This window comes from Dendrobates tinctorius, unplaced genomic scaffold (genome assembly GCF_039654945.1).
Source record: "Dendrobates tinctorius isolate UK_male_01 unplaced genomic scaffold, ASM3965494v1 ptg000041l, whole genome shotgun sequence".
NCBI lineage: Eukaryota > Metazoa > Chordata > Amphibia > Anura > Dendrobatidae > Dendrobates > Dendrobates tinctorius.
This window is the reverse complement of record NW_027361709.1, coordinates 5471948-5582530: the sequence shown is the minus strand read 5'-3', so window position 1 is coordinate 5582530 and position 110583 is coordinate 5471948. Positions and strand designations below refer to the sequence as shown.

Genomic DNA, 110583 nt, shown 5'->3' with positions numbered 1-110583 from the left:
GGGTTGGCGCTGTGCATCAAGACCCAGCGTATAGTTTTCATCTGACTGGCGGCTTTGAGCTTTGTCTTGAGAAGTTTTCCATTTTTACTAACTTGTTATAAACTCAGGAACAGTCCAGCGCCGAGAAGCGACTGGCTGAACAGTCACATTTCTACATTTACCGGAAATGATGGCGTCACGTCAGGACGATCTGCGGCTGTCATAATTTCACAGGCTGCTTAAAGGGAAGTGACTCCTTCAGTGTCAGCTGCGTAGATCAGAAGATACAGATGGAGCAGAGTTTATTGCCACGTTCTCTTATCTCGTATGTTCGCCTTGTTTTACCGACATGCGTCATAACGGGACGGCTTCGAATTGTCCCTTGTAGACAAATAATTCGGGATCCGGACTGCGACACTTCCTGCTCCATCCGCGCACAGTCACATTCTATGACAAGGGGACTACTTTTATAGGCAGCGAGGTGCCCATTGAAGTTAACAGACCCTCCTTGTTTACAGTGGCTGAAGTTATGGTTCTCCAAACCCAAGCGTCACTTTATTAGGAAGTCGGACCCCTGGGGGTCTTGTTGGCATCACATTATGTGTCAGACTCCCTATGGTGACTGAGTACCTCATAGGTCAGTATTTAGGGGGGATGATGGGACTTGTAAGGAAAGCCGGGTGACATGCTTTGACATAACATCACAAAAGTTGCTATTCGTCTTAAAGACATGACCATATTGTCAGCCATATTGGTTCTCATGAGTCTGTGCCTTCTGTCACCTGGTCACTAATTTCTCTTCACTCTCTTAGTTCTTCCTGGCAGCCGCTCACAGGGAGTGACCCTCACTCGTTCTCTTACTGAGGAGAGACAAGACAAACTTGATGGGGTCCATCTTTGTACAACATAAAACATTTTAGCGTTGGTGATTTCTTTGTGTCTGACAGAGCAGCGCCTTCATCTTCATAGTCTGTAACGTAATGTTCTTTTTTTGTAAGAAGTTGAAAAACAAGGAATAATTGAAAGTATTGTTTAATAAGTAAATGGGTGAAACAGAAAGTAGCTATCTGCTCTTCAACAGAAAGAGTGGAAGTAGCTATCTGCTCCTCTACAGTAAGTAGCCATCTGCTCCTCTACAGGAAGTAGCCAACTGCTCCTCTACAGGAAGTAGCTATCTGCTCCTCAACAGAAAGAGAGGAAGTAGCTATCTGCTCCTCTACAGGAAGTAGCCATCTGCTCCTCAACAGAAAGAGAGGAAGTAGCCATCTGCTCCTCTACAGGAAGTAGCCATCTGCTTCTCTACAGGAAGTAGCTATCTGCTCCTCTACAGGAAGTAGCTATCTGCTCCTCTACAGGAAGTAGCTACCTGCTTCTCAACAGAGAGGAAGTAGCCATCTGCTCCTCTACAGGAAGTAGCTATCTGCTCCTCAACAGAAAGAGAGGAAGTAGCCATCTGCTCCTCTACAGGAAGTAGCCATCTGCTCCTCTACAGAAAGTAGCCATCTGCTCCTCTACAGGAAGTAGCTATCTGCTCCTCTACAGGAAGTAGCTATCTGCTCCTCTACAGGAAGTAGCTACCTGCTTCTCAACAGGAAGTGGCTATCTGCTTCTCAACAGGAAGTGGCTATCTGCTTCTCAACAGGAAGTGGCTATCTGCTTCTCAACAGGAAGTGGCTATCTGCTCCTCAGCAGGAAGTGGTTATCTGCTCCTCAGAAGTGGCTATCTGCTCCTCAGCAGGAAGTGGCTATCTTCTCAGAAGTAGCTCTCTGCTTCTCAATATAAAGTGGCTGTAATGCTATCGAGAACTATGTCAGAAAGTGGACCCTCTGGATCGCGGATCCGGAGCCCCTGGGCCGAGCACGCCAGGTGAAGACCGACCCCTATACAGGGACCGTTTGGGGCAGGACCACAGAGGACGGAGGCGCGACAGCCGGAACCAAGAGGGACGGCTCCACGAACAAAAGGCCTGGGAAGGCAGCGGGCAGATATACCAACAGGGACAGGTGGCTCAGGGAAGCACACAATACGGAATGGCAGAGGAAGGATCAGGGCGAACTGGAGGCAGGGAACAGCCACAAGGAATGAAAGGAAGGAGAGCCTGGACAGACTGGGGAGAGCGAGGAGAACGACACAGAGGAAGGCAGGAAGGATAAGGCAGAGATTGGACTAGCTACAGGAGAACTGTAGGGGCCAGATTGCTACACAATCATCAGGCGTCCTCCTAACAGCGAGGACGCCTGAAATATACCAACCCCCGGAAGTGCGTGCCCCAGGCCAGCCCCTTAGCGCCGCCCACCGCTGGAGAGAGAGGACGGGAGGAGGCGTGCGCGCGACAGAGAGCGGGAGCCAGGAGTCGCCGTGAGGGAGAGTGGACGACGGGCGCGAGCCCGGACGGGAGCGCGCAGGTAGGGAAACGCTGCGGTGCGCGCTGCTACAGAAGGGGCATCGGCGGGCATAGCCGCCGATGTCACAGTACCCCTCTCCTTACGTCCTCCCTTACTGAGATTGGCAAAAAACTTTTTCAGAATCCGAGGAGCATTGACATTCTCCCGGGGCTCCCAGGACCGTTCCTCGGGACCAAAACCCACCCAATCGATAAGAAAAAGGGTCTTACCCCGGATTCTTTTCATTGCCAAGATGTCCTTGACCTCGAAGACGTTGTCCGAGATAACAGGTGAAGGAGGGATGATGGAAACTGGTTGGAACCGATTCAGAACTACGGGTTTCAAGAGCGAGACATGGAAAGCGTTGGGAACCCGGAGCGAAGCAGGCAACCTCAGTTTGTAAGCCACTTCATTAATGCGTCCAATCACTTCAAACGGCCCAATGTACCGAGGGCTCAGCTTATAGGAGGGAACTCTCAGACGGATATGTCGAGTTGAAAGCCAGACTTTGTCACCTGGATGGTACGGAGGCACGTCCTTCCGTCTTTTGTCTGCATGCTTCTTGATTCGGTTGTTGGCACCCTTGAGCGCGTCCCTGGTCTCTCTCCAAATCTGCGAGAATTCTTTAGCAAGAGAATCGGCTGCGGGTACTCCTGTAGACGTGGAGAAAGGTAACGGAATACCTGGGTTTTGACCGGTTACCACAAAAAAAGGTGACTTGGTGGTAGATTCGCTGGGATGATTGTTGTGCGAGAATTCAGCCCAAGGTAAGAGCGCGACCCAATTGTCCTGATGGGCGTTGGCGAAATGACGTAGGTAGGTGGTTAACACCTGATTAATTCGCTCCACTTGCCCGTTGGTCTGAGGATGGTATGCGGAGGAGAAGTCGAGAGATGTACCCATAAGCCGGCAGAGAGCCCTCCAGAAGCGGGAGGTGAACTGGACCCCCCGATCCGACAGAATCCGCTGAGGAAGACCATGCAGCCTGAAGACCTGGTGGATGAAGATCTCGGTCAACTTCGGGGCGGATGGTAGTCCCGGTAAGGGAATGAAGTGGGCCATTTTGGAAAAACGATCTGCTACGACTAAGATGGTGGTACATCCGGCTGAGCGGGGTAAATCAGTTACAAAATCCATGGCGATCTGCTGCCAGGGGACCTCAGGAACTGGCAATGGGTGAAGAAGACCGGCGGGCAAAGTCCTAGCCACCTTGTTCTGGGCACAGATTGTGCACGAGGCAACATAGTCCATCACATCCTGGCGAAGCGTGGGCCACCAGTAATACCGAGACAGCAGCAAGAGAGTCTTTTTAGTTCCAACGTGTCCTGCAATTTTGGAGGAATGCCCCCAGCCCAACACCTCTGTACGTCTGTTTTGAGGGACGAAAGTCTTACCGGGCGGAGGAATAGCAAAATTCACAGGAGCCACGGTGATCATCTTAGTAGGCTCGATAATATGGGATGGGACTTCATCCCTCTCCGATGACTGTAATGACCTGGAAAGGGCATTGGCCTTGATGTTCCTATTACCAGGTCGAAAGTGAAGTTGGAGGCAGAGGACTGTAAAGACAGCAGCTGATCATCCACGGACGCCATATACCCCAAAATGTGAGAGTGCGCATCGCGCTGCTGTGCGAGCTCCTGCTGGAGACTGACTAAGAGAGGTGCATGCGCAGGATCAGCGGTTTGCAAGGCGGAGAGCCGGGTGTCCATGGACTTCATGAATGACATGATACGGGTCTGATTTTCTCTTAGGAAAAGCAGTTCCTTTTGAGTGGCCGCCGCGGCACCGGCGGGGTCCATGGCCTGATGATACTGTAATGCTATCGAGAACTATGTCAGAGAGTGGACCCTCTGGATCGCGGATCCGGAGCCCCTGGGCCGAGCACGCCAGGTGAAGACCGACCCCTATACAGGGACCGTTTGGGGCAGGACCACAGAGGACGGAGGCGCGACAGCCGGAACCAAGAGGGACGGCTCCACGAACAAAAGGCCTGGGAAGGCAGCGGGCAGATATACCAACAGGGAAAGGTGGCTCAGGGAAGCACACAATACGGAATGGCAGAGGAAGGATCAGGGCGAACTGGAGACAGGGAACAGCCACAAGGAATGAAAGGAAGGAGAGCCTGGACAGACTGGGGAGAGCGAGGAGAACGACACAGAGGAAGGCAGGAAGGAAAAGGCAGAGATTGGACTAGCTACAGGAGAACTGTAGGGGCCAGATTGCTACACAATCATCAGGCGTCCTCCTAACAGCGAGGACGCCTGAAATATACCAACCCCCGGAAGTGCGTGCCCCAGGCCAGCCCCTCAGCGCCGCCCACCGCTGGAGAGAGAGGACGGGAGGAGGCGTGCGCGCGACAGAGAGCGGGAGCCAGGAGTCGCCGTGAGGGAGAGTGGACGACGGGCGCGAGCCCGGACGGGAGCGCGCAGGTAGGGAAACGCTGCGGTGCGCGCTGCTACAGAAGGGGCATCAGCGGGCATAGCCGCCGATGTCACAGTGGCTCTCTGCTCCTCAGCAGCAAGCGGCTCTCTGCTTCTCAGCAGCAAGTGGCTCTCTGCTCCTCAGCAGCAAGCGGCTCTCTGCTCCTCAGCATTGACACAGGAAGTGGCTATCTGCTCCTCAGCAGCAAGTGGCTCTCTGCTCCTCAGCATTGACACAGGAAGTGGCTATCTGCTCCTCAGCAGCAAGTGGCTATCTGCTTCTCAGCATTGACACAGGAAGTAGCTATCTGCACCTGAATATTGAGAAAGTAAGTAGCTATCTGCACCTCAACACAGAGAGGAAGTAGTTATGTCCTCTTTTATAGTAAGACCGGAATTGGCGATTTACTCCTCATCAGGCAGAGAGGAAGTAGCCGTATTATCAATAGTCAGAAAGAAAGGAGAAATAATCAGTAAAGCAGGCTGCCCAGGAAATGAACATGAAATAAAAGTTAAGCCTCTGATTTCTATAAAGTACAGGTCACAGTATTATCGTCTAATAAAATGCACTTTAAAGGGAGCCGGTCACATTGTCCATGGTGTCTGATCTGTGGGCGGTTTATAGGATAGGAGACACTAAACAGAAAGGTGTATAATTTTATAGTTTTCTGGGAAAACATTCTCAATAACCGGCCTTCATTCAGTAAAACCTCTGTGCTTTCAGTCCAGTGGGCGGGCCTATGCAGTGATTGACAGCTGTCAGTCTGTGAGAACCACCGCCTAGACCTCTAAGCCTAGAAAGATCTAGGGGGTTTATTAAATATCATCCCCGTTGCACTGAATTTTGCCCCACAAAGCCATATATCAGTCTGCTCCGCACCCATCAGGCTCTGTGTGTCTTGACAGATTCCCTTTCATAAGCTGAATCTTACATCTGGATGATGAGGCGCAGTGTGGGAAACTGTCATCCCAATCGTCCCGCATTCTCACAATATTCCGGCAGATGTTTCCATTTTCTATAAAGTGACCGAAAACAATGCTGTAATCACAATGACCAGATGATGGAGGCCGCCAGCGCTTCTCTGTCACATCTGCGGGGAAACCATGAATGAATGCAAGATGAATGATGGATGACCGGCTCACACGTCAGACTGTTAACCCCTTAGGGCCAAATTCCACAGACCGCAGCGAGAAAGCCCACCTCAACGCTTTCCATGTCTTCAATAATTGCCCGATTGAGAAAGGATTTCATTGTGACGTTTGCGCTGTATGGAAAGCAATCCGGCACCGACCACCATTTCAGCCTACGTTCCCACAATGAGGTTTTTACACTGCGGATTTTCAAAAAATAGGGATTTTTGTGTACTCACCGCAAAATCCTTTTCTCCGAGCCAGAAAATGCAAGTAACCTAATGGGGCAGAAAATCTGCAACATCAAAAACTCTGCAAAAGTTAATCTTAGTGGGTGCAGACATGTGGCGGAAAGTCTACAACATCAAAAATTCATCATGGGAACGTAGACGGGTCACAAATGAGGAAATTTGCACCTAAGGGGGTCCTAAGCCCCTATGCCACATAAATAGGTGGTACACATGGAACACATGTTCCTTTACGCCCAGGAACTCTCGGATAGGTAACGGACCCTTGCAAAAGTCTTCACAGCAATAATCCACGCTCAATAGAAATCGCCATTACTATGGACTCCGGACCCCGGAGATTCTGCTATTTCACCAAAACTATAAGAAAAGCAATTGCCCGGAAGTAAGAGATTTTTCTACGATGTGTCACCTCTCCAGTAAGTCCCGCGGAGGTGGGATTAGGTCTCGGGGGTTCAGTCTGGCAACCAGACAGACGTCGTAGGAATCGTGCATGGGGGCCCGGGTGCACACGATGTTCCACAGGTTTTCCCATGGGTTCAGCTCCAGAATTTCCTTTGTGATGACTTCATGTCGATCTGTAAAATTAAAATTACATGAAAATCCGAAATCACAAATATATACAGTAATTTCAGAATTCTGACAATAAATGCTGTGAGACCCCTTTCTCCAGATTTTTCTGCAGAGCTGTCAATCATCTCCAGTCCCCGGACCCCAAGCGATTTCTCTCTCCTTAAAAAAAAGTGATCTGTACAAATAAATGCAGAAATCCAGTCGATGTGGGCGGGTATCTAATCTAAGGCGTATCTAGACCTATTTCAGCCGTCGAAACCCATTAATAAGAGTATTCTCAAGGTCAATGGGGGTCCTAAACCTTACACCTGCAGTAGTCACTAGGAGATGGCAGCATTTCATAAGATGGGAGTGTCCCTTTAAGATTCTACTCATAATGATACAATTTGATGAAAAGAGGTAAAGAAATATCAAAACCGGGTCCATCGATCAAAGTAAGTGACCCCTTTAGTTAAAAAAAAGAGCAGATGTTCTACACGACATCTATGTGCGGCTGAAATAGTTACATTGTATCCAATGACAAAATCTGACTTTCCATCTCCTGGGTGTTAAACAGTTACATTATTATAGCGATAATTACAGGAGTGATAATCCCCTTCTGTGTGGATTTACTTGGCAGCAAGCGGAGATTCTTCTCTCGGCAATGTGTAGGCAGATGTGCACAGACATCCAGACAGGTGTACTTAATAAGCTTGTGAAAAATAAAAGAGAAAAATAAATCCTAATTGCGCTAAGATTAGAATATTCCGTCCTCCGTTTACATCAACTTTCATCTCCGAATTACAGGTTTATGTCACCGATTTACACGACGCGCCGGGAGGGTGAGAACAAAACTACATAACCCATAATGCTGAGCGGCTGCTGCATGTGATGGGATCAGTCATCCACCCCAGATGTAATCCAGCACCAAACTCCAGGTATTATAGCAGTTATATTCTTGTACATAGGGGCAGTATTATAGTAGTTATATTCTTATACATAGGAGCAGTATTATAGTAGTTATATTCTTGTACATAGGGGCAGTATTATAGTAGTTATATTCTTGTACATAGGGGCAGTATTATAGTAGTTATATTCTTGTACATAGGGGTCAGTATTATAGTAGTTATATTCTTGTACATAGGGGCAGTATTATAGTAGTTATATTCTTGTACATAGGGGCAGTATTATAGTAGTTATATTCTTGTACATAGGGGCAGTATTATAGTAGTTATATTCTTGTATATAGGGGCAGTATTATAGTAGTTATATTCTTGTACATAGGGGCAGTATTATAGTAGTTATATTCTTGTACATAGGGGCAGTATTATAGTAGTTATATTCTTGTACATAGGGGCAGTATTATAGTAGTTATATTCTTGTACATAGGGGCAGTATTATAGTAGTTATATTCTTGTATATAGGGGCAGTATTATAGTAGTTATATTCTTGTACATAGGGGTCAGTATTATAGTAGTTATATTCTTGTACATAGGGGTCAGTATTATAGTAGTTATATTCTTGTACATAGGGGCAGTATTATAGTAGTTATATTCTTGTACATAGGGAGCAGTATTATAGTAGTTATATTCTTGTACATAGGGGCAGTATTATAGTAGTTATATTCTTGTACATAGGGGCAGTATTATAGTAGTTATATTCTTGTACATAGGGGTCAGTATTATAGTAGTTATATTCTTGTACATAGGGGCAGAATTATAGTAGTTATATTCTTGTACATAGGGGTCAGTATTATAGTAGTTATATTCTTGTACATAGGGGTCAGTATTATAGTAGTTATATTCTTGTACATAGGGGCAGTATTATAGTAGTTATATTCTTGTACATAGGGGCAGTATTATAGTAGTTATATTCTTATACATAGGAGCAGTATTATAGTAGTTATATTCTTGTACATAGGGGCAGTATTATAGTAGTTATATTCTTGTACATAGGGGCAGTATTATAGTAGTTATATTCTTGTATATAGGGGCAGTATTATAGTAGTTATATTCTTGTACATAGGGGTCAGTATTATAGTAGTTATATTCTTGTACATAGGGGTCAGTATTATAGTAGTTATATTCTTGTACATAGGGGCAGTATTATAGTAGTTATATTCTTGTACATAGGGAGCAGTATTATAGTAGTTATATTCTTGTACATAGGAGCAGTATTATAGTAGTTATATTCTTGTACATAGGGGTCAGTATTATAGTAGTTATATTCTTGTACATAGGGGTCAGTAATATAGTAGTTATATTCTTGTACATAGGGGTCAGTATTATAGTAGTTATATTCTTGTACATAGGGGCAGTATTATAGTAGTTATATTCTTGTACATAGGGAGCAGTATTATAGTAGTTATATTCTTGTACATAGGGAGCAGTATTATAGTAGTTATATTCTTGTACATAGGAGCAGTATTATAGTAGTTATATTCTTGTACATAGGGGTCAGTATTATAGTAGTTATATTCTTGTACATAGGGGTCAGTATTATAGTAGTTATATTCTTGTACATAGGAGCAGTATTATAGTAGTTATATTCTTGTACATAGGGGTCAGTATTATAGTAGTTATATTCTTGTACATAGGAGCAGTATTATAGTAGTTATATTCTTGTACATAGGGAGCAGTATTATAGTAGTTATATTCTTGTACATAGGGAGCAGTATTATAGTAGTTATATTCTTGTACATAGGGGCAGTATTATAGTAGTTATATTCTTGTACATAGGGGCAGTATTATAGTAGTTATATTCTTGTACATAGGGGTCAGTATTATAGTAGTTATATTCTTGTACATAGGGACAGTATTATAGTAGTTATATTCCTGTACATAGGGAACAGTATTATAGTAGTTATATTCTTGTACATAGGAGCAGTATTATAGTAGTTATATTCTTGTACATAGGAGCAGTATTATAGTAGTTATATTCTTGTACATAGGGAGCAGTATTATAGTAGTTATATTCTTGTACATAGGGAGCAGTATTATAGTAGTTATATTCTTGTACATAGGAGCAGTATTATAGTAGTTATATTCTTGTACATAGGGGCAGTATTATAGTAGTTATATTCTTGTACATAGGGGCAGTACTGGAAAGGTAAAATTATTTTCAAGCCAATAATTAATTTGCTTTTATCGGTAATGACTTCCTTCCTTTGCCCCAATTCTCTTGACATTTGCACTCAGCAGCGGCGTTAATCTTACCCTTCTTATTTTTACCCACTTTCATACTGTACATTGTAACGAAGTGCAGCTGTGTAACAGGGAGTAAAACTGTTTATTAGGAAATTACACAGTAAAATCCCCCAGAGCAATAGACCAATTAACCCTATGACTGCTTTATGGAATGTTGTGTAAGATTAATAAAAAATTTTCATCGTTGCCAAAAAACATCTGATATCTATGAAGGGATTCCATGTAGAAAGTCAGCGGAGGTCGAAGACTTCACCCGATGAAAGTCCCCTTTAAGAAGCAGGGGGTCTTCCCTGGTGGGTGCAGGAATCTGCAGCCACAGAGTTATAAACCACAGGACATCCAGCTGTTGGACAGCAGCTGCGGGATGTTTCGTGGGATGTCGTCAGCTCGAGGCTGGAGGTTAATTAACGCCTGTTCCTCGATATAAAACCCCAGCAGAGAACGGATGACAATTCCCACATGGTCTAAATCTATCGAGAGCCAGAAACTAAAAGTGTAAACAGAGCAGACACGCGAAGGGTCAATCCTCCGGGACGCACCCATGAGTCCCTGACGTCCCAACACTCAGGGATATATACCCTTAAAGGGACAATCTTTTATTTCCTTAGATTTGATCCAGTGATTTTCTCTTTGCTTGTTCTATATATTCCAATGCTAATGAGAGAGATTTTTTTCCCAGATCCAAAGTCTGCGGCTCCATTATTTTCAATGGGGGTTCGGGTTCAAATTCGGGTACGGTTCTGATACCTGAACCGAACTTTGGCCTAAAGTTTGGGTCGGGTACTAGAACCCAAACTTCCTTGGGTCCGCGCCTCCGTACAAATGACGTTTATCTATGAAGCTCAGGCACAGGCTGGGCTTCATTGGAGTACTGAATTGGCAGCTAAGGGGGTCTTTAGGAGACCCTAGACGCCATTACAAACCATCAGCTCCCCACAATTTCAAAGCAAGAGGGACTGAAGGGATCTGTTGCACACTTCCATCAGTAATCTTCCCATTTAGATGCTGATGTCAGCAGAAATTGGAGCTAGCTCTAGTTGCTGCTGTTAGAAGCAGCTGCTCGCTCTGAGGCAGACGTACCATTGGTGTAACCTGTGCAGCCACGCAGGGGCCCAGGACGTAAGGTGAAATCAGGTGGAATTGTAATTGGGCATTATGATGAGTTATTGGACTGAAAGTGACCATGTATTGTTCTTGCACAGAGACCTCTTCTGTCTTTGTCCACTCCTCTGCTGACTATATAACATAGCCAACACCTAGCGGGTATGATGCGGGCTTAGTTACTGAGCCTGCTCCAAACTATTGTAACAGACGAGTGCCAGTTCAACTCCATTACATTTATCACATTGGTAAAATAAGACAATTCACGAGCTCCCCCTAGTGGTGACTGCAGGCTGACAGAATGTTATTATTGGATTATACGCCTTTGAAGGGGGTTTGGAGCTTTGTATCAGAAAAATTGAGCTCAGATCACTATACAAAAATATTAAGAAACTGTTAGGCTCACTAAGTAAGGTGGATCTTCAAAGCCTAATGTCCGGGTCGGCACATGGGCAACGGGCGTCGGTGCAGCAGGTTGTTGAGGCACACAGGAAACAGGTAGCAGTGGTAAAGAAGACTGCACACAGATAAGAGTGCTGAAATGGGTAGCAGAAGTCCTGGAAGCCTCAGGCTTAAAGTGGACCACAGATAGATAGTAGAGGTCCAGAAAGATTAGGAACAGGTAACACTGATCCTGGAAGCCTCAGGCAGACAGGAGACATCCTGGAAGCTGCAGACTGACATGAGAGTAGATGATCACAAAGTAGCACCCCAGGCTACGTGCAGAGCTTGACGTGGAGCATAAGAGAGTTTAGTGGACTGAGGTAAAGGGAGCAGAGCCCGGACCCAGGACGGGTGTGTAACAGAAAGTCCTTAGAACGGACTGTGAAACCTAAAAGTGACAGAAAGAGAGAAGGTGTAGATTTACTTTAATATCGGCAACGCAAACAATTTCTGTCGAGACAAGAATTTTTTCTCTTTTTTTTTTGTACGCCAGTAATTCAGTGTTAAGTAAACACAGAAGAAAAGATGTCAAACATCTCGTTCAGCGACTTAATACCCGGCACGACTATACGTTTGTTATAATCATTTGTGTTTCTCCCCCTTCTCTATAGTTTCCACTGCTTTGTTCTGGTAGAATCAGCCATGTTTCCGAGCACCAGGCAGTGATGTGCTCAGCACTGTAGACATTCAGGATCACATTTATAAAGACCGGTACAGCTTCTGGGGTACAATATGGGGAATATGAGTTCATAATGTAGGACGCCTGCGGAAAACTGCAAAATAACAACCTGTGCTCCTGTTACACACTCTTCTGGGGTGTATGTTTACAGATTGTACCCCTGAAAAAAGCTCTATGCTTTGTGGCCTTTGTCTTCACTGACCAGAAGGCGACAGATATCCTCCGCACCCGTTATAGTGCCCGATCTTAGAATAGATAGGTTGTGAGTTAAAAATACTTAGATTAGAAAAAGAACTGTTCATTTCTAAAAAAAAAAACAGCACCACTCTTATGTATGTAAAAGAAAAGCTGGAACACCTGACCCAACCTGTACATGGGTGGCACTGTTTAAAAAAAATAAAAAGCAGAGCTTTTTATCCAGGTTAAATAGGTGTAGCGGTAAATAGGTATCAGAGGTCCAGAAAGACTAACAGCAGGTAGTAAGGAAGACTCAGGCAGACAGGAGACATCCTGTAAGCTGCAAACGGACAGGAGACCGCAGATGGGTAGCAGAGGTTCAGAAAGACTAGGAAAAGGTAGCAGAGATCCTGGAAGCCTCAGACAGACAGGAGACATCCTGGAAGCTGCAAATGGATAGGAGACCACAGACGGGTAGCAGAGGTTCAGAAAGACTAGGAAAAGGTAGCAGAGATCCTGGAAGCCTCAGACAGACAGGAGACATCCTGGAAGCTGCAAATGGATAGGAGACCACAGACGGGTAGCAGAGGTTCAGAAAGACTAGGAAAAGGTAGCAGAGATCCTGGAAGCCTCAGGCAGACAGGAGACATCCTGGAAGCTGCAAATGGATAGGAGACCACAGACGGGTAGCAGAAGTCTTGAAGGATTGAGAACAAGTAGCAGTGGTTTGGAAGACAAGATTTAACCTGGACAACCCCTTTGATACATTTTTCTAATGCTAGACATTGATAGCCACTGGGACCTCCCTCATAACGACTGTGTTTAAGATGCCGCAGATCCATCTTTGGTGCAGACCTTCTTTACTGTGATTAATCAATGCCGGAGGTATCAAGGATGCCTTTGGATAAACTGCACCAGTGACCAGCCAGAGTGGAACGGGGCTGTGCAGTGGGAAGGGTGAGTTCAGGGAAAAAAAAAATTATATTTTATTCACAAACATTAAACAAACCAATCACAAATATAAAATATTGCAAAAAGAAAAGAATCCCTGAGTACAAGTTATTCCCAGATAGAATGGCAGGTGACAGCCTAAGGGGTTAATAAAAGCCTGGAGACTTGATGATACCTTGATGTATCTTATTGAATAACTGCTACAAAGTATCCAGACTCTCATCTCTGTCAGTGGCAGGAGGATGATGCTTTGTGAAATCCATACGTTTCATCTTGGTGACGGACCTTTGATGATCCGTCCATATATTCAGCCCAGTGTCGGCAGGAATCCTGCGAGTCTCTTTATCTCGCCATGAATTGCGCAGGAATCGGAGGAGCAGGGCACGCTGCGAGGACACCGCTCCCTATTATGTCTTTTGTTTTCTTATCATAACTTTTTCTTCACTTGTAGCTCATCAGGTAATGAGAGAAACTCAGGAGAAGCGTGGATGGAAAAATGCCTCCTATTCAGCCGCAGGCAACATAATAAGATCACCGCCTCATAAATGAGTCTAATAAAGACAAAATAACCGCAGGTGCGACACTATAAAAAGCCGACGTCACCTGTGACGTGAAAAGGACTCAACGCTGACCATAAATACGACCACTGAAAAATGCCTTCTAGGTATGAACATAAGACATCCCCCCTCCCACCAGCTAGAATGTATGTTTCATGCTATAAAAGGATCGTAGCTCAGCATATACAGTGCGAGAAATAAGTATTTGACCCCTTGCTGGTTTTGTAACTTTGCCCACTGACAAAGACAGGAACAGTCTATAATTTTAAGGGTAGGTTAATTTTAACATTCAGAGATAGAATATAAAAAATAAAATCCAGAAAATCACATTGTATAAATTATATACATTTATTTGCATTTTGCAGTGAGAAATAAGTATTTGAACCCTCTGCCAAACAAGACTTAATACTTGGTGGTAAAACCCTAGTTGGCAGGCACAGCAGTCAGACGTTTCTTGTAGGTGATGATGAGGTTTGTGCACATGTCAGGAGGAATTTTGCTCCACTCCTCTTTGCAGATCATCTCTAAATCATTAATATTTTGAGGCTGTTGCTTGGCAACTCGGAGCTTCACCTCCCTCCATAAGTTTTATATGGCATTAAGGCCTGGAGACTGGCTAGGCCACTCCATGACCTTAATGTGCTTCTTTTTGAGCCACTCCTTTGTTGCCTTGGCTGTATGTTTTGGGTCATTGTTTTGCTGGAAGACCCAGCCACGACCCATTTTAATGTCCTAGCGGAAGGAAGGAGGTTGTCACTTCAGATTTTACGGTACATGGCTCCATCCATTCTCCCACTGATGCGGTGAAGTAGTCCGGTGCCCTTAGCAGAGAAACATCCCCAAAACGTAATGTTTCTACCTCCGTGCTTGACAGTGGGGATGGTGTTCTTTGGGTCATAGGCAGCATTTCTCTTCCTCTAAACACGGCGAGTTGAGTTAATGCCAAAGACCTCAAAGATTGTCTCATCCGACCACAGCACCGTCTCCCAATCACTCACAGAATCATCCAGGTGTTCACTGGCAAACTTCAGACGGGCCTGCACATGTGCCTTCTTGAGTAGGGGGACTTTGGGGGCACTGAAGGATTTTAAACCTTTACGGGGTAATGTGTTACCAATGATTTTCTTGGTGACTGTGGTCCCAGCTGCCTTGAGATCATTAACAAGTTCCCCTAGTGTAGATTTAGGCTGATCTCTCACTTTCCTCACGATCAAGGATACCCCACGAGGTGAGATTTTGCATGGTGCCCCTGATTGATGTCGATTGACAGTCTTTTTGTATTTCTTCCATTTTCTTACTATTGCACCTACAGTGGTCTCCTTACCACCCAGCGTCTTACTTATGGTTTTATAGCCCATTCCAGCTTTGTGCCGGTCTATGATCTTGTCCCTGACACCCGTAGAACGCTCTTTGGTCTTGCCCATGTTGTAGAGCTTAGAGTCTGAGTGATTGAGTCTGTGGACAGGAGTCTTTTATAAAGGTGACTAACTGGTCTGTAGGAGCCAGAACTTTTAATGGTTGGTAGGGGATCAAATATTTATTTCTCACTGCAAAATGCAAATATATTTATATAATTTATACAATGTGATTTTCTTGTTTTTTTTTATATTCTATCTCTCAATGTTAAAATTAGCCCACTATTAACATTATAGACTGTTCATGTGTTTGTCAGTGGGCAAACTTACAAAATCAGCAAGGGATCAAATACTTATTTCCACCACTGTAGTGTCCTGTAGAATGTGGCTGTATTTATGCATGCAACACTTACTTGAAAATGTAGACCTGTATTATACCCCAGAGCTGTACTCACTATTCTGCTGGTGCAGTCACTGTGTACATAAATTACATTACTGATCCTGAGTTACATCCTGTAGTATACTCCAGAGCTGCACTCACTATTCTGCTGGTGCAGTCACTGTGTACATGCATTACATTACTGATCCTGAGTTACATCCTGTATTATACTCCAGAGCTGCACTCACTATTCTGCTGGTGCAGTCACTGTGTACATACATTACATTACTGATCCTGAGTTACATCCTGTATTATACTCCAGAGCTGCACTCACTATTCTGCTGGTGCAGTCACTGTGTACATACATTACATTACTGATCCTGAGTTACATCCTGTATTATACTCCAGAGCTGCACTCACTATTCTGCTGGTGCAGTCACTGTGTACATGCATTACATTACTGATCCTGAGTTACATCCTGTATTATACTCCAGAGCTGCACTCACTATTCTGCTGGTGCAGTCACTGTGTACATACATTACATTACTGATCCTGGGTTACATCCTGTATTATACCCCAGAGCTGCACTCACTATTCTGCTGGTGCAGTCACTGTGTACATACATTACATTACTGATCCTGAGTTACATCCTGCATTATACTCCAGAGCTGCACTCACTATTCTGCTGGTGCAGTCACTGTGTACATACATTACATTACTGATCCTGAGTTACATCCTGTATTATACTCCAGAGCTGCACTCACTATTCTGCTGGTGCAGTCGCTGTGTACATACAATTACTGATCCTGAGTTACAACCCCTTAAACACTTATTCTGACCACTTCTCACACTTGGTGCCATAGGGCGCCATTCACCGGTGACACCGGGTGATAAGCGGGAAGGTGATGCCAGAGCGGCTCCCGGACTGCGCGTTACATAATCGATCTCTCGCCTTGGTCCGGTATTGGCATCGATTTCTCCCCAGAGACAGAACATATAAAGCATGGAAGGTCTCCGGGGAATTTAATTGTGCACTGAAGCGACTATATAATTACCTGCAAAGCCATTACTAGGCCTGGATTGTGAGCAAAACAAAGGAGCCGGATACTGGCCAAGTAACCCGTCCATAGCTGGACCACCAGCAGACACGCTACTGGGAGGGGGGATCAATTTACTATAAACCCATCATTTCTGTGTGGGGTATAACACATGTAACCTGGATTGTTTCTAGCTCATTAAAGGGTCTGTACAATAGTATAAGGTTTTGGTTATTTTTCAAGAAACAGCGCCACTCTTGTCCACAGGCTGGGACTGGTACTGCAGCTCTTTCTATTCACTTAATAAGGGCTCAGCTAAAAAATGACATCAAGCACTAGGATAGGAGTGGTGCTGATTATACAAAAAAAAGCTGAGTATTTAAAAAAAAACAAAAAAACAGAACTTTATATATAGCGTATATATATATATATAATCCAAGGCAGAAAAATTTAGGAAGGATATGACAAATCAAGAGTCTTTATTTATGCGCATAAGATTTCTGGCAAATTTATTCTTACTGGTGGTCCAGTTACTTATAATTAATATTCTGCAGATTTTTGTAGGTTTGTTCCTTTACAGCGAGCAGTGATTAAGTGTAAAGCATGGTGGAGCAGCTTTCTATTAAGTCTGGGTGACTTTGTAACTAAATGATAACTTCCTGGACACAGCTAGAATCAGAAAACAGAGCAAGAAAACAGTCACAGCTTCCTTCTATCCAAGTAATGCAGTGAGTGGGTCATTTCTGGCATTTGCCTGGGAATTAGGATTACTAGTAGGATTTGTAGCTGAGGATTTACACAGGAGCGCTATGGTATTACCAAACCAGTGTTATAGTAGTTATATTCTTATACATAGGGGCAGTATTATAGTAGTTATATTCTTGTACATAGGAGCAGTATTATAGTAGTTATATTCTTGTACATAGGGGCAGTATTATAGTAGTTATATTCTTGTACATAGGGGCAGTATTATAGTAGTTATATTCTTGTACATAGGGGGCAGTATTATAGTAGTTATATTCTTGTACATAGGGGCAGTATTATAGTAGTTATATTCTTGTACATAGGGGCAGTATTATAGTAGTTATATTCTTGTACATAGGAGCAGTATTATAGTAGTTATATTCTTGTATATAGGGGCAGTATTATAGTAGTTATATTCTTGTACATAGGAGCAGTATTATAGTAGTTATATTCTTGTACATAGAGGCAGTATTATAGTAGTTATATTCTTGTACATAGGGGCAGTATTATAATAGTTATAGTCTTGTACATAGGGGGCAGTATTATAGTAGTTATGTTCTTGTATATAGGGGCAGAATTATAGTAGTTATATTCTTGCACATAGGAGCAGTATTATAGTAGTTATATTCTTGTACATAGGTGCAGTATTATAGTAGTTATATTCTTGCACATAGGAGCAGTATTATAGTAGTTATATTCTTGTACATAGGGGCAGTATTATAGTAGTTATATTCTTGTACATAGGGGCAGTATTATAGTAGTTATATTCTTGTACATAGGGGGCAGTATTATAGTAGTTATATTCTTGTACATAGGAGCAGTATTATAGTAGTTATATTCTTGTACATAGGGGGCAGTATTATAGTAGTTATATTCTTGTACATAGGAGCAGTATTATAGTAGTTATATTCTTGTACATAGGGGCAGTATTATAGTAGTTATATTCTCGTACATAGGGGCAGTATTATAGTAGTTATATTCTTGTACATAGGGAGCAGTATTATAGTGGTTATATTCTTGTACATAGGGGGCAGTATTATAGTAGTTATATTCTTGTACATAGGAGCAGTATTATAGTAGTTATATTCTTGTACATAGGGGCAGTATTATAGTAGTTATATTCTTGTACATAGGAGCAGTATTATAGTAGTTATATTCTTGTACATATGGGCAGTATTATAGTAGTTATATTCTTGTACATAGGGGCAGTATTATAGTAGTTATATTCTTGTACATAGGGGCAGTATTATAGTAGTTATATTCTTGTACATAGGGGCAGTATTATAGTAGTTATATTCTTGTACATAGGAGCAGTATTATAGTAGTTATATTCTTGTACATAGGAGCAGTATTACAGTAGTTATACTCTAGTACATAGGGGCAGTATTATAGTAGTTATATTCTTGTACATAGGGGCAGTATTATAGTAGTTATATTCTTGTACATAGGAGCAGTATTACAGTAGTTATACTCTAGTACATAGGGGCAGTATTATAGTAGTTATATTCTTGTACATATGGCCAGTATTATAGTAGTTATATTCTTGTACATAGGAGCAGTATTATAGTAGTTATATTCTTGTACATAGGAGCAGTATTACAGTAGTTATACTCTAGTACATAGGGGCAGTATTATAGTAGTTATATTCTTGTACATAGGAGCAGTATTATAGTAGTTATATTCTTGTACATAGGGGACAGTATTATAGTAGTTATATTCTTGTACATAGGGGCAGTATTATAGTAGTTATATTCTTGTACATAGGGGGCAGTATTATAGTAGTAATATTCTTGTACATAGGGGCAGTATTATAGTAGTTATATTCTTGTACATAGGAGCAGTATTATAGTAGATATATTCTTGTACATAGGGGCAGTATTATAGTAGTAATATTCTTGTACATAGGAGCAGTATTATAGTAGTAATATTCTTGTACATAGGGGCAGTATTATAGTAGATATATTCATGTACATAGGAGCAGTATTATAATAGTTATATTCTTGTACATAGGGGCAGTATTATAGTAGTTATATTCTTGTACATAGGGGCAGTATTATAGTAGTTATATTCTTGTACATAGGGGCAGTTTTATAGTAGTTATATTCTTGCACATAGGGGGCAGTATTATAGTAGATATATTCATGTACATAGGAGCAGTATTATAATAGTTATATTCTTGTACATAGGGGCAGTATTATAGTAGTTATATTCTTGTACATAGGGGCAGTATTATAGTAGTTATATTCTTGTACATAGGGGAAGTATTATAGTAGTAATATTCTTGTACATAGGGGCAGTATTATAGTAGTTATATTCTTGTACATAGGAGCAGTATTATAGTAGATATATTCTTGTACATAGGGGCAGTATTATAGTAGTAATATTCTTGTACATAGGAGCAGTATTATAATAGTTATATTCTTGTACATAGGGGCAGTATTATAGTAGTTATATTCTTGTACATAGGGGCAGTATTATAGTAGTTATATTCTTGTACATAGGAGCAGTATTATAGTAGTTATATTCTTGTACATAGGGGCAGTATTATAGTAGTTATATTCTTGTACATAGGGGCAGTATTATTTGTGACTGAGTGTTACTCAGTAGAGGATGATACTGCACAGAGAAGAAAGCTCCTCTCAGTCTGTCAGTTGTTCCTCGTTTCTAACTCATGATGGGAACATTCAAAATGGAAAAAAAATAATATTTTGGTATCCCGGCTGTTTGCTCTCTTTTTACCATGTGATTTTGGAATATTTACTGAGCTCCTGGCTGTAACATCAGCTGTTCTTGCACTTGTCCTTTTCATGGTCTCCTCTGTCCTTCTCATCCTCTTTGTATACAGCAGTTACAGGGGTTCTGTGACTGCTCCATGTTTCCAGCTGTTATAATTTCAGCCTTTCCTCTGCAGCAATGGACGGATGGGCTGAGGCGTCCCTGTAATTTGGGCAGTGGATTGCCATTCTTCTTGCTCCCTCCTTTCCCTGGTGCGCTGGTGAACGCTGCAATAACCTCTGAAGGTCGTGGTGATTGCCTCACTGCCACCTAAGTGTGTGTGCCACCTGCCACCACCGAGGAGATGATAGACCCTGGGAAAGTAGGGAAAAGGTTACACCCGCCATAAGGGCTCATGGTATGTGAGCAGCTGATCCGCCTCCGCCAGGCTCATATCAGGCCACAATGCCGCCACTCACTCATACACAGCTATATGACTTCTGTTCTGCTTAATAACCCAGCGTTACATAACTCTGCTGACTAAATGCACTGACATAGAGCAGAAAATTGCTCAGATTACAGGTATTATTTTTTGAGATTACTAACCGTAACAGCTTTGCAAATATGTCCGTTGCGCAACACAGTGCCTTTAATATCAACACATAGTGCTCCAATAATACCACCGTATACTGGCTAAATGCTAACATATAATTCTTTAATACGACCATATAGTGCTACAATAATAGAACCATAAAATGATTGTATAATACCACCATACAATGCTTTAATAATATGACCACATAATGCTGCAATAATACCTCTGTACAATGTCTAATGCCACCATATCATGCTTCAATTATACCACCATAGAGTCCTGCAATAATACCACCATAAAATGCCATCATAATACCACTACATAATGCTGCAATAATACCGTCATATGTCTGTTTAATACCACCATATCATGCTTCAATAATACCATCATACAATGCCTGTATATACCCACCTTGTAATTCTTCAATAATATGACCTTATAGTGCTACAATAATATCACCATACTATACCTGCATAATACTACCATATAATACTTCAATAATACCGCCATATAATACTTCAATTACACCACCATAGAGTGCTGAAATAATACCGCTATGAAATGCCAACGTACAGTGGGTACGGAAAGTATTCAGACCCCTTTACATTTTTCAGTCTTTGTTTCATTGCAGCCATTTGGTAAAGTTCATTTTTTCTCATTAATGTACATTCTGCCACCCATCTTGACCGAAAAAAACCCAGAAATTTTTGCAAATTTATTAAAAAAGGAAAACTGAAATATCCCATGATCATAAGTATTCAGCTCCTTTGCTCAGTATTGAGTAGACGCACCTTTTGAGCTAGTACAGCCATGAGTCTTCTTGTGAATGATGCATCAAGTTTTCACACCTGGATTTGGGGATCCTCGGCCATTCTTCCTTGCAGATCCTCTCCAGTTCCGTCAGGTTGGATGGTGAACGTTGGTGGACAGCCATTTTCAGGTCTCTCCAGAGATGCTCAATTGAGTTTAGGTCAGGGCTCTGGCTGGGCCAGTCAAGAATGGTCACAGAGTTCTTCCGAAGCCACTCCTTTGTTATTTTAGCTGTGTGCTTAGGGTCATTGTCTTCTCGGAAGGTGAGCCTTCGGCTAAGTCTGAGGTCCAGAGCACTCTGGAAGAGGTTTTTATCCAGGATATCTCTGTACTTGGCCACACTCATGTTTCCTTCAATTGCAATTAGTCGTCCTGTCCCTGCAGCTGAGAAACACCCCCATAGCATGATGCTGCCACCACCATGTTTCACTGTTGGGATTGTATTGGGCAGGTGATGAGCAGTGCCTGGTTTTCTCCACACATACCGCTTAGATTTTTGACTAAAAAGTTCTATCTTCGTCTCATCAGACCAGAGAATCTTATTTCTCATAGACTGAGAGTCCTTCATGTGTTTTTTAGCAAATTATGCGGGATTTCATATGTCTTGCCCTGAGGAGAGGCTTCCGTCGGCCACTCTGGCATAAAGGCCCGACTGGTGGAGGGCTGCAGTGATAGTTGACTTTGTGGAACTTTCTTCCATCTCCCTACTGCATCTGTGGAGCTCAGCCACAGTGATCTTGGGGTTCTCCTTTACCTCTCTCACCAAGGCTCTTCTCCCACGATTGCTCAGTTTGGCTGGACAGCCAGGTCTAGGAAGACTTCTGGTGGTCCCAAATTTCTTCCATTTAAGGATTATGGAGGCCACTGTGCTCTTAGGAACCTTGAGAACTGCAGAAATTCTTTTGTAACCTTGGCCTGATCTGGGCCTTGCCACAATTCTGTCTCTGAGCTCCTTGGCCAGTTCCTTTGACCTCATGATTCTCATTTGGTCTGACATGCACTGTGAGCTGTGAGCTCTTATATAGACAGGTGTGCGCCTTTACAAATCAAGTCCTATCAGTTTAATTACACACAGCTGGACTCCAATGAAGGAGTAGAACCATCTCAAGGAGGATCACAAGGAAATGGACGGCATGTGACTTACATATGAGTGTCTGAGCAAAGGGTCTGAATACTTTTGACCATGTTACCATCTTTTCAGTTAGCCATTAAAACGTATCAACCACTGAGGACTCTCAATTCTAAATATTCTTCTATCTACTGGCTAACACAGTACAAAGATATATATCTTTCCTGTCTGATCATGTGATATTTCAGTTTTCCTTTTTTAATAAATATGCAAAAATTTCTACATCTGTTTTTTTTTCAGTCAAGATGGGGTGCAGAGTGTACATTAATGAGGAAAAAAACTTTTTTGAATTTACCAAGTGGCTGCAATGAAACAGTGAAAAATGTAAAGGGGTCCGAATACTTTCCGTACCCACTGTAATACCACTATATAGTACTGCAATAATACCACTATACAATGCCTGCATAAATTCACCATGTAATACTTCAATAATACCACCATACAGTGCTGCAACAATACCATACTATGCCTGTATAATACCGCCATGCAATGCTTCAATAGTGCTGCAATATCACCGCTATACATTGCCTGCATAAACCCATTAAATAATGCTCAAATACTATGACTATTAAATGCCTTAATAATACCACAAAATAGTGCTCCAATAATACCACCATATTACGTGTGTATACTACCATCATAGAGTGACTAAATAATGCCACTGTACACTACCTCAAAATGACCTTCATCTCATGCTTGGATAATAAATATGGCCATTCAGTGCCCTAATAATACCACCGCATAGTGTGTAAATAATAACATCGTATAGTGCCTCAATAGTACTACCATCTAATGCCTGAATAAGATCACCATAGACCGCTCCCAAAATACCCTATTAACGCCGCTTATAGTGCCTCTATGATACCGCCATATAATACTAACTTACCATGTCCAAATAACATATTTTCAGTATTACAAGAATATGAGAGCTAAAACCAGATGTGGGAAGAAAGAATAGGGGAGGATATCTGACGGTAGTGTCCCCTATGATACAGACGCATATCTCTGTTTTCACCCCATAATTAGTCCAGCAGGTCATGACGTCATGGCCGTCTGCAGTGCCCCATAAAGCCAAGTATACCATGCTGAAAACTGAAAGAGCAAAACGTCTGCTCAGAGCTGATATATAGCGGCACACAGCCTCCATGTATGCAGAAAGCACGCGAGGGGAATTAAAGAACGTTTCCAGGTGCCCCATAGATTTCAGTGACAGGTAAACCACGGTTTACAGGTGATAATGACATGTTTTATTTATTTCTGAAAACTCAGATTATCATTTAGATCACTTTCTTCTGTCTCTTTCCACAACCATAAATAATACAGCGTGTCAGAAATGTTGGATCTAACACACAGGTACAACAGCAGAACGTAGGGGCAGTATTATCGTAGTTATATTCTTGTACATAGGGGCAGTATTATCGTAGTTATATTCTTGTACATAGGGGGCAGTATTATAGTAGTTATATTCATGTACATAGGGGCAGTATTATAGTAGTTATATTCTTGTACATAGGGGCAGTATTATAGTAGTTATATTCATGTACATAGGGGCAGTATTATAGTAGTTATATTCATGTACATAGGGGCAGTATTATAGTAGTTATATTCTTGTACATGGGAGCAGTATTATAGTAGTTATATTCTTGTACATAGGGGCAGTATTATAGTAGTTATATTCTTGTATATATAGGGCAGTATTATAGTAGTTATATTCATGTACATAGGGGCAGTATTATAGTAGTTATATTCTTGTACATGGGAGCAGTATTATAGTAGTTATATTCTTGTACATAGGGGCAGTATTATAGTAGTTATATTCTTGTATATATAGGGCAGTATTATAGTAGTTATACTCTTATACATGGGGTAGTATTATAGTAGTTATATTCTTGTATATAGGGGGCAGTATTATAGTAGTTATATTCTTGTACATAGGGGCAGTATTATAGTAGTTATATTCTTGTATATAGGGGGCAGTATTATAGTAGTTATATTCTTGTACATAGGGGCAGTATTATAGTAGTTATATTCTTGTACATAGGGGCAGTATTATAGTAGTTATATCCTTGTACATTGGGGCAGTATTATAGTGGTTATATTCTTGTACATAGGGGGCAGTATAATAAATAATAATAAATTTTATTTTTATAGCGCCGACATATTCCGCAGCACTTTACATTTCGGAGGGGATTTGTACAGACAATAGACATTACAGCATAACAATAATCACATACAGTAGATTATAACAAATACCAAGAGGAGTGAGGGCCCTGCTCGCAAGCTTACAGTCTATGAGGAAAGAGGTAGACACGAGAGGTGGGTGGTAACAGTTGCTCTGATTGTATGGACCAGCCATAATGTTAAGTGTGTAACAGTACAGACACAGAGGGCTAATGGATGCATAAAGGATGTGGGAACATGATGCTGGGAACCTGGTTATGGTAAAACTTTTGGCTCTGCCACACAGGGATAGGTTAGGTTAATGTGTTGGGGTGGTAGGCCAGTCTGAATAAATGCGTTTTCAGGACACGCTTAAAATTGTGGGGATTGGGGACTAATCGTATTGACCTGGGAAGTGCATTCCAAAGAATTGGCGCGGCACGTGTAAAGTCTTGGAGACGGGAGTGGGAGGTTCTGACTATTGAGGATACTAACCTCAGGTCATCAGCAGAACGGAGGGCGTGGGTAGGGTGGTATACTGAAACAAGGGAGGAGATGTAGGGTGGTGCTGAGCCATGGAGGGCTTTGTGGGTGAGGGTAATAAGTTTGTACTGGATTCTGGAGTGGATGGGTAGCCAGTGTAATGACTGGCACAAGGTAGAGGCATCGGTGTAACGATTGGTGAGGAATATGATCCTGGCTGCAGCATTCAAGACAGATTGGAGAGGGGAGAGTTTGGTAAGAGGGAGACCGATTAGAAGAGAGTTACAATAGTCGAGACGAGAATGAATAAGAGAAACAGTAAGAGTTTTTGCAGAGTCAAAAGTAAGAAAAGGTCGAATTCTAGAAATGTTTTTGAGGTGCAGATGACAAGAGCGAGCCAGTGATCGAATGTGGGGGGGCAAAGGAAAGCTCGGAATCAAGTATGACCCCAAGACAGCGGGCCTGTTGCTGGGGAGTAATAGTGGAACCACACACAGAAATGGCAATGTCGGGTATAGGTACATTAGTAGCGGGAGGAAACACCAGGAGTTCAGTCTTTGACAGGTTCAGTTTCAGATATAGTGAGGACATGATGTTAGACACAGCGTTTAGACAATCCCCAGTGTTTTCTAGAAAGGCTGGCGTGATGTCAGGAGAAGAAGCGTATAATTGGGTGTCATCAGCATAGAGATGGTACTGGAAACCAAATCTACTGATTGTTTGACCAATAGGGGCAGTGTACAAGGAGAAGAGGAGGGGGCCTAGAACCGATCCTTGAGGAACCCCAACAGTAAGGGGAAGGTGAGAGGAGGAGGAACTGGCAAAAGAAACAGTAAAGGAGCGGTCGGAGAGATAGGAGGAGAACCAGGAGAGAACGGTGTCCTTGAGGCCAATGGAACGGAGCATAGTGAGGAGGAGCTGATGATCCACAGTGTCGAATGCTGCAGAGAGATCCAAGAGAATTAGCATGGAGTAATGACCATTTGATTTAGCTGTTAGCAGATCATTGGAGACTTTAGTGAGGGCAGTTTCAGTGGAGTGTAAAGAGCGGAAACCGGATTGGAGAGGGTCGAGAACAGAGTTTTCTGAGAGATAGCGGATAAGACGGGAGTGGACCAGGCGTTCCAGGAGTTTAGAGATGAAGGGAAGATTAGAGACAGGTCTATAGTTAGCGGCACAGTTTTGGTTGAGGGATGGTTTTTTAAGTAGTGGATGTATGATGGCATGCTTAAATGAGGAGGGAAAAATACCAGAAGAGAGAGAGAGGTTAAATATTTTAGTTAGGTGAGGGGTGACAGCAGGGGAAAGGGACTGGAGGAGATGTGACGGAAATGGGTCACTGGTGCAAGTAGTTGGGCGAGAAGATGCAAGGAGCCTGCTTACTTCTTCTTCTGTGACTGGTTCAAAATCAGAGAGTGAGTTAGATGCAGTGGGGGAGGGAGGACAGTGCATGGTATGAGGGGATTGGGAGATAATTTCCTGTCGGATCTGGTCAATTTTTTCTTTGAAGTAATTGGCCAGATCGTCAGCTCGGAGCTCCGTGGTTGGGGCCTATACTCTTGGATTGAGTAGAGAATGAAAAGTGTCAAAGAGACGTTTCGGGTTATTGGAAAGTGAGGTGATGAGGGTGTTGAAATAGGTTTGTTTGGAGAGGTGAAGGGCAGTGTTGTATGTTCTAAGCATAAACTTAAAATGGATGAAATCTTCGTGTAGATTGGATTTTCTCCACAGACGTTCGGCGCACCTGGAGCACCGCTGCAGGAAACGTGTTTGCACCGTGTGCCAGGGTTGTCGCCGTCTGTGTTGTGGTGTTCTATTTATAGGGGGTGCAAATTCATCCAGGGCACTTTGAAGTGTTTCATTGTAATGCTTCAATGCAGAATCAGGACATGAGAGGGAGGAGATAGGGGCCAATGAAGACTGCAAGTTCTTCAGAAGTTTTTGGGTGTTAATGGCCTGTATGTTTCTATAAGTCTGGACAGTGGGGGTGACCTGAGCAGCCTGGCAGTTCTTTATAGAGAATGAAAGAAGATTGTGGTCAGAGAGCGGGAGAGGGGAGTTTGCAAAATCATCCACTGCACAAAGCCGAGAGAAGACCAAGTCGAGGGAGTTCCCGTCTTCATGCGTTGGAGAATTAGTAAGCTGCGAAAGGCAAAAAGAGGAGGTTAGAGATAAAAGGTGAGTAGCAGATGGGGAGAGGGGAAGAGCAATGGGGATGTTGAAATCTCCCATGATGAGGGTAGGGATGTCACAGGAGAGAAAATGTGGAAGCCAAGTGGCAAAATGATCCAGGAACTGATGGGAGGGGCCGGGAGGACGATACACCACCGCCACTCGCATGGAGAAGGGGGTGTAGAGTCTGACGGCATGGACCTCAAAAGAAGGGAAGACAAGTGAGGGTACTTGAGGGATAACCTGAAAGGTACATTTTGGTGATAGGAGCAGACCAACGCCTCCACCTGCTCTATTGTCTGATCTTGGGGTATGAGAGAAGTGTAGCCCCCCGTATGAAAGAGCAGCAGCAGCGGTAGTGTCTGACTGCTGGATCCAGGTTTCAGTAAGAGCCAGGAGGTTAAGAGAATTAGAAAGGAAGAAGTCATGAATGAAGGAGAGTTTGTTACACACTGAGCGAGAATTCCAAAGTGCACAATTAAGAGAGACAGATGGCATGCAGGGAATATTAATAAGATTAGAGGGGTTTCTGAGTGTAGCAGTGGGGGGGTTTGACTTTCTATAACATGGGGGACCAGGGTTGGGAGCAATGTCTCCTGCGACTAGGAGAAGGAGGATAGAAAGAGTGAGCAGATGGTTAAGTGATTTGTGAGAGCGTCTCTGATGTTGAATGGTGGGACTGCCTGGATCTGTGCAATTTAACAATGTGAAAAGAGCGTGAGTGCTATACATAGGAGAGGAAAGAAGCGAGGGGCCAATGTGGATGGAGTGTAGAGAGTTAATGCCAGGGCGGTGGATGTGTGTGAATGCAGCGGCCAGGATATAAATTACACAAATGCATATGGTATATATTTGTTGTACTCCGATTGTACCAGGAGTAGATGTATATAAATGTCTTACCTGTCTCCTGCCCTGTCTAACATCCATGTTATAACTGCCAGAAGTACTTTGATACATGGCAGTATTACAATAGTTATATTCCTGTACATAGGATCAGTATTATAGTAGTTATATTCTTGTACATAGGGGGCAGTATTATAGTAGTTATATTCTTGTATATAGGAGCAGTGTTATAGTAGTTATATTCTTGTACATAGGGGCAGTATTATAGTAGTTATATTCTTGTACATAGGGAGCAGTATTATAGTAGTTATATTCTTGTACATAGGGGCAGTATTATAATAGTTATATTCCTGTACATAGGATCAGTATTATAGTAGTTATATTCTTGTACATAGGGGGCAGTATTATAGTAGTTATATTCTTGTATATAGGAGCAGTGTTATAGTAGTTATATTCTTGTACATAGGGGCAGTATTATAGTGGTTATATTCTTGTACATAGGGAGCAGTATTATAGTAGTTATATTCTTGTACATAGGGGCAGTATTATAGTAGTTATATTCTTGTACATAGGGGCAGTATTATAGTAGTTATATTCTTGTACATAGGGGCAGTATTATAGTAGTTATATCCTTGGACATAGGAGCAGTATTATAGTAGTTATATCCTTGTACATAGGAGCAGTATTATAGCAGTTATATTCTTGTACATAGGGGCAGTATTATAGTAGTTATATCCTTGGACATAGGAGCAGTATTATAGTAGTTATATCCTTGTACATAGGAGCAGTATTATAGCAGTTATATTCTTGTACATAGGGGCAGTATTATAGTAGTTATATTCTTGTACATAGGGGCAGTATTATAGTAGTTATATCCTTGGACATAGGAGCAGTATTATAGTAGTTATATCCTTGTACATAGGAGCAGTATTATAGCAGTTATATTCTTGTACATAGGGGCAGTATTATAGTAGTTATATTCTTGTACATAGGGGCAGTATTATAGTAGTTATATTCTTGTACATAGGGGCAGTATTATAGTAGTTATATCCTTGTACATAGGGGCAGTATTATAGTGGTTATATTCTTGTACATAGGGGGCAGTATTATAATAGTTATATTCCTGTACATAGGATCAGTATTATAGTAGTTATATTCTTGTAGATAGGGGGCAGTATTATAGTAGTTATATTCTTGTATATAGGAGTATTATAGTGGTTATATTCTTGTACATAGGGAGCAGTATTATAGTAGTTATATTCTTGTACATAGGGGGCAGTATTATAGTAGTTATATTCTTGTATATAGGAGTATTATAGTGGTTATATTCTTGTACATAGGGGCAGTATTATAGTAGTTATATTCTTGTACATAGGGGCAGTATTATAGTAGTTATATTCTTGTACATAGGGGCAGTATTATAGTAGTTATATTCTTGTACATAGGAGCAGTATTCTAGTAGTTATATCCTTGCACATAGGAGCAGTATTATAGTAGTTATATCCTTGTACATAGGGGCAGTATTATAGTGGTTATATTCTTGTACATAGGGGGCAGTATTATAATAGTTATATTCTTGTACATAGGAGCAGTATTATAGTAGTTATATTCTTGTACATAGGGGCAGTATTATAGTGGTTATATTCTTGTACATAGGGGCAGTATTATAATAGTTATATTCTTGTACATAGGAGCAGTATTATAGCAGTTATATTCTTGTACATAGGGGCAGTATTATAGTAGTTATATCCTTGTACATAGGAGCAGTATTATAGTAGCTATATCCTTGTACATAGGGGGCAGTATTATAGTGGTTATATTATTGTACGTAGGGGGCAGTATTATAATAGTTATATTCTTGTACATAGGGGCAGTATTATAGTAGTTATATCCTTGTACATAGGGGCAGTATTATAGTGGTTATATTCTTGTACATAGGGGGCAGTATTATAATAGTTATATTCTTGTACATAGGAGCAGTATTATAGTAGTTATATTCTTGTACATGGGGGCAGTATTATAGTAGTTATATTCTTGTATATAGGAGTATTATAGTGGTTATATTCTTGTACATAGGGGCAGTATTATAGTAGTTATATTCTTGTACATAGGGGGCAGTATTATAGTAGTTATATTCTTGTATATAGGAGTATTATAGTGGTTATATTCTTGTACATAGGGGCAGTATTATAGTAGTTATATTCTTGTACATAGGGGTAGTATTATAGTAGTTATATTCTTGTACATAGGGGCAGTATTATAGTAGTTATATCCTTGTACATAGGAGCAGTATTATAGTAGTTATATCCTTGTACATAGGAGCAGTATTATAGCAGTTATATTCTTGTACATAGGGGCAGTATTATAGTAGTTATATTCTTGTACATAGGGACAGTATTATAGTAGTTATATTCTTGTACATAGGAGCAGTATTAGGTCGGTTTCACATGTCCTGATATTTCCGGTACCGGAGATATCTGTGTCCATGTGTGTACTACGTGCGGCACACGTGGCAACCGTGTGCCACCCGTGTGCCGCATCAGTGCCACATGGACAGCCACCGGGGAACAAGCGCTATTGTAAGCGCTGTTCCCTAGCAGCAGGTGCTGAACGCGGCTTTCATCCATCCTCCCCTGCTCTGCCGCGATCTGCGCAAGCAGAGGAGAATGAATGAATGAAAAACTGACCTGCTGTGACCTCAGGACCGTGGGAGTATGCAAGTGATGAGGTCACTATGACAGAGCTTAAACTGCCGTGACCTCATCACTTACATATTCCCACATCCTGAGGTCACAGGAGTTCATGCCGGCAGTGAGCACAGACTCAGTGACGTCACCGCTAGTCACTGAGCCTGCACCCGCTGGTTCTCATTCATTCACCAGTAGTTTACAGCCGGGATGGTCGCATTAGCACCGCTCCAGTTGTAAACTGTACTTTCCCCAGATATGGACTACGGCATGGAACTGAATGCCGGACAGGTATGGTATATTGTTGGTTTATTATTTTAAATTTTATTACAAGAGATCTAGGGCGTTGCTTGGAGTAGCAAAATAATAAAGATGGCAAAACTGTGTGGTGTTTGATTTCATTAAAAGACTTTATTCTTACTGTCTGTGTTTATTTAACCCTTTACTTACTATAGGATTAGTAACAGACAGGTATCTTATTGACACTTCTCCATTACTAAACCGGTCTTAATGTCACCTTACAATAGGAAGGTGACATTAACCCCCCATTACCCCACTTGTCACCCCTACAGGGCAAGTGGGAAGAACCGGGCAAAGATCCCGAATTGGCGCATCTAATAGATGCGCCTTTTCTGGGCAGCTGCGGGCTGCTTTTTTTAGGCTGGGGGGTGGGCATATACATGGCCCCTTACCAGCCTGAAAATAGCAGGCTGCCCCTGTGAGTTTTTCGGGGTTGGTTTAAAAACACAGGGGGACCTCACGTCGGGTTTGGCTTTCATTCAGTCTCCCCTGCTCGCCGGCAGAGCAGGAGAGAATAATGACAGCTGCGTTCAGCACTAGCTGCCGGGGAACAGCGGCTTACAGTAGCGCTACTTCCCCGGCGGCTGTCCGTGCACACGGAGGACAGTACGCACTGTTCTCTCTGTGCACGTGTGCGACACGTTTTGCGTCCCGTGTGTCCGGGTGAAAATGGACGTGTGTGTGTTTTGCACATGGACACACAGTCCGTGAAAACACGCTGACATGTCCATAGACCCATTCATTTGAATGGGTCTACGTGTGTCAGTATCTCCGGTATGTGAGAAAACTGTCACCACTCGTACCGGAGACACTGACATATTAAAGGGGCCTTATAGTAGTTGTATTCTTGTAGATATGGGCAGTATTATGCTTAGGAGCAGTTTTGTAGTATTTCTTTACTTGTAATGTATTGTAGAAGGAAGTGATGGAAGTGCAGTCTGTACAGACAGGAGCAGATAAATTATTAAGAGGTATGAAGGCATCAATTAAATAGAATTACTGTATCAGCGCAGTTTATTTACATTGGAGACCGTCCATTAAATGACTTGCTGACTGTCAGCAGTATAGAAGTAATGACTTTCTGGCAGAAAGTAATTAAACCAGTAGAAGACGTTCAGATTTAAAGGAAAACATTATTTTGTTTAGATTTTTTTTGTTCAGCATTATCATGTATGTCCATATCGCACATTAATTATCAAACATATTTTTCTTTATTACTCTCATTTCCTTGTTACTCCAGTTACATCCAGAGCAGCAACCAGATGTTTGGATGTGGAAATGCTGCCACCGCCGGGATGTGCGTATTCACACACAGCGTTTATGCTGCTCCAGCACACGAGAGACTTAGACGGATAAAAGTCTGAAATATTATTCGCTAATAATCGGATTTGGATATTAGGATTGTTACAATCTCTTGTAAATCAAATTTTAGATGATTTAACAAAAAAAAATCCCTAGAATGACAAATACATAAAACGTCGCTTCTCCTGAGAGTGCGAGTGCCTGAAAGTCTTTACACCCTATTAAATGTAGTCGCCCGTCCTACTATAGAGTGATCTCAATAACGCTCCTTTGTCTCTTTCACATAATGGCTTCTCTGAGAGGGAGATTAACCCCCGACTGCCCTGCAGCCCTCCATTCTTATGTTATAATTGGGATCTGCAGTGTATATGGAAGAGAGGGGGCTCTGCTTCACGCCAGGAGGTAACCCCGGAGGAGGAAGACCCCCTTCTCTATAGAAGAACAAGCCCACGTGACCCCTTCAGATCCTTCTCTAGTGTGTGGTCTCTCCGGTTTACATCTCTCCAAGGGACTGTCACTTTAGACTGCATAGTAGAATGTAAAGGTTGTGAACACTTTTGCAATCCATTTCTAACACATCCCACAGCATTTTGTGTATACATACAGTATATGGTTTTCATATTTTGTCTTTTCACTTTTTTTTCCACCTTTAGTCGGACGTTTTTATCGTCATTGAAGTACAATTATAAAATTAAGTTTTTACACTTTTAGTGGCAAGTCCTTGAAGTGTCTGTGACGCCTCAATGTTTCCCCTTATTCTTCAGACTTCTGCCCGACACCTGGATATCGGCTTATGGGCCGATCCTGACAATGGCCACCGATTCTTGTCTCATCAGAGCTCGGAGGGTATCACAATTTCTGTGTTTTTCTTTGTCCTCTCTCTTTTTTGGGCCTGACCAGGGTATCTCAGTGGGGAGTTTCCTGGTCACAGACCCCAAATGTCAATGTTTTGTTCACTGAGCCAATTAGTTGCTACTTTCACCTTGTGACCTTGTCTCCATCGTGGGGAAAAAGCATCAACACCATGTTACTCCTGGATCATTGATTGGGAGAAGTTTATTTTGGGGGATGATTAGATCCCATTCTTTATTCATGGCCGTGTTCTGCAAAATTGTGAGTGAGCCCCTTCTTGGATGAGAAGCCCCCACACATTGTGAGTGACCCCTCCATGGATGAAAAGCTCCCACACATTGTGAGTGACCCCTCCATGGATGAGAAGTCCCCACACATTGTGAGTGACCCCTCCATGGATGAGAAGCCCCCACACATTGTGAGTGACCCCCCTCCATGGATGAGAAGTCCCCGCACATTGTGAGTGACCCCTCCATGGATGAAAAGCTCCCACACATTGTGAGTGACCCCTCCATGGATGAGAAGTCCCCACACATTGTGAGTGACCCCTCCATGGATGAAAAGCTCCCACACATTGTGAGTGACCCCTCCATGGATGAGAAGTCCCCACACATTGTGAGTGACCCCTCCATGGATGAGAAGCCCCCACACATTGTGAGTGACCCCCCTCCATGGATGAGAAGTCCCCGCACATTGTGAGTGATCCCCTCCATGGATGAGAAGCCCCCACACATTGTGAGTGACCCCTCCATGGATGAGAAGCCCCCACACATTGTGAGTGATCCCCTCCATGGATGAGAAGCCCCCACACATTGTGAGTGACCCCTCCATGGATGAGAAGCCCCCACACATTGTGAGTGAGCCCCTCCATGGATGAGAAGCCCCCACACATTGTGAGTGACCCCCTCCATGGATGAGAAGCCCCCGCACATTGTGAGTGAGCCCCTCCATGGATGAGAAGCCCCCACACATTGTGAGTGACCCCCTCCATGGATGAGAAGCCCCCGCACATTGTGAGTGATCCCCTCCATGGATGAGGAGCCTCCACACATTGTGAGTGAGCCCCCTCCATGGATGAGAAGACCCCACACATTGTGAGTGATCCCCTCCATGGATGAGAAGCCCCCACACATTGTGAGTGATCCCCTCCATGGATGAGAAGCCCCCACACATTGTGAGTGATCCCCTCCATGGATGAAAAGTTCCACACATTTTGAGTGACCCCCTCCATGGATGAGAAGCCCCCGCACATTGTGAGTGATCCCCTCCATGGATGAGAAGCTCCCACACATTGTGAGTGACCCCCTCCATGGATGAAAAGTTCCACACATTTTGAGTGACCCCCTCCATGGATGAGAAGCACCCGCACATTGTGAGTGATCCCCTCCATAGATGAGAAGACCCCGCACATTGTGAGTGATCCCCTCCATGGATGAGAAGCCCCCACACATTGTGAGTGATCCCCTCCATGGATGAGAAGCCCCCACACATTGTGAGTGACCCCCCTCCATGGATGAGAAGACCCCACACATTGTGAGTGAGCCCCTCCATGGATGAGAAGCCCCCACACATTTTGAGTGAGCCCCTCCATGGATGAAAAGTTCCACACATTTTGAGTGAGCCCCTCCATGGATGAAAAGTTCCACACATTTTGAGTGAGCCCCTCCATGGATGAAAAGCTCCCACACATTTTGAGTGACCCCCTCCATGGATGAGAAGCCCCCGCACATTGTGAGTGATCCCCTCCATGGATGAGAAGCCCCCACACATTGTGAGTGACCCCCTCCATGGATGAGAAGCCCCCACACATTGTGAGTGATCCCCTCCATGGATGAGAAGCCCCCACACATTGTGAGTGACCCCCTCCATGGATGAGAAGCCCCCACACATTGTGAGTGACCCCCTCCATGAAGGGAGTCACTCACAATGTGTGGGAGCTTCTCATCCATGGAGGGGTCACTCACAATGTGTGGGGGTCCCTCATCCATGGAGGGGTCACTCACAATGTGTGGGGACTTCTCATCCATGGAGGGGTCAATCACAATGTGTGGGGGCTTCTCATCCATGGAGGGGATCACTCACAATGTGCGGGGGCTTCTCATCCATGGAGGGGGTCACTCACAATGTGTGGGGGCTTCTCATCCATGGAGGGGTCACTCACAATGTGTGGGGGCTTCTCATCCATGGAGGGGGTCACTCACAATGTGTGGGGGCTTCTCATCCATGGAGGGGTCACTCACAATGTGCGGGGGCTTCTCATCCATGGAGGGGTCAATCACAATGTGTGGGGGCTTCTCATCCATGGAGAGGTCACTCACAATGTGTGGGGGCTTCTCATCCATGGAGAGGTCACTCACAATGTGTGGGGGCTTCTCATCCATGGAGGGGATCACTCACAATGTGTGGGGGCTTCTCATCCATGGAGGGGTCACTCACAATGTGTGGGGGCTTCTCATCCATGGAGGGGATCACTCACAATGTGTGGGGGCTTCTCATCCATGGAGAGGTCACTCACAATGTGTGGGGGCTTCTCATCCATGGAGGGGATCACTCACAATGTGTGGGGGCTTCTCATCCATGGAGGGGGTCACTCACAATGTGTGGGGGCTTCTCATCCATGGAGAGGTCACTCACAATGTGTGGGGGCTTCTCATCCATGGAGGGGATCACTCACAATGTGTGGGGGCTTCTCATCCATGGAGGGGTCAATCACAATGTGTGGGGGCTTCTCATCCATGAAGGGGATCACTCACAATGTGCGGGGGCTTGTCATCCATGGAGGGGGCCACTCACAATGTGTGGGTGCTTCTCATCCATGGAGAGGTCACTCACAATGTGTGGGGACTTCTCATCCATGGAGGGGATCAATCACAATGTGTGGGGGCTTCTCATCCATGGAGGGGTCAATCACAATGTGTGGGGGCTTCTCATCCATGAAGGGGATCACTCACAGTGTGCGGGGGCTTCTCATCCATGGAGGGGTCAATCACAATGTGTGGGGGCTTCTCATCCATGGAGGGGGTCACTCACAATGTGTGGGGGCTTCTCATCCATGGAGGGGATCACTCACAATGTGTGGGTGCTTCTCATCCATGGAGGGGATCACTCACAATGTGTGGGGACTTCTCATCCATGGAGGGGTCAATCACAATGTGTGGAGGCTTCTCATCCATGGAGGGGTCAATCACAATGTGTGGGGGCTTCTCATCCATGAAGGGGATCACTCACAATGTGCGGGGGCTTCTCATCCATGGAGGGGTCAATCACAATGTGTGGGGGCTTCTCATCCATGGAGGGGATCACTGACAATGTGTGGGGGCTTCTCATCCATGGAGGGGATCACTCACAATGTGTGGGTGCTTCTCATCCATGGAGGGGATCACTCACAATGTGTGGGGACTTCTCATCCATGGAGGGGGTCACTCACAATGTGTGGTGACTTTTCATCCATGGAGGGGGTCACTCACAATGTGTGGGGGCTTCTCATCCATGGAGGGGTCACTCAATGTGTGGGGACTTCTCATCCATGGAGGGGTCACTCACAATGTGTGGGGACTTCTCATCCATGGAGGGGGTCACTCACATTGTATGGGGGCTTCTCATTCATGGTGGGCTCCCTAACAATTTTGCCTAATAACATGGTCATGTATTTAGAATGGGATCTATTCATCTTTGGAGCAACTTCTTCCATCATTCAGAACAATGTGGTGATGATACTTTTTCCTCCATGATGGAGACCAGGTGACAAGGAAAAGTGACAAAGTGGCTCAGTGAGCAAAACATTAACATTTTGGGTCAGGAAATTCCCCAGATTGCAATCTTATTGAAAACCTGTGTTCAGTCCCAAAAAGTGGGAGGACAAAGAAAAACCCAGAAATTGGGATTACCTCCGATCTTTGATGAGACAAGAAGGGGCGACCATCAGTCAGGATCTGCCCCTAAGCCGATATCCAGCTGCCGGAGGGAGGGCAGGAGTCGGGAGAATAAGGGGCAGCGCTTGGAATATTGGGGCTTTACAGAATCTTTATGTATTTGTCAATAAAAGTGTAAAAAGTTCTGAAATGTTTATAAAAGTAACCAAAGAAACATCCGACTAAAAGATCTAAAGACACAGAATCAGCAAAGTTTGGTTCAATCTCAAAGCTTTTGGCCACCACCGCGGGTCTGCATGAGAGCTGTATACACAAATGGGAGGAGAGTTTTAATCTCTGAGATGCATTGGAGAAAAATTTGGTTTTTACAAAAGTAATCAAGCCCCTTAAAATCTTATTTATTGGAACAACTGCAACAATCTCACATCCGTATTGGCTGGAGTTCTCCTTTAACACTCCTTTAATAGCACGGAGGCATCACCTGCTCCCATGTAGACACATATAACGTTATGCCAGATCCCTGCACGTCCTTCAATCCCCCCCGATATGATCACAGCAGAGCGGTGCAGAGCGGTGCAGCGCAGAGCGGTGCAGCGCAGAGCGGTGCAGCGCAGAGCAAGGGATTACAGCGTAATTTTATCAGCATGTGCAGGATGAGAAGAGCAGATTTAATCTCTTTCATGGAGGTGAAGCTTCATATCAGAATTTCCAGAAGTGTAAGGATTATTGGAGGACAAATAAAACTAAAACACAAGCGACAGCAGGATGATTGTGTCCATTACGGTGATTAATAATTGAGAATGAATGGAGCCGAGTGAGTGTAGTAGTCCTCATGCATTTTTAATATTATGTGGATGATTTGCTTAAAAGCACAGGATTATTTCCCATTTGATAAATTGTCTTCTGCTAAAATGAAAAAAAAAGAAATCTATCGTTTTGCGTACACAGCTACCATGCAGACTTATGTGTTGTCATGATGACAGACTACAAACAAACCCTCCGTAGTCAGATCCCATACTTATACTGTTTACGATCTGACCCCCTTCTTCTTTTACATTTTTTTTTTTAATTACCAAGCGGAACCTAAACAATAGATGGCAGCAGCAGACTACGCAGGGTTTGATTGTAGCCTGTAACCATGGAGACACATAGACTTGCATAGCAGCTGTATACACCGCAGTTTTTTTTTTGTGTGCATTCGATCATAAAGATTGCAAAAGATTTTACACCCGTGAAATCCAATTTTACAAAGGAGCTGTGAACCCAAAACGATGACAGATTTTTCATCAGGTTTATGTGAAAAGTTGCTTTATTTATTGTTTTATGCATAAATATTTGCAAAAGTAATAATTTTATAATGAGCGACAGTTATGGATGTGGGGTGAGCGGTATGCAGATTTTTTTTTTTTCTTTTTTTTGTCTCTCGGCGTCTGTAAAATTACAATACAATTGTAAAAGTTCATGAACCCCTGACAAAGTTCACTCGTTCAGCGCAGAATAATAGACCTGCCACTCACAACAAAAACGCACAAAAATGATTATTTCAGGGTATTATTCCTAAATCCCCAGATCCATGAAAGCTCTGGAGCTCGCACAAGTGGCTCGACTTAAAGGGAAAATCCACACCATGCAATGGAAGGGAGGCAGAGGGAGAGGGCCGTGTCTCTATACAGGTATAGTACAATATTTCTATTACCGTACTTACGGTATATATGTTACAAATGTGTCATTTCAGTGCCCCCTTCCCTCCTCACTGTCTCTTTTAATTTTAAAGTGAATTTACCCTTTAAACTTTATCCATTTTTTTGCAGTTTATTTGGAGCCACCACTAGGGGGAGCTTAGGAGTTTACTGTATACTCATGAAGTCCAGCTCCCTCTAGTGGTGGCTGCAGGCAGCCTGACGTTCATCATTTAACCCTTTGTCACCGCAGAGGATTTGGAGCAATGTATTAGAAAATTAAGGCTCGGACGGCTACATCCATATTTAGAATTTTGGACCAATTTATGACAGTGTTGAGGCTTTTACATCGCTAATTTAAGAAATCTCCTACCTGCTCCACGATACCCTCCACAAACATACAGCTTCCCATCTACGGCTCCGGCGCTGCTGGCGTGACTTCTCAGGGTGAGGAGCGGGTAAGGCATAGCAGGACCTTCTCTCCAGAAATTCCCATCTACATTATATATCTCCACGGCATCCAGACACTTTCGGGCTTGTCCTTTGTCCGGACCGATGCAGCCGATGCCACCTGCAGGGGACGCAATGTGTGACCTAACATAAAGAGAATGTGGCGGAGCTGCAGTACCATGAGCAGCCTGTCGTCAGGGGTGGCGCTGTTTTGTTTTTTTTTAGTTTTTGTCCACACTAGCAGCCTATCAGCACCCTGCGGTCATGAGGAATGGGGGATAGTAAGATAGTGGGGGCCGCTCCCTCTCTCAATCACTAACATGCCATGGTCAGCATTGACAGCTTTACATGGTGGGGATCTGACTTGTTTCTGATCCCTGCTGCTAATGTCTGGAGATGTGATGGTGCAGGCAGAGCTCCTGTGCCCTTACGATCACTATACCTACTTAATTTCCGTGTCATATTAGTAATCCATTAGGTTGTATGAGGTGAGAAAAACCTGGCTGCTTGCTTCAGAAAACAGCGCCACTCTTTTGAATGGGACACTTCAGGTATTACAACTCAGCCCAGTTATCTAATGAAAGAACGCTACAAGTCAGCCTCTCCGCAGGATAAAACTGCTGATAACATGGAGCCAATGGTATGCCGCTAATAGCATCAGACCACGTATCCACTAGGGGGGCCCATCAGTCCGAGGGGCCTGATGTCAGCGCCAAGCTATTTTGGGTTCCATTATACTATTTGGAGAGCTATGTGGGCATCCATGCCCATTATACTATTTAGAAGGCTATGTGGGGTCCATTATACTATTTGGAGAGCTAATAGAGAGAGAGATAACAGATTAGAGAGATAACAGATTAGATATTAGAAAAAACTTTTTGACAGTTAGAGTGATCAATGAGTGGAATAGGCTGCCACGAGAAGTGGTGAGTTCTCCTTCAATGGAAGTCTTCAAACAGAGGCTGGACAGACATCTGACTGGGATGATTTAGCGAAACCTGCTTTGAGCAGGGGGTTGGACCAGATGGCCCAGGAGGTCCCTTCCAACTCTACGATTCTATGATTCTATGATTCTATGTGGGGATCCACACCCATTATACTATTTAGAGGGCTATGTGGGGGCCATTATACTATTTAGAGGGCTATGTGGGGTCCATTATACTATTTGGAGAGCTATGTGGGGTCCATTATACTATTTAGAGGGCTATGTGGGGTCCATTATACTATTTGGAGTGCTATGTGGGGATCCATACCCATTATACTATTTAGAGGGCTATGTGGGGGCCATTATACTACTTAGAGGGCTATGTGGGGTCCATTACACTATTTGGAGAGCTATGTGGGGATCCACGCCCATTATACTATTTGGAGGGCTATGTGGGGGCCATTATACTACTTAGAGGGCTATGTGGGGTCCATTATACTATTTGGAGAGCTATGTGGGGATCCACGCCCATTATACTATTTGGAGGGCTATGTGGGGTCCATTATACTATTTGGAGAGCTATGTGGGGATCCACGCCCATTATACTATTTGGAGGGCTATGTGGGGCCATTATACTACTTAGAGGGCTATGTGGGGTCCATTATACTATTTGGAGAGCTATGTGGGGATCCACGCCCATTATACTATTTAGAGGGCTATGTGGGGGCCATTATACTATTTAGAGGGCTATGTGGGGTCCATTATTCTATTTAGAGGGCTATGTGGCCCTATTCTATTTAGAGGGCTATGTGGGGTCCATTATACTATTTGGAGAGCTATGTGGGGATCCACGCCCATTATACTATTTGGAGGGCTATGTGGGGGCCATTATACTATTTAGAGGGCTGTGTGGGGTCCATTATACTATTTGGAGAGCTATGTGGGGATCCACGCCCATTATACTAGTTAGAGGGCTATGTGGGGGCCATTATACTATTTAGAGGGCTATGTGGGGTCCATTATACTATTTAGAGGGCTATGTGGGGTCCATTATACTATTTAGAGGGCTATGTGGGGTCCATTATACTATTTGGAGAGCTATGTGGGGGTCCACGCCCATTATACTATTTAGAGGGCTATGTGGGGGCCATTATACTATTTGGAGGGCTATGTGGGGGCCATTATACTATTTGGATGGCTATGTGGGGACTAGAGTTGAGCGACTTTGGTCGGATTGGGTTTCATGAAACAAAATTTGTTTCAGATGAAACTGGTCCGACTAGGGCAAAAAAAAAGTTGGAGTTTCGCCCGAAACCCGACCCCAATGCAAGTCAATGGGAAATAAAAGTCGGCATTTAGTGGATGAATGTCATCCGCTCAATGCCGACTTTTATTCCCCATTGACTTGCATTGGGGTCGGGTTTCGGACGAAACTCCGACTTTTTTTTTGCCCTAGTCGGACCAGTTTCATCTGAAACAAATTTTGTTTCATGAAACCCAATCCGACCAAAGTCGCTCAACTCTAGTGGGGACAATTATACTATTTGAATATAGTATAATATGAGTCAACAGTGTGATGCAGCAGCAAAAAAAGCAAATGCAATTCTAGGATGTATTAACAGAAGCATACAGTCTAGATCACGTGAAGTCATTATTTCCCTCTACTCCTCTTTGGTCAGACCTCATCTGGAATATTGTGTCCAGTTTTGGGCACCACATTTTAAAAAAGACATCAACAAGCTGGAGCAAGTTCAGAAAAGAGCAACCAGAATGGTGACCGGTCTGCAAACCCTGTCTTATGAGGAAAGGTTGCAGGATTTGGGATTGTTTAGTTTGCAAAAGAGAAGACTGAGAGGAGACTTAATAGCTGTCTACAAATATCTCAAGGGCTGTCACATTGTAGAAGGATCATCTTTATTCTCATTTGCACAAGGAAAGACTAGAAGCAATGGGATCAAACTGAATGGGAGGAGACACAGATTAGATATTAGAAAAAACTTTTTGACAGTTAGAGTGATCAATGAGTGGAACAAGCTGCCACGAGAAGTGGTGAGTTCTCCTTCAATGGATGTCTTTAAACAGAGGCTGGACAGACATCTGACTGGGATGATTTAACGAATCCTGCTTTGAGCAGGGGGTTGGACCAGATGGCCCAGGAGGTCCCTTCCAACTCTACGATTCTATGATTCTATGATTCTATGAATGGCTATGTGGGGGCCATTATTGTGTATGGGCCATTATACAGTGTTGAGGGTTGTTTGGGAGCTATGTCACTGTATGGCGGTGCCACTATACTATATGGAGGGCCATTATACTGTATGGAGGGCTGTGTTGGGGCCATCATACTGTATGCAGGAGACTGTGGGAGCCATCATACTGTGTTAGGGTCACTGTGGGGGTATCATACTGTGCGGAGGTGGGTACTGTAGGGTCATCATGCTGTATTTGGGGGGCAGTTTTGTTGCCATCATACTTTATGGAGGCCATAAAAGGGGTATCTAAGGGGCTTCGATAGGAGTAAAATTACTTTGTAAGGGCTGCAAAGTTGTGAGGTATGCTCTTCTGCCGAATATTAGTTTTTTTGTGGTGGGGCCCAAATAGGACTTCTGCTACGGGGCTCCCATGATTTCTTTGCAAACCAGTGACAAGATGTTTCTGAGTTTGTTTTGCAACTTTGAAGCCCTCGACTCCATCTTCATCCTCATCTCCGTCCGGAATTATTATTCTCAGGATGCACTGGAAATATCTCCATTGTCCGCCTAATGAGAGGCCGATTCAGAGGATCTTGGATGGGTCCCAGGAACGGAGGCAGCGAGCATCTTAACGGCATGTGCACAATGAAGGCGTCTCACAGCCCAAATCCCGGCCCCGGCCCCTTCATTTTATTTACTAACTATAGAACAAAACACATTGAGGTTTGCAAAGACCTCGTAAAAAGAAAAAGGGGGCAAAAGAAAAAAAAGCAAATTCTCATGACATTTTTTAAAAATCTAAACAAGACCCCTATTGTCTCCCGCCCTGTAATCCTCATAACGGCTGAATTAAAAGGTGAAAGACGCCTATTGATAAAGAAATCCTATTACTCGAAGGCGGCGGATCAAAGCCTCCTTGTTCTCCGTCCGTATCACTTCCTTTGGTGGAAACAGACGAAATTTCTTTTTTCTTTTTCGTTTTTCTTTTTTGTAAAGCAAACTTCTGGTTCTCCAAATAGACTCAATTAAAGCCCAATTGTCTTACTTATGCAAAAATCATCTCTGTGTTCTTGTTTTGGGTGGTTTTTTTTTAGAATCTTCTGGGAAACAGAATTCATCATCACCGCATTGCAAGTTTTTTTTTTTATGAAATTGGGCCGGATGGGTTTTTTTATAAATAGAAAACAGAAGATAAGATCTGATGAAAATGGCGTGACATACTGTAGAGTTGTAAAAGTTGTCAGAGGGGCAAAAGGAGGAAGGGTGGTCGGAGGTCATGTTTTTAGGTAACGAGGGGAAGAAGATTGCCAGGAAATGTGAAAACAGTAGGCTCTATTCCAAGCTGAGATCATAAAGAGGTGATTGGAAGAAAAGTCACAGTGTTTTTTCATAATTATCTATCACAATGATATAAAGAAACTGTAAATATGTAATTATTTTTACCTGGCAGAAATACCGCTGTTCTCCTGAATCCGGCGATGTTTTTCTTTTCTTCCTGCGCCTCTCCGTTGCTGAGATATGGCCTCATATTTCCTGCAAATAAATCTGGGTGTGGCTAAGAACATGTCCATATAAGGAAGTTTAGGACCACACCCACTAAATTTACATACTATGCAGAGCAGGCCATATCTGAGGAACGGTGAGGCGCAGGAAGAAAAGAAAAATATTGTCGGATTCAGAAGAACAGCGGCATTTGCACCACGTAAAGATTTCACATATTTATGGCGAGTGACAGATTCCCTTTAAGGTATTATTCTCATCCAGTACATTGCTATATGTTGGTCTTATCTCAAGAATGGAGTCGATTGTATGCTACCACCAGTGGACAGGTGACTGTCTTTGTTCATTTGTATAGGAGTTCTGAAAATTGCTTAGCATCTATAAATCAATGAATGGATTTGTGCTGCCTCCTCTCCATTGCCATTCCACTTCAGAACTCCCATACACAGCTTCTTCTCCACTGACAGCTTCTCAAGTTAAGTGGGACTCACATTTATCCTACATTTATGGCAGAAATGCATCAGATGGAAATAACCCTTTATGATATCGAAAACCGCCATGGATGAGAGGAGATGTAATTTAGTCGACCTTATCTGGGACGTCTTCCTCCAATCTGTCACTTTCTAGCTGTTGTAAAACGACTATTCCTGGCATGCCTTTAGAAACACCAGCTGAGAGTTGTAGTCTCTCAACAGCTAGACAGCCACAAGATTGGACTTCTCTGGTCTATCCGGGTCGACCAACTGGTTATTGAGGTTGGATGCTCCTAATCTATTCACAAGGGGGTCTTTAGTTTTAAAGTGGATGTCAACTTTGCTTCCAGTGTGAACAGGTCCAATAGTCTGTGTTGATACATTTGATTAATATATAATTATTTTCCTAATTTTCAGCACTATCTGCAGCCACCACTAGAGGGAGCATGAACTCTGGAATAAACCAGTCTGCACTAAGCTCCAGAGCTCCCTCTAGAGACAGCTGTAAGCAGTCATCATATTATATTCTGTAGCTTTGACTATGCAGCTCTGAATAAGAAAAACCGAGCTCCGATTGTTATAAGGATATATTAAGAAACTGATCAGTGCGAAATTATGGACTTAAAAATGACATGATGTCCAAAAGTGGAGAATCACTTTAAGTCTTGTTTATTCTTCCCTCCTGATAGCAGACTGGTAAAACAAATCTCCCGTATTTATCCCTCGTACAAGCAGATCCTCATGTTAAATTCAGCTCCATTAGGGCCTCGCCTGGCAGAACGTCCTTCACTGTGCACTTGACTCGGAGACGCAGTGATGCATGACACCGGCAGCGCCGCGTCTGTAAAGTGTTAATGGAGGCGAGCAGTAAATGTGACATAGCAGCTATTTATATACAGATGGAGATACAGCGGCAGGGAGGGATGTATAGTGCCAGGGTGCAGAATTAATGGAGTCATTGCTCGGAGGAAACATCTTTCTGTAAATTATTTAAATGTTATTGGCTGCCGTGAAGACGGAGAACTTTCCTTACAGACGTTAATCTCCTCCTCGAGGCCACTCACAATGGAAGGGGGTGAGAGAAGAACTCAGTCACTTTTTGTGGACTTGGGAAAAAATGGATGCCTCAAAAATTCAAGAAAGAGCGCCCCCCCCCCTCCACAGGTTGTAGGTGGTATTGCAGCATCATTGAAATGAATTAATCTGAGTAGTAGTATCGTACACAACGCATGGATAAGGGGGGCGCTATTTCTGAAAGAAATTGGCCATGTTTTGTGACAAAGTACAGTCCCTTTAAAAGGAATATCCATAAGCCGCATAGAGGTAATAGAAGGGGGCTCCTCCATGGGCTCCCCCCCAGTTAGTCGTGAGCACCCCCTGGTCCTGGGCCTTAGTAGTCGGAGCACCCCAGGGCCTCATGCACTTACCCAAAACGAAAATCTCGCCATCAACCACAGCAACGCTGAACCGATACTTGGAATAATTCATGGGAGCCAATGGTTTCCATCTATCAGTGACAGGATCGTACTGCAGCAGTCGGTGACTCAACCGGTCGGGTTCATCATCAGGGCGATCGGTCTGCAGATATAGAAGGGGCAAAAATAATATGTCCTTGGGATCATTACTGTCCCCGTCCTGTGTGTCACCCCCGAATATATGTCACCTCTGAATATACGTCACCCCCGAATATACTGTATGTCACCCCTGAATATACGTCACCCCCCGAATATACAGTGGGGAAAAAATATTTAGTCAGCCACCAATTGTACAAGTTCTCACACTTAAAAAGATGAGAGCGGCCTGTAATTGACATCATAGGTGGACCACAACCATGAGAGAAAAAATCCAGAAAATCACCTTGTCTGATTTGGCAAGATTTATTTTGCAAATTATGGTGGAAAATAAGTATTTGGTCATTAACAAAAGTTCATCTCAATATTTTGTTCTATATCCTTTGTTGGCAATGACAGAGGTCAAACGTTTTCTGTAAGTCTTCACACGGTTGGCACACACTGTTGGTGGTATGTTGGCCCATTCCTCCATGCAGATCTCCTCTAGAGCAGTGATGTTTTGGGCCTGTCGCTGGGCAACACGGACTTTCAACTCCTTCCAAAGATTTTCTATGGGGTTGAGATGTGGAGACTGGCTAGGTCACTCCAGGATGTTCATATGCTTCTTATAAAACCACTCCTTTGTTGCCCTGACAGTGTGCTTGGGATCATTATCATGCTGAAAGACCCATCCACGTTTCATCTTCAATGCCCTTGATTATGGAAGAAGGTTTGTACTCAAAATCTCACGATACATGGCCCCATTCATTCTTTCATGTACATGATTCAGTCATCCTGGTCCCTTTGCAGAGAAACAGTCCCAAAGCATGATGTTGGCACCCCCATGCTTCACAGTAGGTATGGTGTTCCTTGGATGCAACTCAGCATTCTGTCTCCTCCAAACACTACGAGTTTTGTTTCCACCAAACAGTTCTAGTTTGAGTTCATCAATCCTTTTGACATTCTCCCAATACTCTTCTGGATAATCCAAATGCTCTCTAACTAACAAACTTCAGACGGGCCCGGACATGTACTGGCTTAAGCAGGGGGACACGTCTGACACTGCAAGGTGTAACTCAGGAGCAATACAAGATCAGTAATGTAATGTATGTACACAGTGACTGCACCAGCAGAATAGTGAGTGCAGCTCTGGAGTATAATACTGGATGTAACTCAGGATCAGTAATGTAATGTATGTACACAGTGAATGCACCAGCAGAATAGTGAGTGCAGCTCTGGAGTATAATACAGGATGTCACTCAGGATCAGTAATGTAATGTATGTACACAGTGACTGCACCAGCAGAATAGTGAGTGCAGCTCTGGAATATAATACAGGATGTAACTCCGGATCAGTAATGTAATGTATGTACACAGTGACTGCACCAGCAGAATAGTGAGCGCAGCTCTGGAGTATAATAAAGGATGTAACTCAGGATCAGTAATGTAATGTATGTACACAGTGACTGCACCATCAGAATAGTGAGCGCAGCTCTGGAGTATAATACAGGATGTAACTCAGGATCAGTAATGTAATGTATGTACACAGTGACTGCACCAGCAGAATAGTGAGTGCAGCTCTGGGGTATAATACAGGATGTAACTCAGGATCAGTAATGTAATGTATGTACACAGTGACTGCTTCAGCAGAATAGTGAGTGCAGCTCTGGAGTATAATACATGATGAGTGCTGTAATGTATGTACACAGTGACTGCGCTTTCTGTGCGAAGGTGAATGTATATATTATGCCCCTTGTGTTCTGCCTCCTCTTTGCTCTTCATTATACCTTCCCCCATTTTCCCGCTCCTCTTCTGGTTTTGTCCTTTTTCTTTTCTTGCCATTTACATTTTCAGCAGAGAATTATCCTTTTTATTGTCTTTGAATCAAAACATGTTCCCCTAATTTGATAAGTAAGAGGCGCAGCGCGGCGCTGATGAGGCGGCTCGTGGAGCTTCGCCTTCCTTTCTGCCATCTGTTTTGAGCATCGACTGACAAAAGCAGAATGTCTAATATTAATGGTTCATCAATAAACGCCCACCTGCGCTGGATGTGATGGGACCCCGTCCATTCTGGCCTCTGCGCCTCTTATGGTTCGGACATGGGGTAACAGAGCAGTGGTCCTGGGGGTCAGAGCTGCAGGAGCTACATCAGGGCCCCGGGGCTGGAGGGGCCCCTCTACTGCTTATGACTGACACATTTTGCATTGGGGCCCCATAATAAGTAGCTCCTCTGGAACATGTTGCATTATGGGTCTTAACAGTGACTGACAGCCAGAGGCGTAACGTGGAGTTCTGTGGCCGACTGTAAAGTCTCTACAGGGGTCCTGCACCCACCATGTGCCATGTATAACAATGCTGTCACAGAGGGGTCTTGGGGTGACCACCAGCGGTGCAGCATCCCCAATGGCAGCTGACAATATGAAAGTGTTAAGAGCTCATTATTATCCTTCCAGCTGAGCTGCAGGTTCCCTGGGGGGCGCGGATGGTCCAGTGCCCACAGGCTGCTCTCACTGCCCGACTCTAAGTTGCCTCTGGCGTGTGAAGAGTGGGCAGATTTTGCCTCTTTCCTGTATATATATATTTTTTGCAATATAAATAACTCCCCGCTCCTGACAAGCTGTCACTTTATAATAGTGCATTAACCCCCTCCGTGCCGGCAGCTCCTGCCAGAACACAAGAGACAGTTCAGGAAATTCAGGTAGTTATGTCAGAGACTTCTCCGAGATTCTGTCTTATCTTCTGCCTCCCACAGCAGAAAAATCCAAGTAAACAGCAAAAGAAGATTTCATCATTGTGGTAGGAACTAAGACCCCAGCGAAATTGTCCTCCCTGCTCTCCAACACGGGCAAATATGTCATATTGTGCTACCATAGGGTTATATGTAAGTAGAAGAAACTGATGAGTCCTATAGAAAAACTTTACATGCCCCCTCCACCGAGGGCACCGGAACCATGGGACAAGTAGGGTAAGGGCAAAACTGCTGGGTGGAGATGAGCAAATCAGCTTGCAAGACCCTAATCCTGAAGTGGCATCAGTGGTCCCATCAGTTGTTCCATCCGTGGTCCCATCAGTGGTCCCATCAGTTGTTCCATCAGCAGTCCCATCAGCTTTCCCATCAGCGTTCCCATTAGTTCTGCCATCAGCAGTCCCATCAGCAGTCCCATCAGTGGTCCCACTAGTGCTGCCATCAGCAGTCCCACCAGCTGTCCCATCAGTGGTACCCTCAGTAGTTCCATCAGCATTTCCATCAGCAGTCCCATCAGCAGTCCCATCAGTGTTCCCATTAGTTCTGCCATCAGCGATCCCATCAGCAGTCCCATCAGTGCTGCCATCAGCAGTCCCATCAGCTGTCACATCAGTGGTACCCTCTGTAGTCCCATCAGCGGTCCGATCAGCAGTCCCATCAGTGGTCGCATCAGCGTTCCCATCAGCGTTCCCATCAGCGTTCCCATCAGCGTTCCCATCGGCATTCCCATCAGCATTCCTATCAGCAGTCCCATCAGCGTTCCCATCAGCGTTCCCATCAGCAGTCCCATCAGCGTTCCCATCAGCAGTCCCATCAGCATTCCCATGAGTGGTCCATAGCCGCTGGATGGGAGCCCTGAGAACCGTCACATTTCCGTGGCTCCTCCTTGGACGAGCGTGAAGTCCTTATTGCAGTGTGACGCACACATGACATTGTACCAGGCCAGATAATCGAAGTAGGCACCGCGGATGTTGGCCGGCAGATAGAAGGCGGTCCTTGGGTCTACCATCCTGCTTCTATGCACTACTGAAAGGGGCGCTGGTCCAGGGTCCTACCAATATATTCGCTCATCTCTACTGCCGGGCTAAAGAAAGTAGAACTCCCAGGATGGTCTGGTAAATGAGACTACTGAGTCCCGAAGATGCACCGTGCCTTTAAGAGTAAACTGTGCTGCCATCTATGCACCTCCAGACATATACTATGCTGCTAGATGGTCACAATATACTGGACAATCAAGACCCCCAAAATAGTTCAATCCCAGGCCATTAACTCACCGCTTCTCACTTATGAGGGCCACCGTACACAGCATCCTGGCTTTGGCTGGAGTTATAGACTACCGTAGAGTCCAGTGTACGATGCAGTTGAGCTGGAGCCACTGACCATGGAGACTTATGTCTCTTTCTATATAATCAGCCTATACTTGGCCGTACACTGTATAGCTGTAATGACCACAGGCTGTATGTATCCGGTTATACACAAGCCCATTTCCATTTTCAGCGGCTGCACCTCCGCTGTCACGAATGAAGCATCGAGCGTCCTCCAGAGCTGCATTCTCCTACTGTAATGATTTATATATATGTTCTTCTAGGGTGTATGTTACACTGTTTACATATAGGTCTGAAGTTCACCGGCTGTGATTTATGGGCTGTGTCGCCATTAACAAATATCTATGGGCTCTGTAGATTGTCTCACACTATGACCATGAAGATGTACAATGCTACGTGAGTCTGGAGTGCGGATAATAAAATCAGACGACCTCTATAATAATGATCTTCTTTCAGGTGTAAAATCCTTAATTCTGCCAATCATTGGTCTCGGCTATCAATGGTCTTTCCTGCAGCTCCCCCGCAGGAAGAAAGAGGTATGGCATCTTACAAACATATCTATTATCTCCCACTAACCTGTAGTGTCCAGCCACCCATCACATACAGCTTATTGTTGAGCGTGACCACAGCATGACAGGCCAAAGGAAGGGGCAGCGGGGCCACGCTCCTCCAGGTGTCCGTGTCCGCCAAGTATTTGTCCACACAGTTGGTAACGACATATTGGTTTTTCAGCTTCATTTGGCCTCCAATCAGGTAAAGGTCATTATGAACAGTGCCCAAAGCGTACAGCTCCCGGTAGTCCGCAGTGCACAGCTTCTCCCAGCAGTAGTTACCTCGGTTGTGATACCTGGTGATAAAACATTTGAAAGAAATTTTACAGTTTTCAAATAAATGCATTTATCTCACACTTACTGACATCACTCATTTTTTTCCCCCAACTTTCTCAGACTCCTGCATGGATCCTTCACTGCGTAACCCGGCAGATGGATCCTGGGTGACGGCTCCTATAGGTGCTACTGGGGTCACCTTGTTGGAAGCAGTGATGCTGACCGTATTGCAAGCTGTGATGGTGACCAAAATGAAAGCCGTGTGGTGACCATATTGGAAGCCGTGATCGTGACCATCTTGTAAGGCGTGATGGTGATCATATTGAAAGCAGTTATGGTCACCATATTATAAGCTGTGATGGTGACCATCTTGTAAGGCGTGATGGTAAGTATCTTGAAATTGGTTTTGGTGACTATTTTGGAAGCCATGATGGTGACCATATTCAAAGCGGTGTTGGTCATCATATTGTAAACCTTGATGGTGACCATAATAGAAACCGTGATGGTGACCATAATGAAAGCCATGATGTTAGCTATACTGTAAGCTGTGATGGTGACCATCTTGTAAGCTGTGATGGTCATCATATTGGAAACCTTGATGATGACCATATTGAAAGTCACCATATTGGAAGTTGTGATGCTGACCATAATTCAATCAGTGATGATGACCATGTTAGAAGCCATGATGGTGACCATGTTGAAAGTTGTGATGGTGACCATATTGCAAGTCATGATGTCAACAAAATTGGAAGCCGTGATGGCAACCATAATGGAAACAATGATGGCAACCACAATGGAAGCAATGATAGTGACCATACGAAAAGCAATGATGATGACCATATTGCAAATAATCATGAACGCCATATTGGAATCAATCATTTATGACAATATTGGAAGCAGCGATGGTGACAACATTGGAAGCCGTCCTGAAGACCAGATTGGAAACAATGGGGCCAACTTTTTTTCTACAAGCAATAATGGTGACTTAACTGGAGGCAGCGATGGTGACCATAATGAAAGCAAAGATGGTGACGATTTTGATAAAGAACATATTGGTTGTCACTAGGAAATAATGAAATATTTAGGGCAAATTTGTTCCCCTTTTTTAAATTAATGTGTTACACCCGGTCCCCGTCCTGGCGCTGCGCCCAGGTCTGTCGCTGTTACACCTGGCCCCCGTCCTGGCGCTGCGTCCAGGCCTGCCGCTGTTTTCCGTTCTGGGCACTCACCTCGAGCCTCACATAGGCAGCAGCCGGCCTCCTCTGGATCTCATGCTGCTGCTCAGCGTTCTGTCCTGCCTCCTCCTCCTCCTCCTGGCGCCCTGTGAGGAGATCTGTAGCTAAGACTATTAGGGCACGCCCACCCGCTCTCTTGCCTTCTTAAAGGGGTGGCGCGCATTATTCAAAAAAATACAATTAACCAATGGCAGCTCACTGGCTGCTATTTCTGGCCTCTCCTCCACAGGGAGAGCGCCGGAACAACGAGTATCTATCATTGCTACATCCGGTTCTCATGCTATCCTGTCTGCGCTGCATGTGCAGTCTCTGTGCATTGTCTAATGCTCTTTGTTTCCACAGCATATCAGTATCCTGTGTTACCTGTTATATCAGCAACCATCTGGGCCTAAGCCATCCCGTTCCGCCTACAGCCATCCGAGTCCAAGAACTGTGTGAAGGTCACTGGAACCAACTCCTTACCAACTAACCGGATCCAGGACCCAGCGCATTACGGACTCTGCTGTAACTACTGTTATCCCTTTTGGTCCCGCTGTGACAGCTGCCATGTGTTCGGGGTCTAACTGGAGGTAGCACCCGTGTCCTCCGGGTATTCCATTCTGGCCCTGCCTGAGGGGCTTTACTACGGGTGCCCGGGGCTCACTAGTCACGACCCCCTTCGGAGCCCCCCGGACCGTGGTCCCGAGGTTCCACTTAAAAAAATAAAAACGAATGTGAACTTCACCATCTCTGCCTCCGCTTTCATTCGTTACATAATGTGAGCAGAAGATCAGATAGATCCTGACAAAACCAACCAAATCCCAAATGTAAGAGAAGAAGGTGGGAAAAATAATTGCCTTCAGCCTATTTTAGAATAAAACAAAAATTAATACGAATGCAGCCGATTCCTTCAGGATTTTGTTATTGCGCTCTTTATTTTTAGTGCTGAACGTTCTCAGAACTGGAACCTTTAATGTTCTCCTTGCTTAGTGCTCCCATGTGTCCTACTAGGAAACTTCTCATTCAGTCATCCAATATCCGCAACTCACGGTCCTTGTCCTCTCCAAATTTACACATCTAATGATACAGTAATTAATGGGAACTCGAGAAGATGATCAAGCTGGAAATTAATTAGAGGAACATAAACATGGGGTTTGTGGAGTTAAGGTTTAAAGTTAGCATAAGGCTATTGTCACGATGTGACGGTCTGAAGTAAGGGAGAGGAGCCTAAAGCTGTCCCTGGAACTGGGAACCTAACTATCCCTGTCCCAGGGGTACTCCTGATGGTAGAGAGGCCTGGGTCTTCAACCTTACTATGCTCCTGTTAACCTCTAATCTGTTCCCTGCCCCACACCATGAGGCATGGGACAGAAATGTAAGGGAAACTGTCATGATCCAGACCGGGGTTGGAGTCCTGTTTTTCCTTTTTCCCGGTCTGGTCATGAAAGGGTTAATCTTTCTCAGCCTCTATCTGGGTTCAGGTTTGTCGCCGCTGCTTCCTGCAGGCCATGTTGGTTACAGTTTTGCCTAGGGCTGCTGTAGCTCACTCTGATTGCTCTGATTTGTCTTCCTGCATTTGCTGTCTGAACCCGTGTCTGTGTTTTCCCCCATTCCCGTTTTGACTCAGTGTTCCCCTTTAGTGTATTGACCTCCCGGTTCTGACTTGGCTTATATCCTGACCTGCTTATGTCTTTTTTCTTATCCGCTACTGACCTTCTCAGCTTGCCTCTGACCCTGAGTTTGTTTATTCTGCTTTGTACTGTGCTACAGTGTGTTGCGTGACTCGGCCTGTCTGACTAATCTGCTGCCAACTGTGGTAGCCTGGCTGGGTGCAGTTCTGCGTCCACTCTGCTGCCATCTAGTGGAGCCTGCACCTATCTACATTGCAGCAGCCTGACAGAAATAAGATACAAAGACATACAGGGGTAACTAAAAACCACTACCATACAAAGTACTCACCAAAATAGGGAGGAGGATAGAGAAAGAGAGGAATAAACAAACTAAATAGGAATACAGAGAAACACTCACAAAACTACTGTACACAGTACACTCCAGCAACTGCGATACTCCCAACTCTAACATTACACAGCTCAACACTTCCAGAAAGAAGATTCTTTCACCAGCAAGGAAGAAAAGATGTAATGTGTGCCATCAGTGTGCACGTATGTGGGACATTTTTCAGCCTGTGCTGGTGATTAAAAGCAGACATGTCAGCGTGTTTTGCCCATAGACACATGGCCCATGGAAACACAGTGAAAAGTCACTTTTGCAACACAGATCTGTGGAGATCCAAAGACAATGTAATCGTGACTTCTGGTTCACATGTAAATCCCAGGTGAGTCAGAATTTCAGTCACGTGAGTGAGAAGAGGACCAGAGCAGTGCTGGAAACCCTAGAAGACGGTGATCGGTGAATGTATTAACGCACTTACAATGCATTACATATACATTTAGTTGGGTTTAGGAAATAAGACATTCTGTGGAGTGCTCTGTAAAACTTGGCAAAATTATGATATTGACCATCACATTGGGAAACAACTGCATTTGACATTGACATTGGGAAAAAATTGCATTCTACTGACCTGCAGATCTCGATACGACTGTTCTTTTGCCTAGACAACCTCACAGCTGTTGCTTCACCGGCCAATATAATATCATTGTTTTCAGTCACCACGCCCGTCATCACTGAGCCCAGCACCTCTCCTTGTTTTGGAGATGGCATGTAACATATTCTCCCTGTTGTAGGAGCAAAGCAAAAACTGGCATCTCCAAAACTTCCATATTTTGACCTGATGCCCGAGGCATTATTGCCAAGACAGAGGAGAAGACATGTGGTCTCCATTCCATAGCGTAGACTTAGAGACACTTGAGTAGACTTCTCAATGGTTTCCAGGGCTTGTTCAACCATGTCGTAGCACTGGGCATTACACAAGAGGATGGTGTTCCTTTTCCGAGCTTCTCGAAGGAAAGAAGGGCTGACGAGTAGTAACCTGACTTGTTTCAAGAGATCAATAAGATGTTGGGATCTTAGATTCTTGTCATAGTTTACCCATCTAAGAACTAAGTCTAGGATGCTCTCTTCACGAGAAACGTTGAGGTCATCAGACATGATCATTGCCATCAATTGTTGAAAGTCAACTTCTAGTACCTCCTCGTGAAGGCCAACCTCACTAAAGTGTTGATATAAGTATTTCTTAGACTTTTCCTCTAAGTCATCTGCACTTATCTGCTTGGCAAAGTTGAAGATCCCAATACAGTTTGATGCGTCCATATGGTCCATCATGTACGTCTGACACATCTTGAAAACATCATCCATCTGCATGAAATAAGCGGCAGTGGCTACTCCTTGGACAGTTAGGTTGTTGATGTAGAGTTGTGACGAGTACATGTACTCTAAGATGATGGAGACACTTCCAGCAGTGATGTCATGAAGAGTCACTTCCGTCTGGTTACATTCTACCAAACCACAGGTGAACATGGCCCTGAAATACGGACTGAATGAGGCCAACACCACCCGGTGACACGGAAACCTCTGTTCCTCAGCAACCAGGACTATGTCAATCAGCTCTGCTGAGGCGCGCATCCCGTTGATATGTTCCAAAAGTTTATGACTGTGTTGATGTTTACATTTGATAGCAAAGTTCATCTCCATGATGAGAAATGGTGGACAACCAGGCTAATCATGCATCGAAGGGAAAGGATTACGTTCAATTCAAATGACCTCTGATAGAAGATAATCCGGAGACGTGAACTGGAAATAGGAAGAAGCATGTAAGAACGACTTTTATTAACAATAATTTTTTAAATAACATCATGTTTAGTGGCTACAAAATAGTAAAAAACATAGGTTGTTTGTGTTATCATCTGTGGATCAAATTGAAAGACTGAAAAGCTGATCAATCCATCTATCCATCTGCCCATCTATCCATCCACCAATCTATCCATCTGTTCTTCTATCCATCTGCCCATCAATCTGTCCATCAATCCATCCGTTCACCTATTCATCCGCCCAACTATCCATCTGTTCACCTATCCATCCACGCATCTATCCATCTGCCCAGCTATCCATCCGCCCAGCTATCCATCCGCTCCTCTATCCATCCGCCCAGCTATCCATCCGCTCCTCTATCCATCCACCCCTCTATCTATCCTCCCCTCTATCCATCCACCCCTCTATCCATCCACCCCTCTATCCATCCGTCCCTCTATCCATCTGTCCCTCTATCCATCCGCCCCTCTATCCATCCGTCCCGCTATCCATCCGCCCTTCTATCCATCCGCCCCCTATCCGACCATCTATCCATCTGTTCTTCTATCCATCCGCCCATCTATCTGTCCATCAATCCATCAGCTCATCTATCCTTCTGCCCCTCTATCCATCCACCCCTCTATCTATCCTCCCCTCTATCCATCCGCCCCTCTATCCATCCTCTATCCATCCGCCCCTCTATCCATCCGCCCCTTTATCCATCCGCCCCTCTATCCATCCGCCCCTTTATCCATCCGTCCCTCTATCCATCCGCCCCTCTATCCATTCGTCCCTCTATCCATCCGCCCTTCTATCCACCCGCCTTTCTATCCATCCGCCCCTCTATCCATCCGCCCCTCTATCCATCCGCCCCTCTGTCCATCCGCCCCTCTATCCATCTGCCCCCTATCCATCCGCCCATCTATCTCTGTTCTTCTATCCATCTGCCCATCTATCTGTCCATCAATCCATCTGCTCATCTATCCTTCTGCCCCTCTATCCATCCGCCCATCTATCCATCCGCCCCTCTATCCATCCGCCCCTCTATCCATCCGCCCCTCTATCCATCTGTTCCTCTATCCATCTAACCATCTGTCCCTCTATCCATCTACCCTTCTATGCATCCACCCATCAATGCATCCGTCCAACTATCTATCTGCCTATCTATTCATCCATCAATTCATCTGCCCATCTATCATCTATATATTATCCATCATCTATCTATTTATCTATCTATCCACCCACCCATCCATCCATCCATCCATCCAATCTGTTGAGAAAACATTTCCAAGATGTCCGTCTATCTTTCTGTCCATCTCATATCTATCACTCAAAAGAAACTTTCCAACGTGTACAGTCTTTTTTCCCCCAGATTTATCTATGTATCTATGACCGCCCGACTTTTTTAATGCACAGAAATCTGCAATAACACAAGGCAGTCGGCTAATAAACCCATCACCGCTTTCACCTTTTAGCTAATTCTCACGAGAGATGATTATTTTTCCACTTTTTGACAGTGCACCCGGGCGGATCGTACATGAGATGTTTCTTTTACTCTTTGTATTTATGTTCTAATTGCTGTAACGTTGCACTTATATTTCAGAAGTAAATTAATACTTTGGTTTTAATGAGGCTCCGCAGTCATCCTCTCGAGATGAAAGGATGGAAATGTTCAGTCGGAGGTAATGCTGGTGTGGATGAAACATTCCTAATAAAAGGGTAAATAGAAAAGTAAACAAAGAAAGATACATTGTAGCTTATACCGGCCTTGCCAACCAATCAGGTGAGCCTAGAGGTGTCATGTGACATTCCTGCTACATTGTCTCCGGTTTCTCAGAATCAATGGGGCAGAACTCAACTTTCTTAGCCCCATGATTGGCAATAAGGGTGACTATTAGATGGGTACAATGGACATCACAGGTTCAACTTTGGTCAGACGTCAGATGTGTGCGAATTTCTCTTTTTAAGGAGATTTCAGTCTTAAAATACACAAAGCCTTAAAGGAGTTATCTCACATATATTTGTCACCTATCCCAGCTTTTGGACTATCCTTGATCTCAAGTAAAGGGTCCAAAAGTCCAGTGTAAATGTAGTGGTGGTGCTGTTTGTGATCACTGTGTCGTTCACTGTCATGGGTGTATGGGAACGGTAGTGCGCATGTGTGACCACTCCTCTCATAGATAGTGACTGAAGCTCAGGAGACACAGGACCCCCGTTCTCATGATCAATGGGCCTCCCAAGAGTTGGACCCCCACCAATCCTGCATTTATTACCTGTCTAGTGTCGACCCCTTTAATTTTAGTATCATCAAAAGTTCTTCAAGTATCAAACATACTTTGTGTCAATTCCTCACCATTAATTAGATCTCTGATTCCTGTCTGTGTATGGAAATAATCTTGATTCTCTCTGAACCCGTACAGACCAAATACGTCTTGTAATTGATCAACTTCCTTATTCCAAAAGTATCCAGACCAGATAATCTTCTGCCAGCGAAAGGATCGGAACATCGGACTAGTACATTATTTCCTGCACTGATACATTGTAACAAATTATGAGAACAGGAGCGAGATCTGTGCTGCTGATGTGTTTCGCTCACAGAGGATTGTCTTGATTGGAAACCATTGTAGAAAGCCCTCTCTTACAGGGAAGCAGGAATGCTCTCATTCACTAACAACATGCAGTGATCTTGTAAAGGTCGAAGAATTAAAATACTAAGGATATTTCAACATTTTGCTAAGCTTTATTTGCAAGAGGATATTAATTCCCTGGAAGTCATGTTTCTGAAATAGGTAGGATGGGATACGAATATCTGGTCCCTGGAAGTAATAAAATTTTGGATGCTTGAAGCTGCCACTAGGGGGAGCTCCCTGCATTTGAGTTTATACAGCTCAAATTGAACCCATTGGCAGCTGTATGAATCTGTCTGTCTTTAGCTCCACCTAGTGGCAGGAAAGGAGAGTCTTATTTAAAGGGTTATGGTTATGTGCCCGCTGCCCTTTCAATACATTGATTGCAAGGGGTGTCAGGCGAGTTATTCCACCAATCTGATATTGGTGACCTATTCTGAGGATAGGTCATTAGAATTATTAAAGTGGATCTTTCACCAGATTTCACAGTATAATACAGACTGCATACATTTTTTTTAAACAGATCTGTAAAACATCATGAGGCTGGTGTACTTACTCTGAAAATCCTTGTGAGAATGGCTGTATTAAACAATTCTTTAATTATATAAACAGTAAAAAGATTAAAATTGATGGTGTCGGCCCTTTAAAGAACAATGAGGGTGAAACCATAGAGAGCGATGTGGGAAAAGCAAATGTTTTAAATACTTTTTTCTCAACAGTGTTCACACAGGAAAAGGATTTGCCAGGGGAAATGCAGATTGATAATGTAAACTCCCCATTAAGTATTACCTGCCTAACCCAGGAAGAAGTGCAGAACCGCCTTAGTAAGATTAAAATTGACAAATCACCAGGCCCTGATGGCATTCACCCTCGGGTATTAAGGGAGTTAAGTCATGTGATAGACAGGCCTCTATTCCTTATATTTAAAGACTCTATAGAAACAGAGTCTGTTCCTTTTGATTGGCAGCAAGCAAATGTGGTACCAATATTCAAAAAGGGGTGTAAAAGGGAACCTGGAAACTATAGGCCGGTAAGCTTAACATCTGTTGTGGGTAAAATTTCTGAAGGGTTTCTAAGGGATACCATTATGGAATATCTGAATGTTAATAAATGTTTAACTCCATATCAACATGGATTTATGAAGGATCGCTCCTGTCAGACTAACCTGATCAGCTTCTATGAGGATGTGAGATCTCAAATGGACCAAGGAGAATCATTGGATGTCATTTATCTCGACTTCTCTAAAGCATGTGACACTGTCCCACATAAAAGATTGTTAAGTAAGAGGAGAAAGCTTGGGCTAGGGGAAAATGTGTGTAGATGGGTAGGGAGCTGGCTTAGTGATAGAAAACAAAGAGTGGTTATTAATGGGGCATCCTCAGATTGGGCCAGGGTTACTAGTGGGGGACCACAGGGGTCTGTATTAGGCCCCCTACTATTTAATATATTTATTAATGATCTATTGGATGGCTTACACAGTAAAATATCAGTATTTGCAGATGATACAAAACTATGTAAGGTAGTTACCACAAAGGAGGACAGTTTGCAACTACAGACAGATTTGAGTAAATTGGAGAATTGGGCTGAAAAATGGCAAATGAGGTTTAACACAGATAAGTGTAAGGTTATGCACATGGGAAGGAGAAATAGAGGCTACAATTACTTACTAAATGGGAAACTGCTGGGGAAATCAGACATGGAAAAAGACTTAGGCATCTTAGTCAATAAGAAGCTCAATTGGAGTGCCCAGTGTCAGGCAGCTGCCGCCAAAGCAAATAGGGTCATGGGATGCATTAGAAGAGGTTTGGGGACACGAGATGAAAACATAATTCTCCCTCTGTACAAATCACTCGTCAGACCACACTTGGAGTATTGTGTGCAATTTTGGACGCCGGTGCTCAAGAAAGACATTACTGAACTTGAAAGGGTTCAAAGGCGGGCTACTAAAATGATAAGCCAAAGCTGGGCTCATAAAATGTCCATATTAGTATCAGCATGCACAGTTTCACAAAGATACGGTGCAAGGCTGCATTGGGGCGTCTCTAGACTTCCTACGTAGGAGAACCTGCACGTGGCCAGTATTTACAGATGAGTTTCCTGCAGCAAAAAACAAACAAAACAGCGTTGGCGGGAAAAACGCGGCACAAAATACACACATTTTTGACACTTTTATTGCGTGAGAATTTTCTGGATAATATTGTCAGCAAAGTGCTGCTATAACCAAAATGAAGCCAGTCTGAACTGGCACCTAATGGCATAGAGTACTTGGGGCCCCTGTTAGGGTTCTTTCACTCTGCGTTTTGGTACTTGGGACCCCTGTTAGGATGCTTTCACGCTGCGCTTTGGTACTTGTGGCCCCTGTTAGGATGCCTTCACGCTGCGCTTTGGTACTTGTGGCCCCTGTTAGGATGCTTTCGCGCTGCGTTTTGGTACTTGGGGCCCCTGTTAGGGTTCTTTCACTCTGCGTTTTGGTACTTGGGGCCCCTGTTAGTGTTCTTTCACTCTGCGTTTTGGTACTTGGGACCCCTGTTAGGATGCTTTCACGCTGCGCTTTGGTACTTGTGGCCCCTGTTAGGGTTCTTTCACGCTGCGTTTTGGTACTTGGGACCCCTGTTAGGATGCTTTCACGCTGCGCTTTGGTACTTGGGACCCCTGTTAGGATGCTTTCACACTGTGTTTTGGTACTTGGGAGCCCAGTTATGATGCTTTCACGCTGCGTTTTGGTACTCGGGGCCCCTGTTAGGATGCTTTCACGCTGCGCTTTGGTACTTGTGGCCCCTGTTAAGGTTCTTTCACTCTGCGTTTTGGTACTTGGGACCCCTGTTAGGGTTCTTTCACTCTGCGTTTTGGTACTTGGGGCCCCTGTTAGGATGCTTTCACGCTGCGCTTTGGTACTTGTGGCCCCTGTTAAGGTTCTTTCCTTCTGCGTTTTGGTACTTGGGACCCCTGTTAGGGTTCTTTCACTCTGCGTTTTGGTACTTGGGGCCCCTGTTAGGGTTCTTTCACTCTGCGTTTTGGTACTTGTGGCCCCTGTTAGGATGCTTTCACACTGCGTTTTGGTACTTGGGACCCCTGTTAGGATGCTTTCACACTGCGTTTTGGTACTTGGGTCTCCTGTTAGGATGCTTTCACACTGCGTTTTGGTACTTGGGACCCCTGTTAGGATGCTTTCACACTGCGTTTTGGTACTTGGGTCCCCTGTTAGGATGCTTTCACACTGCGTTTTGGTACTTGGGTCTCCTGTTAGGATGCTTTCACACTGCGTTTTGGTACTTGGGACCCCTGTTAGGATGCTTTCACACTGCGTTTTGGTACTTGGGTCCCCTGTTAGGATGCTTTCACACTGCGTTTTGGTACTTGGGACCCCTGTTAGGATGCTTTCACACTGCGTTTTGGTACTTGGGTCCCCTGTTAGGATGCTTTCACGCTGCGTTTTGGTACTTGGGGCCCCTGTTAGGATGCTTTCACACTGCGCTTTGGTACTTGTGGCCCCTGTTAGGGTTCTTTCACTCTGCGTTTTGGTACTTGGGACCCCTGTTAGGATGCTTTCACGCTGCGTTTTGGTACTCGGGGCCCCTGTTAGGATGCTTTCACACTGCGTTTTGGTACTTGGGTCCCCTGTTAGGATGCTTTCACGCTGCGTTTTGGTACTTGGGACCCCTGTTAGGATGCTTTCACACTGCGTTTTGGTACTTGGGTCCCCTGTTAGGATGCTTTCACGCTGCGTTTTGGTACTTGGGGCCCCTGTTAGGATGCTTTCACACTGCGCTTTGGTACTTGTGGCCCCTGTTAGGGTTCTTTCACTCTGCGTTTTGGTACTTGGGACCCCTGTTAGGATGCTTTCACGCTGCATTTTGGTACTCGGGGCCCATGTTAGAATGCTTCCACGCTGCGCTTTTGCACCCATTTAAAACAAAAAGCAAAAAACACAAATATCCTAAACTAAAAAGTAAAAAAATATACTGCAAATAATGCTAAAGGTAATAATAATAATAAGGGTATTTAGTAAACATAATTTTGATCAAAATAATGTACAAGCCATCCCGCCACGTCACGGCAACCCTTGTGGGACAGTCCCTACTTTAGTATTTAAAACCTTTTCACTTGCCAAGTGGCGTAAATGTGAATAAGGGTCGAGTGGCTGAACCACTAGTAACAGCTTAGGCCAGACTGGATGGCTTTCCCAGCTCAGAAAGAGGGCGGTCACACCCCTATATGCACTGAATGCACAATGAAATGAATAAAAAACAAATCTGAACTGAGAAAAGTAAGTTAATGTGTATGCACAATGTAAGTGCAAATAATGCTAAAGGTAATAATAATAATAAGGTTTTGTTTTTTTTGCACCCATTTGTTGGTCCCGTCGCGGCTTACATCTAAATCTCCTGCTAAACGTGAAGCGGGACTATAATGGTGCCGACAGGGCGAGCGTGCGCTCTGTCATGCATCATTTTCCGGCGGCTACACCTACCAGAGGCCGACACTCAGACCTAGTAGACACACGTTCGCTCTGTCGGCACCATTATAGTCTGTTGCCCCCATTGGTGCTTACATCTGAATACAGTTTTGCAGGGGAGCTCGGATGTAAGCTCCAACAGGACCAACGACCAACAAATGCGTGCCAAAACGCAGTGCGAGAGCACATACTTCCGACACGACATTGTGGCAATGCCGGATTATTTTGCCACGATTTGCAAAAGAGTTATGCAAAATACTGACACAATACTGACGTGTGAATGAGGCCTTATAGATTTCACTTTAGGAGGCAGAAGCTTCAGAGTTTGGGTTACTCGGAGAGCACCGGGACTCGGCCATCCTCCCCACTCCGACAATCCATTCCACAGTTTGTTACCCTTTGTTCCATCTTTGTAAACATCTTATATAAACGTCCGTTTCTGTTTCCTTCGGATTCTTTGATCTTTGGGGGAAAATGTCTTTTAATTTACAATGAAGAATTGCTGAATTTTGGCTTTAAAGTGAAAAAGTGTCGGTTCCCACCAGTAAATTGAGGCATTGGGAGCCTCGCGGCTCACTTCATGGCATCCAATCTGCACCAGTAATAACCTTAATGTGCAGGGAAATAAATCCTGACCGAACAAGAGAAGAACAGCAGGAAGAGACGCAGCGGTCAGCGGTAATCTGACAGCGGGTATCCTCTGCATTGGCGGTAATGAGCCCCCTGAGGTGCCCCGCGCTCGCAGACGAGACCACTATTGGAGTCTATTTATCCAAACACCCAGATTCAGCCGTAATTTGGGGAAGAAAAACATTTTAGAAAAAAAGGGATATTTTGGTTTTATCGTTTGTTATTGTTTATAGAATGAAACATTCTACAATTTCCCAAAATAATATCATTGCAGTTTTCCAGATCTCTGCTTGCTGTCATTCACTAGGAGCCTTGATTGCCTAGTGTGTCGTGGTGATGTGATTGATGGACCTGAAGGTGCCGGGCTCATTACAGCTTTAGTGCAATTATCAGATTCGTGTCTTGTAGCGAGTTGCTCGCTTGTGTGTCCATTCCATGACCAGGACAGAAGAAGCAATGATGGTTCCTGTACAGTGACAGCAAGCAGAGATCTTGGAGACCATGAAGAATTAATACAGAACTTTACATGTCATGACTGATTTGTAGGAACTTTGTAAGAACCAGTCCCGAAAACGTGTCTCTGAAACGCGTGGAGTCTGCACATGTGCAGCTCTGCTATATTCCCTCTCTATAGAATCAATGGCGATAGCGGAGCGCGGTGCTTGGCTGGTCTTCGGCACTCTCAGTAAGAAAGAAGCACTTGAAGCCCCTCTGGTCACATGCAGGTCACAAGTTGAAAACAAATGCATCTTACATACAAAACGTAAATGAAAAGTGTCTTTTTTTAAGCAAATTGTCATTATTTCTTCTCTCCTGAAATTGTTGGAACATCCACATCTTACAAAGTCACGGCATATTCCAAAGATATGTCTTCACTTTATTTTCGATGGGGATCTCGCCTCTGAGAATAAAGGGGCTGCAGCGCGTCCAACATGCTTCAGGTACACAGAAGCAGCGCTGCTCCAGAACAGCAGCCCCTTCACTCCCAGGTAGAGTTGAGCGAAACGGGTCGAAAAATTTCAAAAGTTGCCGACTTTTGGCAAAGTCGGGTTTCATGAAACGAAACCCGACCCTAGGATGAGGTCGGCCACGAGGTCGGCGACTTACGCGCCAAAGTCACGTTTCAAAAGTTTGTTTTGCGCTCTTTTTCAGCCAATCAGGATCCACGGACACTGTGGGCAACGTGATGACATAGGCACGGGTCACCACCATCTTTCAGAAGGGCATGCAAGTGATTGGCTTGCTTTGGTGGGCGTCACAGGGGGTATAAAAGGGCGTGCACGCCGACCGCCATCTTACTTCTGCCGATCTCAGTATAGGGAGAGGTTGCTGCTGATTCTGTAGGGAGAGCGTTAGGCAGGGAAGAAGACAAAAAAACTGCTTCTGCTGCTAGCGATTTGGCCTGCACAACACACCAGTCACTGTGTGTGCAGTGCAAGGGGAGGCTATATTGTGGTGTATCAGTGGTGTTGGTTGTTGGGCTGCCTTTTAAGGCTTCCTGACAGGCTGGCATTGCTGTTTACCCACTGCTCTGCAAAATGCTTTTTTAAAAGCAATCCAATCTCTCTTATCCTCTAGTCACTTTTGTCACAGCTGTGCCATCGAGCCTGTGACATAGCGCTCAGATATCAGTGGGCCTCACACAATCCAAAAGTGTCCAGTGTCCACAAGTGTCTGCAGAAATTCAAAATCTCACTTATCCTCTAGTCACTTTGGTCACAGCAGTGCCATCGAGCCTGTCACATAGCGCTCAGATATTCATTGGGCCTCACACAATCCAAAAGTGTCCAGTGTCCACAAGTGTCTGCTGAAATTCAAAATCTCACTTATCCTCTAGTCACTTTGGTCACAGCTGTGCCATCGAGCCTGTCACATAGCGCTCAGATATTCATTGGGCCTCACACAATCCAAAAGTGTCCAGTGTCCACAAGTGTCTGCTGAAATTCAAAATCTCACTTATCCTCTAGTCACTTTGGTCACAGCTGTGCCATCGAGCCTGTCACATAGCGCTCAGATATTCATTGGGCCTCACACAATCCAAAAGTGTCCAGTGTCCACTAGTGTGAGAAGAAATTCAAAATCTCACTTATCCTCTAGTCACTTTGGTCACAGCAGTGCCATCGAGCCTGTCATATAGCGCTCAGATATTCATTGGGCCTCACACAATCCAAAAGTGTCCAGTGTCCACTAGTGTGAGAAGAAATTCAAAATCTCACTTATCCTCTAGTCACTTTGGTCACAGCTGTGCCATCGAGCCTGTCACATAGCGCTCAGATAGTCATTGGGCCTCACACAATCCAAAAGTGTCCAGTGTCCACAAGTGTGAGAAGAAATTCAAAATCTCACTTATCCTCTAGTCACTTTGGTCACAGCAGTGCCATCGAGCCTGTCACATAGCACTCAGATATTCATTGGGCCTCACACAATCCAAAAGTGTCCAGTGTCCACAAGTGTGAGAAGAAATTCAAAATCTCACTTATCCTCAAGTCACTTTGGTCACAGCAGTGCCATCGAGCCTGTCACATAGCGCTCAGATATTCATTGGGCCTCACACAATCCAAAAGTGTCCAGTGTCCACTAGTGTGAGAAGAAATTCAAAATCTCACTTATCCTCTAGTCAGTTTGCTCACAGCAGTGCCATCGAGCATGTCACATAGCGCTCAGATATTCATTGGGCCTCACACAATCCAAAAGTGTCCAGTGTCCACTAGTGTGAGAAGAAATTCAAATTCTCACTTACCCTCTAGTCACTTTGGTCACAGCAGTGCCATCGAGCCTGTCACATAGCGCTCAGATATTCATTGGGCCTCACACAATCCAAAAGTGTCCAGTGTCCACAAGTGTCTGCTGAAATTCAAAATCTCACTTATCCTCTAGTCACTTTGGTCACAGCTGTGCCATCGAGCCTGTCACATAGCGCTCAGATATTCATTGGGCCTCACACAATCCAAAAGTGTCCAGTGTCCACTAGTGTGAGAAGAAATTCAAAATCTCACTTATCCTCTAGTCACTTTGGTCACAGCAGTGCCATCGAGCCTGTCACATAGCGCTCAGATATTCATTGGGCCTCACACAATCCAAAAGTGTCCAGTGTCCACTAGTGTGAGAAGAAATTCAAAATAATCTCACTTATCCTCTAGTCACTTTGGTCACAGCAGTGCCATCGAGCCTGTCACATAGCGCTCAGATATTCATTGGGCCTCACACAATCCAAAAGTGTCCAGTGTCCACAAGTGTCTGCTGAAATTCAAAATCTCACTTATCCTCTAGTCACTTTGGTCACAGCTGTGCCATTGAGCCTGTCACATAGCGCTCAGATATTCATTGGGCATCACACAATCCAAAAGTGTCCAGTGTCCACTAGAGTGAGAAGAAATTCAAAATCTCACTTATCCTCTAGTCACTTTGGTCACAGCAGTGCCATCGAGCCTGTCACATAGCGCTCAGATATTCATTGGGCCTCACACAATCCAAAAGTGTCCAGTGTCCACTAGTGTGAGAAGAAATTCAAAATCTCACTTATCCTCTAGTCACTTTGCTCACAGCAGTGCCATCGAGCCTGTCACATAGCGCTCAAATATTCATTGGGCCTCACACAATCCAAAAGTGTCCAGTGTCCACTAGTGTGAGAAGAAATTCAAAATCTCACTTATCCTCTAGTCACTTTGGTCACAGCAGTGCCATCGAGCCTGTCACATAGCGCTCAGATATTCATTGGGCCTCACACAATCCAAAAGTGTCCAGTGTCCACTAGTGTGAGAAGAAATTCAAAATCTCCCTTGTCCTATAGACAGCTTGTACCTTGTTTTACATTACTATATAGTTTGTTGGATTTTGTCTACATTTTTACCAAAAATGAGGAAGGCTGGTGGAAGAGGCCGTGGAATTGGGCGGGGGTTGCCAGCTGGTAATGATGGTGTTGGTGGTGGATCTGATGGTAGTGGCAAGAGCAAAATAGGACCGAATGCAGGAGGTGTTGAGCCTGCGTCATCGTCTGGCTCCATAAGGCTTCGAAGGCTTAGTTTTCTAGGAGTTGGCAAACCGCTTTTAAAGCCAGAGCATCAGGAAAAAGTTTTGTCTTACATTGCTGACTCAGCCTCCAGCTCTATCGCCTCCTCTTCTTCAGTTGTAAAAAGTAAAAGCACTGAGTCGTCATTGGAGGCTCATGTTCATGAACCACACCTTTCCTTGTGTCCTTCACCCCAACCAAGATTGAAGGATGACGCAGGCCATACTACTGATTACTCCATGGAGCTGTTTTCACATACCATGCCTGGATTATCAAGTCAAATGGTGAATTACCCAGGCCAAGATGAATCTGACATGGAGTGCACTGATGCACAGCCGCTGATGGATGATTCTGCTGGTACATTCACTCAGAGCACTACATTGTCCTCGCAGTGTACAGAGCCAGATTCTGACCCTGATGAGACTCAGGTGCCCCTTCCCGCACACTATACCACCATACACGGTGACACAGAGGAAGGTGCACATGACATTGAAGAGGAGGTGATGGATGACCCAGTTGTTGACCCAGATTGGCATCCATTGGGGGAAGAGGGTGCTGCTTCCAATAGCTCAGATGAGGAGCATCCACAGCAGACATCGACATTGCAACAGCTGTTATCCGGCAGGTCTGGAGCACTCCAAAGACAGGTTCCAAAAATCAAAAGAGTTGCTGGACAGCTTGTCCAGAGGGTCAAAACATCACAGCGTGCTAGGCCGCAAAATGTCTGCCAAAGTAGGAAGAGTGTAGTGTGGCACTTTTTTGAACAAAATCCTCATGATCAGGCCAAGGTTATCTGTAAGAAGTGCGCAAAGACCTTTAGCCGAGGGAAAAATCTGAAAAATTTGAATACCAGTTGCATGCTTAGACATTTAACCAGCATGCACTTGCAAGCGTGGACACAACACCAAACCTCAAGTGCCACATGTGCAACTGATCACAACGAAGGTAGTCAGCAATGCTACATTGTTTCCCCCACTGTAAGCCCACCGGTTAGCACAGCAGCAAATGTTGAGGTGTCGTTGCAAGGCCACAGCAGTCAGGGAATCCCACTGTTATATCAACAAAAGACTGATTCTAGGCCATCAGAAAGAACACCAACTCCATCACCATCATCAACCCTCTCTCAGTCCGCCCTGTCCACCGCTACTTCCACCATATGCAGCTCTCAAGTCCAGCTCACCCTCCCAGACACTATGAGTAGGTCAAGAAAGTACTCAGTCTCTCATCCGCGTACACTGGGTTTGAACGCCCACATTGCCAAACTAATCTCGTTTGAGATGATGCCCTTTCGGTTGGTGGAAAGCGCAGCTTTCCGCGAACTCATGGCCTATGCAGTACCACGCTATGACCTACCCAGTCGCCACTTCTTCTCTCGCAGAGCCATCCCAGCCCTCCACCATCATGTGAAAGACCGCATTGTCCATGCACTCAAGCAGTCAGTGAGCGGAAAGGTGCACCTCACAACTGATGCATGGTCCAGTCGGCATGGCCAGGGCCGTTACGTGTCCATCACTGCGCACTGGGTTAATGTGGTGGATGCAGGGTCCACAGGGGACAGCGGTGGTGGGACAGTGCTGCCTAGCCCACGGTATAGTAAACAGTTGGCTGTAGGCGTTCGACCCTCCTCCTCCTCCTCCTCCAGAAGCGAAAGCTCGTCCACAGAGCGCAGTCGTACGAGCACTCCATCTGCAGCTGCCACTGTTGCACACGAGGTGTCCCCCTATCGAGCAGCTAGTGGAAAGCGTCAGCAGGCTGTGTTGCAGATGATGTGTTTGGGCGACAGACACACCGCCGAGGTGCTGGCCGAGTACTTGAAGCGACAAACTGAGTCATGTCTGGGCAGTGTACATCTTGAGGCAGGCAAGGTAGTTAGTGATAACGGCCGTAATTTTGTGGCAGCCATAGCCCTTTCAAAACTCAGACACATACCTTGCTTGGCTCACACCTTGAACCTGGTGGTGCAGTGCTTCCTCAAAAATTATCCGGAGTTAACAGCCCTGCTCCAGAAGGTGCGAAGACTGTGCGCGCACATCCGCCGGTCGCCTGTACACTCCGTTCGTATGCAGAAGCTGCAGCGATTGCTCCACCTTCCCAACCACCGCCTCATTATCGACATTGCAACAAGGTGGAACTCCACCCTGCACATGGTGGAGCGGCTGTGCGAGCAGAGGCAGGCCATAATGCATTTGTGGGAGGATACACGGCCAGGCACTTTGAGAGCAGACATGGAGTTGACCGGTGTGCAGTGGTCGAAGCTGAAAGACCTCTGTAAAGTCCTTCAGTGTTTTGAGGAATGCACACGGCTGGTAAGCGCAGACGACGCCATCCTAAGCATGAGCATCCCACTTATGCGTCTGCTCATGCAAACTTTGACGCACCTTAAGGAGCAGGCGTCTGCAGCCAATGTTGATGAGGAGGAAGAGGAGGAGGGAATCCTTGATGACATTCAGCCATTGTCTGCTCAGGGACCTCTCCTGGACGAGGTGGAGGAAGAAGAGGAGGAGGAGGAGGAGGATGATGGGGATGATTACTTAGGGGACGAGGATGCATCTCGTGGGGCAAGTGAAAATGTTGGCGTGGCAAGGTCTGGTACAGGGTTTGTGCGTGACTGGAGGGATGTGGATTTGCCAGAAAGTGCTCCTCCAACCAGCACTCGCAGTGCATCATTGACACCGGGAACATTGGCCCACATGTCAGATTATGCCTTGCAGATCCTAAAAAGGGACCCCCACATTGCCAAAATGATGAACGATGACGACTACTGGTTGGCCAGCATCCTGGATCCACGCTATAAAGGCAAATTACAAAACATCATGCCACAGGAGAACCTTGACCTAATATTGGCTAATAAACAAGCAACTCTGGTAAATCGGTTGCTTGAGGCATTCCCAGCACACAGCAGCGGTGATGGTTCTCACACGAGCCGTACGGGCCGGGGGCAGCTTGACAGAGGTGTTCATGGTGCACACAGCAGAAGTGGCGTTGGAGACGGGTTTCATGACAATGTTGTGGACTGATTTTTCAAGTACCGCTCACACAACTGGTAATACTGCATCGATGGAAAGTGACAGGAGACAGCAGTTGTCAACTATGGTTACAAACTACTTTTCCTCCCATATCGATGTTCTCCCACACAGGTCATTCCCCTTTGACTATTGGGCCGCTAAACTGGACACCTGGCCTGAATTGGCACAATATGCCTTACAGGAGCTCGCTTGCCCAGCTGCAAGTGTGCTATCGGAAAGAGTCTTCAGTGCAGCTGGATCAATCCTGACAGAAAAAAGGACCCGTCTGTCAACCCAAAATGTGGATGATCTAACCTTCATTAAAATGAACCACGCATGGGTTTCCAAGGATTTTGTCCCACCTTCCCCTGATGACACATAGGGTGACAGAAAAATGGCTTGCTTTGGTCCACCTCTTCCTGGGACTTGACCTATTTCACCTTTTGCATCAGCTGAATGTCCAACATCAACATATGCCACTTTCTAAAACTCCCTAACTGTGCTGCCTCCCCCCCCCATGGCCGGGGTCACCACCTAGCGCACGACACCGTGCTAGTGCTGTTGCCCTGGACAGGTGGGTAGGCCGACTCTTGGGCGCGGGCACTGGCACAGGGTCCCTCATAGTGCAATCAAGTGTCTCTGACGGTGGTGGTGCACACCCGCCGTCAGACACACCGCCGTACTATGAGGGGCCCAGTGCCAGTACCGATGCCCACGAGTGGGCCCCCCTTGCTTGGGCAGGGCCCCAGCATTTGCAATCTTTACCTCTCCCTGCTCCTCCGCTGTGTAGTCTGGGCCGTCAAATCCATACTGGGCCTGACACCGTTTGAGCCTGCCTCCTGATGTATAGACATATATTTTGAATGTGTACGCTATCCATACATGTTATCTGGGGATACGGAACCCTTTCTCACCTTTGTGCAATCACGTGCAATCCATACTGGGCCTAACAACGTCTGAGCCTGCCTCCTGATGTATAGACATATATTTTGAATGTGTACGCTATCCATACATGTTATCTGGGGATACGGAACCCTTTCTCACCTTTGTGCAATCACGTGCAATCCATACTGGGCCTGACACCGTCTGAGCCTGCCTCCTGATGTATAGACATATATTTTGAATGTGTACACTATGCTATCCATACATGTTATCCGGGGATACGGTACCCTTTCTCACCTTTCTGCAATCACGTGCAATCCATACTGTGCCTAACACCGTCTGAGCCTGCCTCCTGATGTATAGACATATCTTTTGAATGTGTACGCTATCCATACATGTTATCCGGGGATACGGTACCCTTTCTCACCTTTGTGCAATCACGTGTAATCCATACTGGGCCTGAGAACAGATGGCGAGCTGTTAAGCAAGCTACAGCACCTGTGGTTTGCACACGTAAGTTTTTCATTTTTTCAGGAATGACGGTTAGGCCTAATTCCGGAACTGCGGTTGACCTGCACTTACTGGGAAATCATCGTTCGTGGGTAATAATTGTCATCAGTGATCCCCATCACTAACGTTGTTCAGCGGGTTATCTGCACCTGTAAGCGACAAACGCTGGCCTTTTCAGTGTAGCGCACATGCAGCCACGGACATGTAAGGGCATGACACACCAGTTATTGGCCAATCTCATGTGCCAGAGCCTCACGTGTCCCTCTAGTAAGCCAGACTCGGACCGCGGGGCATGACGGAGTCTCGTTCGTTAACGGAATTAAGCTTGCAATGTGTGCATCTGTTCTGTAGCTGGCATGGTTGAGGTTTCCCAGGTGGAGTCGAATTAAACTGTAGGCTCCACTCCTGGTGGTGCCCTTCTGGACATTCCTTTAAGGTTCAGCTTTGAAACCATACTGCCCACGTAAAACAAACACTTTGCCTTCATGAACGCTGTTTGGAGGGTCATGACTCATGGGAATAACGCCGCCCAATCAGTTAACCTGCTAGAGAGATCCTTCGTTGCTCCCAAGCATGACATCACACTCCCTAGGAGGAAGGTAATGCCACTGTGGCGACCGTACTCCTGGGGGCGACACAAGTGCACTGATGCCCAGCCACTGCTCGATGAATCTGCTGGTACATTGACCCAGACCACTACATTCCCCTTGCACGGTACACGGCCTGAATCTGACCCTGATGAAACTCAGGTTACCCTTCCCATATACAGTTCCATCTTACACGGTGACAAAGAGGAAGCTGCAGATGAAAGTGCAGGTTCGGCCCACCCGCCATCAGAAACACCACCGTACTATCAGGGGCCCTGTGCCAGTGCCGTCGCCAACGAGTGGGCCCCCCTGCTTGCCCAGGATCACAGCACTTGCAAGGTTGAAATACTGTGCAGTGAGATGGAAGATGGGAACGACGAGGAGTCCAGACTAGTACAGGGATTCCCTAGCGAGGAGACTTATTTGATTGTTTTCAATGTTGGGACAGCAATTTTTGGGGAGCACTATACTCTGGAGAATGATAGATGGGGCCCACCATACACTGGAACATTCCAAAGGTGGACATCAGACAATGGAGCAGCATTTACAGGGCCCATTATACACTAGAGCATTAGAAATGGGGCCCATTATGTTTGGAGCATTATTTGGGCCCATAAGACAGTGGAGCTTCATCCATGGGGACCAACATATACTGTAGCATTATGTGGAGCTCATCATATACTGTTTCAAACATTATATGGGACCAATGATTCTGTATGGAGAAATAGATGGGCCTCGTCATGAGATGTAAAAAGTGAGGTATTTTTCATTGTACTATACCGCTATTTCTCTGCCGTATCGGAGCATGATGAGTTGTGGTATGTGTTAAAGGGGCGCTCTTTCGCCCAGGGCACATGAAAACCTGGAGCCAGCCCTCCCCCCCCACAACTTTAGCCAAATAACCCCCATTTTTCAGTGCGTAACTTGTATTATGAAGTTAATTAAGGTTGACAAGCTTAAGTAAGAAGAATTGATGCTTTTGGCATTCAAATGGGCACTGTAGGTGTGTTTCCTGTCCTCCTCTCACTGCCGACTTTTATTCCCCATTGACTTACATTGGGTTTCGTGTTTCGGGACGACCCCGACTTTTCCCTATAATCGGACGATCTTGCTCGACCTGACTTTTGGAAAAGTCGGGTTTCACGAAACGAAACGCGACCCTAAAAAACCAAAAGTCGCTCAACTCTACTCCCAGGCCATGTTCACAGATTGCGTTTTTTTAACGCTTTTTTGAATGCACATTTTCAGCTGCATTTTCCAGTACCAGCAAAGTCTATGAGATGTCAGAAATCTCATGCACACAGGTTGCTTGTTTTTTGTCCTCAGTTCTGCAATACCATTTTTTTTTGCAAATGCAGCATCTCACTTCTTTCAGTGTTTTTCACCCATTGAAAGCAATGTGTGGTGCAAAAAAAATGCTGAAAAAACGCAAGTATCAGGTTTTGCTGCGTTTTTGGTGCCAAAACCTGATGAAGAGTGATGAATCAGATTCTTTATTATGCACTAAACGTTATCAGCATGTATAAGAGACAAATATACTATGATAAAAACGCTGCAAAAAACTAAGCAAAATCTGCTTTTTTTGAAGCAAGTTTCTTACTGCTAAGAGAGCAGGCTTTGCCTTAGGAAAAAAAAAAAGCAGCAAAAATGCAACTTGTGAACATAGCCCTTGCATCCAAGAGAGTCCCAGAAATTGGAACCCCACTGATCACAAAGTATCTTTGCCATATGTCATTATTTACTGAAATGGAAATAACCCTATTTTTCCCCATTGTCCGTCCACAGACTAATGAAATCAAGGAATTAATAAATGTGAAATGTAGCAGTCCTCATTCCACATCAGGATTACTGCACCTTATTGCGGGTGATTTATATTTATATGGTTTTTCCATTCTTCCCCCCGTCTACCTGCTGTGTTTTATGAGCCCATAAGCTAGCAACGACAAACAAAACCGAGTCCAATAAGATGCTATGATATCATTTGTACCAAAATACGGTAACAAGTTCAGCTCTGCTACATCTGTACGGTAAGTATCATTTTGGATGCACGGTCAAATTAATGATATTTGCCCTCTCCCCACCCATGTCATCTGGCCTGCAAACCAAGAGACCGTCTTCACCCGTGGCTGCATTATTCTGCATGTACCTGTGCTGCCACCATGAGTGACTCTCTTCTTTTGGGGCCTGTTGGATCTGCCTGGTTCTTTCTTACTCCTGATATGGAAGCTTCCCGAAGCCAAAGCTGCGATATAAATAGACCCTGACAAGGGAGAGGAGCGGGAGATGTCACAAGGCTGGTGTACCTCTCTGCATGGGAAGACGTCTCTCATGTGACAGCTTTCATCAGGGTTCAAACGGCAAAGTGACGAGAGGACGAAGGCTGAAAACTTTACACAAACTATTTTATAGATGCTGCAAAACTTTTTCCCATTAGCTGAGAAGTCAGAAATCTCTCTCTGTCACTCGGTCCTTTGTCAGTATATATATATATATATATATATATATATATTTATATATATGTGTTTGTGTGCGTGTGTATATATATACTGCTCACAAAAATAAAGGGAACACTAAAATACTGCATCCTAGATGTTACTAAATGAAATATTTCAGTTGCAAATCTTTCTTCATTACATAATGGGGTGAGTTGAGAACAATAATACATAAATATGATCAACATAAATCAAACTTAGTATCCCACGGAGATATCAATTTGGAATGATACTCAAAATCAAAGTGGAAAATCAAATTACAGACTGATCCAACTTCAGTGAAAATGCCTCAAGACAAGGAAATGATGCTCAGTACTGTGTGTGGCCTCCACGTGCCTGTATGACCTCCCTACAACGCCTGGGCATGCTCCTGATGAGGCGGTGGATGGTCTCCTGAGGGATCTCCTCCCAGACCTGAACTAAAGCATCCGCCAACTCCTAGACAGTCTGTGGTGCAATGTGACGTTGGTGGATGGAGCGAGACATGATGTCCCAGATGTGCTTTATCGGATTCAGGTCTGGGGAACGGGCGGGCCAGTCCATAGCTTCAATGCCTTCATCTTGCAGGAACTGCTGACACACTCCAGCCACATGAGGTCTGGCACTGTCCTGCTTTAGGAGGAACCCAGGGCCAACCGCACCACCATATGGTCTCACAAGGGGTCTAAGGATCTCATCTCGGTACCTAATGGCACTCAGGCTACCTCTGGCGAGCACTTGGAGGGCTGTGTGGCCCTCCAAAGAAATGCCACCCCACACCATTACTGACCCACTGCCAAACCGGTCAAGCTGAAGGATGTTGCAGCAAGCCACAGGTAATTCATAGGAGCATGTGCCATACGGATATAACAAGTCTTTGTAAGGGGGCCCTTAGAGACAGGGGTCCCATCTTGTTTAGGTAAGTCCCTGGGGGGGGGTGAAAATCTCTGTATTCTAAGCAGACATCTGATGACATAATTTATTATATATATATTTTTTTATCTAAATATTTCCGACACTACATGTTGATTTATTTCTTAATAAATCTTTACCGTGGCCAAAGATCGATTTTTTTCTGATATAAAGCTTAAAGTCCCCTACATAGACATAAAGATACATAACTTAAAAAAATGCATCTTCCAGCAGCCACCACTAGATGGAGCTTCTGAGCTTGCTGTACACTGACACTGCAGTGAGCGCCATCTAGTGGCAATTACAGACATACATTTCTATTATTTACCATAATACTCTTTTTTTTATTAGATGGGGAGATTGTTTCTAATCAAGATGCCAGTTTCCCTTATTTTATAAGGATAGAGATTTTCCACTTTTCAGATTTGGTTTTCTTTGAAGCGAGACGTGACTATGTTTGCCTGGAAATAAAGTGTTGTACTTAGCATAGAGATGACAGGGTTAGGATAACAAGATGATGAATGTCGGAAAAGTTTATAAAACAGCATAATTCAGGAACTGCTAACATAAACTTAGAATTCCTTCATCAAACTTAAATAAACTGGGGCAGAGCAACAGGATCAATCTGTAAAAAAACAGCTATAATTTACGGAGCTGCCTTCAAAAGATCCCAAGAGAGATTATCTGCATGTTACACTCTCCCCCCCCCCCCCCCCCCCGATCACAGGACTGGGGCCCCTGGGAGCAAATGTTCAATTTTCCTGCAGTGCCACAAATTCAGTATAATGTCATTCATGATGAGCTACCTGAGCGTATCTCAAGGTCCGTGTATGGACCACAATCCCTGGACTAACCATCGGTCTCCTGACCCGACCATACAGCCTCATACAGTCTGTCTCTATGACAGCGAAATCTGTCCCGTATACAGATATATGCTAGATCCTCCAGAGTAGGGGGCACTGATGAGGTCAATGGAACAGTTTTAAATTGAGGGTATCCTAAACCTGATAGCATAAAAATAATGTATCACTTGTACCTCTTTGGACCTCTCAGTAAGCACAATGAAGCACAGGTATACATATTGTTAGATCCAATGTCTACTTTGTGCTGAGTCATTTTCCCATGTTGTCATATGAAAAACATCAGCAAGTTGTTTAGTGCATTTATATGTACTAATAAGGGATAAAAAAAACCCTCAATTGTGATGTTATGTAAAGGGATTCTGCAAGAATGTAATGAAATGGCCCCCATCACATAATTCAAACTGCAACCTATCATAATCACGTGTCAGGAAGTGCTGCAGTCTGAAGAAATACTGCTCCCAAGACCTGTGTCTCAATTACAGAGGAGCTGTATCGTAAACTCGACATTGGAAGAAAGAAATCTCCTTAAGTGACTTCACAAGGAGGATTGGAGAAAAAATCCTTTGTACTCAGTCAGCTGAGATTTATTTATTCTGATGTTACAGCCCTTCTCCTCTGCTCACAGAGGTACTATCTGTGCTATGATACTGGTCTTCTGTCGTTTGAGACACAGGTCTCAGGATCTGTGAGTCTTCAGACTGCAGCTTGTCGCTGACATGTCACTAGGATGGGCTGCAGTTTGAATCATATGACGGGGGCCATTTCATTACATGCTTGGAGAACCTCTTTAATCAGACCTACAGTGTATTTGGCTTAGGACGCTATTAACCACTGAGGACTCTCCTAATAAAATGATCAGTCAATAACAACTTTTTGACGGTTTCCATTTTTTTCTATATTAAAAAAAACTGAAAAATGAATAAAAACAATGAATAATATATAGTCTTAGGGTGGTGGAGTTTATATTTGATTAATATATGATAAAGGCATGACAACAATCTGATTGAGTGCGGCAAGTAATCTGGGAAATAACAAGACACGCTTTCATGAATCTTAGTAGAACAGTGGGATAACAATGGGTCGTTTTTATACATTTTGGATATGAGCCAATTGTAAAGCTTTATTCGTCTTCAATCATTCGGTGGTTTTGTTGCCGTGGTTACAATGACCTTTTGACTTTTCTGATCGTGACGTCACCATGTTCAAGTCAGATATAACTAAAAGGGAAAAAAAGAGTTAAGTGGCCGCCTGTGTTATATAAGGATGGTTCAAGTTTGCAAGAAACTTTTCGTCTAAAGCTCCTCTCCCTCTCTGACTTAGAGCAAGTGGACAGGCGATGGCTTCAGCCCTTTTAACTTTTGGATAAATCATAAAACACTAATTATGGAGGACGATGATCTGTCTACCGAGGGTCATTGTCTGTCTTTCCAAAAATAACCCCAAAACTATCAAGTGTGAGAAAATGTCGAGTATCCGCTCTGGTTGGCTTCTCCGCTGTCCTGGATTGACCATAGCCTGAGTTGCTGTCCGCCATGCACATCATAAGGTCGCCGAGGTTAAAAGAAAAATGTATTCCTTTGTTTTTGCAGAATTTCATGTTGTTCTGATTTATGAAATAAATCTCATTTCACCCCTGACACCAGAATCACATGAAAGAATTACTTCTGCTCTAATGATAATTGTTATCCACGGTTTATGTTCTGTTTTCCATCATTGTTCTCGCTCTCTCTCTTTCACTCTCTCTTCTCTCTCTCCCCCATCTTTCTATATTTCTCCCCATCTCTCTCCCCTCTCCCTCCCCCTTCTTTCTGTCCCCCCCCCCTCTCTCTCCCTCTTTCCCCCTCTTTCTCTCCCCCTCTCTCCCTCTCTCTCTCAAATTCAAATGAGCTCTATTGGCAGGACTAAGTACATGTTAGCATTCTCAAAGCAAATGGTAAAATAGGGGGATGGGGGGGTAGGGAGGCATATAGAGGTCCAGGATAAATCTGGCTCATTGGATAGGGGCATGTCCAGGGTGAGGTATAGAAGTCCCTCCTTCTCTCACTCCCTCTCTCTATATCTCTATTCCCCTCTCTCTTCCCCTCTCTCCCCCTCCTCCCCCCTTTCTCTCTCCCTCTCTCCCCCTCTCTCCCCCCTCTCTTTCCCCCTCCCCCTCTCTTTCCCCTTTTCTGGCTCCCTTCCCCTGTCACTCTCCCCCACTATCTTTGTCCCTCTCGCTCCCCCTCGCATTCTCTTTCTGTCTCTCTTTCCCTCTTTCTGTCCCCTCTCTCTTTCTCTTTCTCCCCCTTTCTCTCTTTCTCCCTTCCCCTGTCACTCCCCCTCTCTCTCTATCTCTCCACCTCTCGATCTCCCTCTCGTTCTCTGTCTTTCTCTCTCTCCCCCTCTATATCCCCCGCTCTCTCGCTTCCCCTCTGTCTCTCTCTTCCCCTCTCTCTTTCTCTCTCCCCCTCTCTCTCCCTTCCCCTGTCACTCCCCCCCTCTTTATCTCTGCCCCTCTCTCTCCCCCTTGCGTTCTCTCTGTCTCTCTCTTTCCCTCTCTCTCCCTCTTGCTCTCTCTCCCTTCCCGTCACTCTCTCCCTCTCTCTCCCCCTCTCTCTCTTCCCCTCTGTCTCTCTCTTTCCCTCTGTCTCTCTCTCCCCCCAGTCTGTCTTTCGTTCTCTCTCTGCTCTTAATTCCCATGATTTTCTATTAGAATTAAAAAAAAAAAATCTACCATATTTATTTTTAATGTTGCTTTATCACAGGGGTGAAAGTGTCAGGAAATGGACTAATCTTCACCTCTGGACAGGAAGAAAAGTAAAGCGTACCTATGGGGCGGAGCAGCTTTGCGGATGGACTCCATCCATATAAATGTACTCCAGAGCTCCATTTTACTGACATAACGTCCCAAATCCTTTGCGATGCTTCACACAACTATAGAGACAATTGATGGCATTTTATATACTTTTGCATATAAAAACCTACTGAATACTATTATATACTGCTCCACCCTCTTAGTGTCTGCATGCAGACAGAATTGTATCCTTTGAATGGTTAACAAACTTTACATAATCATTCATTCAAGAGACTATAAGTAACATTGTAATACATCTTATCAGAGAAATCTGCTTTTTTCTCCACTTATGAGACATTTCTCTCTCTTCCCTCAGTCTTCTGAACTCATTATCCACTCTGAAAAAAGGCCAACTTGATCAGGTTACAGTTTCCAGCTGAAGTCTGTAGTGGGGAGAAGGTGAGGATGAGTAGGAACAGGCAGAGAGAATGTGACAAAGACCATGCTGCTGTCTATTAAGTGTTTTGTCCCCCACAGGGCTGAATTCCCAGCTACACTGCTTAGTTCTGCTGTATAATGTCCACATTTCTGCTATCTCATGAGGATATTTCCCTTCCTTTTTCTGCTGGATAATGTTCCCATGCTTCTGCTGTCTATTAAGTGTTTTATCTCCCACAATTATGGATTTCCAGTTGCACTGCTCTATACTGCTGTATAATGTCATCCTTGCTGTTCCTGTATATTAAATGTTTTGTTTCTCACAGTGCTGGATTCCCAGCTGCAATGCTCAACACTGATGTATAATATCCTCCATGTGGCTGCCTTCTATTAAATGTTTTATCTCCCATGGGCAGTGTTGGATTTTTTACCTACACACTGTTCAATACTGCTGTATAATGTCATCCATACTGTCTAGTAAGTGTTTAGTCTCCCACTGTGTTGGATTCCCACATACACTGCTAAGTACTGTTGTATGATGTCCTCCCTGATGCTGCTATTAAGTGTTTTGTCCTCCACAGTGCTGGATTCCCACCCACACTGCTCAGTACTGCTGTATAGATACAAGCGAGCAGGAGTCCGTCATGTCTGTGTGTGCTGTGTATGGGAGACACTAGCCCCTAGTCTCCAAAGACAACTGTAAATCAGATGTAGCCTCAGCAGAGAGGAAAGCTGGTGGAAAATGCAGGATACAAGTCATATAATGGTCAGAGATCCTAATATTTGTCAAGTGTACACACACAACAGGTTATTCTCAAAGTTTCATTAAATGACAAATACACTTTAAAGAGCAGCTGTCTGCTCTCCTCACATGTATTCTCAGTAAAATAACATTTCTGAACCATGTCTTTTTAGAACTGTGTAACACTGTATCATTCCTTTGTTATTCCTCCCGAAAATGTTTTTTTGCATTGTTTTTTTTATATGTAATATAAGTATTTACTAAGAGAGAGAGAAGAAGATCATTGGTCCTTATTAACTCTATGGAGGAGAGCTGGACTGGACCTGTCTTCCCAAAGCACGCCAATTTTGATGATGAACCAATATCCAAGATCACAATTATTCCTTTTGTCCTGGGAAAATAAAACTCGGAGCAGCACAATCTGGAGAATTTGCATTAATGAAAGAAAATATATTGCAGCAATAAAATAAATCCATTATTTAATACGCCCTGCTCTGGGATGAATCTTTAATGCTTGGCTTAGTTTTCCTCAATATATTTCTCTCTTGTGAGGAGCGAAGACGCTTCCTGGAGCAATGGTCAGGAGAATGAAAACTTCCTAGAAATTCCACTGGGATCCAATGCCATCATCATGGCGTTCACGCTAATCAAGTTAGTGCAAGAGAATACGATGAGACAATCGCCAAAAATATCAAAAGATGCAAAGATGGAACTGAGCTCTAATCCCTGGTAGAAGACAGGAGGAGGAGCCTAAACTGTGTCCCTGGTAATAGGAGGAGACTAAACTGTGTCCCTGATCATAGCAGGGGCCTAAACTGTGTCCCTGGCCATTGCCGGGGACTAAACTGTGTCCCTGGCCATAGCAGGGGCCTAAACTGTGTCCCTGGTTATAGGCGCCGAACCCTCCCCGTGCGAGCGTGCCAGGTGGGACCAACCCCTATACAGGGACTGTTAGGGAGCAGGCTCAGGGAGTTCAAGCGCCACGGCAGCCAGGACCAGGGGTCGGCTCAAGAAGATGGGCAGATGATGCAGAGCAGCCAGGGATCCGGAGAGGGGTCCGAGATGACAAGAGTCCGGAGGGAGGAGTGAGTAGGAATCAGGACGGTGAAGAGAAGCGGGAGGCCTGAAGGAGACTGGGCTGGAGCAGGAGCTGCAAAAGCTAAGGACACAGCGGAATAGCAGGGGATAATGACAGGCAAAACGGGGACCAGGGGTAGCGAGCGGAAGCAAGCGGGGCTAGCGGTAGGGAGCAGGGCCTGGACACGAGAGCTAACTCGATAGTCAGGCACCTCCACTAAGGGAGGGCGGCCTGAAATACCTGGTGGGTGCCTCTGATAGGTCAGAGGGAGCTTCCGGGTCAGGTCACATCAGAAGGCACATGAGCTGCAGGGACGCACGGCCTGACCCTCCGGCGCATGCACAGAGGCACAGTGCGCACGGCCGATGGCAGAGGAGGAGCGCACTGAGAAACCGCCTGTCAGAAAGCAGGAGGGCAGGAGGCGCGCGCTGGAGTGATCAGCGTGTTGGACCCCTGGCGAATGGGGGTGAGTTGAGAGCCCTCAACAGAAGAACCCGGACCGGTGGCGGTATCGGACCGGCAGCGGGACCAGCAGTGAGGCCAGGGGCAGCGCTAACAGAGCCTAAACTGTGTCCCTAGTCATTGGAGTCAACCTTATACCCATTCACCCAGCCCCCGCTTCCCCAGTCCCACTAACAGGGGCTCTGTGGAACGTCCGCTCTGTCTGCAACAAGCTTTCCTACATCCATGATCTTTTTGTTACTACCAAACTTTCCTTCCTCGCTATCACCGAAACCTGGCTCACCCCTTCTGACCCAGCCTCTCCTGCTGCACTTTCATATGGTGGCTTCCACCTTTCTCACACCCCCCGCCCCAGCAGCAAACATGGCGGAGGAGTTGGTTTTCTCCTGTCAGATACCTGCTCCTTTACCCCAATCCCACTGCCACCCTCTGTTACCCTCCCTTCCTTTGAGGTGCACTCTGTGCGCATCTACTCCCCCTCCAACCTCCAACTGGTTGACATCTACCGCCCCCCAGGGCCAGCCACCACCTTCTTTGACCACTTCACCACCTGGCTACTTCATTTCCTTTCCGCGGACATCCCTACTATCATCATGGGCGACTTCAATATCCCCATTGACACTTCCATCTCAGCTGCCACTAAACTTCTATCTCTCACTTCCTCCTTCGGCCTCACTCAATGGTCTTCTACAGCCACCCACAAAGATGGCCACACACTGGACCTCATCTTCACCCGCCTCTCCTCCCTATCTAACCTCTCTAACTCACCTCTTCCTCTCTCTGACCACAACCTTCTCACATTCTCTTCCCTCTCCACTCCATGTCTACAATCCCCACCCCACAAACTTTCACACCCTCGCAGAAATCTTAAACACCTTGACCTACACTCATTCTCGGAATCCCTCCTCCCTCTCACAGATATAAGTTCCTTACACAATGCGGATGACGCTGCTGCTCTATATAACACCACAATAGCTGTAGCTTTGGAATCTGCTGCACCACTTACACATACCAAAGCTCGCAAAATCAACAGACAGCCCTGGCACACCAGCCTGACCAAAGAACTGAGGCAGACTTCCAGGGCTGCTGAGCGCAGATGGAAAAGATCCCACTCCAACGAGCACTTCATTGCAATCAAACAGTCCCTCACTACTTTCAAGACCACACTCGCCACAGCTAAACAAACCTACTTCTCATCTCTCATATCCTCCCTGTCTCACAACCGTAAACAGTTATTCAACACCTTCAATTCTCTCCTCCGTCCCCCAGCACCTCCTCCCTCCCCACTCATCTCAGCTGAAGACTTTGCCTCATTTTTCAAGCAGAAGATTGATAACATCAGAGACAGTTTTGGTCAACAACCCCCAGAGCCCTTCCTCCTGACTTCCCAGTCCTCCACCTCCAAAACCAACTTCTCCACCATTACAGAAGATCGACTCTCCACTCTACTCTCAAGATCACATCTCACCACCTGTGCACTTGACCCAATCCCATCTCACTTCATCCCAAACCTCACCACAGTCTTCATCCCAACCCTAACCCATCTCTTCAACCTATCACTAACAACTGGTGTTTTCCCCTCAAGCTTTAAACATGCCTCTATCACACCTATCCTCAAAAAGCCCTCTCTTGACCCATCCTCTGTATCTAGCTATCACCCTATATCACTTCTCCCCTATGCCTCCAAGCTACTGGAACAACACGTCTACCTTGAACTGTCCTCCCATCTCTCTTCTTGCTCCCTCTTCGACCGCTTACAATCTGGCTTCCGGTCACACCACTCCACTGAAACTGCCCTTACTAAGGTCACCAATGACCTCTTAACCGCCAAGAGCAAGCGACACTACTCTGTCCTCCTCCTGGACCTGTCGGCTGCCTTTGACACAGTGGACCATTCCCTATTATTACAGACCCTCTCATCCCTTGGCATCACAGACTTGGCCCTATCCTGGATCTCATCATACCTAAAAGACCGGACATTCACCATCTCCAACTCACACACCACCTCCTCCTCACCTCGCCCCCTATCTGTCGGAGTCCCACAAGGTTCAGTCCTCGGACCCCTGCTATTCTCCATTTACACCTTTGGCCTGGGACAGCTCATAGAATCTCATGGCTTTCAGTATCATCTCTATGCTGATGACACACAGATCTACATCTCTGGACCAGATATCACCTCCCTACTAACCAGAATCCCTCAATGTCTGTCCACTATTTCTTCCTTCTTCTCCGCTAGATTTCTGAAACTTAACATGGACAAAAGAGAATTCATTATCTTTCCCCCATCTCACGTGACCCCCCAAACGAACCTATCCATTACAGTAAATGGCTGCCCACTCTCCCCAGTCCCACAAGCTCGCTGCCTCGGGGTAATCCTTGACGCTGATCTCTCCTTCAAACCACATATCCAAGCCCTTTCCACTTCCTGCCGACTTCAACTCAAAAATATTTCACGAATCCGTTCATTCTTCAACCAAAAATCTGCAAAAACCCTAGTCCATGCCCTCATCATCTCTCACCTTGACTACTGCAACCTCCTGCTCAGTGGCCTCCCCTCGAACACTCTCGCACCCCTCCAATTTATTCTAAACTCTGCTGCCCGACTAATCCACCTGTCCCCCCGCTATTCCTCAGCTTCTCCCCTCTGTCAATCCCTTCACTGGCTCCCCATTGGACAGAGACTCCAGTACAAAACCCTAACCATGACATACAAAGCCATCCACAACCTGTCTCCTCCATACATCTGTGACCTCGTCTCCCGGTACTTTCCTGCACGCAACTTCCGATCCTCACAAGATCTCCTTCTCTACTCCCCTCTTATCTCCTCTTCCCACAATCGCATACAAGATTTATCTCGTGCATCACCCCTACTCTGGAACCCTCTACCACAACATATCAGACTCTCACCTACCATCGAAACCTTCAAAAAGAGCCTGAAGACCTACCTCTTCCGACAAGCCTATAACCTGCAGTAACCACCGATCGACCAAACCGCTGCATGACCAGCTCTACCCTCGCCTACTGTATTCTCACCCATCCCTTGTAGATTGTGAGCCTTCGCGGGCAGGGTCCTCTCTCCTCCTGTACCAGTTATGACTTGTATTGTTTAACATTATTGTACTTGTTTTTATTATGTATACCCCTCCTTACATGTAAAGCGCCATGGAATAAATGGCGCTATAACAATAAATAATAATAATAATAATTGGAGGAGCCTAACCTGTGTCCCTAGTCATTGGAGGAGCCTAAACTGTGTCCTTGGTAATTGGAGGAGCCTAAGCTGTGTCCTTGGTCATAGGAGGGGCCTTAACTGTGTTCCTGGTCATAGGAGGGGCCTAAACTGTGTCCCTGGTCATAGGAGGGGCCTAAATTGTGTCCTTGCTCATAGGAAGGGGCTAAACTGTGTCCCTGCTCATAGGAGGAGCCTAAACTGTGTCCCTAGTCATAGGAGGAGCCTAAACTGTGTCTCTGGTCATAGGAGGGGACTAAACTGTGTCCCTGGTCATAGGAGGGACATAAACTGTGTCCCTAGTCATAGGAGGAGCCTAAACTGTGTCTCTGGTCATAGGAAGGGGCTAAACTGTGTCCCTGCTCATAGGAGGAGCCTAAACTGTGTCCCTAGTCATAGGAGGAGCCTAAACTGTGTCTCTGGTCATAGGAGGAGCCTAAACTGTGTCTCTGGTCATAGGAAGGGGCTAAACTGTGTCCCTGCTCATAGGAGGAGCCTAAACTGTGTCCCTAGTCATAGGAGGAGCCTAAACTGTGTCACTGGTCATAGTAGGAGCCTAAACTGTGTCCCTGGTCATAGAAAGGGCCTAAACTGTGTCCCTGCTCATAGGAGGAGTTTAAACTGTTTCCCTCATCATAGGAAGGAGCTAAACTGTGTCGCTGGTCATAGGAGGGTTTTAAACTTTGTCCCTGGTCATAGGAGGTGTCTAAACTGTGTCCTGGCAATAGGAGGAGTCTAAAATGGGTTCTGGTCATAGAAAGAGCCTAAACTGTGTATAGGAGGAGAGATCTAAACTGTGGCCCTGGTCATATGAGGGGCCTTAACTGTGTATAGGAGGAGAAGTCAAAACTGTGATCACTGATCACTTGTCATATGAGGGGCCTAAACTATGCACCTGGTCATAGGAGGGGTTTAAACTTTGTCCCTGGTCATAGGAGGGGTCTAAATTGTGTCCCTGATAATAGGAGGAGGAGCCTAAAAGGTTTTCCTGATAATAGGAGGAGGAGCCTAAAAGGTTTTCCTGATAATAGGAGGAGGAACTTAAATTAAATAGCTAATTATCATCAGGAGGAGGAGCCTGTATAATATCTTTGGTAGAAGGCGGGGCCTAAATAGTAAATCAGCATGCACATTAAGTCAGACTTTAGTAGTTTTTACACATTTCTCTAGAGAACAGTAGAAATTGAACATCATCTTACGGTCACATAGGAAATAATTTTTGCAAACTAATTCTAGGTTAAATAATAATAATCTCACATGCAATAATCGGCAAAAAGCTGATCTCATCTATTTCATTTACTCTTATCTCCAGTATACGATAAGGGAGCTAGAATGGTCAAAGGAAAAAAGCAGAGAGAAATTTAGAAGATGCAAATTAGATGAAAGTCAATGCTCTGAGCTCAGCGGTAAATACCACAGAATGCACATACACACCGACAAGGAAAGAAGACTGAAGCTCAGGGGCCCCTGTGCAAAAGGCCATTCTAGGGCCCTCCAGCTAAGCTCATGACTGCAGCACCCATTCAGCCTTGTATGAAGACTTGTTTTATGGCTTCATTGCACAGGGCATATAAGTCACCTCTACTGATGTGTGCGCCACCAGTGGCATTGCACTAGACTTGCAGCTGTAGCTCTGTTACTAGATTATTTTATGTACGGAGCTGTTATTTGGTCTCTGCATATTGCTGTTTGAATATGGTATGAAAGGGGGCACCACCATGGACACCATCCAATTTAAAGGGAATCTGTCAGCAGGTTTTTTTCAATTTAATCCATGATTCCTGGGATGTGTTACTTATTAGGCTGTGTGTGCTATAGTTTCAATACAATTAGTGTTTTATCAGCAGGAGATTATTACTGCCTGACTAGGTCTCTTGTGCAGACCAGTCCAGTTAATCTGTGTTGCCCTGCCCTCACCACTGATTAACAGCTTCCTGTGTACACTGTGCATTGATAGCAAGCTGCCAATCAGGGATGTGGGCGGGGTTATACAGAGCTCTGCATTTGAGCACTTCTACATCTACAGCAGAGAAAGCAGGGATTCTATCAAAACTGCACCATTAATTGACACATCCCTGGAATCGGGCTCTCTGCCACTGCATCATGCTGCTCTCAGATTACATAGCAACAAGCTGCTGACAGATTCCCTTTATAGGGGTATTTCCAACTTGGCACGTTATCACCTAATCTCTGGAGGTTTGACTGCTGGCACCTAGAATAAAGCACTGAAATTTCCCATGACCTACTAGAATTTTTCTAGGACAATGGGATGTCTTCCTTTATGGGTATTACATAGCTTTTATACCAGGGTCCTGGGCTCCTACACCACATCAATGGAGGATCTAGATTTTGCACGAACTCTGGATCCGACTACGGTCCATGACGTGGATGCAGCTCAGGTTGACCCCATTCCCCTCCACCACACAAGGTACAGATCTCCGATCGTCTAGGCCACATTTATTATAAAATAAAGCATTAGAATAAGTGGCACAGATCACTCCTGTAGCCCAGATATCCTTCTAGAACCCTAGTTACAAGAGAAGCGGCAGGCGGCTCCTATGAATACAATCACTTCTGTCTTCTCAGCCGCAGAGGAAGGTGAATGCAGTCAGATGTGGGAGCTCTGATAACGGCTGCAGTCTGTAATGAGATTTTTCTGAGCACTGTAGAACTCCATTAACGCACGTTACAACCATAAGAAGCGTAAAAGGCAAAATCTTTAATAATGTGTTTGCAACAGAGATTAATTTTACTGCAGGAGAAAGAATGTGCCAGCGATGCCCGTGCATGGCTGAAATGGCGGAGGTGGGGGGCACACATTAGCGCTGCTCCTCCCGAGTTCATTATCCCTGAATATGGTAGAACACAGCTCTCATTTATCAGAACTAAAATGATGTCTCCCTTATTTGCACCTATTACAGCCGCCGACGTTACCGTCAGCAGGGAAACACCTCATCTGGGACAGGTTGTATTGTACCAACCAGGGTACTCCAAAGATCTGCAGAAGCCATGCTGCATACTTTTAGTATCAGCCTGTAGAAGACTGTCAACATCAACTACCCAAAATGTGCAACCAAGTTATCTGCCCCCTGTGGAACCTTGTAATCTGCTCCTGACAGTCTTGTTATCTACGGAGTCGGACACATTGTAACAGGCAATAATCTTGTTGCCAGGAATGTCCGATAGTAAAAATGATGAGAAATACAGATGTCTTATTAAAGCCAATCCATATCCCAGCTCCGGATCCGACCTCTACAACTTCCTCATAATTGTCGCTTTCTGCCACCAGCACTCCTATGTAGTCATGCTTTAAGCTCTTATCTGCTGACTCAGGCAGCAGCATGTAGCCTGAGCATTCAGGCAGTTGCCATCTTCACTGCTAGTATCTTTACTGCTTTAGACTCTGTGGCAAACTTAGCTTTGCTATACTGCTCTGAACACTGCTACACTGCTGACCTGTCCTGCCTTGGACTCCGTGATAACCCTAAGGCTGGAGTCACACTGCCAATTTCTCCTGCGATAATCGCATCGCATAGCACGGACTGGCCAGCACCTCTCCTGACCTGAGAATGACAGCATGATGGATTACTGTGCAGCTGTCAAGCTCAGGTCAGAAAAGCAGACAGCCAGTGGGAGTTTTACGATCTGATTCTCGGATGAAAAATTTGCCAGTGTGACTCTGCCCTAACTCTGCTATATGGCTGTGTGCTCTGCTATACTGCTGACTTGTTCTGTCTTATACTATGTGACAACCAAAGCCCTGCTATATTTCTGCAAAATCTGATGTATTGCTGGCCTGATCTGACTTAGTCCCTGCAATTTCGATCTTCGCTATACCACTGACATGTTCTGTCTTAGACCCTGGGACAAACACAGCTTGGCTATATCTCGGGGAACTCTGATAAACTGAGCTCTGCTATGTTGCTGACCTGTTTTGCCTTAGACGATGTGACAACCTCAGTTCTACTATATGGCAGGGAACTCCGCTATACTTCTGGCCTGTTCTGCTTAGACTCTGTCCTGATAAGTCTTGATTAGAGATGAGCGAACCCGAACTGTAAAGTTTGGGGTTCATGCTGGACACCTAGTGTCCGATGCTGAATGCCGAACACAGGCTTCTCCTGGAAGTCCCTTTTACACCAAAGTTCAGGTCCCCATTGACTTGCATGGGGTTCGGGTTCAAGTTTGGGAAGTGTTCTGGTACCCGAACTGAACTTTGACCTAAAGTTTGGTTGAACACAAACATCCACGGGTCCGCTCATCCCTATTCTCTCTCATCTGAATTTTGAACACTAAAACAGACTTCTAGGAGAAGTCCGTGTTCGGAATTCAGCTCTGGACACTAGGTGTAAGGTATGAACCCCCAATTTTACAGTTCGGGTTGATTCATCTCTAAGAGAGAGACCTACAACCATTTTACCGCACCAACAGACAGCTGGTCTGTTTTGCTTTGGACTCTGTGACAAGCCTAGCTCTGCTATATCGCTGAGAACTTTGCTATTCCACTGTTCCACTGTCGACACTGAATCGGTAGCCTCACTCAGCTCTGCTACACCAGTTGCCTTGTCTACAACTCTGCTTCACCTGCTTCCTTGGTTCCAGTCCTGCACCTTCAGCTGCAATTTGCTTCATCGGCCTCTTCTATTCCAGCAGCTGCACCATCGGCTTTTGTCCGTGCTGCAGGTTCTGCTCGGACGGACCGAGAGCGTTGAGTGTTGATTTACCTAACCAATGAATGAACCCAGAGACTTTCACCCGGACTGGGGTCCCCAGGGACACTTGGGGACGTCACAAACAAATCACCCATACAGTAGTAGAACTTTAACGGCGAGATAGTCTGCAGCAATTGTATCCTCCATATTGATCAAATTAGTGCATTGCCATTTAATTTATCTTTTGCGCAGGCTGAAATATGTGACTATTGAAGTGTATTAAGCACCTCATAAATTGCACTTTGAATAGGAAAGAGATTAGTTTAATTACTATACAACCTGGAAATAAGAGCTATGATGGCCGGCTGCTAATTTTATATGCGCATTAGTTCCTCCTGCACATGAAGTAAAGCTTTCTTACTCTTCACTACATTAGCATTGAGCAGCTAATGTAGCGATATGTAAATAAAGTCAGAGCGATTTTCCCTTATCTGGTCACAAAGTCCTTTACTTCTTCCTTTCCCCCTGTTACTAGGCCTTATGTACGAAACCTGAGTCTGTTACCCATAGCAACCAATCACAGCACAGCTTTCATTTTAACTGAGCTGTTTAAAAAATAAAAGCTGATCCCTGATTGGTTGCTATGGGTAACACAGATGGTGCTTTGATAAATGAGGCCTACTGTGCTTTAGGGCCTATATTATACATTGGTGTCAGGGTTTTTTTTTGGTCTTGTGATTTACAGGTCATGGGTGTTAGGCATCAGATTTCTGTCACTGCACAGCGAGAATTCCAAGCCTTACTTCCAGCAGTCTCCCATTCCTCTCCAGCCGCAGAGGAGGTTGCTCAGCAAACTCATCGGTCCCGGCGCTCTGCCCAGACCAGCTCCGTGGGTTTGCTTGCTGCTGCCACCTCTGGCACAGCTATGGCAATACATGCTGCTCAGCAGCGAGATTCTCCAGGGACTAAGTCCCCATGTTGGGCCACTGAGCATGCCCGTGTAGTGATCTCCCATTGGAGATCGAGGGTCACGTGCTCAGGTCCTGCTCCTGTTAGGATTGGCCCATCCGAGAAGCCAGGCAGGTTCCGGACGCTCGCGGCTATAAAAGGTTCGCATGGCCGCTCGGCCATGCGCTAGGATAAGACTGTATTTACAGACTATGTGGAGTGAGTGAGGTATGCACGTATGAATGTCTCTGGTGAATGACTCATTAAGAAACCCCTACCCTTGGTACGCATGTGTTGTGCAGCCTAGCCTGCTAGCGCCCAGGCTTAGGCATAGGTAGGTCAGAGGTTGAGTCAGGCATCTGTCCTCACCAGGGACTCGTGTTGTGAGTTCATTTTCCACTTCACCATTGAGGTCTGATTAACTCCCTCTTCTAGTGAAGGAAGGTAGTGAGGCTGATTACCAAGCACCTGGGTATGATGATGATGACTGGGTGACGGGAATTGCTGACTGGATATAAGGCAGCTGACGCCCTTCTGCCTTGCTGGTGATCTCTCTGAGGGATTCTAGGCGACCAGTCTGATTCCTGCTCCTCAAAAGCTAAGTTTTCTGCTCTGCTTTTTGCATTTGTGTTTTGTTTTTGCCTTGCTTTTCTGAATTTCTGCCATTCCCTGCTGGGGTGAGTTGAATTCCTTTTTGCTCTGTCTTCAGATAATACCTGAGTACTGATATAGTCTTTTTGAAGCCTAGCGTCTTCAGGGCTTTTTTCCCTGTCAGTCTGTTGGCTCTTATTTTGATAGGGTTTTTCGCGGATTGCAGACAGCAGCTTTCCTTTCCTGTCCTATCTAGTTAGCTTGGGCCCCATCATTTGCTCAGCCTATCTTTCTATCTGTGTGAGTGTTTTTTCATCTTGCTTCACTGTCATTATATGTTGGGGGCTGCCTATTGCTTTGGGGTCTGCTCTGGGGCAGTTTAGATTTCCCTTTCTGTCTTTAGGCTATGTAGTTCTCCGGCTGTGATCGAGGGGTCTAGGGCACCGTAGGAACCCCCCACGCCTACTGCTAGTTGTTGTTGATAGGTTCAGGGGTCTGCAATCCGATAGCTGCCAACTTCTTTGGTTTTCTGGACTTAGCTAGTATTTCTGTTTTTGCCTCCTACGGTGACTCATTCATAACAGACTCAGCACGCCTCAGTGCACGTGCTCCATAGCCAGCGTCTATAGCGGCGTTCGCGGCAGCGACGCCGCTCGCTCAATGGGCATTGAAGGACTCTAACCCCGTGTCCTTGGGGTAGAGTTCTGTGGCCGTACACTGTGCGCTCTTTTGGCCGGGCTCTGTGAGCTTAACAGGCTCCGGCATCTACGTTCAGCGGTTGTGCGGCTCTGTGCATTAACAGAGTTCACCCCTGTTCACATTGGGTGACGTAACCCAGTGTGACTGGTTTCACACCGCTAGATTCTCCCGCCATTATTTAGCAGCAGTATACCACCTCTGCACGGTGGACCCCGGGCTGCAAACGCACCTACTATTATTTTATAATTTGGTGCGTTCCGCCTGCCCTAACAACGGGATTTCAGAATCACGAGATTTATAATGTCTAAAACCCCAGTAGAAAAGTAACATGAATTAAGTTGTGTGTTTTTTTTTTTTTAACTTAAGAAACAATAGAAATCTAAGGAAGAAAGAATATCTTAATCTGCCTGAAAAAAATAAAGTATTATAAAAAAAAAGTCGCAGACAAGACAGTTGTGGCAGTGCGTAATGAGGGTGAAGATACCACGTGATGGGTGCTCACTATATAACAGATGTAATCAAATGGAAAAAATTACAAAAAAAGGAATAAAATAAAAATGTGACACCTGAAGAAGCTGGACACAGCCGAAACGCGTTGGATTTTTATTCTTTTGGTAGTGTTTCCATTCTATTACATCTGTTATTATGGCAGCGCCCTTCACTTGGTATCTGCACCCTCATTATGAGGGTGCTGCATTAGGGTCACAATACCTGGACGTCACAGTTCTTACTTGGACCGTGAATGTTGGACGTGTGAAACCAGCCTTATGGATGCAGGTCCATGTCCGCCCAAGACCCAAACTGGAAACGCCATAGATCGCTAGGAAGCTGTCGATTCTGGACCTTACAAAGACCTGCATCAGAAATATCAGTGAACAGATATGCTGGAATAATCTCGTCTGAAAATGGTCTGACCCTCAGGGCCTGAATATCCATCCTGATCATGTGTTCAGACACATGCCTTCATGTCACATTGCAAATAAAGTCCGTGGAGCCTCATTTAAGAGACTCAAACACGGGACTAGCCAGATCTTCCTCCAGGGAAGGACCCAGCCAAGGAGTGGCTCCTTTCAGAAACCACCATATTAAGTGGCCCTTTAAGTCAATATCCAGCTCTTTACGAGTTTACAGATATGACAAGGAAAATACCAAGGCCAGGTATCCATCCACAGACTGCTGTTTCGGGGAGTTGCCCCTCATCAGTGTGGAGTAGGATTCTGGCTAGGTGGGAGCAATGCCTAGTAGACCAACATCACGAAACAATCACTGACCTCAGGGAGACCAGTCAAAGAAAACACTGCGGCAATGCACCTAGGATTTCACTGATTGAGCGCCTTTGTCGGCTGCCGCAGTGTTTTCTTGGACTGGTCTCCCTGTGGTCAGTGATTGTTTCATGTCACATTGGTCATAAACCACTGATACACGGCGAGTCCTACTCCCCCCCCCCGTCACTTCCCGTTTAAGAAGAAAGAGGAAGCAAATAAAACTAAAAGGTTTCCATGTGGGGATGTTATGAGAGATGCTTCCTCCTGGCAGCGGTCCTTTCCAATGTTTGCATCTTTCCAACCCTCCAAATACTTTTTGGCAAAAAGAGTTGAATGGAACGGCATATGTCTGCACTATCCGACTACATGGGATGTTTGTAGTCTGTTACCATGGAGACTATTTGAAAAGCTGCTTTATTTTTTTACTGTAGTTGCATTGGATGTGATACAAATCCGTTGCAAGGGCGAACATTACCATTAACGGATGGATGAATGTGTGTGTCGTGGCGCGTACACCTATAAAGTGCCAGGTAAATGTATAAAATATTACTATAGCTTCTTTCAAAAGGAAGAAATCTGGTTGATGAGTGCAACTATTGGAGTTGGCCACCCCATAAATTAATGTTGACCCTATAAAGACTCTTATTACATGACTTAGCATATTTATTCAAACCAGACTTTTCACCAAAAAGATAAGACCTCCATTTGTAAACAGCTGTTTCGGAGTTCTTGCCCCTCTTGAGTGCAAAATCAGAAAATGGTTGGCTGGTTGAGAGGCAAACGCTTATGTGATGTAGGAAGCGAATGTGCCAGGCCAGCTCATTTTATATATATAGAGCCAAAAGAAAAGTGTGTGACCCCTGATATGGATTCTGTAAGGGTGACCGTTAGAGAATTAGTTACCTAATTGTTACCTGTCTATGAGTCAAAGGGAAAGGGTGACTGTAATAAGACTTCAAAATTCTGCATCATTATAATCCAAAATAATTGCCCTTTCCTGGCAGAAATTGAGCCACGTACCTATTGACGTCTTCCATTGTGCAGTTTTAGGAAATGTTCAGGAAATCCCAGGAGCTAACATCTACTCATTAAGTAAGCATCCGCCCTGGCCCATCCTGTCCATGCCTTAAATGTGATTATGATTGCTTTTGAGATTTTTTTGGGGGAAGCTTTCTTCATCATTAGTAGTGATGAGCAAACGTGCTAGGATAAGGTGTTATCTGAGCATGCTCGGGTGCTAACTGAATGACTTCGGTGTGCTTGAATAATATTTTCGAATCCCCGCCGCTGCATGTCTCGCCGCTCAGCAACACATGCAGGGATTGCCTAACAAACAACTGTCTAACAGCGGCGAGACATGAAGCGGCGGGGACTTGAACATATTTTTCGAGCACTCCGAAGTCAATCGGTTAGCACCCGAGCATGCTCAGATAACACCTTATCCCAGCACGTTTGCTCATCACTAATGATTAGTAATGCTATAAACTTATTAGATTTCATAACATGTAAAATCTGGGATCCCATCTATTATGTGTACTGGTTTCTTCTATTGTGGCAAAAGGGAATTTAGGCCCATCAGGCACCAACATTTTCAATTCAAAGGATAAAAAAAATGATCGTTTCCTAGAGGCATTTCTTATATCGCTCTCTGTACCCAACTGTGAACCTATTGGGGTTTATGGAGATATGGAGGGGTTCAGCATGTAATATTTTAAAATTTTGCATTGATAAATAAAACAACATTTTTCAATTAAGAAAATAAATAAATAAAGCCCTTTCTCTTTAAATAAGCCCCACCTTTCTTATTACCTTGATCTATAGATCATGGTGCATATTAATACGCCGCCATTATTCACTTTCAGAAAGCGGAAAGAGGCATTTACAAAATTTTTTACATGTTCTCTTCCTATTGTCTTTTCCTTAAAGAGGTTTCCAGTGAAATATAAAAAATATAGATAAATAAGCAATAAATAGTAACATATATAAATTACTATTCTGATAATACATTCTATACTTCTATTTGGTCCACTAGCCGCTGCATCACGGGTCCAGGGACTGTGCTTGCGGGTCCTGTGCTTTCTTCGGTCAGAACATCATAGCACTGTATGTGAAGGGATGCGGCTGACAGTTTACTTTTAATTCCCAAACCAGCCCCCTTGTATGTCTATATATAAGCCAGGAGGGGGCTGGCTAGGCTTTTGAAATAAACAGCCAGTTCCCTTAATAAATTTCTTGTCCTGTATAGAGCACAAGGCCAGGATGGTGTGGCTACCAGAGGATGGGGCCACGGGGGCCTGATCGATATTAGTAATATCTATTCTATTATTTCTAAACACTGTTTTTCGGTGATTCCTTTGTATCCCCATTCATACTGCACCCACACACACAAATGATACACCTTTTGAAAGGTAACATGGCCCCTTCAGCAAGAAAATAGCGAAACAAACCATACATTCACGATTTGATCACAAAATACAGTTTAAACATTAATTTTCATAAACCTGCAGTAAGGAAAAATGACCTGCAGGTGGCACCACAGTACCCCAAAGCACACACTGCTTTTTCGCTGATTACTTCGCCCCACACACACAAGTGATACACCATCTGAAAGGTAAACTTGCCCCCTTCAGCAAGAAAACAGCCAAACAAACCACACATTCACAATTTTATCACTAAATACAGTTTAAACATTCATTTTCATAAACCTGCAGAAAGACACAATGACCTGCAGGTGGCACCTCAACCGGAAGACATTTTTTGGCCTCTACTTATCAAACCAATTTATTGTATTACCAGTCTACATATATAAGTACCTGTCTGTGTTCATCAGCTCATGAAATACATTTACATTTCACCAGCTTGCTTTTCCCGAAATTGCCTGCGCCCCCGACGACCAATGTGCGAAAATTTCACACGGGCCAAGCTAGTATGTTAGAAAATTCATTATATATATTACTTGAAAATTCTAGCCAATGTATGTCTTTATTTCCACTTTTTTTTTTTGCACATTACGTTAAATAATTCAATGGTAATAAATCATTTTTTTTTCAGCCATGTCAGTATCCCCAGAGCTCAGGTTTTCAGCACTTTATGATTTCTCCTAGGACGGCTGCATGAGGAGATGCCCTATCTGTTCATCATTAGCACTGATGAAAGCTCCAGCACTTCTAGGTCAGGGATTCCCAGGGAAGGGTTAATTCCCGGGGCGGATGTGCACTGTATTGTTAGTAAATATTATGTGCTTTGGCAGTTTACACAATTAATGTAATATATAAATTGGATTATCTCCATTGCAAAACTAGTTTCATGTTACCAAATATATCTTGTAGCATCAGAGGATGTGATGCAAGTTATTGCTCCTCTGCAGAATACAATGGCCGCCTGTGGGGCCATATTCCGCCATGACAGAGGGCCCCCTCCTGCACTCGGGACTGGGTACTGATGTACAGAGTGACCCTTATATCCATGCAGTTAAATGGAGAACATCATCGGACCAATGATTGCCATATAGTGCCAAAATAACGCTGCTAAATACAGCCTACATAAAACCGCCAAGAGGTGCCAATATATAGTTCCACCATATACGGCACACGTAATGCTGCCATAAAGTAATTCTGCTATAATAATCATATTATAATATATAATAGTGCTATAATATAAATATATATATATTGTAATAATGCTAAAATAATATAAATAATATATAATTTACATAATACTGCCACATGGAGCCACAATAATACTGCCTTATAGGGCCCACATAATACTAAAATAATGTTGGCATATACAGCCTACAAATTACTAGCCCATGGTGCCAGCACTGCTGTATATAGCTCACATAATATTGCCATTTATTACCAAAATAATTCTGCCACATAATACCGTCACCTGGAGCAACAATAATACTGCTTTGTATCGCCCACATAATGCCATCAAGAATATTTTTTAAATATAAACCTACATAATACAATCACATGGTGCCCATGTATAAAGTTCACGTAATACCGCCATATTGCTCCAAGATAATACTACCATATATAGCAAGTATCATATCACTATACAGTTTTATATAGTATCCAAAAATTAGTATCTTATAGAACCCATATAATGCTGCCATTTAAATCCATGTATAATACTGCTATACACTGATAAATTATAATAGGCGGTTCCACTTCCTTCCTGGGATTCCTGTCTTTGAGATCCCACTACTAGATGGCTAACATTGGCAGACGACTAGGTGGGCATGAGATTCTGTGGGGGCTCGTAGCCGTCTGTAGGCGCTATGTCATAGATCCACAGCCCTTAATGGGCATATAATTTGGGAATCTCACCACAATCCCATTAGGTCACATAAGGAAACCTGACATCTGGACCTTATCTGGTCCCACCCTGGTTACACATACGCCCTCCACCCAAACCGTGGAGGACGCTGACAGGGTGCTGTGCGCTGATACAGACGCATTAGCTGAGGTCATGCTGCACAGGACATGTCTCCTGTCATGGGCGATGCTTGCAATATAATAATAATTTATTTCTATGGCGCCGACATATTCCGCAGCACTTTACATTTTAGGATAATTATTACTGCGCGGGAGCTTAACCCTTTCACTACCACACACAAGTGGCAATAAAAAAAAAAAAAGATAAACTTAAGTGGCTACCCGTATCGCAGCCTTTGGAGCATCCACAGAGGTTGTCACCCAGCTTTCCCAGGCCACTGAAGAATAAGAAAATGATGAACTTAGATATTTTTATAGCAGACCGACACCCGGCACCCCGACTTAGCAGCTGTTTGCAGGTGGGAGTAAGAACCGCACAGCTCTGTACATTGTGTATGTAGTCACCATTTTGTTTTGTTTTTTTCTTTTTAAACAGCGCCACTCTTGTCCGTAGGATATGTCTGGTATTGCAGCTTATGCTATATTTGTAATGCAATCTTATTTTATGGTTTGTTGTATGTCTCCTAAGGACAGTAATATTATGCACGTTCTAGAAGGTGTAGTCAGGATGACGGCCATTAAGCTATATAACGAAACCAGTGTGTCACAAACCGAGCGTGTTTACCGTCATTACACTTTGTAATAGTGCATACACCCAGAAACGATCTTACACCCGAGTGACAGGCATATCCAGTTACTCAGGGACAGGTGACTATTATACAGCCTACAATGGTTTATCTCGTAACAAACATATTCCAAATATACAGTATAGATCCCATAGGTGGAAGGAATTATTAAAGGGATTTTCCAACCTCGCTTAAAGTTTCAGGCAAGCAGTGGAACTTGATGAATACTAACAATGTGCACTATCCACACTGTTAGGATTCGGCTCTGCTAGTCGGTTCGAGAACTGATCACATTACCGTAAGTGATTTTTATACATGCGGTCAGGCACTCATTATCTTATCCGCTTCTTTCAATAGAACATTGAGAGAAGCACGAAGAGATCCTAGTTGGCGCGTGCCCGTAATTATGAAAATCGTGTGATGTGCGGTCATGTGACGGCTGCTCGAAACGACTAGCAGAGCCAAATCCTGACAGTGTGGATAGTGCAAACTGTTAATGTTTGGCAAGTTGCACTGCTAGCCCAAAAGTTTGCCCTGGGGTGAAAAATGTCTCATAGAGAAATGCCATAAGTAACCTAACAACAAGGGCGTAACGATAATAGATGCAGGGGTTGCAGTCGCAACCAGGCCCTGGAGCCTAGGAGGTCCAAAAGGTCGCTTTAACCCAGGGGTGGGCAATTAACTTTCCTGAGGGTCCACATGAGAGACCGTGACTGTTGTGGAGTTCCAGGCCAATAGGCTGAAAATAATTCTGCTCAGTATTAACATATTAATAATTATTTTATATTAATATTCATTGTATCACCTAATATTGAGCAGAATTACGGTAAGTATACCGACATCCCCATATTTACCGTATGAGCCGCACACAGCCCCCCTATATGCCGTATGACCCCCACATTGCCCCTGTATATACAGTGTGAGCCTCCACATCGCCCCTTTATATACAGTATGTACGGCCACATAGCCCCATTATATTCAATATGTGCCCCCTCATAGACCCACTATATACACAATATGAGCCCCCTCATAGCTCCTCTATATACAGTCTGAGCCCCCTACACTGTATACAGTATGAGCCCCCACACAGCCTCCTACATACAGTATGAACCCCCTATATAAAGTATGAGCCCCCACACAGCCTCCTATATACAGTATGAACACCCTATATACAGTATGAGCCCCCACACAGCCTCCTATATACAGTACTAGCAGAAGAGCCTGGCGCTGCCCGAGCATAGTAACTAACTGTGGTTAGTTATAGCAAATTATAATTATCCTCCATCCCATAGTCCCGTGCCCATATACCCATCATACATATCCTCCATCCCATAGTCCAGTGCCCATATACCCATCATACATATCCTCCATCCCATAGTCCCGTGCCCATATACCCATCATACATATCCTCCATCCCATAGTCCAGTGCCCATATACCCATCACACATCCTCCATCCCATAGTCAACCATTATGACATCATAATGAGGGGCGGGGCTTGATACACACATACTTTTTCCCCATTATGTAGATAGGGGCAAAATTGTTTGGTGAATTGGAACGTGCAGAATTAAAATTTCGCCTCACAACATAGCCTAGGACACTCTCGGGGTCCAGACGTGTGACTGTGCCAAATTTTGTGGCTGTAGCTGCGACGGTGCGGATGCCAATCCCGGACATACACACATACAGTTGTGGCCAAAAGTATTGACACCCCTGCAATTCTGTCAGATAATACTCAGTTTCTTCCTGAAAATGATTGCAAACACAAATTCATTGGTATTATCTTTATTTAATTTGTCTTAAATGAAAAAACACAAAAGAGAATGAAGCAAAAAGCAAAACCTTGATCATTTCACACAAAACTCCAAAAATGGGCCAGACAAAAGTATTGGCACCCTCTGCCTAATACTTGGTTCCACAACCTTTAGCCAAAATAACTGCGACAAACCGCTTCCGGTAACCGTCAATGAGTTTCTTACAATGCTCTGCTGGAATTTTAGACCATTCTTCTTTGGCAAACTGCTCCAGGTCCCTGATATTTGAAGGGTGCCTTCTCCAAACTGCCATTTTTAGATCTCTCCACAGGTGTTCTCTGGGATTCAGGTCTGGACTCATTGCTGGCCACCTTAGAAGTCTCCAGTGCTTTCTCTCAAACCATTTTCTAGTGCTTTTTGAAGTGTGTTTTGGGTCATTGTCCTGCTGGAAGACCCATGACCTCTGAGGGAGACCCAGCTTTCTCACACTGGGCCCTACATTATGCTGCAAAATTTGTTGGTAGTCTTCAGAGTTCATAAAGCCATGCACACGGTCAAGCAGTCCAGTGCCAGAGGCAGCAAAGCAACCCCAAAACATCAGGGAACCTCCGCCATGTTTGACTGTAGGGACCGTGTTCTTTTCTTTGAATGCCTCTTTTTTTTCTCCTGTAAACTCTATGTTGATGCCTTTACCCAAAAAGCTCTACTTTTGTCTCATCAGACCAGAGAACATTCTTCCAAAATGTTTTAGGCTTTTTCAGGTAAGTTTTGGCAAACTCCAGCCTGGCTTTTTTATGTCTCGGGGTAAGAAGTGGAGTCTTCCTGGGTCTCCTACCATACAGTCCCTTTTCATTCAGACGCCGACGGATAGTACGGGTTGACACTGTTGTACCCTCGGACTGCAGGGCAGCTTGAACTTGTTTGGATGTTAGTCGAGGTTCTTTATCCAACATCTGCACAATCTTGCGTTGAAATCCCTTGTCAATTTTTCTTTTCTGTCCACATCTAGGGAGGTTAGCCACAGTGCCATGAGCTTTACACTTCTTGATGACACTGCGCACGGTAGACACAGGAACATTCAGGTCTTTGGAGATGGACTTGTAGCCTTGAGATTGCTCATACTTCCTCACAATTTGGTTTCTCAAGTCCTCAGACAGTTCTTTGGTCTTCTTTCTTTTCTCCATGCTCAATGTGGTACACACAAGGACACAGGACAGAGGTTGAGTCAACTTTAATCCATGTCAACTGGCTGCAAGTGTGATTTAGTTATTGCCAACACCTGTTAGGTGCCACAGGTAAGTTACAGGTGCTGTTAATTACACAAATTACAGAAGCATCACATGATTTTTCGAACAGTGCCAATACTTTTGTCCACCCTCTTTTTTATGTTTGGTGTAGAATTATATCCAATTTGGCTTTAGGACAATTCTTTTTGTGTTTTTTCATTTAAGACAAATTAAATGAAGATAATAATAACAAAGAATTTGTGTTTGCAATCATTTTCAGGAAGAAACTGAGTTTTATCTGACAGAATTGCAGGGGTGTTAATACTTTTGGCCACAACCATACATACATACATACATACACACACTTGAGCTTTATATATTAGATGAACCCCCTATATACAGTGTGAGCCTCACACATAGCCTCCTATATACAGTATGAGCCTCCATATAACCTCCTATATACAGTATGAACTCCGACACAGCCTCCTATATACATATACACATTCCATGCACAAATGAAAAAAAACTAACACACACTCACCTTGCTCCCCTTTCCCCAGCTCTCTGCTCCGGGCTCTCGTGCACCAACGCCCGTACAGCAGATGCATTGAAGTGATGTCATCGGATCAGCTAGCTCAGTCGTACACGCTGATTGGTGGAAGAAGCAGCCAGCGGACCCTCCATCAATGTATGCACTGCTATCCTTATCCTGAGGACAGGTGGCGGGTGAGGGCCACTGTTTCAGCCCTTTGGTTGTCTTGGTCTGCGGGCCGGATTGGAACAGCCAGAAGGCCGAATGTGGCTGCACTTTCCCCAGCTCTGCTTTAGCCCATAAGAAAAGACCATTACTGGTAAAGATTTGCAATAATTGGGGGCCCCGTTGGAACTTTTGCATTGGGGCCCACAAGTTTGAAGTTACACAACTGCCTAACAATGCAGATGGCGGAGGCTATCAGGATACGATGATGGGGTACGTACAATGTGTCTGTGTTTGTGTACGGTGTGTCTGTGTTTGGGTGCAATGTGTCTGTGTTTGGGTACAATGTGTCGGTGTCTGGGTACAATGTGTCTGTGTGTGGGCACAGTGTGTCTGTGTTTGGGTACAGTGTGTTAGTGTTTGGGTACAGTGTGTCTGTGTTTGGGTACAGTGTGTTAGTGTTTGGGTACGATGTGTTTGGGTACAATGTGTCTGTGTTTGGGTGCAGTGTGTCTGTGTTTGGGTGCAATGTGTCAGTGTTTGGGTGCAATGTGTCTGTGTTTGGGTACAGTGTGTCTGTGTTTGGGTACAGTGTGTCTGTGTTTGGGTACAGTGTGTCAGCGTTTGGGTGCAATATGTCTGTGTTTGGGTACAATGTGTCTGTGTTTGGGTGCAGTGTGTCAGCGTTTGGGTGCAATGTGTCAGCGTTTGGGTGCAATGTGTCTGTGTTTGGGTACAGTGTGTCTGTGTTTGGGTGCAATGTGTCTGTGTCTGGGTACAGTGTGTCTGTGTTTGTGTACGGTGTGTCTGTGTTTGGGTGCAATGTGTCTGTGTTTGGGTAAAATGTGTCTGTGTTTGGGTGCAATGTGTCTGTGTTTGTGTACGGTGTGTCTGTGTTTGGGTGCAATGTGTCTGTGTTTGTGTACGGTGTGTCTGTGTTTGGGTGCAATGTGTCTGTGTTTGGGTAAAATGTGTCTGTGTTTGGGTGCAATGTGTCTGTGTTTGGGTACAATGTGTCTGTGTTTGGGTGCAATGTGTCTGTGTGTGGGCACAGTGTGTCTGTGTTTGGGTACAGTGTGTTAGTGTTTGGGTACAGTGTGTCTGTGTTTGGGTACAGTGTGTCTGTGTTTGGGTACAGTGTGTTAGTGTTTGGGTACAATGTGTTTGGGTACAATGTGTCTGTGTTTGGGTGCAGTGTGTCTGTGTTTGGGTGCAATGTGTCTGTGTTTTGGTACAGTGTGTCTGTGTTTGGGTACAGTGTGTGTGTTTGAGTGCAGTGTGTCTGTGTTTGAGCACAGGTTGTCTGTGTTTGGGTACAATGTGTCTGTGTTTGGGTACAGTGTGTCTGTGTTTGGGCACAGTGTGTCTGTGTTTGGGTACAGTGTGTCTGTGTTTGGGTTCAGTGTGTCTGTGTTTGGGCACAGTGTGTCTGTGTTTGGGTACAGTGTGTCGGTGTCTGGGTACAGTGTGTCTGTGTTTGGGTACAGTGTGTCTGTGTTTGGGCACAGTGTGTCTGTGTTTGGGTACAGTGTGTCTGTGTCTGGGTTCAGTGTGTCTGTGTTTGGGCACAGTGTGTCTGTGTTTGGGTACAGTGTGTCGGTGTCTGGGTACAGTGTGTCTGTGTTTGGGCACAGTGTGTCTGTGTTTGGGTACAGTGTGTCTTTGTTTGGGTACAGTGTGTCTGTATTTGGGTGCAATGTGTCTGTGTTTGGGTACAGTGTGTCTGTTAGGAATCTGGTTTGAAGTTACACAACTGCCTAACAATGCAGATGGCGGAGGCTATCAGGATACGATGATGGGGTACGTACAATGTGTCTGTGTTTGGGTACAATGTGTCTGTGTTTGTGTACGGTGTGTCTGTGTTTGGGTGCAATGTGTCTATGTTTGGGTACAATGTGTCTGTGTTTGTGTACGGTGTGTCTGTGTTTGGGTGAAATGTGTCTGTGTTTGGGTACAATGTGTCGGTGTCTGGGTACAATGTGTCTGTGTGTGGGCACAGTGTGTCTGTGTGTGGGCACAGTGTGTCTGTGTTTGGGTACAGTGTGTTAGTGTTTGGGTACAGTGTGTCTGTGTTTGGGTACAGTGTGTTAGTGTTTGGGTACGATGTGTTTGGGTGCAGTGTGTCTGTGTTTGGGTGCAGTGTGTCTGTGTTTGGGTGCAATGTGTCAGTGTTTGGGTGCAATGTGTCTGTGTTTGGGTACAGTGTGTCTGTGTTTGGGTGCAATATGTCTGTGTTTGGGTACAATGTGTCTGTGTTTGGGTGCAGTGTGTCAGCGTTTGGGTGCAATGTGTCAGCGTTTGGGTGCAATGTGTCTGTGTTTGGGTACAGTGTGTCTGTGTTTGGGTACAGTGTGTCGGTGTTTGGGTGCAATGTGTCTGTGTCTGGGTACAGTGTGTTTGTGTACGGTGTGTCTGTGTTTGGGTGCAATGTGTCTGTGTTTGGGTAAAATGTGTCTGTGTTTGGGTGCAATGTGTCTGTGTTTGGGTACAATGTGTCTGTGTTTGGGTGCAATGTGTCTGTGTGTGGGCACAGTGTGTCTGTGTTTGGGTACAGTGTGTCTGTGTTTGGGTACAGTGTGTTAGTGTTTGGGTACAGTGTGTCTGTGTTTGGGTACAGTGTGTTAGTGTTTGGGTACAATGTGTTTGGGTACAATGTGTCTGTGTTTGGGTGCAGTGTGTCTGTGTTTGGGTGCAATGTGTCTGTGTTTGGGTACAGTGTGTCTGTGTTTGGGTACAGTGTGTCTGTGTTTGGGTACAGTGTGTCGGTGTTTGGGTGCAATGTGTATGTGTTTGGGTACAATGTGTCTGTGTCTGGGTACAGTGTGTCTGTGTTTGGGTACAATGTGTCGGTGTCTGGGTACAATGTGTCTGTGTCTGGGCACAGTGTGTCTGGGTACAGTGTGTCTGTGTTTGGGCACAGTGTGTCTGTGTTTGGGCACAGTGTGTCTGTGTTTGGGTGCAATGTGTCTGTGTTTGGGCACAGTGTGTCTGTGTCTGGGTACCGTGGGTCTGTGTTTGGGTACAATGTGTCGGTGTCTGGGTACAATGTGTCTGTGTTTGGGCACAGTGTGTCTGGGTACAGTGTGTCTGTGTTTGGGCACAGTGTGTCTGTGTTTGGGCACAGTGTGTCTGTGTTTGGGTACAGTGTGTCTGTCTTTGGGTACAATGTGTCGGTGTCTGGGTACAATGTGTCTGTGTTTGGGCACAGTGTGTCTGTGTCTGGGTACAGTGTGTCTGTGTCTGGGTACAGTGTGTCTGTGTTTGAGCACAGTGTGTCTGTGTCTGGGTACAGTGTGTCTGTGTTTGGGTACAGTGTGTTAGTGTTTGGGTACGATGTGTTTGGGTGCAGTGTGTCTGTGTTTGGGTGCAGTGTGTCTGTGTTTGGGTGCAATGTGTCAGTGTTTGGGTGCAATGTGTCTGTGTTTGGGTACAGTGTGTCTGTGTTTGGGTGCAATATGTCTGTGTTTGGGTACAATGTGTCTGTGTTTGGGTGCAGTGTGTCAGCGTTTGGGTGCAATGTGTCAGCGTTTGGGTGCAATGTGTCTGTGTTTGGGTACAGTGTGTCTGTGTTTGGGTACAGTGTGTCTGTGTTTGGGTGCAATGTGTCTGTGTTTGGGTAAAATGTGTCTGTGTTTGGGTGCAATGTGTCTGTGTTTGGGTACAATGTGTCTGTGTTTGGGTGCAATGTGTCTGTGTGTGGGCACAGTGTGTCTGTGTTTGGGTACAGTGTGTCTGTGTTTGGGTACAGTGTGTTAGTGTTTGGGTACAGTGTGTCTGTGTTTGGGTACAGTGTGTTAGTGTTTGGGTACAATGTGTTTGGGTACAATGTGTCTGTGTTTGGGTGCAGTGTGTCTGTGTTTGGGTGCAATGTGTCTGTGTTTGGGTACAGTGTGTCTGTGTTTGGGTACAGTGTGTCTGTGTTTGGGTACAGTGTGTCGGTGTTTGGGTGCAATGTGTATGTGTTTGGGTACAATGTGTCTGTGTCTGGGTACAGTGTGTCTGTGTTTGGGTACAATGTGTCGGTGTCTGGGTACAATGTGTCTGTGTCTGGGCACAGTGTGTCTGGGTACAGTGTGTCTGTGTTTGGGCACAGTGTGTCTGTGTTTGGGCACAGTGTGTCTGTGTTTGGGTGCAATGTGTCTGTGTTTGGGCACAGTGTGTCTGTGTCTGGGTACCGTGGGTCTGTGTTTGGGTACAATGTGTCGGTGTCTGGGTACAATGTGTCTGTGTTTGGGCACAGTGTGTCTGGGTACAGTGTGTCTGTGTTTGGGCACAGTGTGTCTGTGTTTGGGCACAGTGTGTCTGTGTTTGGGTACAGTGTGTCTGTCTTTGGGTACAATGTGTCGGTGTCTGGGTACAATGTGTCTGTGTTTGGGCACAGTGTGTCTGTGTCTGGGTACAGTGTGTCTGTGTCTGGGTACAGTGTGTCTGTGTTTGAGCACAGTGTGTCTGTGTCTGGGTACAGTGTGTCTGTGTTTGGGTACAGTGTGTCTGTGTTTGGGCACAGTGTGTCTGTGTTTGGGTACAGTGTGTCTGTGTTTGGGTTCAGTGTGTCTGTGTTTGGGCACAGTGTGTCTGTGTTTGGGTACAGTGTGTCGGTGTCTGGGTATAGTGTGTCTGTGTTTGGGCACAGTGTGTCTGTGTTTGGGTACAGTGTGTCTGTGTTTGGGCACAGTGTGTCTGTGTTTGGGTACAGTGTGTCTGTGTTTGGGTTCAGTGTGTCTGTGTTTGGGCACAGTGTGTCTGTGTTTGGGTACAGTGTGTCGGTGTCTGGGTACAGTGTGTCTGTGTTTGGGCACAGTGTGTCTGTGTTTGGGCACAGTGTGTCTGTGTTTGGGTACAGTGTGTCTGTGTTTGGGCACAGTGTGTCTGTGTTTGGGCACAGTGTGTCTGTGTTTGGGTACAGTGTGTCTGTGTTTGGGCACAGTGTGTCTGTGTTTGGGTACAGTGTGTCTGTGTTTGGGCACAGTGTGTCTGTGTTTGGGTACAGTGTGTCTGTGTCTGGGCTCAGTGTGTCTGTGTTTGGGCACAGTGTGTCTGTGTTTGGGTACAGTGTGTCTGTGTCTGGGTTCAGTGTGTCTGTGTTTGGGCACAGTGTGTCTGTGTTTGGGTACAGTGTGTCGGTGTCTGGGTACAGTGTGTCTGTGTTTGGGCACAGTGTGTCTGTGTTTGGGTACAGTGTGTCTTTGTTTGGGTACAGTGTGTCTGTATTTGGGTGCAATGTGTCTGTGTTTGGGTTCAGTGTGTCTGTGTTTGGGCACAGTGTGTCTGTGTTTGGGTACAGTGTGTCGGTGTCTGGGTACAGTGTGTCTGTGTTTGGGTACAGTGTGTCTGTGTTTGGGCACAGTGTGTCTGTGTTTGGGTACAGTGTGTCTGTGTCTGGGTTCAGTGTGTCTGTGTTTGGGCACAGTGTGTCTGTGTTTGGGTACAGTGTGTCGGTGTCTGGGTACAGTGTGTCTGTGTTTGGGCACAGTGTGTCTGTGTTTGGGTACAGTGTGTCTTTGTTTGGGTACAGTGTGTCTGTATTTTGGTGCAATGTGTCTGTGTTTGGGTACAGTGTGTCTGTTAGGAATCTGGTTTGAAGTTACACAACTGCCTAACAATGCAGATGGCGGAGGCTATCAGGATACGATGATGGGGTACGTACAATGTGTCTGTGTTTGGGTACAATGTGTCTGTGTTTGTGTACGGTGTGTCTGTGTTTGGGTGCAATGTGTCTATGTTTGGGTACAATGTGTCTGTGTTTGTGTACGGTGTGTCTGTGTTTGGGTGAAATGTGTCTGTGTTTGGGTACAATGTGTCGGTGTCTGGGTACAATGTGTCTGTGTGTGGGCACAGTGTGTCTGTGTTTGGGTACAGTGTGTTAGTGTTTGGGTACAGTGTGTCTGTGTTTGGGTACAGTGTGTTAGTGTTTGGGTACGATGTGTTTGGGTACAATGTGTCTGTGTTTGGGTGCAGTGTGTCTGTGTTTGGGTGCAATGTGTCAGTGTTTGGGTGCAATGTGTCTGTGTTTGGGTACAGTGTGTCTGTGTTTGGGTACAGTGTGTCAGCGTTTGGGTGCAATATGTCTGTGTTTGGGTACAATGTGTCTGTGTTTGGGTGCAGTGTGTCAGCGTTTGGGTGCAATGTGTCAACGTTTGGGTGCAATGTGTCTGTGTTTGGGTACAGTGTGTCTGTGTTTGGGTACAGTGTGTCGGTGTTTGGGTGCAATGTGTCTGTGTCTGGGTACAGTGTGTCTGTGTTTGTGTACGGTGTGTCTGTGTTTGGGTGCAATGTGTCTGTGTTTGGGTGCAATGTGTCTGTGTTTGGGTAAAATGTGTCTGTGTTTGGGTACAATGTGTCTGTGTTTGGGTGCAATGTGTCTGTGTGTGGGCACAGTGTGTCTGTGTTTGGGTACAGTGTGTTAGTGTTTGGGTACAGTGTGTCTGTGTTTGGGTACAGTGTGTCTGTGTTTGGGTACAGTGTGTTAGTGTTTGGGTACAATGTGTTTGGGTACAATGTGTCTGTGTTTGGGTGCAGTGTGTCTGTGTTTGGGTGCAATGTGTCTGTGTTTGGGTACAGTGTGTCTGTGTTTGGGTACAGTGTGTCTGTGTTTGGGTACAGTGTGTCGGTGTTTGGGTGCAATGTGTATGTGTTTGGGTACAATGTGTCTGTGTCTGGGTACAGTGTGTCTGTGTTTGGGTACAATGTGTCGGTGTCTGGGTACAATGTGTCTGTGTCTGGGCACAGTGTGTCTGGGTACAGTGTGTCTGTGTTTGGGCACAGTGTGTCTGTGTTTGGGTACAGTGTGTCTTTGTTTGGGTACAGTGTGTCTGTATTTGGGTGCAATGTGTCTGTGTTTGGGTACAGTGTGTCTGTTAGGAATCTGGTTTGAAGTTACACAACTGCCTAACAATGCAGATGGCGGAGGCTATCAGGATACGATGATGGGGTACGTACAATGTGTCTGTGTTTGGGTACAATGTGTCTGTGTTTGTGTACGGTGTGTCTGTGTTTGGGTGCAATGTGTCTATGTTTGGGTACAATGTGTCTGTGTTTGTGTACGGTGTGTCTGTGTTTGGGTGAAATGTGTCTGTGTTTGGGTACAATGTGTCGGTGTCTGGGTACAATGTGTCTGTGTGTGGGCACAGTGTGTCTGTGTTTGGGTACAGTGTGTTAGTGTTTGGGTACAGTGTGTCTGTGTTTGGGTACAGTGTGTTAGTGTTTGGGTACGATGTGTTTGGGTACAATGTGTCTGTGTTTGGGTGCAGTGTGTCTGTGTTTGGGTGCAATGTGTCAGTGTTTGGGTGCAATGTGTCTGTGTTTGGGTACAGTGTGTCTGTGTTTGGGTACAGTGTGTCAGCGTTTGGGTGCAATATGTCTGTGTTTGGGTACAATGTGTCTGTGTTTGGGTGCAGTGTGTCAGCGTTTGGGTGCAATGTGTCAACGTTTGGGTGCAATGTGTCTGTGTTTGGGTACAGTGTGTCTGTGTTTGGGTACAGTGTGTCTGTGTTTGGGTACAGTGTGTCTGTGTTTGGGTACAGTGTGTTAGTGTTTGGGTACAGTGTGTCTGTGTTTGGGTACAGTGTGTCTGTGTTTGGGTACAGTGTGTTAGTGTTTGGGTACAATGTGTTTGGGTGCAGTGTGTCTGTGTTTGGGTGCAATGTGTCTGTGTTTGGGTACAGTGTGTCTGTGTTTGGGTACAGTGTGTCTGTGTTTGGGTGCAGTGTGTATGTGTTTGGGTGCAATGTGTATGTGTTTGGGTACAATGTGTCTGTGTCTGGGTACAGTGTGTCTGTGTTTGGGTACAATGTGTCGGTGTCTGGGTACAATGTGTCTGTGTCTGGGCACAGTGTGTCTGGGTACACTGTGTCTGTGTTTGGGCACAGTGTGTCTGTGTTTGGGCACAGTGTGTCTGTGTTTGGGTGCAATGTGTCTGTGTTTGGGCACAGTGTGTCTGTGTCTGGGTACCGTGGGTCTGTGTTTGGGTACAATGTGTCGGTGTCTGGGTACAATGTGTCTGTGTTTGGGCACAGTGTGTCTGGGTACAGTGTGTCTGTGTTTGGGCACAGTGTGTCTGTGTTTGGGCACAGTGTGTCTGTGTTTGGGCACAGTGTGTCTGTGTCTGGGTACAGTGTGT

General features: G+C 44.9%; 1 protein-coding gene and 1 long non-coding RNA gene across 2 annotated transcripts; one reads left to right on the top strand and one right to left on the bottom strand.

Annotated features, from left to right (window-relative positions):
* Positions 1-995: 995 nt before the first annotated feature.
* Positions 996-55891, bottom strand: KBTBD12 (kelch repeat and BTB domain containing 12). Its single transcript, XM_073575048.1, has 5 exons — positions 54727-55891; positions 50681-50951; positions 45912-46062; positions 39318-39515; positions 996-6741 (listed from the first exon to the last, which is right to left on the bottom strand). The coding sequence occupies exons 1-5, from the start codon at positions 55794-55796 to the stop codon at positions 6572-6574; spliced, it is 1860 nt and encodes a 619-aa protein (XP_073431149.1). The 5' UTR covers positions 55797-55891; the 3' UTR covers positions 996-6571.
* LOC141088835 (uncharacterized) lies at positions 49163-52950 on the top strand. Its single transcript, XR_012232073.1, has 3 exons — positions 49163-50640; positions 51052-51316; positions 52509-52950. It is a non-coding gene; the product is annotated as an uncharacterized lncRNA (long non-coding RNA).
* Positions 55892-110583: the final 54692 nt, after the last annotated feature.

What these genes read in the sequence shown, in the direction of transcription:
- KBTBD12 (XM_073575048.1), bottom strand. Translation starts at nt 55,796, where the DNA reads ATGGAGATGAACTTTGCTATCAAATGTAAACATCAACACAGTCATAAA. An exon ending in TGGGTGGCTGGACACTACAG is followed by an intron (nt 46,063 to 50,680) that starts GTTAGTGGGAGA and finishes CTATATCTGCAG; the next exon opens with ACCGATCGCCCTGATGATGA. An exon ending in TGGCGAGATTTTCGTTTTGG is followed by an intron (nt 39,516 to 45,911) that starts GTAAGTGCATGA and finishes CGTCCCCTGCAG; the next exon opens with GTGGCATCGGCTGCATCGGT.